Source organism: Triturus cristatus, chromosome 9 (genome assembly GCF_964204655.1).
Source record: "Triturus cristatus chromosome 9, aTriCri1.1, whole genome shotgun sequence".
NCBI classification, from domain to species: domain Eukaryota; kingdom Metazoa; phylum Chordata; class Amphibia; order Caudata; family Salamandridae; genus Triturus; species Triturus cristatus.
In genome coordinates, this window is record NC_140592.1 from 1,112,540,336 (window position 1) to 1,112,684,514 (window position 144,179).

Here is a 144,179-nt window from a genome sequence, read left to right on the forward strand (position 1 = left end):
AGGGCTAAAACTGTGATTTCAATCCATGCTTATAAATGTTTAAAATAATTGTTGAATTGTCAATCATATGACTATATTCTTAAAGTCATGAAAGCCAAGTTACAGCCAGCACTCCAATGGGGCTCCCCCATTACCAGAGGGAAAGATGTGAAGCTCCTGGATCTATTGGTAGTTAAGGCCTTTAAAGCAACCTGTGAGATTCCCGGAACAATCTGCCAAGCAAGACTAAGATTAGAGTTTGGGCTCCAGAGACAATGCTTCGTATCAGAATTAGCATTTTTGAAATGTATGTATTCTATGTTTTCATCAGCTCCTGCATCCCTAGGGAACATCTGCTGGATAGAAATAGATAAGTCTGATTATACTGTAAAATGGAGATCTCATATTTTAACCTCCTTAAGGGACATTTGTCTGCAAATAGCACTGCAAGACTCGATAATGCCCAACTATTAGCTAATTTAATTATTTTTTATCAAAGCTGAATCCCTAAAGCTGGATGAAAATGCATTAGCGGGGAAAAATCATGGATGGTATGTGATGAACTCATACCAATGTTTACATTCCCAGCCACATCCGACTGCATATTTTTCAGCAAAAATAAAATATACTTATTCAAAATTACGATTGGGAATAAATCCCTCAAAAGAGGCCACACAGTAATGGATTCAGCAGCGGCCAGAATCTAATTGTAGACTATGCGGTTGGCCACAAGAGTCATTGGTACATATAGGTGCTGATTACGATCCGGCAAAAAAATTCCCCGTACGACTCGTATCCGGTCTTTTTACCGTACGAATCGTACAAGTGCCGTACAAACTGCCAATTACGATTCGCATGGTAAAAAGTCCATACGAATCGCATTGGGAATTATTCCCCACACGTCCTCGGGTCGTAAAATTTGTCCGACACGTCCACGGACGATTCACCGTACAAATGTGAAAAGTGAAGTCCGACCGCGGAATTACGATCCATCCCGTGCGTCCGATGTTACAACCGTATGGAAAAAACACAGTCCGCACCGAACTTCCATAGCAACCATGGAGACATGTGCCCACATACGCGCCGACCCCCCCAGCCCCCGTATGTACGCTCCGACCCCCCCAGCCCCCATATGTACATGCCGACCCCCCCCAGCCCCCGTATGTACGTGCCGACCCCCCCCAGCCCCCGTATGTACGCGCCGTACCCCCCCAGCCCCCGTACGTTCGAGTCGTACCCCCCCAGCCCCCGTACGTTCGAGTCGTAACCCCACCCGTGTATGTACACCCTTGTACGTGTCGAACCCCCCATGTATGTACACCCTTGTACGTGTCAAACCCCCCGTGTATGTACACCCTTGTACGTGTCGAACCCCCTGTGTATGTACACCCTTGTACGTGTCGAACCCCCCCGTGTATGTACACCCTTGTACGTGTCGAACCCTTGTACGTGTCGAACCCCCGTGTATGTACACCCTTGTACGTGTCGAACCCCCCGTGTATGTACACCCTTGTACGTGTCGAACCCCCGTGTATGTACACCCTTGTACGTGTCGAACCCCCCCGTGTATGTACACCCGTGTACGTGTCGAACCCCCCGTGTATGTACACCCTTGTACGTGTCGAACCCCCCGTGTATGTACACCCTTGTACGTGTCGAACCCCCCGTGTATGTACACCCTTGTACGTGTCGAACCCCCCATGTATGTACACCCGTGTACGTGTCGAACCCCCCGTGTATGTACACCCTTGTACGTGTCGAACCCCCCGTGTATGTACACCCTTGTACATGTCGAACCCCCCCTGTGTATGTACACCCTTGTACGTGTCGAACCCCCCGTGTATGTACACCCTTGTACGTGTCAAACCCCCCGTGTATGTACACCCTTGTACGTGTCGAACCCCCCCGTGTATGTACACCCTTGTACGTGTCGAACCCCCCGTGTATGTACACCCTTGTACGTGTCGAACCCCCCGTGTATGTACACCCGTGTACGTGTCGAACCCCCCGTGTATGTACACCCTTGTACGTGTCGAACCCCCCGTGTATGTACACCCTTGTATGTGTCGAACCCCCCGTGTATGTACACCCTTGTACGTGTCGAACCCCCCGTGTATGTACACCCGTGTACGCGTCGAACCCCCCGTGTATGTACACCCTTGTACGTGTCGAACCCCCCGTGTATGTACATCCTTATACGTGTCGAACCCCCGTGTATGTACACCCTTGTACGTGTCGAACCCCCCGTGTATGTACACCCTTGTACGTGTCGAACCCCCCGTGTATGTACACCCTTGTACGTGTCGAACCCCCGTGTATGTACACCCTTGTACGTGTCGAACCCCCCGTGTATGTACACCCGTGTACGTTCGAGTCGTACCCCCACCCATGTATGTACGGTGCGTACCCCAAGCGCTGGGGGTACGCACCGTACATACACGGGTAGGGGTACGACTCGAACATACACGGGTGTACATACACGGGGGGTTCGACACGTACAAGGGTGTACATACACGGGGGGTTCGACACGTACAAGGGTGTACATACACGGGGGGTTCAACACGTTCAAGGGTGTACATACATGGGGGGGTTCGACACGTACAAGGGTGTACATACACGGGGGGTTCGACACGTACAAGGGTGTACATACACGGGGGTTCGACACGTACAAGGGTGTACATACACGGGTGGGGGTACGACTCGAACGTACGCGGGCTGGGGGGGGTCGGCGCATACATATGGGGGCTGGGGGGGGTCGGCGCGTACATACGGGGGCTGAGGGGGGGGTCGGCGCGTACATTAGGGGGCTGGGGGGGTCGGCGCATACATACGGGGGCTGGGGGGGTCGGCGCATACATACGGGGGCTGGGGGGGTCGGTGCGTACGTACGGGGGCCGGGGGGGTCGGCGCGTACGTACGGGGGCGGGGGGGGTATGGTGCTTACCGGGCCACCTACTCTGGTCGTTTCGCGCCGTACTTTGCTTTTCCGGCACTTTTTGGGTGCCGTGAAAATATTGCCGTCCGGACTGCTGTCGGTTCGAATCGTGGTTCCTGGGTCGTGAAACGCTGCCTGAAAGCGTCCCAACGTCACGTCGCAGCATTCCCGGATCACATTCGTATGTATATTTTCGGCGGTCGGTGTTTTTTACGATTCGTACGGAAATGGTGTTTCCGTGCGAATCGTAATTCAATGTTTGTAAAGTTTTACGACCGGGTACGAGTCGAACGGAGAAAACGCTCCGACCGACGGTTCGTACCCAGTTTTTACCAGATCGTAATCGGCACCATAGTGTGCGTGTGACCTAACGCTCTCTTTTGAAGACACAATTCTTGAGGATAGGGGTCAGATCAGCTCGCCTGGCACTAATTAGGTCACTATCTGCTGAATCGATCCCATTGCTATGCCAGCTAATTACATTTTTAAATGCAGCCGAAAAATGTTTAACATTGCAAGTTTGAGATGTATCGTATTTATTTCCCTGAAACCTGTGAGCTTTTGTTTTTTATATATGTATATTTTGCTACTTTGTTGGTTGCCAGGGTAATGTTTAAGATTGAGATAATATAATCCCTGTTACAGTAATTATTGATGAACTTAATGATTGTTTTTATACAATGGAATTAATAAATATTGCACATTGGCACTTTAAAATGCAATGCGTGCAATAACTTGTTATAGAAACTATGTATTTTTTATCACATTTTTCATTCTTTTCTTTATGTTGTAATTATTAATTAGTCAATGTTGACATTTTAAACTCCAATATGTGCAATATCCTGTTATAGTAATTTTTGATGTATTTTTTATTTGTCCTACTAATGTAATTAGCTATGCATGTTGAACCCCATTCTTGACTAATTTTATTTCTTACTTTATGTGCTCAATGTATGGTGAATTGATCTGGCTTTGTGACATGACTACGGCTAAATTGGTAACTTTAAAATAATTCTTGTGGTACAGTTTTTGGATACTGTATAATGTAAAGAAGTTTTTATTGCAATGATTTTAATTAATCACGCAATAAAGATTCAAAGTCTGTGTTAGTTTCTCCTCCTTACACAGGACAGCTGGGTATTGAAAGTGATTTTTCTTATATTTAAACATTTGACACTCATTCTTCAATACACCTTGTCATATGTATAATACATATTTAAACTTTAAAGAAAAACACAGTCATGGGATGATGTCATCAGTGATGTTATCAGTTATGTCATTTGAGATGTCATCAGTGATGTCATCAGTGATGTCACTGACCATGTCATGAATGTTGTAATATTTGACGTCATCAGCAGTGCATTGCGGGGGTGCGAGTTATAGTTAGCTGAACTAGCTATAACGGCAGAATTTCTCTGTACGAGTAAAATGTCCAACTAACTATAGCGTCCCTGAAACTTATGGATTTTTCAGTGAATTTCTAAGGTTTTTTTAAATGCGAATTTCTAACTATAACATCCCTGAAACCTATGGTATTTTCAGTGAATTCCAAAGGTTTTTTAAATGCTAATTTCGAATTATTATGTTCATTAGAGCTATGGTTTTCTCAGTAATTTTGAAAACATTTTTGTGATATTTTGAAACTTTAATATCCCAAAAATAGTTTTTGTACTTTTGTTTGTTTGTTATAAAAATAATAAAGTGTCTTCTGTTTTCTTAAATATTAATGTATATAGTCGCGCACCCATCGTGTACCTATCTCTGTGGGTGTGCAGATTCAAACCGCCATATTGGTAAAGTCGTGAAGGATGCTCGTTTCAGCCAGCCCACTCCGCTTACGCTTACAGGAAGGGAACTGCAACGCTACATGTCCCAGGTCTTCCCTGTAGTGATCTGCTGATCACGGGTCTAGTTCTCAGCTTGCCACAGCCACTCCCTCATGGCTGCTTTACACCCATACCACACCCATGCAGCACAGGTGTCACAGGACATGTGATCCTGCCAATAAAAAGGGCCGGGCGCACATGCTCGATGCCATTTCCACTCTCTATCTGGGTGTATCCATGTGCTTATTATGTTGGTGGCAGGCGAGGCACTTTGATCGACATGGGCCTCCCACAACGTCGCAATGATTTGAGGTGCACAGAGTTGGCAGCCGAGGCATTTTTGCCGACACGGGCCTCCCGCCATGTGGCGATGACTTGAGCTGCACTAAGTTAGTGCCACCAGAGCTGAGCGGGTGTGCAGCCTAAGATGATGCGTGGCCTCGATACGCTATCCTGGCAATCAAGACCCAATTTGAATTGTGAGCTCGGCTGGACCGCGTGTACGCCAAAGGCAGCTGGCTGTATAGACATGACTCCGTGGCAAAATGCAGCAGGATCCGCTGGGGGCCTGTGCTGCGGAATCCAGCGACGGCTCAGGAGGTTGCTCCGGCACGTGGTGAGCCCTCTTGAACACACGCCGGTGGCGGCAGGTGAGCACTGAGATTTGGGTGCATAGGGTCGGGCAGTCATCGCTGGGCAGCAGACTGGTCTGGGGACCAGGGCTGGGATGATTGCGAAAGATGTAAGAATCATGCACACTGACTGAGAAGTTTGCGACGACATTAATGTACAGGCCTTGTGGTCCAGTTTTGCCTGCACATTGTTGGAATGCGTGTGGTTTCTGTTGCGGTGATTGTGTGCAGTGTCAGCACGGGGCACAAGTAGCACATGTGTGTAGTCAGTTGCCCCAAACATGCGCAGGAAGGCTGCTATGGCATGGTTCCCTTGCTTGGTCTCCAGTTGTTTCTGTGCAGTGTAGGTGAAGTGAACATGCAGGTGTACCAAGCTGAAACTAACCCTGATGCTTACAGATCTGATACATCCTGCATAATGAGACCATAACAAAAGTTTGTGCGGTTGTAATGTTCCTTTTCTTTCCTATGAAGGTTACGACCACACAAGCTTCTGTTACGGTCATTTTGTGCAGGAATAATTTCCGGTTTGTCCAAGTGCAATACATTATACCATATTACGTTTGTGGCCATACAAATGCTTGACCATAATCTTCATTTATCCAACAGTTCTCTGAATACAGAGTTTTGAGATTTCTAGGGCAATCTACAGTTTTTTCGATCCACAAGTTGAGGTTCCCTGTTGGCAGTGTCACTCGCTGTTTGATGTTTTTGTGTTGTTAATTTATGTTTTTCTAACAAATTACAGTTTTTGTACTACTGTTGACTACTAGACTTCATGACCTAGCACACCCCCATTTCAGTGACTACAATCTTGGATCTGGAGCACAGAGGCATCAAGCAATGCCTGGGGTTGATTGTGCAGGAATAATAAGTATTGGGACGAACGGGTGGTAACTTGCTTTTGTAGACATGCATCCAAAACGTGTGAGGAAGTTTAATAGGGCTGGCTGTGAGACTCCTTGGACTCTCGCAGTTGGTAGTTGGAAGATACCAGAGGCCAACAGGTGCAGCACAGCAAGCAGCTTTGTCTGCGTAACGATGTTGATTGTCCACTGTGTTGGTAGCGTCAGCCTGTGGGCAATGTGGCAGTGTGCACCAACTTGAGAATAGGGCGATAAATCTTTTGCCATTTTTGCTGCGCTAAACTGCTGATAACTCGCCGATAAGTCCCAACTGTTGGGTTATAGGATGACTCTAAAACAAGCACTTGTGTTTATTAGGACTTTGTTGTAGCTTGTTTTAAAGTGGCTAGGTGCACGAATGTGGCTGAAAAAAAAAAAACTATGGGGTGTATTCTCAAAAACTTATCGCTGAATTATCGGCACTTAGCTGCAAGAAAAGGATTATCATCCCATTCTCAACCTAGTGAAAACTGCCGATATTGCCAGTTTTCCAGTGATAGCTTCCTTAAAAAAATATTGTTACCAATGAGAGCGGCGACTAACGCTAATGATATGCAAAATAGGCGTTCCAGTCCAAAAACATGGGATAAGCCGCGTTAGCAGTAGGAATTTAACATCTGCCTTCTACTGGTGTAAAGCAGGACGACTAACTACAGTATAAAAGGGAGTCCAGCCCAGAGCCACATCTGAAAACCAACACATGTCATAGAGCTACTGATCATGCAGCTTCGACACCGAAGAAGGCCACAACACCCACTGCCACCACCCCCAGGACCTCTCCCTCAGACCCCCCCCCACTACCACCGAGGCAGCGCAGAACATAACAGTGGACCTTCCCAAAACGGCATAGCCCCTCAGCCACAAAAGAGCTGAATGTTGGGAGATGTGGGAACCAAGTATGTAAGAAGGAGGCAAGTCACCCATCAATAACAATGCACACAATGCCAAGTGTAGCGGTAATGTTTTAGACAGACCTCACTATGCAGAGCACAGACCTCTCCATGTATACATATACTGCTGGTACTTGTACTGTGGTGGACAGTGGACGCAACTGTGTTACCTCGGTCATGTAGCTGTGTCGTCCCCCCTGTAAGCGGAACCGGAAGCACAGTGGACTGGTCCAACGTACGCCACTCTAGTGTAGAAGTGTGAATAAATAGGCTGGGTCTCTGGGCGTGGTTCATTTCTGGAAGGCCAACGCGTCATGAGGCCACCACCGTGACCGCCGGCCTCCTCAACACGGGCCCCCTGCGAACCCAGCAGCACAGCACCGCAGAGTTATGTCTGTACAGACTACTGCCTTCGATGTACACTGCGGACAGCAAGGCTCACAATTCAGATTGAGTCGCGATTGCAGATGACTCAGTCCAGTAGGCAAGAGACCTTGCTCCCTGTGCAGCCTGCCCGCACCATGCATCATCGCTGGCTGTACACAAGCTGAATGCTTCTGATGCCACTAACTCAGTGCACCACAAGTCATGGACCCTTTACGATAGAATCTTTTGTGTGTCATTTAAGATCTGGTGCCCCTACCTTAGTGCAGCACAAGTCATGGACCCTTTATGATTGAATCACTGTGTGTGATCCGATGATTACTGTTGTACTTGTTGCCAGCACCAACCATTCCCTGAGGGCTGGCTTACACTCACCACACACACATCCACCACAGACGTCACTGGACATGTGACCCTGGTAATAAAAAGGAGTCGAGCGCACATGCCCGTACCCAATTCCACTATCTATCTGTGTCCGTGTGTTCATTATGTATACAACATGCTGCCCCTAGGCCCTACCACATTACATAGTGCTCGGGACAGCGTATGCAACCTTCTTACCTTTGACAGTGGGGGAAAACGTTATGTAACTTTGCCTCTGTCATTGTACAGGTACGTACTTAGAGACTGCATCATTAGAGTACTGCAAGTAGGGTGTAAAGTGAATTTATAAGTGCGTGAGGATCGTCGCAGTAATTGTATAAGTACATATGTTGGCACAGCCTAACTCCGACAATGAGCCTGTCACTAATTGGGTGCCCTTCATGTGCCAAAAACTGAAACTTCAACTTACCATGGGCCTGTATTGCTACAGCTGCAACACTCCACTGAATGTGCAATAAACATTCATATCCACTCAGATGTCTCATGTCCACCTTCTTTCTTGTGTGGAACTATGAAAGAATATAGGGTCAGTAATTCCCCGTACCTTCCATGTTGGCCATATTGTTGGACTTGGCTCACAGAGTGACACTTTGGCTTTTGCAACCCAGGTGACGGTAGCACTCCAACACAGACACCCGTATGATTGCCACAGCCACTCCCTCACGGCTGGTATACACCCACACCACACCCATCCAGCACAGACGTCACAGGACACGTGACCCTACTAATAAAAAAAGACTGGGCGCACGTGCTCTACGCTATTTTAGAGTTGCTTCCAATGCATGCACTGCGGCCGCACAGTCACACCACCACGGTGATGGCCCGTTCTGGTTGTCCGGACAGTTGATGTTTTGTGTGCTCTGCTGCACCGCAGTGTAGGCCTGAGCCCAACAGCAAGGGCCTACAGCTACGTGCGGGGCCTCACTTCTCACTGAGTTAGTAGCACCGCAAGCACTGAGTGGGTGTACAACCTGTGATGATGATAGGTGCACTAGTATGTTCTCTGCCATGGCGATATCAAGACTCAATTCCAAATGCGAGACCTATAAGCTTGCAGAACGGAGCTGCATAAGGTGGAGGGTGCCGTGACCATGAAAAGGTGAGCAGTGAGGCCCTGGTGCGCAGAGTCGGGCAGATACCTCTGGGCGGCGGGAGTGGATGGGGTGCAGCAGCCTGAATGCAGAAAGACGGCAGAGTGATTTAGGCGTACGCACTCGTATATACTCTGCCACAGCGTCGGATTGGTAACGCGGGCACTGGTGCAATGCCTGAGGAGCCGGTGCCGAGTTCCAACTGTGGGCTGCTTTTTGGAGCAGTCTGGGGGGCAGATTTGGGCGGTGTCGCTGTTGTTTGGATACAGCCAGCGGCCCAGTGGGTGTCTGAATGGCCCATTAATGTATGCATACCTAGCAGGGCAGGGGGCCTGAGCAGAATTGGCCTCACTTGTTTTTAAGTCACCAGTGTAAATGAATCCGTGCATTTTGTTGTATCTCCCCCACTCCCCCTTTTTTAAATAAAATGTCGCCGAAGCAGTGTTTTGATATGCAAATGTGGGCCACTTTTATTTTAGCGTGCCCGGGCCGATTTTGAATCATAATCCAACGGTGCTCTGCCATTACTTATTCTGCACTATCTTTCAGATGTGGGTGCTTGAGAGTTCCACTAGGTCGCGGCACGTGGTTGGAGACAGAGCGGTGGCGTAAAGGTAAGCTGTGATGGTTTTGTACACAGTGTGGGCACTCAGTGTCCCTCCTCATCTCTTCCTTTCTCTCCCTCACACTCTTTCTATCTCCTTCTTCCTCTTACACTGTGTTATATCCTGCTAATGTTGATGCAATGCCAGTCTACCACCAGTGGAATGTTCATGTGATGATGCAGTCAGAATGTTGGGAATCTCCAGTGAGTAATGTCAGTTGACTGGGGCTGAGCTGCCTGCTGGCTGCTCCTGGTGGGGTCTTTATCTGATCTAGACTTGGTCTTTATACTATCTTAATCTAATCTATTTGTGATCCTGTTCCATCTTCCAATAAACCTATTTAAATCATCACTACTGAATGGACTTGATTTCTACAGAATTTTGGCGACAAATTGAACTGAAAGAACCTACTTCTGTCACCTCAAGCAACTTCAACTTCAAGCAACTTCAAGAATACATTAACCTCCAGCAACTCAACTCCAGATATCTCAACTGGCATCTTGACCCCACCAGTGACCTTCCATCGGTCGCCCACTACCACTCTGCCAGTTGTTCCATTGTGTCTGCGCAAGTGCTGTGCCCTCAGTGAGAGTAAGCCTGCCAACTTCTTCAACGTCTTCAATTTATGCTGCGCCTTCATGTGAGGGTAAGCCTAACGTCTGGGAAATGCTGTCTGCCAGTTGTTCCATTGTGTCTGCGCAAGTGCTGTGCCCTCAGTGAGAGTAAGCCTGCCAACATCTTCAACGTCTTCAATTCATGCTGCGCCTTCATGTGAGACATCTCAAGCTCCAGTTCCAGTTTCTAAACAGCTCAAGTTTCCACCTTCATGTGAGTATAAGCCTAACGTCTGGGAAATGCTGTCTATGCTGTGCCTTCGGTCAGGGTAAGCCTGACGCTCTTCAACTACTGCCCCTGCATCTGTTTGCTGTTCCCACAGCATCTCAAGCTCCAGTTCAAATCTCCACAGTCTAAAGGTCTGTTGGTGCGGTTCCTCAGCCTGTTTCATCGCTACCTACATAAGGTAATCTGTGGTTGTTTCTGTTTCTGCCCCAGTGAGGATTAAACTTTCAGATCATCGTGTGCTCATGTCTTTTTGCCGGCTATATTGTCCTGCCCTCAATGTTCCCTACTACGGAAACTACTAGCTCCTACGACTGTGCCTCAATTTAAAATGAGCATGATTTGTCAATTGATCTGTCTTCTAAATCTAAATCTAAATCATTCTGCTGGGAATAGTATTTTGACTCATTTACTCTTGTTCCTTTGGATTTGCTTTGCCGCTTTGCAGACATCCTGTTTTAGTGCCACACGGATCGATTGTGGAATTGCCAACTTTCTGAACATTGTATGATTTCCCGAATTTGTAACTTTTTCTTGCGTTAAAGCCGCCAGGTACAACCGTCATTTTACAATTCAAACGTCAATTCAGCTCGCGCATTTTACCTGGCTCGTGGTGTGGCACGAAGCAGTTACAGATCGCCATGACGTCTTCGTTATTACGGAGTCTCAACGCTGCCGGTGGACACCTTGCAACATGAGCGTGCCGTGAGCCACTCGGCCGCCGTCTCCTGAACGTGCCGCCATCTTGATGTTGGCGGATTCATGCATTGTACCTTCCTTTTATCGTCTGCTGACGGTACAATGCCCTCTATTATCCTGCCAATGAAGTTTTGTTGAAAACAGCACGTCTTTAGGCGGACATTCTTAGACGTTATGAGTTCGCTTCAGTCAAGCTCCAAACTGCGATTTTGTTGTATTCGTTGCTCTGACAACCACGTTCTTCTAGGAGCAATAATGTAATTTCGTCCTCAACAGGAAGCAACGTGAATTCAATTTTAACATGAAACAACGGGAGAATTTTTTTCAAATTTGAAATAACTTCATTTTATCTCGAGTATTTCTTTTTCAGTCATAGTTAAGCTTAGTTCATTGGATATTCGACAACAGCCTAGTATCAACACTCTCAATGTTTGGAAATGTATATTTTTCATGTTACTGGACGTTCTACATTGGTCTGTCACTGTGGGTATTTTGTTCCGGTGAGTCATTTTCTGCCGTTTTTCAAGTCTATTTTCTTATGGAGTAGAGGGATCACGGACATCGAGACATTCTTTTCATCAGTCTGTGTTGAGGTAAAGGTCCTTATGTCGCTCTTGGTGCCTTCATCAGTGCTACATCTGTGATGTTGGTTCATTGGTATTTTTTTTTTATCTAGTACACTTTACCCATTATGTCAATTTTCAAGTTTGTTCACATATACATATACAAGATGTACAGTTTTGGTTCGTGTCCTGTTTCTAAGCTGTACAGTTTGGGTGTCAGTCCTATTTCTATTGTGCGCATTTCAATTCAACCTCCCTCCTGGGAGTTATGCAAGGGTGTATTCTCTATGTATATGGGTTCCTACCTATACACTGTCAATTTATTTTGCAAAGGTTCCAGTCCTATTGTATATGTAAGGGTTCCGACCCAAACTCAGTCAATTTTCATGCAAGGGTTTCAGTCCGGTTGCATAAGTATGGGTTCCGACCCAAACACTGTCAATTTTCATGCAAGGGTTTCAGTCCGGTTGCATAAGTGTGGGTTCCGACCCAAACACTGTCAATTCTATTGCAAGGGTTTCAGTCCGGTTGCATATGTGGGGGTTCCGACTCACACACTGTCAATTTTACGTAAGGGTTTCAGTCCTGTTGCATAAGTGTGGGTTTTGACCTGAACACAGTTACGTCTTCGGTGCACGGTGGGGTTTCCCACACAATGTTTGCTTTTACATTTATTTTAGTGTAGGTAGTGTTTCCAGTTTTGTGCACAATACATCGCTATTTTGAAGAGATTTGTCAAGGGTTCTTACCCATCCAGTTTAGTTCACATTCTTAGCTTAGGTCTATACTTTATTTGAAGGCTTTTCATATTTTCAATGCTAAGTATGTTTTGTTGATATTATATCTTATTTGCTACTTTGCACTGTTATCTTTGCATTACAATTTTTGTCATTGCTTTAAGATGGTGGTGTTTAGAAGGGGAATTACTTTTGTATTTTTCTCTTTCTTGTTTCTATGTTCTTTTCTGTTTCCTTCTGAGTTCTTTGTGGATTCTGCATTTTCTAGGTTTTTACCGTGTCTTCTTTCTTTGTGTTTTCCACATCCTGTAGCTCTAAGTTTTGTTGGTTCAATCCTCTTCTGCTTTTTTACATTCCTGTTCTGGCCAGTGGGTATGTATTGGGGTAGTCTTTTGGAGTTTCTATATTCGTTTCTTTTCTCGTTGCAAGATGGGATGATGTTTCTATCGTTGTTTTTCTATGTTGGTTTCTATGTTGGAGTTTTCTCTGTTTCTTATTTTCTTTCAGGTTATTTTCTCCATGGTTGTTCTCACACTGTTTTCTATGATCGTTGTTCTCCTTGTTTTCTATTATCACTATGCTGTCACATTCTATGATCGTTGTTCTCCTTGTTCTCTATAATCACTATGCTGTCACACTCTATGATCGTTGTTCTCCTTGTTTTCTATAATCACTTTGCTGTCACATTCTCAGGTTTTCTCTTATGTTTCTAGTTTTCTGTTTTTCGGTAAAGAAAGGGAGATATGTTATATCCTGCTAATGTTGATGCAATGCCAGTCTACCACCAGTGGAATGTTCATGTGATGATGCAGTCAGAATGTTGGGAATCTCCAGTGAGTAATGTCAGTTGACTGGGGCTGAGCTGTCCTGCTGGCTGCTCCTGGTGGGGTCTTTATCTGATCTAGACTTGGTCTTTATACTATCTTAATCTAATCTATTTGTGATCCTGTTCCATCTTCCAATAAACCTATTTAAATCATCACTACTGAATGGACTTGATTACTACACACTGTTTGTCTCTTTCTCTCTCTCTCTCTCTCTCTCTTCCTCTCTCTCTGTTTCTCACTCTCTCACTCTTCCTCGGTTTCTCTGTTCCTCTTTCTCAAACTCTTTCTCTCTCTCTTCCTTTCTCTCATTGTTTCTCTCTCTCTCTTCATCTTTCTCACTCTGTCTCTCTGTCTTCGTCTCACTTTCTTTCTTTTTCTCTCTCTCTCACTCTCACTGTTTCTCTCTTTCTCTCTGTCTTCTGCTCACTCTTTCTTTCTTTCTCTCTCTCTTCCTCTCTCCTTTGATGGACGCATGACGCACAATCTTATCTTGCTTTTTATCTAACAGGCTGTGGATCACATATTTACCACCCTCCCCAACACCACCAAAGCTGAACGTGCGACAAATCTGCAATGATGCGTGGTCATCCTGAACACATGACCAAGTTGCTCTGGCACGTGGTGGCCCTCTTAAACACACGCCGGTGGCGGAAGGTGAGCAGAGAGACTTCTTTCCACAGCAGCGGGCAGCCACATCTGGGCAGTGGGAGTGGCTTATCTCATTCTTTCTTTCTTTCTTCCTCCCTCTCACTCTTTCTCTCTCTTTCTTCTTGTCTCTTCCTCTTTATTTCCCTCTCTTCCTCTCCCTCACACTGTTTATCTCTTTCTATCTTCTTTGTATCTTACTCTTTCCTTCTTTTTCTCACTCTTTCTCCTCCTCTCTCTCTCTCACTCTTTCTCTTTGTCTGTCTTCCTCTCACTCACTCTTTCTCTCTTCCTCTCTCACTTTCTCTCTCTCTCTTCCTGACTCTCACTCTTTCTCTCTCTCTCTTCCTCTCTCTCACACTGTTTCTCACTTTCTCTCTTCCTTGAAACAGAGAATTACGCATGTGTACTCTGCAATTTCTAATTCTATACTATCTTTCAGATGACTAAACTTGAGGGTGCACTATGTCCCTGCATGTGGTTGGAGACACACCAGTGGCACAAAGGTGAGCTGCAAAGATTTTCTCCAGTGTCAACACTCCCTCTCCATTTCTTCCTTTCTCTCTCTCACACTTTCCCTCTTTCTCTGTCTCTTACTCTCTCTCTCTTCCACTCTCTCACTCTTTCTCTCTCTCTTCCTCTCTCTCACACTGATTCTCCCTTTCTCTCTTCCTCGTATCTCACTCTTTCTCTCTTTCTCTCTCTTTCTCTGTCTTCCTCTCGCTCACACTGTTTCTCTCTTCCTTGTAGCTCACTCTTTCTCTCTTCCTCTTCCTCTCTCTCACTCTTTCTCTCTCTCTATTCCTCTCTCTCACTCTTTCTCTCTCTGTCTTCTTCTCTCTCACACTGTTTCTCTTTCTCTCTTCCTTGTATCTTACTCTTTCTCTCTTTCTCTCTCTTACTCTCTTTCTCGGTCTTCCTCTTACTCTTTCTCTTTCTCTGTCTTCCTCTCTCTCTCACTCTTTCTCTCTTCTTCTCTCTCTCTTCCTCTCTCTCACTCTTTCTCTCTCTTTCTATCTCCTTTGCTGGACGCATGACACACCATCTTATCTTTCTTTTTGTCTTGCAGGCTGTGAATCACAAATGGACCAGCGATGATACGCCACGGCTGTATAAAGTTTTATTTGTTGTTGTTTCATTTTAATAAAATGTTGTATATGTGAATCTATACATGACTAAGATTCGCATTTCTCCAACCTCACAAGAATCTTTTTATTATTAGTTCGTAGAGGGACACTCACGGGTCCAAGAAGGTTGTTGGGGGTATGCTGGTGATGTGGGAAGAGGGTGTGTTACCTGCTAATGTGGGGAGACGCAGCGTGAAAGGGGTATCTCTCACATAAAAAGCTCAGATATGTTTTCAGCTATGCCTCGGACAGATGCCACCTGACGGACTGAATCACAAAATGGCTTTTCAATGCTCATATAGTGTGACTTATGAACAGTTCGTACCCAGGCTCGCAGAGGGACAACTGCGGCCCATCCGCTCGACTCACAGAGGCAGAACTCCGAGACATCCGCTCCCAAAGTGACAGCAGCGTAGTAGCTCGCAGAGGTAGAGGCACAGCAGCGTACTAGCTCGCAAAGATAGACAACTGCGAGCCGATGGACTGGATTCTAAAGGCATAGCTGAGAATTGGTGATGTTGGGCACTGGGAGCATGAAAGGGTTATCTTCCTACTGTTATCCTGGAGTGGAAGTCGTGCTTCCTAGCAGTCAACTGTTTCTCCTTTATTGTTAATAAATCTTAAACCTTCACTATGTCCAACACATCATTACACTGAGCTCCGCTATATTAAATTGTCCCAAGAACCTTTCTTTTATATTTTCACTCGATGTGAGGCACAAGATGGCTTCTAACAGTTCCCGGTTTGAAGTGTTAGCAGCCAATCAGAGCACACTTCCTGCTTTGAAGTGCAAGCAGCCAATCAGAGGCAAGCTCGTGCTCGGGAGTTAGGCACCGACCAGCTATATAAATTGTTTTTTCCTGTAACATCTCAAAAACTACTGAATGGATTTACACAATTTCTACAAAACCGCACTTTCTGGACCAAGACCTTTCTCCCTGCCAAATTTGGCGTAATTCCGTTCTGCTGTTTGACCTGTAGTCTTGTCAAAAGTCTCCAACATCTTTTGAAAGATAACTCAGTGGCCGAAATGAAGTCAGGTGAAACACATGAGGGTAAATTTAGGATGATAACCACCTATTCAGCGGAAGCAAACTATTTGAAACGCATGCTTAAGAAAAACTGGCATATTTTAAAAACTGACAGCGTTATAAGTGCAGATATGCCAACACACCCACTAGTGACTTTCAAGAAAGCTCAGTCTCTGAAGGACAAATTAGTGAAAAGTCATCTCGAGAAAGAATCCCATGGTGGGGGAACCCTGAAAGACATGAGGGGTTTATACCCTTGTGGTATGTGCAAGGCGTGCTCTAACAGTAAGAGAATTCTCTCCTATAGCATTCCAGATGTGCAGTTAAAGAGAATTATCAACAAATGTATTACTTGTAGTACCCCTTATGCAGTGTATTGTTTAGTATGTCCGTGTGGCCTATGTTATATAGGGAGCACTATACATCCCCTTAAGATTAGAATATTAGAGTATCAAAGAGCAATAACAAAAAATGATGCGTCATATCCTGTGGCGAGATACTATGCAGAAAAACATTCCAGCAATAGGAATTTACTAAAGTTTTATGGTTTAGATCATGTACCCGAGAACATCAGAGGGGGCGACAGGTAAAAAATTGCGAAGGCTGGAGTCACGCTACATAGTGGATTGTCAGACAAAATCCCCAAAGGGTTTAAACAGTGGGGAAGAATTAGCATCACATTTGGGGACATGATGACCAATTTATGAACACGAACATGACATAGTGAAATTGATCATATAAACGGAACTGCATGAAAGGTTAATGGAAAAGCAGAGTAAAAGGGAGATAATGAATTATAGTGCTCACAATAATAGTAATTATGTATGAGAGGATCTCCTCATAAATTCACAGTGGAATCTGTTTTGAATTTGCTGATTATCTGTCTAGTCTACACTGAAACAAAAAATGAAATTGTTGTGGTGTTATCATTTTGGTATATTTTGTAGCGTAAGAAATAATGAAAGTAACATGCCAGATTTAGCACTAGTATGTTCATTGATTGAAAGGGACTTAAGCCGATCCACGGCTAGATTTATCATGAGATAACAAAGAAATATCGCCATATATTGATCATGGGGTTATTGAATACTTATACAAAGCAGTAGTAACTTCACATTGTCAAAGCCGATTCATGGCATGCAATATGGCGCTTTGCGAATATATGTTGAGCAACTTAAGAATTGTTATTCACATATGGAAATGTTTCTAATAATTTCGAAAAGATGTATAATTGGGTCAAGCATTGTCGCAACGTTTGTTTTCTAATTTTTTTCATTTTTAAGTGTAATATGGTTGAAAAGAATGTTGATCAATCGTTAAATTGCACATTACAAAATGGCGTATCCTGCGATGATATTGTGTATAATCCCTTTTACCCTTACTCCAGGATTGACATTGTACAAAAGGAAGTGAAATGTAAAAGAACGGGTCATATGCAAAAGATCGCAAGATCAAAACGCATCTGTTTCTTTGCCAAATAAATACACCCATTTACTAAAGACCGCGTTGGTGTGGCTGTTTCCTCAACCAAAACATCAAGCAGGATTACGATTGGAATATATATATATATATTCCAATCGTAATCCTGCTCGATGGATTACGATTGGAATATATATATATATTTGTACAATGTCAATCCTAAAGCATTTCTAATAGACATAAACAAAATACTTAGCATTCCATGATTGCTGCTCATTTCAACAAAAACTTTATCGACAGTCATGTTTTGAACACTGTGGTTTCAAACAAATATAAATTTGACCAATATTCTGTACAATACATTCTAATGAAAACTGTTTGATGGTTCAAAACAATTACGTGAACTCTCATATCTTACTACTTATTAGCTGGTTTATAATTACAGACAATTCTCTTGCATGCTAACGCAAGGAGATTAGCTTTACACTCACGGGTATAGTACCCAAATAACTTATCAACTGTAGTCCACCATAGGTGAAGGTCAAAAGATGTTGCCATATGGGGATCGCCTTCTACTCTTCCAGAGGTACTCTCAGCATAATTTGTATGGTGGCCTTCCTTCTATCTGTATTGGAGACAGAGAACTTGTTAATATATTCACATAGCTTGCAATAAGGTAAAAAAACAGGCTAAATAGATATGTACATTTGGTCAGATTGTGATTGGGAGGAACAAAAAGAAAAACAACAATTTCGAGCTTAAGAAAAAGACAAACATTTCTCATTTTGATACAATTGTCAAACAAATCATAAATAGTAAGGGTTAAAAAATCGAAGCTCCTCACTCAAATATATGTGTACAGTTCTTCGTAGAGGTTCATACCATGCGGTGCGAGGCTCCCTGCTTTTAACATGTATTTTGATTCCATTCTGCGTAGTGCAGTGATTCTATTGCCTCCTCTGGGATGTTTAAATACTGTATCAAATCCCAAAAATTAGGCTTTGGTCCAGTCTCCATCATGGTTCTCTCTGAAGTGTCATGCAGTATTGTAACTCAAAACTGAGTTGGTAATTGCTTGCCAATGGTCTAATATGTGTTTCTGCACCGGGAATGTGGTAGACCCTATGTATCATCTGTCGCAAGGAGAGATGATTACATAAACTACATAGTCTGTTTTGCATGTTATCAGTTTGGTGATGCAGTGTTTTTTTCTCATCGTTTCCAGCTTTACTTTCTGGACATAGTTGCTGTATATACAGCCCTTGCAACACCCACATTTTTTGAAGCCTCGGCTCTGTTGTGGCCATGTTTGGTTGTTACTGGTCAAGTGGCTATGTACCAGCATATCCCTCAAAGAGAGATTCCTTTGAAAAGTGATTTTAGGTGTCTCACCTATCTTAGGTTTTAGGGTGGTGTCGTGTGTCAGAATTGTCCACCTGCTCTTAAGGATCCTGTGCAAATTCTTTGCCTGATTGATAAATTTGGTGATGAATCTTATCTGTGTTTTCTCTGGGTCTTTATGTGTCTTAGGTCTACCTAGTAAGAAATTATCTCTTGATTTTTCATCTGCTCTCGTGCTTGCTTTAATCAGACTCTTTCTAGGATATTTTCTGCCAATCAATCAATCTGTGATTTCCAGTTTAGTTTTCCTGTAGCTTTCATTGGTGCTGCTATTTCTTTTTGCTCTTGAAAACTCACTAAAAGGACTACTCCAGCGGAAGATGGGAGGATGACAGCTAGCCGCATGTAAGATGGAGTTCCCAACAGTGCTTTTCCTGAAGAGTTCTTTCTGTAATGTTCCATCTTTCAGAGTTACTTTCAGATCAAGAAGGTCCACTGTTTCTCTGCTGTAATTTATAGTGAATTTTAGATTTACATAATTCCTGTTGATGGCTATCAGGAAATTGCTGAGGTCCTCTTTGCCTCCTTCCCAAACGAAGAAAACATTATCAATGTATCTGAGCCACACACTGATGTGATCCATGAATTTGTTGTGGTCACAATTCTAAAGGACCTGCTCCTCCCACCAGCCCACCAAAATATTGGCGTAGCTGGGGGCAAAGCAGGTCCCCATGGCTGTACCCTGTGTTTGCCTGTATAGTGTATTTTCAAAGAGGGAGATTGCAGGAACTATATACCCCGGGGAGAGAAACTAAAGAGGAGGAATTAAGGGACTGGAGGAGCCTGGTAGAGGACTTAAAATCTGATTTTTCAGTTGCAAATGTGCTTAACACAATAAAGACCTTGAATCTAACAAGAGCAGCAGGCCCAGATAACCTACCAGCTCTGATAATAAAATCAAAGTCGACCTGGTGGTCAGAATTCTTCTTGCTTATGTTTTTAGTAATCTTAGAATCGGGGACGATCCCAACAAAATGGAAGGGAGCGATAATCAGGCCGATTCGTAAGAAAGGGGATGTTTAAGCCCCAAAGAATTACAGATTAAATAACTTACTTGATATTGGTGAAAAGATCTTTGCTAAAATAATATTAGGTAAGTTAAAAGATTGGGCTGAACAGGGATCTATTGTTCCAGTCGAACAGGGGGGTTTTAAAGAAGGACACTCCACTATAGACCATTGTTTTGCCTTGTGGGCATTGGCCCAGAAACCGATAGAGCAAAATGGCAAATTGTTTTGTTGCTTTGTCAACTTTCGGGCAGCTTTTGACTCTGTGGATCGTAATTGCCTCTGGGAAGATATGAAAAAATATGGAATACCGGATGGCATATTGATGATCTTAAAAGGGCTACATAGAGGGAATTGGGCAAAGGTGATTAGAGACATGCAGGGGTCATTAACCCATAAGATACCTGTAAGGAATGGCCTTAGACAGGGGTGCGTTTTGGCACCCTTGTTATTTGCAGTCTTTTTAGCAGACCTCCCTGTAGCGCTAGAAGTAGAAAGAATGCCAAGCCCCAGAATGAGTGGAAACAAAGTGCCCTGCCTTTTATATGCAGATGACTTTGTGATCCTTAATCAAACAGAAATAGGACTCCAAAGGAAATGAAATGCTTTTAAAAATTACTGTGATAAAAAGTTTTTAACTGTAAATATGGAAAAAACAAAGGTTTTTTGCTTTGGGAAGAAAGGCAAGAATTTTAATTGGTTTTTAGGCCAAGACAAACTGGAAATAGTTAAAGAATATAGATACTTAGGCATCTGGTTTGATAGCGTGTTAAAATGGAGCACTCACCTGGAGGCCCAAAAAGCGAAAGCTTTCTCGTCAGTCTGTGGGCCGAAAAAATGTAGTAAAGAGTATGGTGATATGTCACATAGACCTATGTTAAAGGCATTTGAAGTAATGATCCCCCCACAAGTACTATATGGGGCAAAAGTTCTTTACCTGAGTGGTAAATGCGGGTGGGATTGTGAAGAAGGAAATATTTTAAAAATGCTATTGTCTTTACCAAGCTTTACAATGATCCAAGCAATCAGAATGGAGCTATAGTTAACAGCATGGAGCGTACAGACCCAAATGTCCTTGGTAAGATTCTGGAAACGTAAGGACCTAGGTGGTGTGCACAAGGTCTCACAATGGTGCAGAGAGGAGATTCATACAAGTAGCCTTAGCTGGGCAAAGGACGTAAGAAGAAACCTCCAGAACATAGCAGTGCGCCTTAAGGTGAGACTTTCGCAGCCATCCCTGGAAGTAGATTTTACAAAGAGAATGCTTAGAGACCAAGGGCAGTCATACTCAAGATCGCAGGACCTAGATTATATGAGAGCGAAAAAATCGGTCCAGTGGTTAAAAAGCTCATGGGAAAATGAAGCTTGGTTCCCATATTTGGATATCCTGCCCAATAAAGAGTTAAGACACGAGATCCTAAGGGTCCGTGTTGGTATCAGTCCTTGGAAGACGGAAGAAAAAATAAAGGCAATATTGCTCCAAACAGATGGTATTTGTAAATGTGGGCTAGGAATAAGAAATTACATTTTGCACATATTGCTTGATTGCATATTGGTTTTAGCCATACTGAAACTGTTTTTACGTCCAATACTTTAAAAAAACAATGTAAGCTCACGTGCCCAAGCAGTTTGTCTACTTACGGATATGCCATCTCTAGACATTGCAATTTCTGAATGCAACAAAAGAGTTTGTAAGGGAGAAATTAAAGGAGGGGCATTGATTTTAACTGTTTTTAGCGTTCTTCCATTAATGAAAATATTATGGATTTAGATGTTTTTGTAAACTGTGTTCAACGAATTATGATTGTTTGAGGGTGTTACCCCTTTTTTTAAATGTATTGTAATTTATCTATTTATTCATCATAAAATTCATATTGTCACCACTATTTGGATCCTAATTGCGTTTTATGTATTGTTTAACCCTTTCCGTGCTCATGACAGAACCACTCCGTCATGAGCCACGGGTGCGCTGTGCTCATGACGGAGTGGCTCCGTCATGCTGCGGCCGTTGGCGGCCGCTCCGCCCACGCGGCGCTAATTCCCCACCTGTGCGTGCGATTAGTGCAGTGGGCGGAGACGTGACGGAACCACTCCGTCATGAGCACAGCTCACCCGTGACTCGTGACGGAGTGGTTCCGTCACGAGCACAGCGGACCCGCAACTGCCCCCAAACCCCCCCAGCGCCGCGGCGGAATTCCTACCGCGGCGAAGGGGTTAAAGACTATGGTCTAAATAAACAATGTTTTTTCTCTCTCTCTCCTTTAGACATGTTTTAATAATTTCCATGATCATCTGTGTGTGTTGTAGCACCTTCACACTTCTCTGCCTGAGGAAATGTTTACAAGCATTCATGTCATCCTGGTGATTGATACTCGTATAGAGACTTTCAACATATAAGCATACGAGCCAGCATTATTCTCTCCAACAAAGATTATTAATTTTCTGGATAAAGTCTTTCGTATCTCTGATGTAGGAATCTAAATTATGTACAAGAGATGCAAGGGAATGGTCCACAAATGTAGAGGTGTTCTCAAAGATACTAATCTTTGAGGAAACATTGGGATGCACTGGTGGATTATTGGCATCTTTGTGTACTTTAGGTAACAGTTACAAGGTGGGGATAATACGTGTCTCGTTTTGTAGGAATGGAAATTTGTCCCAAATCAACAATTGTTGTTCATGCCAGGAAATTAATCTTTCTTTGTAGTTAGAGATTACATTCCATAGATATTCTCTGTCAGTTCGGATGTAACAAGTACTGTTTGTCACCTGTCTCAATCCCTCTCTTACATAGTTTTCCCTGTCCATTATAATTATGTTGCCCCCCCTTGTCAGAGGGCTTGATAACTATAGTTTGGTCTTTCTGTAAGTTAGACAGAAGGTTCCATTGTGTCCTATTTCAATTACTCTGTTTGGGGGTCTACCTGCTCAATTTAAAAATATAATTTGCCAGTGTGTCAGTGAATACATCGATATTATCTTTTGGTAGTTAAGGAATGGATCTGGAGGGTACCCTGAAGGTGGTTGCCTATGTTTTGCCAGTGTCAAACCCAAAATTGTTGCTCAGGTACTCAGTGTTAATCGGGTCAAAAGGGTCATTCGTTATACCGAGTGTGGTACTCGCCTCTGCAGTTCTTTCTAGGCTATATTGTGTCTGAAGTGTTTCTAGGTCCCCTATTGTGAAATTGTCTGGGAGAGATGCTGGTTGGGATGTTCTTCCTACCATGGTACTCTCTGGTCACAATGCATGTATTTTATACAATTTAAGCTTTCTAACAAACTTGTATAACTCAATTCTTAATTGTGCATAGTCAATTCCTGCTGTCGGGCAGAACGAGAGACCAAGCTTCAGAGTCTCAATATATGCTACTGACAATTGTCTTTTTCAAAGGTTCATTACCGTTACTTCTTTAGATTGTACTGCCATTACTTCTTTTTCATCATTTGGCCCCTTGTTCACATGCCACTGTTGATTTGTTTTTCTTCCCTGATGTCTTCTCTTGATGAAATGATTCGACCATCCAAAAAGGGTAGACTTGAGAAGAAGCTTTTCTACCTCTCATCATTTCAAAAGGTGAGAAGTTGGTAGCTACATGTGGTGAAGTGCGATAAGACCATACCAGATCCTTTTACAGCCTGAAAAACACAAGATCTGGATCTAAAGGCCACCTGTACACATTCCACTACTACTCTGTTGAACCTTTCAGTCTTCCCATTACTCTGTGGGTAATAAAGTGGAGTCCTTGTGTGTTTGATGTTACAAGAATGTAAAAATGAAGTCATTTCGTGAGATACAAATTGAACTCCGTTATCGGTGAGAATTTCTTCTGGATAACCTTCCCTACGAAAAATAGTATCTAAGCAATTGATGACACTTTTAGAATCCGGTACTGAAATAGGTTCAACCTCTACCCACCTTGATAAGTGGTCAATAAGAACTAAAAAATATTTCGAGTTCGAGGGAAGAATATGAAAAGGCCCAAGAAAGTCCATGCCCAGTTTTTGCCAGGCTCTGCTAGGAGAAGGTACAGGGGAATCAACTGTACCCTCAAGTACCAGAACTTTGTCACTGGAGTTGCATCGTGAACACTGCTTCACCAAATTATCAATTTGCGTGTCCATTCTGGGCCACCAAAAGTCATTCCTGACTTTCCTCTTAGTGATAGTTGCACCCAGATGACCTGAGTGTGCAGCAAGAATTATCTTCTCACGATAACAAGAAGGAAGAATAAGTTTATCCCCTCTGACAACCTTTCCATCCTCCACTGAGAGTTCATCATTAACCTTCCAGTACATCTGAAGCTCATAAGAAAGACACTTCTCCATCGGCCAACCTGTCTTGATCAAAGAGATGACTTCCTTGAGAATAGGATCTTTGCTGATCTGTGCAACCCAGTCAACTTCAGCAAAAGATAAATTGTCCTGATTAATTGCAGCAATGAAGCACTCTTCTACTTCAGTTTCCCATTCTTGCTCATCTGTATCCTGAACAGGAAGTCTTGAGAGACAGTCTGCTCTGCAGTTCTTTCCTCCAGGAATATATTCTACAGTAAAGTTAAACTCCAACAGTTTCGTAGACAAGCGTGCCAGACGAGCCGTGGTGCGTTTGATTTTCTTCCCTGAAAGAATGTCAACCAAAGGGCGATGATCCGTTCTGAGAATGAAAGATCTACCCCACACATATTGTTTAAATTTTTCTATGCTCCATACACAAGCCAGAAGTTCTTTTTCAATAACCGAATATTTCCTTTCAACAGGACGGAGCGTCCTGGATGCAAATCCAACAGTATCCTCTCTTCCGTTGGAGCATTGTGAAAGGACGGCTCCCAAACCATACTCAGAAGCATCTACAGTGACAATCGTTAGTTTCCCTTCAACAAAAGCTTGTAAAGCTGGAGCTTGCACTATATGATTTTTGATGGACTGGAAACCTCTTTCACACTCGTCAGACCATACAAAAGTCGATCCTTTCTTTAACAACACCCTAAAACACTCTGTTGTCTTAGCAAAATCCTTCATAAACTTGGAATAGAATTTGCATAGTCCAAGAAAGGACATAAGTTGTTCTTTGTGTTTAGGAGGGGGCGCATCAATTATGCTTTTTATGAGACCCGGTCTGGGTTTGATGCCATGTTTGGAAATGATATGTCCAAGATACTCAATTTCATTAACTTTTACAGTACACTTGTTTTTTTGTAGAGTAACTCCTCTATTTGCTAGGACACTAAACACTTGGTCAAGAACAGAATCGTGCTCAGCTTCGCTTTGAGTAAAAATTAAAATATCGTCCTGAAAAACAACAACATTAGGGTTATGTTGAAACATTTCGGTCATCAACCTCTGGAATATGGCAGCAGCCGTAGCAAGCCCAAAGGGAAGACGACAAAATTGAAATACCCCATCTGGGGTGACAAAAGCTGTGAAGTGTCGGGACTGAGGCTGTAGTTCGACTTGATGGTAGGCTGCCTTAAGATCAAGTTTGGTGTACCATGAGGAGGAACCCACTTTACAGATAAGATCTTCAATGCGTGGTAGGGGAAACCCGTCAACCCAAATAGCTTTGTTAAGACTCCTCAAGCCCACACACATCCTCAAATCCCCAGACCTCTTCTTGGCTAAAACAATGGGTGAAAGCCAAAGAGTAGATTCAACTTTTTCAATTATGCCCTGGTTGCACAATGATTCTAGGTGTTTTGACAGATCACCACTAATTGACAAAGGAACATTCCTGAGTTTATGTTTGATGGGAGTAACATTCTCTTTTATTTTAATAAAATGTTGGAAATTCGTAATTCTCCCTAGACGGTCTTCAAAAATGTTACTGTATTTTTGTTCCCAATGAGTAACAGATTGTGAGAGGGACAGAGAATTGGCAGCCTTATCAGAAGAAGATTGACTAGTGTTAACCTGAGGGTCAATAAAAACTGGTTTTGCTAATCCGGGTTTAATGATGAGCCCAAACTCAGCTTGGTGAATAAGGCCGAGAACATTTATCCCCCGCCTGGCGACATATACTTTTCCATTGATTACTTTTTCAAAAACACTTATTTTCGCCCAGAAATACCCAATTAAATCTATTTTACTACCCTCCAAGGCTACCGTGAGAATGTCAGGAGGAAGTAGACTCTTAGTGGACCTGAATTTCATGTACTTCTCATGAGAAATGATCGTTATGCGTGCCCCAGTGTCTACCAGAAGTTGTATGTGGTTACTATCAATTGTGACATCAACATCAGGATCAGGAATATGCTGTGTAGTGCCTTTCTCTGAGCAACTTCTGACAACAACAACATATTCTTGATTAGTGACATTATCAGAACATTCTTCCTCCGTTTGCTCACTAGAATCATTAAGAACACAACCCACACCTCTTCTGTTTCCACTCAAACAAACTTTTGCAAAGTGGCCCATTTTACCACATTGACCACATTGCTGATTCAAGGCGGGACAGTTTTTAAAGGATGAAACATGCATATTAGACCCACATCTGTAACAATTTACTCTGTAGTTGTACTGCCTATTAGGTGTAAAAGTTTTCCCGCCTCTAAATGGTCTGAAATTTCTCCCCCCCCTAAGATGTAGTAAATCCTCTAGAAGAGCCAGAAGAAAAAGGAATAGAGGGAGAAGGTTTAGTAGACACAGCACCAGAAATAGTGACATTGGATAGAGTAGACTCAAGTTGTTTAGCATCGTCCATTGATCTTTCGATGCTCTTTGCAATGTCAACAGCTTCATCTAAAGTAGGATCTTTACAGGTGAGTAATCTTTGTTGTATTTTTTTGCAATGACATCGTGCTACTAGTTGATCTCGGACAAGTTGAGATGTGAAATTTTTAAATTCACACTTCGCAGCTAGAACTTTTAACGTGGTGATGAAAGTGTTTATGCTTTCATTGGGTTTTTGTGTTCTAGTAAAGAACTTGTATCTGTGTACAACAATGTTTTTAGTTTTTATGAAATACTTGTCTAACTGTAAAACTGCGGTTTCGAATTCATCAGGATCTTGACCTTCAGGTGGTTCAAAAGGAGGAAGATGATCAAAAACGTTCTGTCCTTCAACTCCCAAGTTATAGTATATCAGATTTTTTTTTCTTTCTGGTCTATATCTTTGAGCATCGATAGCACCTAAATACGCTTTGAATGATCTAATCCACAACTTCCATTCAAGTTCTGGTTCCCCAGGTTCTTGTAAAAAAGGTGCTGGCGGTGTAACACTGCATTTTTGCGACTAGAAATGAATCACGTTGAGGAAATGAAGCAGAGGAAGAGAAAAAAATAAAAAATTCGCAAGATGGAAAAAGCTTAGTAAAAATGAATATAGAAACCAAAATAAATTAAACCACCAGATGGCAGCGTTGGTGTAATTTGCTTCAAATCTTCCTAGATAGTAGCAACAGATTGAAATATGATGCACTGCTGTGCATATCAGCGAAGAAAAAAAAATGAACACAACTGACATGCAACACTGAAAGTGTCACAAGAATGATTGATGAAATTGTAAGTGTATTCCCGAAATTTAGGTTACGTTTACATATCATTTATATATTTTTTTAAATCCGCAGAAACTGTGTATGTCATTCTGTAAGTTGCCAGATTTGTATTTTCCTTTCAAATTGATGACTGACACACAATAGCTGTGCGTGTCAGCGCAAGACGACTTCTCAAACAGATTGCATGAAAATTTGCGAAGCGTTTCTGCTCCGTTGTGCCTTGTTGTTATGTCGTTATGGAAACTAGACGAGCGCCGTCTGCGTGTGACGAAAGCTGTGCGCATCAGCGTGATGCGCAATGCGTTGCGTTCCAGCTGACTTCACAGATCTCGAAGAAAGGATTCTACTCGCGTCTCGAGATCAGGTAACTCTCTCGCACTAAGGCGCGCGCTGAATAGTCTGTTAAATAGATGATTGCGACTCTCAAATCCGTCAGCTTTGCTTCACAGAGTCTTTTCCCAAAAGTGTGGGTCTTTACGAAGCTCAAGATGACTCGATGTAAATAAAAAAAAACACGGGCACGGCTCTCTGTGTGCTCGTCTCTGCGAAATCTCACTTAAAGTAGAATGCCCCCCAGAATGAGATAAAAAAAATTACTCACAGTAGGCTGAAGGGCAGGAACTTAAAGACACATCTGTTCCGCAAAGAAAGCGGGACACGGAACGATTCTGGAAAAATTAAAGTTTCGCAGGAGGTTTAGTTCGTGTCATTAGGTCTCGCGGTAGACTCCAATATGAAACGTGTAGACTCGCATCCCATCATCTCCTGTCGCCAGTGAAGTATGGAGCAGGCCAGTTGAAGTTGAAAGTATAGATTTATTAAGCTACACAGAGAGCCGTCCCAAGCACTGCCAAGGCACTGAAGGCAACTGTCGCTCTGCACATTCAAAGCAACCTAAAGATAACATTCTAACATGACATCATAGAACATAGCCATTCCAGATACCAGAACACATCACCACATTATGTTTTGTCTGTCAAACAATATCTTTATGTTTAACGACATGCTTTATCAAAAAACAAGAGGAGTGGCTTTGGTGGCCAGTTTTTCCCCCAGTTATGCCTGTTTGTTAATGGGGTGGTGGGAAGAACTGGTCCTTAAGAAAGATCATATATTATGTACCACCTATAATGTCAAACTATGGCTGAGGTACATAGATGACCTGCTGGTTATTTGGAAGGGTACCTATGATGAGGCAAATGATTTTATTAAAGCTATAAATCAGAATGATCTTAATCTCCAGTTTACAGCCACTATCAGTTGCACTGACGTCAGTTTTTTAGATACGTTGATTTATATAGACAATAACCAAATCAAAACTAAATTGTACAGGAAGGCGATGGCTGGGAACTAGACATTACACGCTATGAGTTCCCACCCACATCACCTGGTCAACAGTATCCCTTATGGAGAAATGTTTCGACTGCGCCGCATACACAGTGAGGAGAGTGATTTGTTGACCGCTCAGATAGAAAGCAAGGAAAGGTTTCTGGACAGGGGCTACTCGCACAAAATAATCAATCATGCTATTATAAAATCGATGAAAACGCCACGTGCACAAATATTGGACAACCAATGTAGCCCCAGTTCACAACTGACCACCACTGGAGAGGAAATATCAAACAGGGTGTTCAGGATAATAACAAATCCAATCTATCATTAATCAGAACTGTCCACTGTTAACATGTGAGATGGTTATTGAACCAACTCTCCCTTTGAAGCCATTTATTGTGTATAGTAGGGGACCCTCTATACGAGATGAATTGGTCAAAACTTGTCCCGACGTGATAGAAGGTGTGATAGAAGGTATGGTTAAAAACTCATAAAGGGTTTTATAAATGCAAGAGTTGTAAAGCCTGTCAACTTGGGGTCAACACCTTAACGTACACAACACCATTTAGCTCTAGAAAATATACTATCTCTAAACTCCTGATCTGCAAAACGGAATTTGCTGTGTATATATTGTCTTGCCCATGTGGGCTCCGGTATGTTGGTAGTACCAAGTTACCTGTCCATAAACGGATACTCCAACATATGCGGGCTATTACGAATCAAGAGAATACCTACCCTGTGGCCCGTCATTTTAAAGACAAACATGATGCTGATACACACCATATATACGGTACTATTTAATTGACACTACATGCAGCAAGCAGGAGAGGGGGTAATCGAGAAACAATATTAAGGAAACTAGAAACCAAGTATATACTAGAACTGTTTCTAGAACTGTTTCTAAGCACCCAGGAGGCCTCAATATTACCGAGGACCTCCACACTTGTCTTTATTAAGATACCTGCTAGTACATATGTTGTTCAGGTGTTAGGACCATTTGTACATACTGTATACTTATGTAGATCTATCTCTTCTGTGTCCTCCTTCATATAGACTTTTTTACAATCAACGATCCAATATTGTATCAAATTTTAGCAATTTGAGGTATTTATGAATGGACTATATGAATATATTTTATGAATCCTATACTTATATTTATATAGGTAAATATTATGACAACTTTTTAGATACATTATATTCACATATTTATGTATTTAATTTTGACATGTGCAACAGGGGTTTAGGACAAATGTTTACATGTATATCTGTTTACTTATTTATCTCGTTTGTCTATTTATTCAATCAGATATTTATTGGATCTTTGTAGTTGCAGTTGTATTTGTAGCTGTATTTGCATTTGCATCTGTAATTGTATTTGCAAATGTATTGATACTTGTATATCAATCATCAAATCCTCAATTCATATGAGATTAGTTACACTAGCGCACCAAGGTATTCAAACCGAGATTGTATTGATTGTATTATATATATCGCATGGATTTAGGACTCTAAATCCTGTTAGAACACACATATCTATTTTGACAAATTGGTTTAATATATTATGGGCTATCGATTTGCCAACTTGCATTATGCACTTTAATTTAAGAAAACTTTATTAGCATTACATTTGCACTTTCTATTTCATTGCACTTACTCATTAGCACTAGCACTTTGACAGGCCAGAAAGGTATGTACAATTGATTCAGAACACATAGAGCCATTGTTACTGGTATCTACACAACAAAATGACACAGCTATATGTATATTTATACAATACTGTCTGGGCACGTTATATGTGACATTACAATTATTAACTTTTAACTTTTAATGTATATTTTAATTGTTAATCACCAGATAGGGGACTTGTCACTTGTAGATGCAGTGAATGTTTTAAACCCCAAATATTCGATGATTAAAAAAATGTGTTCTGACAAAAGGAGACTAAGAATGTAATATTTCTTCTATCTCTATGGCTTGTTTTGCACATGTGGTTTTCATTCAGAGCACATTTCACTTTAAAAGTATGGCGGTAACTCGTATCTCTTGTCATGTGATCAAGGCCTGTGGTGGACTGAAATGTGTTGTGGCGAGACTTGCACCTTAAAATAAACATCTGAAAGCACATTTCATGGTCCGTTCCATTTATTCAGGAGAGCGCACGAGTAGCGGAATTCAGGAGTTTATATATATATTTATATGTTTACTGCAATAAAGTTTCATGGATGTTATAGTTAGAAATTTGCATTTATAAAACCTTAGAAATTCACTATAAAAACTACAGGTGTCTGGGACGTTATAGTTGGGAATTCGCATTTAAAAAACCTTGGAAATTCACTGAAAAAACCACAGGTTTCGGGAACGTTATAGTTAGGAATTAACATTTAAAAAACCTTAGAAATTCAGTGAAAAAACCACAGGTTTCTGGGATGTTATAGTTAGGAATTAACATTTAAAAACTTTAGAAATTCATAGAAAAAAACAAAGGTTACAGGGATGTTATAGCTAGAGTGACATTTCACTTGCACAAAACCAAAGAAATTCAGCTGTTATAGTTAACTGAAGTAACTATGACTCGCACTCGCACCTGACCTGCTGATGACGTCACATATTACATCACCCATGACATGGTCAGTGATATTACTGATGACATCACTGATGACATCTCAAATGACATCACTTATGACATCATCCACATAATCTCTGATGCACCTACTCACACCCCAATATAACCTAATATACGCCCACACCAAATTTCAGACTACCATTCTTGAAACTATTTACACACCAGTACCAGTACTTACGTACCCACTCACTGATTCATAGGTCTACATACACATCCACTACCTCACCCATACAAACACTCATACAGCCAGTCATTCACCAATTCAGCTGCTGATATATCCACTTGTACACCCATACAGCCACTCATATACCATCAGTCACCCATAGAGCTACTCACATGCCTACTCACTCACTCACCCAAACATTCAATCACACAGCCACTTACTCACCCATGCAGAAACACACACACTTACTACTGATACAGATACTAACCAATACTTACTCTCCTTGCAGTCACTGACACATGCACACACTCACACCTACAACCACTCTCACAATCACTCACTCACACATACAGTCACGCATACAGTCACTTATATACTCCAGCACTCATATATACTGTCTTTCACATATGCAGTTACTCACCCATATACCACTGAGACATCCATTTACTCACTGACACAGCCATAGGCACACTCACTCAACCATACAGTCCCTCACAGACACACTGCCAAAGTCCTGGAGAAGGCCATCAACCTCCAACTCATCGGGCACCTGGAAAGAAACAACGTTCCTGACCCCTCACAATCAGGCTTCAGAACCAACCACAGCACAGACACAGCCCTGATCGCCACAACAAATGACCTTCACTCCCTAGTGGACAGAGGAGAATCAGCTGCCTTGGTCCTGCTTGACCTCTCTGCAACCTTCTACACTGTCTCCCACCACATTCTCATTAACTGCCTTCAACAAATCACCATCACAGACAATGCTCTCAAATGGATATCATCCTTTCTCACAGGAGCACCCAAAAAGTCAGGATCCCCCCTTTCATTTCACAGGCCAATCACAACATTTGTGACGTACCTCTTCAACATGTACATGACACCATTTGCGTACATCATCAGATAACATGACATAAACATAATTTCCTACACCAACAACACCCAGCTCATCCGAACGATCTCAGCGGACCCCACCTCAAATAAAACCAACTTCCACAACTGTATGAACAACGTCTCAGCCTGAATGAGGGATAACTGCCTCAAGCTCAACACAGACAAGATGGAAGTCCTCATCTTTGCCAAGCACATCCCCTATGGAACGACTCCTGGGGACTGTCGGTTCCTTAGTCTCACCCCCACTCCTAAAGACCATGCCTGCAACCTGGCATGATCCTTGACAGTGAACTTTCAATGAAACGCCAAGTTAATGCTGTCTCCTCAGCCTGCTTCTACACACTCTGCATGCTTTGAAAAATCATGAAGTGGCTCCCCACCAACACAAGGACAACTGTAATACAGGTCCTCATCACCAGTTGACTGGACTACGGCAACACAATCTAAGCTGGCACTACCACCAAACTCATGCAGAAACTATAGCTGATACAGAACACAGCGGCCAGGCTGATCCTCAATCTGCCGAAGGGATCCCACATTACCCAACACCTGAAAGACCTCCACTGGCTCCCAGCCCAGAAGAGATGCCTCCTCAAGACATGAACGCTCACCTACAAAGCCCTCCATAAACTATGCCAAGCCTAAATGAAACTGCCTGCACTTCTACCAGCCAAACAGAAACCTCAACTCAGCACACCTCACCTTCGCAGAGATGCCACGGATATGACGTATCCGCACAGGAGGACGCTTCTTCTCCCACCTTGACACCAAGGCCTGGAACGACCTATCCCTCCATCTCCTCAAGGCACCATGACTGGCTGCCTTCAGGAAGGGACTCAAGACCTGGCTGTTAGAGTGAGACCAGCAGTAATCGCATAAATACCCTCTGGGGTGGCAAGCCACTCTCTACAAATACGTGATTGATTGATTGACTGATTGATTGATTGAATTACAGTGTAGCTTAAAAAAGAGGTTAAAGGTATGTGTATAGATGAAGTTAATAAAAAGTATGTATGATATATTTAGTTTTGTGACTCTGAGAAAATCAGTAAGTGGGTGTTTGAGTGTTTTTTTTATCTTAGGGATATGTGTGAGTGTCTCTAGCAGTGTGTGAGTGAGCATGTGAGTGTCTGTCTGGGTTTGAGTAGGTGTGTGAGAAGTCCTTTAATCTTGTGTTGTCCTGGAACTGTAGAGTGTGTGTGTGTTGTTTTACTGCATGGTCAAGTTGGCATTAAAAACTCCTTGCTGAGCATTTATCTTCTGTTTTACTATGTACAGTTTTAAGCTGCAATTGTATCATGTACTAGTTACCCCTAAGGTAGGGTGTAGGTAAGCCAGAGGGCAAGGTGGTAAGTGCTTATAGAGTTAGACATGCACTTAAAGGTGCCAATCACGATCCTGTAAAAACCGGGTACGAACCGTCGGACGGAGCAAATTCTCCGTCCGACGCGTACCCGGTCGTCAAAATGTACAAACATGGAATTACGATTCGCACGGAATCACCATTTCCGTACGAATCGTACAAAACCCCGACCGACGAAAATAAACATACAAATGCGATCCGGGAAAGCGCCGACGTGACGTCGGGATGCACGCAGCCTGCCATTCACGAACCAGGAATTACGATTCGCACCGACGTCATCCCGCACGGTGAATATTTTCCGGCTGCCAAAAACTGCCGGGAAATCAGGACGACGCGAACAAGGAGGACCTGTACGCGACAGACAGACAGGACGACGCGAACAAGGAGTACCCGTATGCGATGGACAGACATGGACCCGAACCTACGTGTCATCCCGGCCCTCATAGCAGTCGACCTCCTCTACACGTTACGACGCAGATGCCGCAGAAGGTCAGAACAACAAAGGGAGGGGGGAAAGGGGGGGGGGTGGCAGCACCAGGGCAGGCCACAAAAGCCCCACCAAAGTCACACGGCACACATGCCCTGGACACACCTGACCCTCAGGCCCTGGTCACTACGAGGGGGTGGGGGCGTGTCCAGCTAAGCCAGCGACCGCCACAACGGAAGTTCTTGACGACCCGAACCGGCAACACAACCAGACAGGTACATCCCGTACCCACGCCTTAAGAGCGTGGGTACGAGTTGTACCACGCCCACACCTACGTCACCCCAATAATGGCGGGACGGCTCGTACCCACGTGGCAAAGGCCTGGGTACGGGCCGCACAAGCATCACATAGCGTGGGGACGGATATGTACGGACCGTACCCCCACCCCGTATGCATGGAGCGTACCCCCTACCCCAACAGTGTAAGTACGACACGTACCCCCACCCACGTACGTATGGAGCGTACCCCCCACCCCAACAGTGTAAGTATGACCCGTACCCTCACCTGCGTACGTATGGAGCGTACCCCCACCCCAACAGTGTATGTACGGACCGTACCCCCACCCCAACCATGTATGTACGACCCGTACCCTCACCCGCGTACGTATGGAGCGTACCCCACCCCAACTGGGTATGTACGGACCGTACCCCCACCCTAACCGTGTATGTACGACCCGTACCCTCACCCGCGTACGTATGGAGCGTACCCCCACCCCAACCGTGTAAGTACGACACGTACCCCCACCCGCGTATGCAAAGAGCATACCCCCCATGCCAACATTGTACGTACGACACGTCCCCCCACCCGCGTATGCATGGAGCGTACCCCCCACCCCAACAGTGTAAGTACGACACGTACCCCCACCCGCGTATGCAAGGAGCATACCCCCATGCCAACATTGTACGTACGACACATCCCCCCACCCGCGTACGCATGGAGCGTACCCCCATGCCAACATTGTACGTACGACACGTCCCCCCACCCACGTATGCATGGAGCGTACCCCCCACCCCAACAGTGTAAGTACGACCCGTACCCTCACCCGCGGACGTATGGAGCGTACCCCCCACCCCAACAGTGTAAGTACGACCCGTACCCTCACCCACGTATTCATGGAGCGTACGTCCCACCCCAACAGTGTAAGTATGACCCGTACCCCCACCCGCGTATGCAAGGAGCGTACCCCCATGCCAACATTGTACGTACGACACGTCCCCCCACCCGCGTATGCATGGAGCATACCCCCCCACCCCAACAGTGTAAGTACGACCCGTACCCTCACCCGCGGACGTATGGAGCGTACCCCCCACCCCAACAGTGTAAGTACGACCCGTACCCTCACCCGCGTACGCATGGAGCGTACGTCCCACCCCAACAGTGTAAGTACGATCCGTACCCCCACCCGCGTATGCAAGGAGTGTACCCCCATGCCAACATTGTACGTACAGCAATTGTATGGGGAGAGCACTCCTTTGTTGTGGTGAATTAATCAATAGTTATCAATTTGAAGAGACAGCGCTGCATCAGTTCTGTAGGAGTTTGTCCTCTCCTACTGTAATCAAGACCGGGTAATGACAGGTTGAGAGCCTGTATACAACTGAGCACTGTTCACAAAGTGTCCTTCCTGACACTGGTTTGTTTGAAACGTGTGTTTTTAATTTTCAACGATAAATCAAAGCTTACTCTGAAGTTTTACACATGATTATCAGATGTGACAACATTCAAAAATGTAGTAGTTTGTGCCAATACAAATTAATGTCATTTGTACATGAGTAACATCGATACAATCATTTTTCACATATTTCCAAGTTGTATATTCTGAACATATTGCAATAACATAAAAACTTATACACAGCAGAAAGATTTTTTAAATGCCCAATGCATTTCGGAACCAACCGGTTCCTTCGTCAGGGGCCAATCTGAAAGAAAAACCGAACCATTTTTCTGATTAGGATCATGTAATGGGGGCTCAATCTCAATGACTCTAATACAAAACAGATGTGTTTGACAACAAGTTACCTGTTTGACTGTGTAGTTGGATATTCACTAAAAGGGACGAAAATGTGGTTGAGTCAACATAGGTTCACATGACAAAATTTGCGAACAAGAGGAAGGTGGATAGTGGTCAGCTCTGGGCTTACCTGGGTGTAAAAAAAACTCATATATCTGAAAGGATGAGAAAATGAACCGGATTGTGTTAATGCAAGTAATCAGAACTGGGGTCCTAATGCAAGTAAACGGTAATCGGTGTCACGTTACAATGAGGATAGTCTATTCATACCTTAAGTGAGGTCATCGGCTGTGAAGCTGTTGAGGAAATAACAGTACCGTGTATGAGCTGATAACGAGTCAAGTCAACTCAACTTGGCGTGCACAATGTTTAAAATTACACGCTGAGAAAAATTGCCGTCACAATGAAGATAGTTTATTCATACCTTAAGTGAGGTCATCGGCTGTGAAGCTGTTAAGGAAATAACAGTACCGTATATGAGCTAATAGCGAGTCAAGTCAACCAAACTTGGCGTGCACAGTATTTAAAATTACACGCAGAGAGAAATTGCCATTGGGGCTAGACAACTGAAATCTTACCTCCGGAGATTTGGTAATAAGCTGCGTAAAGAAATGGAAGAAAAAGAAAAAGAAACCGGATTTTGTTAGGAAGCGGAAGCGTTATCATAACAGTGTAACGCGATATAACAACGATCTTAGCCTACGGGCAGTTCGTCATAGAAACCTCACCTTAAGAATGTTTCGTGAACGGAATAGCGAATGTCTCGGCAACACCAGTGAACAAGTTAGAGACGTCAGTCGAGCATACGTTTATGTAAGAGGAGCGAAACGAGACTTCCACCGGAAGTAACCGGCAATGACAACGGACTCAGTAAACTGGGATAAGATCTAAGTAGCAGATAATCTCATAGCATATATGGGGGCCATGTTGGAACGGAGGCGTAACACGATGATATGAGGGGGGAGAAACAGGGTACAGGAAAAAGCGTAAAAAGAGTATACAATCAGAACTGAAATGAGTGCCTAAATAATCACTAGAGCGTACTCATAAAACGGACTCCAAAAATCGGTTGATGAATGACTCTATACGAGTATGTTATGTGGAGGTAAGATATGAATGATAATTCAAAGGTGGTGGCGACTTAAAGTATTAAGAAGTATAAAGTTCTATCTGCATGGATATACTCGAATTAGTGGAGCCTAATCTTGCGGACTCCTAGACACATAGGGTAATGTTAACAAAAGAGTGGTGTGCAATAAAGTTAGCGCACAGGTGTTGAAGTGCGCATCAGACTGTGTTGGTGGATGTTGTGAGTTTCTAAAACCACTACATAGTGCGTGATGACCTTAATTAATATGTTTAGTGATTTGATGTGTGTGTGTAGCGTGAAATTGGAAAAAATATTGCTGCGAGATTATGGACGGAGTTCGTGATTATGGTATTTGGCCTAAGGGGATGCTGATTGGTTGAAAAAAATTTTTTCAGATAAAACATGACATATCCATCCGGTCATTAAGACCGGTAGGAGCCAGAGTGTCCAAATTTTTGATCCAGAAAACTTCCCTTTGGAGAAGTCTGAGGTGATTGTTAGTGCCTTGTTGTAACTCCACATGTTCGATAATCTGAAATCTTAATTGTGATATGGAGTGGTTAGCTTCATGCCAGTGGGATGCCAGAGGAGAATTTTTGCTTAAAGTTCTGATGCGGCTTTTGTGTTCTGTCAGGCGTATTTTCATTTTTCGTTCGGTTTTTCCAATGTATAATTTGCCACAAGGGCATTTGATCCCATAAATTATATTGGAAGTATTGCAATCACTGGTATGTCGTAATACAACGTCCTTGCCAGTGGTGGGATGTTTTAAGATGTTTCCTACAATGATGTTATTGCAGTGTTGGCAATTATGGCATTTCATGGTGCCTTTGTGGATGCGGGCAATTTGAGATTGTGGCTTGGTAGACGATAGTAGTTCTCGGAGGTTTTGACCTCTAGTATAAGCGTGCATTGGCGGTTCACAGAAAATGTTGTTGAATTCAGCTTCATTTGTTAGGAGTTCCCAACGTTTATTGATTATCTTCTTGATGGCTGTGGAACAGGTAGAGTATCTGGATATGAAGACTAACTTTGATTTGTTGTCTCTGCTGGTAGGTGTCAATAAGTCTTCCCGTGTTTTGGCCAATGCTCGTTGTGCACAAGAGTCAATGATGGTTGAAGGGTACCCACGCTCATGGTATTTTTCTTTCTGTTCATCGATTTTAGTCATGCTGTCTCCCGTGTTAGAACAAATACGTTTAATGCGGATAAACTGAGAATAAGGTAAGTTGTGGATAAGGTTACTGGGATGAAAACTTGAGAAATGTAACGCATTGTTGCGATCCGTGGGTTTAGTGTAGACCGTAGTCGAGAGTCCTGGACCATCAAGATTTTTATTGATAGTAACATCAAGGAATTGGATGGTTTGTGTTTCAATCCTGTGAGTGAATTGTATCCTGGGGTTATGAGAATTTAAAGTAGATATCATTTCTTCCAAGAGTTGCTGGGAGTTAGTCCAAACCAGAAAGATGTCATCAATATATCGACTGTAGGTGTAAATGTTTGTCCACCATTGAGGGGTGTCCATGATGCATTCTTGTTCAAACATCGCCATGAAAATGTTGGCATAAGAAGGAGCTCCTGGAAAGCCCATAGAAGTTCCCGAGAGTTGGGCATAAAATTGTTCATTCCATTTAAAGTAACTGTGGTGAAGGCAAAAGTGTAAGAGTTGCAAGATGAAAACCTTCTCTGTATCAATGTCTTCACGTTGGAGTAAGGCCCATTCTACTGCCTCCAAACCTGTGGAGTGAGGGATAGAGGTGTAGAGAGCCACCACATCAATAGTGCACAGTAACCATGTCGGTTGGATATTGAGTTGAATGAGTTGAAGTTTCTTGAGGAACTCAGTGGTGTCCTTGGTGTATGACCACCAGTTTTGCACAAATCTCTGTAAGTAGTGATCCAAATATTTTCCTACAACATCAAAAATTGAACTGCATCCTGAGACAATGGGTCTGAAGGGAGGTTGATGAAGATTTTTGTGTATCTTTGGTAACATATAAAGGTGTGGTCTGCGTGGATTTGGTGTAGTGAGGTACTGCCTGGTTTGTTCGTCAATCCATCCTAGATCGTAAGCTTTTTGCAATATTCCTTGCAAAATGATTTCCAGTTGTGGTGTAGGATCGGTTTGTAGAAGTAAGTATGTAGATTGATCATTCACATGAATATTGACCTGTTTTGAGTAAAATTCTGTGTCCATTATGACAATTGCTCCCCCCTTGTCAGCGGGTTGAATGGTAATGTCTGGATTTCTGGCGAGGGTTCTCAATGTAATCCTTTCATTGTTTGTTAGGTTCCAGTGTGTATTTGGACGAAGTATTAGGTTTTTGATGTCTTTCTTAATGAGAATCTCGAATGTGTCCAGCATCTTGTGTGACACAGGGGCTTGAAAAGTGCTTCGTGGTTTAAATTTCGTGATTTGGTTGGTAGGTGGAGTCGGATCTGAAATTACTACATTAGAGAAGTAATGGCGTAGACGTAACGTCCGCATAAATTTGTACAGTGCGACATCAATATCCAGTTGGTTGGCATGAGAGGTTGGAACAAAGGACAAACCTCTGTTTAGGACGGCTTTTTGGTGGGGTGTAATATCAACAGAAGAAATATTTATAATCAGGGATTGTTCTTCCCGCTGCGTAGGGGAGGCAAATCGCACATCGCTACGCAGCGGGAAGAACATTCCCTGATTATAAATATTTCTTCTGTTGATATTACACCCCACCAAAAAGCCGTCCTAAACAGAGGTTTGTCCTTTGTTCCAACCTCTCATGCCAACCAACTGGATATTGATGTCGCACTGTACAAATTTATGCGGACGTTACGTCTACGCCATTACTTCTCTAATGTAGTAATTTCAGATCCGACTCCACCTACCAACCAAATCACGAAATTTAAACCACGAAGCACTTTTCAAGCCCCTGTGTCACACAAGATGCTGGACACATTCGAGATTCTCATTAAGAAAGACATCAAAAACCTAATACTTCGTCCAAATACACACTGGAACCTAACAAACAATGAAAGGATTACATTGAGAACCCTCGCCAGAAATCCAGACATTACCATTCAACCCGCTGACAAGGGGGGAGCAATTGTCATAATGGACACAGAATTTTACTCAAAACAGGTCAATATTCATGTGAATGATCAATCTACATACTTACTTCTACAAACCGATCCTACACCACAACTGGAAATCATTTTGCAAGGAATATTGCAAAAAGCTTACGATCTAGGATGGATTGACGAACAAACCAGGCAGTACCTCACTACACCAAATCCACGCAGACCACACCTTTATATGTTACCAAAGATACACAAAAATCTTCATCAACCTCCCTTCAGACCCATTGTCTCAGGATGCGGTTCAATTTTTGATGTTGTAGGAAAATATTTGGATCACTACTTACAGAGATTTGTGCAAAACTGGTGGTCATACACCAAGGACACCACTGAGTTCCTCAAGAAACTTCAACTCATTCAACTCAATATCCAACCGACATGGTTACTGTGCACTATTGATGTGGTGGCTCTCTACACCTCTATCCCTCACTCCACAGGTTTGGAGGCAGTAGAATGGGCCTTACTCCAACGTGAAGACATTGATACAGAGAAGGTTTTCATCTTGCAACTCTTACACTTTTGCCTTCACCACAGTTACTTTCAATGGAATGAACAATTTTATGCCCAACTCTCGGGAACTTCTATGGGCTTTCCAGGAGCTCCTTCTTATGCCAACATTTTCATGGCGATGTTTGAACAAGAATACATCATGGACACACCTCAATGGTGGACAAACATTTACACCTACAGTCGATATATTGATGACATCTTTCTGGTTTGGACTAACTCCCAGCAACTCTTGGAAGAAATGATATCTACTTTAAATTCTCATAACCCCAGGATACATATCACTCACAGGATTGAAACACAAACCATCCAATTCCTTGATGTTACTATCAATAAAAATCTTGATGGTCCAGGACTCTCGACTACGGTCTACACTAAACCCACGGATCGCAACAATGCGTTACATTTCTCAAGTTTTCATCCCAGTAACCTTATCCACAACTTACCTTATTCTCAGTTTATCCGCATTAAACGTATTTGTTCTAACACGGGAGACAGCATGACTAAAATCGATGAACAGAAAGAAAAATACCATGAGCGTGGGTACCCTTCAACCATCATTGACTCTTGTGCACAACGAGCATTGGCCAAAACACGGGAAGACTTATTGACACCTACCAGCAGAGACAACAAATCAAAGTTAGTCTTCATATCCAGATACTCTACCTGTTCCACAGCCATCAAGAAGATAATCAATAAACGTTGGGAACTCCTAACAAATGAAGCTGAATTCAACAACATTTTCTGTGAACCGCCAATGCACGCTTATACTAGAGGTCAAAACCTCCGAGAACTACTATCGTCTACCAAGCCACAATCTCAAATTGCCCGCATCCACAAAGGCACCATGAAATGCCATAATTGCCAACACTGCAATAACATCATTGTAGGAAACATCTTAAAACATCCCACCACTGGCAAGGACGTTGTATTACGACATACCAGTGATTGCAATACTTCCAATATAATTTATGGGATCAAATGCCCTTGTGGCAAATTATACATTGGAAAAACTGAACGAAAAATGAAAATACGCCTGACAGAACACAAAAGCCGCATCAGAACTTTAAGCAAAAATTCTCCTCTGGCATCCCACTGGCATGAAGCTAACCACTCCATATCACAATTAAGATTTCAGATTATCGAACATGTGGAGTTACAACAAGGCACTAACAATCACCTCAGACTTCTCCAAAGGGAGGTTTTCTGGATCAAAAATTTGGACACTCTGGCTCCTACCGGTCTTAATGACCGGATGGATATGTCATGTTTTATCTGAAAAATTTTTTTTCAACCAATCAGCATCCCCTTAGGCCAAATACCATAATCACGAACTCCGTCCATAATCTCGCAGCAATATTTTTTCCAATTTCACGCTACACACACACATCAAATCACTAAACATATTAATTAAGGTCATCACGCACTATGTAGTGGTTTTAGAAACTCACAACATCCACCAACACAGTCTGATGCGCACTTCAACACCTGTGCGCTAACTTTATTGCACACCACTCTTTTGTTAACATTACCCTATGGGTCTAGGAGTCCGCAAGATTAGGCTCCACTAATTCGAGTATATCCATGCAGATATAACTTTATACTTCTTAATACTTTAAGTCGCCACCACCTTTGAATTATCATTCATATCTTACCTCCACATAACATACTCGTATAGAGTCATTCATCAACCGATTTTTGGAGTCCGTTTTATGAGTACGCTCTAGTGATTATTTAGGCACTCATTTCAGTTCTGATTGTATACTCTTTTTACGCTTTTTCCTGTACCCTGTTTCTCCCCCCTCATATCATCGTGTTACGCCTCCGTTCCAACATGGCCCCCATATATGCTATGAGATTATCTGCTACTTAGATCTTATCCCAGTTTACTGAGTCCGTTGTCATTGCCGGTTACTTCCGGTGGAAGTCTCGTTTCGCTCCTCTTACATAAACGTATGCTCGACTGACGTCTCTAACTTGTTCACTGGTGTTGCCGAGACGTTCGCTATTCCGATCACGAAACATTCTTAAGGTGAGGTTTCTATGACGAACTGCCCGTAGGCTAAGATCGTTGTTATATCGCGTTACACTGTTATGATAACGCTTCCGCTTCCTAACAAAATCCGGTTTCTTTTTCTTTTTCTTCCATTTCTTTACGCAGCTTATTACCAAATCTCCGGAGGTAAGATTTCAGTTGTCTAGCCCCAATGGCAATTTCTCTCTGCGTGTAATTTTAAATACTGTGCACGCCAAGTTTGGTTGACTTGACTCGCTATTAGCTCATATACGGTACTGTTATTTCCTTAACAGCTTCACAGCCGATGACCTCACTTAAGGTATGAATAAACTATCTTCATTGTGACGGCAATTTTTCTCAGCGTGTAAGTTTAAACATTGTGCACGCCAAGTTGAGTTGACTTGACTCGTTATCAGCTCATACACGGTACTGTTATTTCCTCAACAGCTTCACAGCCGATGACCTCACTTAAGGTATGAATAGACTATCCTCATTGTAACGTGACACCGATTACCGTTTACTTGCATTAGGACCCCAGTTCTGATTACTTGCATTAACACAATCCGGTTCATTTTCTCATCCTTTCAGATATATGAGTTTTTTTTACACCCAGGTAAGCCCAGAGCTGACCACTATCCACCTTCCTCTTGTTCGCAAATTTTGTCATGTGAACCTATGTTGACTCAACCACATTTTCGTCCCTTTTAGTGAATATCCAACTACAGAGTCAAACAGGTAACTTGTTGTCAAACACATCTGTTTTGTATTAGAGTCATTGAGATTGAGCCCCCATTACATGATCCTAATCAGAAAAATGGTTCGGTTTATCTTTCAGATTGGCCCCTGACGAAGGAACCGGTTGGTTCTGAAATGCATTGGGCATTTAAAAAATCTTTCTGCTGTGTATAAGTTTTTATGTTATTGCAATATGTTCAGAATATACAACTTGGAAATATGTGAAAAATGATTGTATCGATGTTACTCATGTACAAATGACATTAATTTGTATTGGCACAAACTACTACATTTTTGAATGTTGTCACATCTGATAATCATGTGTAAAACTTCAGAGTAAGCTTTGATTTATCGTTGAAAATTAAAAACACACGTTTCAAACAAACCAGTGTCAGGAAGGACACTTTGTGAACAGTGCTCAGTTGTATACAGGCTCTCAACCTGTCATTACCCAACATTGTACGTACGACACGTCCCCCCACCCGCATATGCATGGAGCGTACCCCCCACCCCAACAGTGTAAGTACGACCCGTAGCCCCATGGAGCGAACCCACACACGTGTATGGACAAAGCGTACATATTGTGAAATAGGAGGGGTGTGTGCCAATCACTCCCAGCAGTGCCCAGAGTCAGGAGGGGTGTGTGCCTATCACTCACAGCAGTGCCCAGAGGCAGGAGGGGTGTGTGCAGAGGCCTCCCACCAGTGCCCAGAGACAGGAAGGGTGGGTGCAGAGTCTTCCCAGCAGTGCCCAGAGACAGGAGGGGTGTGTGCAGAGTCCTCCCAGCAGTGCCCAGAGTCAGGAGGGGTGTGTGCCTATCACTCACAGCAGTGCCCAGAGGCAGGAGTGGTGGGTGCCTATCACTCACAGCAGTGCCCAGAGACAGGGGGTGGGTGGCTATCACTCCCAGCAGTGCCCAGAGACAAGAGGGGTGGGTGCAGAGTCCTCCCAGCAGTGCCCAGAGTCAGGAGGGGTGGGTGCCTATCACTCCCAGCAGTGCCCAGAGACAGGAGGGGTGGGTGTAGAGTCCTCCCAGCAGTGCCCAGACGCAGGAGGGGTGGGTGCAGAGTCCTCCCAGCAGTGCCCAGACACAGGAGGGGTGGGTGCAGAGTCCTCCCAGCAGTGCCCAGACACAGGAGGGGTGTGTGCCTATCACTCCCAGAAGTGCCCAGAGACAGGAGGGGTGGGTGCAGAGTCCTCCCAGCAGTGCCCAGACGCAGGAGGGGTGTGTGCAGAGTCCTCCCAGCAGTGCCCAGAGACAGGAGGGGTGGGTGCAGAGTCCTCCCAGCAGTGCCCAGACACAGGAGGGGTGGGTGCCTATCACTCCCAGCAGTGCCCAGACACAGGAGGGGTGGGTGCCTATCACTCCCAGCAGTGCCCAGACACAGGAGGGGTCGGTGCAGAGGCCTCCCAGCAGTGCCCAGACACAGGAGGGGTGTGTGCAGAGTCCTCCCAGCAGTGCCCAGACACAGGAGGGGTGGGTGCCTCTCACTCCTAGCAGTGCCCAGACATAGGAGGGGTGGGCGCAGAGTTCTCCCAGCAGTGCCCAGACATAGGAGGGGTGGGTGCCTATCACTCCCAGCAGTGCCCAGACACAGGAGGGGTGGGTGCAGAGGCCTCCCAGCAGTGCCCAGACACAGGAGGGGTGTGTGCAGAGTCCTCCCAGCAGTGCCCAGACACAGGAGGGGTGGGTGCCTATCACTCCCAGCAGTGCCCAGACATAGGAGGGGTGGGTGCAGAGTCCTCCCAGCAGTGCCCAGACACAGGAGGGGTGGGTGCCTAACACTTACAGCAGTTCCCATGTAACGCAAAGGGTGGAGTAGCCACAGATACCATGCCCACAAATGTCAGTCAGGTGCACAAAGACCCTGCAGTACATGTAACCACATGTGTGCGAGGCTGGGAGTATACGCATGCATAGCGCAGAAAAGAACACATGTCCACGTGAAGTCATGTCAATAGTCCACATACACAAGTACAATGACTATCAAGAATGCCACGAATGATGCAGGTGGAGACATCGCACAGCATGCATGTGCAAAGTAGAAGGAGTCCGTCACACACCCAGCTAATGTACACACAGCTCTGCGCTAAATATTGGGAACACCCTGCAGGGAAGATGTCAGGTTACACAGAGGAAGGAATACACCTTTGGACAATTTCACCATGCAGCAACTGCTTACATGAACACATAAACCTAGCAAACACCGTGTGATGGCACACAGATCCCAGGGTCCCCCCTATGACCAGCACACTACTACATTTCCCACAAAACCAACACATGATCACCACCCAAAATCATGTAGCAGCCCCACCAACAGCAATATCAGAAAAGCAGTAGTGTTCAAAGGAAACAAAAATGGCTTTAATCAGCATGATCAAAAATTGTATGTTCGTATAAGGTCAATATTTACAAAGCCCATTGGGCAGTCCAGAAGTCACAGCTGGATGGGGGACACAGTGGGATGCGTGTCCCTTAGCTTGCCTGCACAGTTACATTCCGTCGTCTTCCACAGGGGTGAGGGCATCATGTGGGGGGGAAGAAACAGGCACCGCAGGGACAGGAGGGTGAAGGGTAGGCGTCGTGTGTGCAGGGATGGAGGACTCCACCACAGGGGGTGGGGCAGGGCCAAAGGCGAAGGCCAGGATCTCGCTGCACACCCTTGCAAGGTCCTCCAGGGAATCCCCTGCACCGAAGGAACCACAGGCCCCAAGGAGGGGGGGGGTCAGAGGGATGGGTCGCAGCGCCACTGGGGGAGGGTGTAGACAGGGGGGGGGAATCAACCACCCTGACAGAGGACTTCCTTGACCGCTTGCGTGGTGGCGTCACTGTGGGGCTCAGGGACAGAGCGGCCATGAAGGAGTCTTTGGGGGAGATGTGGCCAGGAGAGCTGAGGGGAGGGGATTTGGAGGGAGTGGATTGGGTGGAATGCGGACTCCCACTCTGGCTGCGTGTCACACGTTTGCCCCCCGACCCAATGGGTGTGCCTACTTCACCCTGTGTGTGCGTGTCAGGAGGTGTGCGGTGGACCTTCCCTGCTGGTGTGGTGCCTGTGTGTGTTGTGGTGGGTGCATGCTGACGTCTGGGTGTACGTGGGACAGGCATGGGAGTGGGAAGTGTGGATGGGGCAGGGGTAGGGGGTGGGACGTAGTGCTGCAGGAGACCCACTGCTGCAGTCAGTGTCGAGTCTATCGACCTCAGCAAGCTGCGTTAGTCAGCCTGCGATGAATGAATGCCCTCCAAGTATGCCTCCATGTTGTGCAGCACTTGGCTGTGGCCATGGAGGACATTAAGGATCGCAGCCTGACCAACCTGCAACTGCCGCTGGATGTCCACAGACTCGGCATTGGCGGCAGCAGTGGAGACAGGGGCAGGGGGTGCGGTGCCTGGCAGGAAGGAGACATGTGGTGACCGGGCACGTTGGGAAGGGACACGAGCAAGTGGGAGGCGGCTGATGGCAATGGAGGGGGCGGGGCGAGATGTAGTGCCGCTGTCAGCTGCTGGTGCAGCCGCCGCCCTCTCGGAGAGATCCTCCTCGGACCCGTCAGCTTCATACTCTGTTGTGCCAGTCGACAGGTCCCCTGGTTCACTCTCCTCCACCTCAGTCCCACTTGATGTGCCAGCCCCGATGTCACCGCTGGCACTGGTGCTCTGTCCCTCTGCTCCGTCTGTGCCCATGTCTCCCTCCGTGTCCCCCGACGATGCTGTGGGCAGGGTGAAGAGACAGAAATTAATCATACACCTGTATACATATGTCACATGAGTCCAATCTACATAGGTCACCGTGCATAGCCTGAAACAAAAGAAGAGTCACATCTACAAAACAAGGTACATATGTAGGGCATGCAAGACACAGTTGTTTGACCCACCATGCCACCGAAAAACTATGGAGAGCATGACACAATAGCAAATGAGATGGAATGGAATTTTGACTGAGGAGCAAGGCCCTGGGGACAATCCAGCACTGCATCTGCACCACACAGCGTGGCAGGATATAGGGATGAGCAGGGACCATATCCAGGAACAAGAGGCACATGCAGCATAGGTCATGCTGAAAACATGCCCACCATGACTGGCCCACTGCACCGTGAGTGCATGTCCAGACAAACATCACACACTGGCCAGTCCTAGCAAGGAGATATCAGGTTGTGACATGAAGACCATGCCCGCACCACCCACCCCCTACATGAGACTATTATTTGGAGACACAGGAAGCACATACATCCCTTAGTCTGGGTGAAATACACATGGGATGCAACAAATCAAGGTTGCACACAAAATACCCAAGGTGCGCCTGTCCAAATAATCATGTACAAATTGGCATCATCAGATGATTGTAACAAGACACACAGGCAATGTCCACTGTGAGTATGAACAAGGAAAATCAGGTCAGTCTGTACAGTGGACACTTGTACTACATTTCACGTCAATATACATTTGGCCAGGGGACAATGGCACAGAGCACAACCTATGCTGTAGACACAGAGATTGTCAACATATTCGGATTACACACATGATACCTAGGAAAATATGCCCCTGGGGACAGTAGTGGCCACACAACTCCATGCTCCTGAATGGGAATGACTGCAACACACGCTACCATCCCCGCACTATGCGTACTGCGCACTCATGCACATCATGTCACAGGCCACCACATAGGACATGCGTGCTGTAAGGCCTCACACTTGAGAGACTAACTCCCATATCTGGACTCAGCATTAGTGCCAACTGACATGGAACCCACAAGACCAGAACTGGACAGGGCACAGGCAAGGTCCCAAAACCTGTTACACACCACCCCACACATGATGCTGCAGGCATTGTACACGTGGAGAAGGTGCCAGGCTACATAACCTTGTGACGGAGTGACCTCACACAGACCAGGGAACACATTGCAAGGAGGGGAAGGGAGGCAGGAGAGCACTGCAATACTGTGGGTAACAGGATCTGCACAGCACCATTAAACCCTGGCAGTGCATCCATGGAACAGTGCACTTACAAATGCTGGTGAAACACAACAAACACACATGTACCTACCCCCTTCCTGCTGCTGCATTCCCTGTAAGCGCCTGTCCATGTCTGGAAATACCACCGCCAGCACACGCTTGTGGATGTGGGAGAGACGGCGGCGCCCGCGATTCTTATGGCTCTCAGGTGAGTCCCCCAGCAGGACCCGTGCGATCCTCTGCGTCCAGCACCGGATATCCTGCCAGCGTTTCCTCACCTGGGACAGGCGCCGCTTGCGACCATCCGCACTCCTCACGGCACTGACGGCGGTCAGCCAGATCTGCTCCTTGGCAGAGGCGCCTACCTGTGAGGATGAACAAGTGACACTACATCAATACACCTGCAACATGTCACAGAGACACATATGGGAACAAATTAACTGGTTACAACAAGGCATGTCATGCAGCCAACGCATTGCACCTTTGCCATAGGGACATACTCCTCTGGGGAACGGCAAAAGCAGTACGTGCCAGTGAAAGTACACAGGTGGAATGAGGGCAAAGACACAATCAATTATCAAGGCTCACATTGTGCATCACACCCACCCCTCCTGACTCTGGGCACTGCTGGGAGGACTCTGCACACACCCCTCCTGACTCTTGCCACTGCTGGGAGGACTCTGCACCCACTCCTCCTGTCTCTGGGCACTGCTGGGAGGCCTCTGCACACACCCCTCCTGTCTCTGGGCACTGCTGTGAGTGATAGGCACACACCCCTCCTGACTCTGGGCACTGCTGTGAGTGATAGGCACACACCCCTCCTATGTCTGGGCACTGCTGTGAGTGATAGGCACACACCCCTCCTGACTCTGGGCACTGCTGTGAGTGATAGGCACACACCCCTCCTGACTCTGGGCACTGCTGGGAGTGATAGGCACCCACCCCTCCTGACTCTGGGCACTGCTGTGAGTGATAGGCACCCACCCCTCCTGACTCTGGGCACTGCTGTGAGTGATAGGCACACACCCCTCCTGACTCTGGGCACTGCTGTGAGTGATAGGCACACACCCCTCCTGACTCTGGGCACTGCTGTGAGTGATAGGCACACACCCTCCTGACTCTGGGCACTGCTGTGAGTGATAGGCACACACCCCTCCTGACTCTGGGCACTGCTGGGAGTGATAGGCACACACCCCTCCTGACTCTGGGCACTGCTGTGAGTGATAGGCACCCACCCCTCCTGTCTCTGGGCACTGCTGGGAGTGATAGGCACACACCCCTCCTGTCTCTGGGCACTGCTGGGAGACATCAGGCATTCCCCCCCCCGGGACCCCTCCTACAGTACATAGCATGTGTGTCACACCTGGACACAATGGCAGAAGTCACTGTCACAAAAAAGGGACACAGTCTGTGCTAGTAGCTCTGCACTCACCTGATACCCTGGTCGCCCATACAGCATGGGGTACTGTGGGAGGATCACATCCAGCAGAGCCATGTTCTCCTCCAGGGTGAAGGGCTGTGACCTCTCCACAGACCTTGACATGGTTCCAGGGAATCAGGAGCAGCAGCTGGGTCGTGGAATACAGAGATGTGCAGGCAAGTGTTCCCTCATGGGACCTGGCTGCCTTATTTCTGCCTTGCTGGCCTGTTTCATGCGCAGGAGTACAGAGTGATTGGTCACTCACATTTGCATCCTATGTTTCCTCCAATCCCTTCAAACCTAGCACAGTCAGTGGGTTCTTATTGTGTTTTTTTCTTCAGCATGATGTCCACCCCACAAACACATTGCAACAAAGTAGATTCATTCCAACTGACTTCTGCTGTGCACCTTCCAGAACAAATGCAAACTTAAAACTTGGTCTCCATGACAACCACCATGCATGTAGGCCTTAATACTTGTCCCTCATGTGTCCCCTATGTAAAATTGAGCTTCACACACAGGTACGGTGCGTTCCGGGGCCCTAGGGCACCCCAAATGCATAGCAACGGCCCGTACATGCGTGCGTACGTTCACTATCACTATGGGTGTCCTCGCGTATGCGTACTCATAGTGATAGTGAGCGTACAGGCGTGTGTACGGGCCGTACCACTATGGGTGTCCTCGCGTATGCGTACTCATACTGGTACAGCCCGTACACACGCCTGTATGCTCACTATCACCATGGGTGTCCTCGCGTATGCGTACTCGTACTGGTACGGCCCGTACACACGCCTGTACGCTCACTATCACCATGGGTGTCCTCGCGTATGCGTACTCGTACTGGTACGGCCCGTACACACGCCTGTACGTTCACTATCAAAATGGGTGTCCTCGCGTATGCGTACTCGTACTGGTACGGCCCGTACACACGCATGTACGCTCACTATCACCATGGGTGTCCTTGCGTATGCGTACTCGTACTGGTACGGCCCGTACACACGCCTGTACGTTCACTATCACTATGGGTGTCCTCGCGTATGCGTACTCGTAGTGATAGTGAGCGTACAGGCGTGTGTACGGGCCGTACCACTATGGGTGTCCTCGCGTATGCGTACTCGTACTGGTACGGCCCGTACACACGCCTGTACGCTCACTATCACCATGGGTGTCCTCGCGTATGCGTACTCGTACTGGTACGGCCCGTACACACGCCTGTACGTTCAATTTCACTATGGGTGTCCTCGCGTATGCGTACTCGTAGTGATAGTGAGCGTACAGGCGTGTGTACGGGCCGTACCAGTACGAGTACGCATATGCGACGACACCCATAGTGATAGTGAACGTACAGGCGTGTGTACGGGCCGTACCACTATGGGTGTTCTCGCGTATGCGTACTTACTGACCGTACGCATGCCTGTACGCTCACCATCACTATGGGTACACATACAGCAGCACTCCCATAGTGATATGGGAACGTACACAGGCCCTCTTAGCAGCAGTACGGCCGTTTTCACACATCACAGTGGTGACAGGCAGCACACAGGAAGGAATAGGGCTGACATACTTGTCCATGGATGGACATCAAGGCATTTTCTGGGCAGTACTACATGTGTGGGGCACAGGTGTGACAGGCTGTGATGTGGCACATTACTCCTGAGTCGAGAAGGCACCAGATGTATGATGAGATGTGTACAGATGTAATGTGTGATGGTGCAATGTGTGCCAGCCATGCCCTTGACTCCTTTGACATGTGTGCATGTCGTACTGCACACTTGGGATGACCGACACTGGCATGGCACGGACACCAACACACGGAAGTGTCCCCTGATGCCCGGTACAGGGGTTACCACACCTGACTTGTCACTACCCACGGTGCACGATGTGACTATGTCATGTATGTGTGGGGGTTTCCCATTAGGTTGATGTTGGAGCACCCTCAAAAGCTGCAGCTGTTGCAGCAACCAACATGTGTCTGTGTGTAGATTGACATTGCACACTGTTCCGCACACCATGCCACATGTGGTATCGGATGTGAGGTGCATATGTATGCATGGGACACGGAGTAGCGTAACTAGGACATGTCTGCATCCTCTCTATGAATGTGTGGTGAGTCATGACATGTGCACCTTCATGGCAAGGTGTGTGGGCTGTCCTAGTGTAATGTCATGTGACCTGTGGCTCTAGTGTTCCGCTACCAGTCTCTGCAATGGACATCCTACTTCTGCTGATGTGTGGGTGTATGTCACTCCTGTCTTGCGTCTGGCTGTTCACTTGCACTGGGACACAGCTAATCCCATGCCATGGCATGTGGAGGTTCTCAATCTCCATGTGTAGCTGGGTCTTGGTAGGAGTGTCACCTGCCAGCCATACGTGTCCAGGGCATGTGGCACATACCTTACTCCGTATGTAGCATATGTGTATAGACAGATTAACATGTGCTCAGTACAAAATATTTGTAGTTGTGGTGCACTCACTCTTCCTTGTCACTTCAAAATTACTGCAGAGCGCCGCCTCTTCCCCGAGCAATTCCGGACTTGGCTGCCATGCGGGAGAATGATCGTATCCGGTGCTACCGCTTCCCCCAACGGTTGATTCTGGAGTTGACGGCGAGACTGGCACCACACCTGCAACCGCTGCACAGGTATCCTACGGCACTGACACCCAAGCTGAAGGTAATGGCAGCCCTACATTTTCTAGCCACGGGTACCTTTCAAAATACCATAGTTCATGTTGGTGGCATGTCCCAGAGCATGTTCTGCCATGTGCTCCATGATTTCTTAGAGGCCATGTTGATTCACCTGGATGACTTGATACATTTTCCTACCCCAGAAATGTTGACTGGGGTCAAGCGTGGATTCTATGCCCTGGGAGGGATGCCCCATGTAATTGGGTCCATAGATGGGACACATGTTGCTTTGGTACCACCACAGGCAAAGGAGGTAGCGTACCGGAATCGCAAGCACTACCACTCCATCAATGCCCTTGTGGTGTGTCTGTCCAACATGGTGATTTTACATGTCTGTGCTCGTTTTCCAGGATCAGCACACGATGCCTACATCATGAGGCGTAGCAGGGTGCCTGAAATGATGACGCAGCTGCGCAACGAACGAGCATGTGTTGTTGGTGGGTACAGTCTGCCTGTCCTGTATTTTGCGTAGACTTCCAGCACGACCGCTTCTCCAGTTCTAACGATGTCCATGTGCTTCCCATGTAGGGGACGCTGGCTATCCCAACATGCCATGGCTGATCACACCTCTCCGCAACCCCATCACGCCGGCCCAGCTCCGCTACAACACCGCCCATGGCCGGACAAGGCGAGTGATAGAGAGGACGTTTGGCCTGCTGAAGAGCCGATTCAGGTGCCTACACAAGACCGGCGGCGCGCTCCCATATGCCCCGGCAAAGGTCTGCAAAATCTTCATGGTCTGCTGCATGCTGCACAACATGGCAGTTGAGAAAGCTGTGCCACTCATCCTGGATCAAGATGACGAGGACCATCCACCCGTGGAGGACGAAGGGCTTGGCAATGGGGCTAGTGATGAGGAGGATGTGGAGCCGCAAGAGGACATCCGGACTCGGCTCATACGCGACTTCTTTGCTTAGTGGTGAGTACCAGTGTCTGAGTGTGCACGCATTGGTCCCCGTGTGGCATGTGTTGTGATGTGTGTCTCCACCTGCATGTATGGCACGTGAGTCAGAGGTGTGTGTGGGTGTGTCACTGGAGTGATGGTGCCAGTGATGGTTGTATTTCCCCAGTCATAATTGTGACCTAGCATGTTGTCATCCATACATGTGTCGAGTACATGCACATGCAAGTGGCTGTGCTTTTTGTGGCTGACTTCTTGTGTGTCTCTCTTCCCCAGGTACTTGCCCATGCCGTCTGCTGCTTGCATTGTTGTGGCACTGCTATTCCTCATGGACACGTCATCGTGTGCTGACTCAGCGTTGCAGGCACGGACACGTTTGGAAGTCTCCTTGGGGTAAGGGATGCATCAGGGGTGTATTGGGTGTGGCAGTTGTTCACAATGTATGCACACTGCCCCTGTCGATGTTTGGTTCCTTTGCAGCCATGTTGCATCACCATGGTACACATGACATGCAGCTGTGTACACCTGAATAGATGATCTGACTTGTTGACAGTCATCCGTGATGGGATAGTGGATTGTGATGATGGCATCAATGTGTGTAACACTGCCCTCGGACACATAAGGTTTGCATTGGCTTGACATGGTGTGGGACTTCTACATCAGCGGATCAATGGTGTATGGCAGTCTCTCCGTGAGCAGCTGTGGGTGTTTAGCTGTTAGCCGACACTTGTGTGCCACTTCCATGGCTATCACGCATTTGTGCTGCAGAAGGGGGGTGCCAGTGTTGGACCCACATGTTACTCCACATGAAGTGTTCATGTGTACTTCAAGTTGCCTCTGCAATCCCGAAAACATGACTAATAAAGGTGTCCCTCTGCCTCCAAGGTGCCTCTTCTCAGTCAATGCTGGTGTGTTGCCACGGTGCATCCAGCATGTCTGGCATGGTTTTCACTGATAGTGGCTATGTGTCTATGTGTCGAGTAGCAAGATGCAAGCTGTGTGTGTGGGATGAGACTGTGTATTGTGCATGATGTCCATGACTGTGTGGGTATTGTGACATGTGCCATCCCCATGCATCCAACGTTGGCCAGGCCCCCATTCTCTGCATCCACCAGACTCAAGCTTGCAGGACATGGTTCTGCCACCTGTCTACACATACCTGGGTGCCCCCCAGGACACTGGACAGGATCCCTGACCTCTGCGCATGACTGTTGCTGTACTCAATGTGTCTGTCAGCACGGTTGTGCGGCCACCCCCTCAGCTGGTTGGGCCCATCACGGGTGTGCATGGTGCTCCATGTCTGTCTTGCCCAGACCCCCCAGGATATAGCAGCATGGATTAGCAAATTTAGCGGCACAAATATGGAAATTTAGCGGCGCACATATGGAAATTTAGCGGCAATTTAGCGGCGTTTTATTTGGCAGTTTTACACAGATCTCTTTGTTTTTTGAGTTATTTAACAACATGAAGCTATGTATATTTGGTTTATTTACAATGTAGACACTTTGTTTGTCTTCAAGACTACATATAGGACATAAACCTGTTACTGAATACATGCCCAGGGTACCTGTATGCTTGTCGTGTTAATCTTGCAGTTCTTCTGAGCAGTCCAAATCTGGGGGGTCTGATTAACAAATCGACCATGCACTAGGTGACCCCAGCACTTGGTATCCGAGTCACAATGGTTCCTCCCTCTACACCGAGCACCCCCCACACATGCCCCTCACCCACGCTGCACAACAAACATGGGAAAGGTATACCTGGTTTATAGAGCTTTTAACTCCTGTTGGTGACCTGATCTGAACTGCAGACATCAACTGACCCAGACAGGAGCGAAATGCATCGAAAAACGGATGTGTTTGCCAGCTGTTCGGCGGACCCATCAAGAGACAAACAGACCTCCAGCCAGAATCCAGGATTGAGCAGGGCTGCCCCTCAGCCCAAGACTACTTAGCATATATGTTAATGATCTGCCGGCTGCCCCGGGCTGCTGGTGCCTGGCACGGAGGCATGATGCCCGCTCCAAGCGGATTACCTGGTTACCGGGCCTCCAGCTCGTGACGGCGCTCAGTGAACCCGGAGATGGTGAGACCGGGTGCAAATCACGAGCCCTGCAGATGCATCAGGAGAGAACCAGAATGAGATCTTTTAAAGTGAGGCCAACAAGGCGACGAAAACAAACTCCCTTGTTGTACCAAACACGCGTGGGTAAAAGACGGTCTGAACTCTCTGACCTTCAAACAAGCTGTCACGTGACATCAAAGTCCGAAGACACAGACTCCAATGTAAATCTCCTTTCATAGGCGCCGACCTGAACTTAACCCCTCTCACAGCACGTGTCCTCAACTACGTCACGGCCACGAATAGCATATTAACTCTGGCCTAAGATGGTGGGAAGTGGCTGTGGGTGGATTCAGGAGTTACTCGTAGGAGATTACAAAAGTGCCGAGTCCAGCACCAGCCAGGCAGGTGAGTCGTGTGAGTTGTCAGCAGCAGTGAAAGAACAGCACAGCAGGCAGGTGAGGGGTGTAGATAAACATCACACCTCGCGCCTGCCTGCTGTGAGGACCCCCCTTCTATTGGCCCCGTGGCAAGAGCCACTGGGCCAATAGAAGAGGGGAGGGGGCGGGTCTGCTCTGGATGCCAGGATTTCGCGGGCCCTTTTGTAAAAATCGCGGCATTTTTACAAAAGTGCCGATTTCGCAATTTTTTTGCAAATCGCGAAATCCTGGAGGGTCTGCCTAATACACTGTGACCCGTGTGTCCTGTGCCAGACTCAGGCCCCAGGGTGTGGATGGTTGAAGTCAAAAGAGAACTCAGGCATGTTTAGACTTTACGAGACACATGTAAGGTAATAATGCAACCAGCAGGCATCTTCTCTTCATGGTGTGACTTTTTATTTTTGTGGGGGGGTGGGGGGGGTATGACGTGAGGGGCTTTCCGGGAGTTTGGAATCCAAAGTTCAGTAGGGGAGTTGGTGTCCTTGCCATTGGAAATCCTCAGAGTCCATGCCACAGTCTTTGTCAACATTGGTCAGACAGTGACCAGCAAGGCCATGTGGCAGAGAATGTCTCTTGATGCTGTGATGCTGTTGCTCCAGTGGGCCAGGTGCCAGGCCAGGTGTCCTGGGAGATGGTGATGTAGCGCCGACCCTCACGGTCCTTTCCGTGGACGACCCGGCCTCCTGCGGGGACCCTCAGAAGCATTATCTAAGTGCATGTGTGTCACCCTCTGTCACCTCAGCCCAGCTTCCTGGGCACACACTGTTAGCAGTTCTTTTACTGGCCCTTGGATTGTTGCTGTGAGTTTGTTTCTGATCTCCAGGCACCCATTGGGTGTAGTGTCTGTGTCTGCGCTGCTGCTGTGGTGGTGTGTGCTGCCACTCTTTCACAGTGTTGGCTGTTCATTAGCTGCTGTCATGTGCAAAAACGTGCCTTCACCCCCATGTGTTAATGCAAGGCGTCCGCCATTTGCTGGCAAGTCTTTCCTGTGTGGGGACACACTGTTTGTCTGGCTGTGACCTAGGCCATATGGGCAGAGGGCATTGTTGTCTGCTTCTGAGTTGCACTATATGATTTTTGTGGCCCACCCTCCCGCCATCCGGGTTACCGTGTCATGTGTTGGTGTCTTCTGTGGCCTGTGACTTGACATTGTCCAGCTGGGTGCATGGGGCATGGTGGCGCCAGTGGCATGTGCGTGTTCATGGAGTGTGGTTGAGTCATGCGATAGCTTGGGGTGGTTGCGTGCCTGATTGTGAGTTTGGTTGTGGATGACGTTCCCCCCATGTGAGGTGCGTTGTTTGTGTACTCACCCGGGTCTCGGAGTCCTCCTAATCCTTCGACTGCCTCCACCGGCAGTATGGCCATCACCCTCTCCTCCCAGGGATGGTAGTGTACGGGTCTGCGGGACGGCCCTCCTCCAGTGACGTTGGCCTGGTTGTGTTCATCCGTCATCTTGGCTCGGACCCTCCTCCGCAGATCGTAGCACCTGGCTTGGCATTCCTGCTTGTTCCTTCTGGTGTCCGCAACAGCATTCACAGCATCGACGATGGTCTGCCACATGGCTGTTTTTTCTGACATGCTGGTCTGTCTGACCAATGTTCCAAAGAGGTGTGGCTCGACTCTGAGGATTTCATCGACAAGGACCTCCAACTCTCGGTTACTGAACTTTGGATTCTTGTTAGTGGGCATGGAGAGGGGTGTGGGGGTGGATGGGGGGGTGTGTGGATGGTTGTGGGTGTGTGGGTGTGGTTGTGCAGGTGTGTGTGTGTGTGTGAATGTGATGAGTGGGTGTTTGTGAAGGTGGTTGTGTGAAGGTGTGCAAGTGTAAGGTGTGGTAAAGCTTGTAGTATGGTGCTGTGGGTTGTCTGTGGGGTCTGGCAGCAGTGAGTCTGTTGCAAAGGCTCATGGTTTGTGTGTGTGGGCTCTTTTTATTGGTCCATTGGTGGGTGTGGCTGTGTTTGAAGTTTGGGTGGGTGTGTTATAAGGAGTGGTGGTGTTTTGGGCCTCTGTTTTTGGCAGTTGCAGGTCAGTGAATGTGTTGTTTTAGTGGTTGTTGGACATGTTTAGTGGCTTTGTGCCATTCGAATGGTGTATTCTTGTGTTGTTTTGTTTTGTCCTGGTTGTGTACGTGCGTTTTTAGCGTGTGTACGGGGTGTACATGGGCCATTTGGTTGTACAGTGCTGTCCTTGTGTGTGGCTTGGTATGACTCGTACATGCGGTTGTGATGTTGGGGCCTGGGGTGCGCTCCGTACTTGGGAGGTTGTGGTGGGGGTGCGACTCTGACGTACACGGGTGTACATACACGGGTGGGGGTATGACTCTAATGTACAGCAGTGCACATACACGGGTGGGGGTACGACACGTACACGGGTGTACATACGGGGGGGTACGACATGTACAGGGGTGTACATACACGGGGGTACGACACGTACAGGGGTGTACATACACGGGTGGGGGTACGACACGTACATGGGTGTACATACAGGGGGGGGTACGAAACATACAGGGGTGTACATACATGGGGGTACGACACGTACAGGGGTGTACATACACGGGGGTACGACACGTACACGGGTGTACATACACAGGGGGTAGGACACGTACACGGGTGTACATACAGGGGGGGTACGACACGTACAGGGGTGTACATACACGGGGGTACGACACGTACACGGAGGGTACATACACGGGGGGTACAACACGTACACGGGTATACATACATGGGGGTAGGACACGTACACGGGGGTACATACACGGGGGGTACGACACGTACACGGGTGTACATACACGGGGGTAGGACACGTACACGGGTGTACATACACGGGGGGTAGGACACGTACACGGGGGTAAATACATGGGGGGTACAACACGTACAGGGGAGTACATGCAGGTGGGGTACGACACGTACAGGGGTGTACATACACGGAGGGGTACGACACGTACACGGGTGTACATACACGGGTGGGGGTACGACTCTAATGTACACGGGTGCACATACACGGGTGGGGGTATGACACGTACAGGGGTGTACATACACGGGTGGGGGTACGACAAGTACAGGGGTGTACATACACGGGGGTACGACACATACAGGGGTGTACATACACGGGGGTACGACACGTACACGGGTGTACATACACGGGGGTACGACACGTACAGGGGTGTACATACAGGGGGGGTACGACATGTACACGGGTGTACATACACGGAGGGGTATGACACGTACACGGGGGTACATACACGGGGGTATGACACGTACACGGGTGTACATACACGGGGGTAGGACACGTACACGGGTGTACATACACGGGGGTAGGACACGTACACGGGGTACATACACGGGGGGTACGACACGTACAGGGGTGTACATACACGGGGGGTACGACACGTACACGGAGGGTACATACACGGGGGGGTACAACACGTACACGGGTATACATACATGGGGGGTAGGACACGTACACGGGGGTACATACACGGGGGGTACGACACGTACACGGGTGTACATACACGGGGGTAGGACACGTACACGGGTGTACATACACGGGGGGTAGGACACGTACACGGGGGTAAATACACGGGGGTATGACACGTACAGGGGTGTACATGCAGGTGGGGTACGACACGTACAGGGGTGTACATACACGGAGGGGTACGACACGTACACGGGTGTACATACACGGGTGGGGGTACGACTCTAATGTACACGGGTGCACATACACGGGTGGGGGTATGACACGTACAGGGGTGTACATACACGGGTGGGGGTATGACAAGTACAGGGGTGTATATACACGGGGGTACGACACGTACAGGGGTGTACATACACGGGGGTACGACACGTACACGGGTGTACATACACGGGGGTACGACACGTACAGGGGTGTACATACAGGGGGGGTACGACACGTACACGGGTGTACATACACGGAGGGGTATGACACGTACACGGGTGTACATACAGGGGGGGTAGGACACGTACACGGGTGTACATACAGGGGGGGTACGACACGTACACGGGTGTACATACACGGGTGGGGGAGTACATACACGGGGGGTACGTCTCGAACGTACGGGGGCTGGGGGGAGTGTTGGGCGCGTATGCGGGCACATGTCTCCATTTTTGCTATGGGAGTTAGGTGCGGACGGTGTTTTTTCCATACGGTTGTAACATCGGACGCACGGGATAGATCGTGATTCCTCGGTCGGTCTTCACTTTTCACATTTGTACGGTAAATCGTCCGAGGACGTGTCGGACACATTTTCCGACCCGAGGACGTGTGGGGAATAATTCCCAATGCGATTCGTATGGTCTTTTTCCCATGCGAATCGTAATTGGCAGTTTGTACGGCACTTGTAAGATTCGTACGGTAAAAAGACCGGATACGAGTCGTACGGGGAATTTTTTTACCGGATCGTGATCGGCACCAAAGTCTTTATGGCTACTTTCTGTAGTTTGAGAGACTTCAACATAGTTAAATATGCAGTCTTTCACCCAAAGTGCAAGTTATTTACATATTTACAAAAGCAGTTGGCATTTTGAACTTCTTACCACCCATACTTTGACTAACATACTGTTGGAGGGAGGACCACCGGGGAGTCGGGGAGACTATTCCGGGGCACCTTCCTACCGCACAAGTATAGCCGAGCGCCGCTGAGAAGCCTCTGCAGGGAGGTCCTTCTCCTATGATCGTACTAGGCCCAGTAACACCACCACACAGGACTCAATATCGGTTGCTTGACTTGGTTCTTTATCAATAAAAAGTAGTACGTTCAATATTTACAGTGGGATCGAGGGATCCAGTAAGAGTCTCAATGTCTCGAAAGGAATAGGGTAGTGGGACAGTCTCAGTACCAACCAGGTACGGGGGAGGGGGCTCTGTGCCAGACCTTGGATGCTGTCTCAGAGCAGCTTGGACGTGGAGAGCCGCGACGGCGTCAGCAGGGCTCGGGTGGTAGTTCCGCTTGGGTCGGGCCGCGACACAGTCAGCAGGGCTCCGGTGGTAGGACCGCTTCGGTCGAGCCGCGACGAGGTCAGCTGGGCTCTGATGGCAAGTTCACAAGGTCGGGCCGCGACGGCGTCAGCAGGGCCCCAAAGGTTCGTGAAGGTCTTGTAAGGACGATGGAGCCGCGACGTCGTCAGCAGGGCTCAGCAGGTAGTTCAGGCAGAGTTTCTCTCCGTAGGGTCAGCCGCGATCCGATCAGCAGGGCTCTTGTCTCCAGGATACAACTACTGTTCTGTGGTCGGGTCGCCCCAGATATAGGACTGGAGCCCTTTGATGTCCGGACCCTTGCGCCCGGAGGGGCGGAGAGGCCGGGTAGGGAGCGGCCAGATGCCCAGCAGGAGAGGCGCCAGGCCCCAGAGAGCTGTGGGGTGATGGCACCTAGGTGTGGAAGGACGGTTGGGGGTCCCATCGATACTGCCCTACGCCGGGAGTGGGAAGGGTTCACGTGGTATCCCCCGGGCCAGGGGTTGGCGCCTCGATGTCGGGCCTCGCTGGGACAGAGGCCGGGTGAAGCAGGGTCACGCAGGTGGTCACGTGGAGTGACGTATAGTCCAAAAGGAGGAGCCCCGAGGTGCATGGGACCTCGTGCGGCTTAGCGCGGGGAAACAGGACCACGCCACGAGGCCGGCTCCCACATACGTCCCCCCCAGCTGAAGGCAGGGAGAGTCACCCATCTCCTTGGGGGTTCTCCTCGCCGAGGCGGAAGAAGCGGGACAGGCCGTCAGCATTGGCGTGGTCGTTGCCGGGCCGGTGTTCCACAGTGAAGTCCATCCCTTGCAGCGAGATGGACCAGCGCAACAGCTTGGGGTTCTCGCCCCGCATTTGCATGAGCCACCGCAAGGGCCGGTGGTCAGTTTGGACCTTGAAGTGGGTGCCGAACAGGTAGGGCCGGAGCTTCTTGAGAGCCCATACCACGGCGAAGGCCTCCCACTTGATGGTGCTCCACCTCTGTTCTCGCGGCAGCAGTCGGCGGCTGATAAAGGCCACAGGTCGGTCGAGGCCCTTGGTGTCCACCTGGGAGAGGACCGCCCCGATTCCGTACTCCGAGGCATCGGTCTGGACTACAAATTCCTTGCTGTAGTCAGGGGCCTGTAGCACAGGGGCAGCGCACATGGCCGCCTTGAGAGCATCAAAAGCGGTCTGACAGGGGGGCATCCAGTGCACCGCCTTGGGCTGTTTCTTTGAAGGGAGCTCCGTAAGGGGGCCCAAAATGCTGCCATAATCCTTGATGAATCGTCGGTAGTAGCCTGTGAGGCCTAGGAAGGCCCGGACAGTGGTTTGGGTTGCGGGGGACTCCCACGCCTGGATGGCGTCGACTTTTAACTGGAGGGGCGCCACCTGGCCACTCCCCACCTGGTGGCCCAGATAGGTCACAGATCCTTGACCGATCTGGCATTTACTGGCCTTAATGGTGAGCCCTGCTCTTTGGAGAGCGGCCAGGACTTCCCCAAGGTGTCCTAAGTGCGCGGCCCAGTGGTCTCTGAAGACGGCAATGTCGTCGAGGTAGGCCGCGCTGAAGGCTTCTAGTCCGGCCAGGACCTTGTTTACTAGCCTCTGAAAGGTCGCTGGGGCGTTCTTTATACCGAAGGGCATTACCCGAAAGTGGTAGTGCCCATCGGGGGTGGAAAAGGCGGATCGTTCCTGGGCGCCGGGAGTGAGCTTGATCTGCCAGTACCCAGCGGTGAGATCAAAGGTGCTTAGGTAGCGGGCGGCCCCTAGGTGATCGATCAGCTCGTCGGCCCGTGGCAAGGGGTGGGCATCGGTCTTGGTGACTGTGTTCAGGCCCCGGTAGTCGACACAAAATCTGAGTTCGGGGGCCGTGCCGGGGGCGGCGGCCTTCGGCACCAAGACTACCGGGCTGGCCCACGGGCTGTCGGAAGGCTCGATGACTCCGAGGGCGAGCATCTTGGCGACCTCGGTCTGTATGCAGGTTCGGACTCGGTCAGGTACTCTGTAAGCGCGGTGTCGTACAGGGGGGCTGTCCCCCGTGTCCACATCGTGGACGCACCAGGGGGTCACCCCGGGCGTGAGAGAGAAGAGGGCAGCGAAGGGTTGCAGCAGCTTCTGGCAGTCATGGCGCTGTTCTGGTGTCAGGGTGGCGGAGAGGCGGACGCCCTCCACGGAGCCGTCTTGGCCCGAGGACCCCAGGAGGTCTGGTAGGGGCTCGGAGTCACTTTCGCCCCCATCGTCGGTAGCCAGCAGTAGGCTTAGTTCAGTTCGGGCAAAGTGGGGCTTGAGCCGGTTGGCGTGCAGGACCCGGAGGGGGTTCCTCGGGGACTCCATGTCGACCAGGTATGTGACGGGGCTCTTCCTCTCAACTACCTTGAAGGGCCCGGTCCACTTGTCCTGCAGGACGCAGGGGTCCACGGGTGACATGACCCAGACTTGCTGGCCCGGCTCGAACTCGATGGCTGAGGCATTTTCGTCATACCAGCGTTTCATGTCTTCTTGGCTGGCTTCGAGGTTGGCTTCTGCCAGGGCCCGGAACTTACGAGTCTGGTTCCACAGGGTCAGGAGGTACCGGTAGACGTCGGGGGGGGCATCTTGGATGGCTGCCTCCCAGCCCTCCTTGACCAGGCTGAGGGGCCCTCGGACGGGGTGCCCATACAACAGTTCGAAGGGGCTGAAGCCCAGGGATTTCTGTGGTACCTCCCGATAGGCGAACAGGAGGCAGGGCAGCAGGACATCCCATCTCCTCCTCAGGGGCTCTTCCAGGCCCTTGATCATCCCCTTCAGGGTTCTGTTGAACCGCTCGACCAGTCCGTTCCCCTGGGGGTGGTAAGGGGTAGTGAATTTATAGGTGACCCCACATTGTTGCCAGAGGGATTTCATGTACTTTGAAATAAAGTTCGTACCCCTGTCGCTCACCACTTCTCGGGGGAACCCCACCCTGGAGAAGATGCCCATCAGGGCCCGGCCCACCACTGGAGCTGTCACGGTGCGGAGTAGGATGGCCTCGGGGTATCGGGTGGCGTGGTCGACCAGTACCAGGATGAAGCGGTGCCCCAGGGCGGTTTGGGGGTCGAGGGGCCCCACGATGTCGATTCCCACTCGTTCGAATGGGGTGTGGACGGCTGGAAATGGTTGGAGGGGGGCTTTCACTCGCCCCCCAGTCTTCCCGCTAGCTTGGCAGGTCGGGCAGGACCGGCAGTGATGGTCCACGTCCCTCCGCATTCGGGGCCAATAGAAATGGGTCACTAGGCGGCTGTAGGTCTTGTCCCGCCCGAGGTGTCCGGCGAGAGGCACGTCATGTGCCAGGTTCAGGAGGAACTCTCGAAATCGGAGGGGGACCACCAGCACCCGGCCGGCCCCTAGTTCGGCGACTTTCTGCTCGCTATACAATAAGTCATTGTCCCAATAGACCCAGTGGGTTCCCGTGGGGTCCCCCGCAGCCTGGGCGGCCGCTTGCTGTCGGGCCCCCTCGAGGGACGGGCAGGCCTTCTGCTCTTGCTGGAATTGTTCGCGGGTGGGGCCCCCGTCGTGGCGCCACTGGGCCAGCTCAGGGATCTCGCTGAGGGAGGCGGCCTCGTCGGGAGAAAGTTCGGATGGCCCGGCCTCCTCGTCAGGTTCCTCCGTGCCGGAGGAGGGTGATAGTTCGGGGTCCGTCGGCTTGTCGGGGGCCGTGGCAGCGGCTGGTTGGGCGGTCATGGACCGGGTGGTGGCGCAGGCCCACTCGGGCAGTCCTAGCATCCGCAGATGCTCTCGGCGTTCTACCTGGGCCCAGGGTGAGCTCTCTAGGTCATTCCCCAGGAGGCAGTCCACTGGGGCGTCGTTGCGGACAGTCACTTTTAGGGTGCCGGACACTCCTCCCCACTCGAAGGGGATCCTGGCCATCCGGCACATGCTCTCGGTGTTGTCCGCGGTCCGGACAGGGCAGAGGACATGCGGCAGGATTTGTTTGGGGGTCACCAGGTGGCAGCGGACAGCGGTCACACTGGCCCCAGTGTCCCGGAGGGCCTCGGCCCGTCGTCCATTGATGGTGACCCACTGTTGGTACTTCTGGGTGTTGCTTGGGATGGCGGCTCGGGGCACCATTTCTCGGGAGCCCAGGCATACAAGTGACATGGCAGCTGGTTCCCACTCGGGGGCCCCGTCGTCGTGGTTTTCCTCCTCGTCTTCTCCCTCCCCCAGGGCCGCGGCGGCTATTTGTCGGGGACGGGGCCCAGTGGTCCCGTTCCGTCAGTTCACGGGGCAGGCCGGGTCGCTCGCATAGTGGCCGGTCTGCTGACAGCCGAAGCAGGTCACTGTCGGTCGTGGTCCAGGCCGTGCGATAGGGGTCCCCCTTCGGCCCTGGGTCGGGGAAGTGTGGTTGGTGGCTTGACCTCGTGGCGTGCTTCTGGGCGGCCCGGCCGGGATTTCTCGACTGTGGTGGGACCCCCCTCCTCCGCCTCGCTGGCGGGGGGGTCCCGTGGTACTCCGTTGGTAGTCCCCCACAGGGTTCCGGGGGACCCGGGTGTTGACCCATCGGTCTGCTTCGGCGGCGAGCTTCCGGGGCTCGGTCAGTTTACTGTCCAGGAGGTGTTGCCTTAGTTCAACAAAGCAGTTGTTGGCGAGGTGCTCCCAGACAATGAGGTCGAACAGTTCATTGTATGAGGTGACCTTGCTTCCTTTTATCCAACCTTCCAACGCTCGGCTGAAGAAGTCCACGTATTCGACCCATGTGGTACCGGGGAGCTTCTTGCGCTGCCGGTACATCTCGGCTGATAGTCCGTAGCGTGTGAGTAGAGCTTCCTTCATGTGGTCGTATGAGGTCATCACCGCGTCGGGGAGTTGCAGCAGGGTATCCCGGCCTTCGCTGAGGAACCTCCCCCATAGGCCGGCACCCCAGTCCTTCCGGGGTACCCGTTGGGAGGTCATGGCTACTTTGTACGCTCAGAACCATTGCTGGATGTCGTCATTTTTATAGTACTCTTTGACGACATCCTTGGGGATGTGAACCTTTGGCTCGGTCAGGGGCAGAGCGTCCCGGGTTCCGGGGTTGCTGGTCTCCCCCGTTTTAGCTTTGAGTTCAAGTTCCTTAAGGCTCCTCTCGTGCTCGAGGGTTGGCCGTCTCTCCTCTAGTTCCCGACGCCATTTCTTTTCCTCGATTTCCTCTTGCAGCCGTAGTTGCTCCAAGGCTATCTTCTTCTCCGCCAGTAGGAGCTCACCGTCCAGCCGGAGTCGGGCGAGGTCCATTTTGTGTGTCCGGACCCTCTCCCGTTCTCGCATTTCTTCGGGGGAAAGGCTGGTTTCTGGGTCGGCTCGCCCCCCATCTGTCGGGGTTGGGGTCGGCAGGTTTCCGTCCCGGGCCGAGGTCCCTTCGGCTCGGGGTGGAGTGGTCTCGGGTTCTGTCCAGGCTTTCAGGGCTTTCTGCATCTCCTCCTTGGTGCCCAATCCTGTGGTTGCGATCCCCTTGTCTTTGCAGAATTGTTTGAGTTCTTTGTGGGTGTACTCTTCCAGTTTTTCCAGCTGGAAGATTGCGGCCACGGTTGCTTCTTGGCCGTCCATGGTTCCCTTTTTCTTTTTCCGTCTGGTCAGGTAGTGGGTGCGTTACTTGCCTGTACGATTGTGTCTGGCTCGGATCCCGTCGCTGGCCACCAAATGTTGGAGGGAGGACCACCGGGGAGTCAGGGAGACTATTCCGGGGCACCTTCCTACCGCACAAGTATAGCCGAGCGCCGCTGAGAAGCCTCTGCAGGGAGGTCCTTCTCCTATGATCGTACTAGGCCCAGTAACACCACCACACAGGACTCAATATCGGTTGCTTGACTTGGTTCTTTATCAATAAAAAGTAGTACGTTCAATATTTACAGTGGAATCGAGGGATCCAGTAAGAGTCTCAATGTGTCGAAAGGAATAGGGTAGCGGGACAGTCTCAGTACCAACCAGGTACGGGGGAGGGGGCTCTGTGCCAGACCTTGGATGCTGTCTCAGAGCAGCTTGGACGTAGAGAGCCGCGACGGCGTCAGCAGGGCTCGGGTGGTAGGTCCGCTTCGGTCGAGCCGCGACGAGGTCAGCTGGGCTCCGATGGCAAGTTCACAAGGTCGGGCCGCGACGGCGTCAGCAGGGCCCCAAAGGTTCGTGAAGGTCTTGTAAGGACGATGGAGCCGCGACGTCGTCAGCAGGGCTCAGCAGGTAGTTCAGGCAGAGTTTCTCTCCGTAGGGTCAGCCGCGATCCGATCAGCAGGGCTCTTGACTCCAGGATACAACTACTGTTCTGCGGTCGGGTCGCCCCAGATATAGGACTGGAGCCCTTTGATGTCCGGACCCTTGCGCCCGGAGGGGCAGAGAGGCCATGTAGGGAGCGGCCAGACGCCCAGCAGGAGAGGCACCAGGCCCCAGAGAGCTGTGGGGTGATGGCACCTAGGTGTGGAAGGACGGTTGGGGGTCCCATCGATACTGCCCTCCGCCGGGAGTGGGAAGGGTTCACGTGGTATCCCCCGGGCCAGGGGTTGGCGCCTCGATGTCGGGCCTCGCTGGGACAGAGGCCGGGTGAAGCGGGGTCACGCAGGTGGTCACGTGGAGTGACGTATAGTCCAAAATGGAGGAGCCCCGAGGTGCATGGGACCTCGTGCGGCTTAGCGCGGGGAAACAGGACCACGCCATGAGGCCGGCTCCCACACATACCTATTGACAAAAGCATAGAGGCACTCAACCACCCAGTCAGGCAGAGACAGAAGCACTTATACATTCAGTCACATGCTTACACAACACTTATGTGTCCATTGATAACATAGTCACTTGCACACACAGTTATATGTGTGTCACAACACTCAGTAATAGTGCAAATAAGTAACATATACAGGCAGATATATATAGACATAGACAGCCATAAAGATAGTAAGACAGCTAGTAATATAGCGATATATTCACTTACACATCCAGTGACACACCCAGAAAGGGATTGATATACTTATTTAGATATGTACTGAAGTAGTGATACTTCTAATTATCCAGGCAGACAAGTATCTTTAAAATATGTTTTGCGCCTCCTAATGCAGAGCCTGTGCGTGCAGTTTTCCTGCTGGGTCGAGTTGGCATTTAAAACTTCTTTCCAAGCTTTGAACTTCCCTTGCACTATATAAAAGTAACTTCTAAGATAGAGTGTATATAGGCTACTGGGCAGGGTACTATGTGGTTAAGAGGTAAGACAACATTTATGACCAGAAAAAAAAGGAAAATGAAATGTTTTCCGAAAATGTGATACAGCATAAAAAATGAATTCTGTTTTTTTGTGGAGTTTTGTAATTGTAATATTAACTTATGTTTATGTTCATTTTCTTTTCAACAGTGCTTGGAGTGGCACATCTTCAGATGTTTCAACATGCTCATTGTGCCACATGAATATTTGTAAGACATATGCCTGGAGAGGGATTTGTCACATAAAGAACACTTCCCATACCTTGCCACCACTTTCTTTTGCCTAGAGAGGATGGTGAAAAACTCTCATGCAATTGATTGCCGCTTTGCTGGGGGTTGTTCCTCCAAATAACGGTGTTTAACAATGTGTGGCTACTGATCTTCACTGCCTTCAGATGCCACTCACACACCTATACAGATACTGGCACAGCCACCCTCTCATGTATATAGGTACTAGCATAGCCACTCACTCACCTATACAGCCACCCACGTACCCAGTCCCACCCGGTGAGCAGCCAAAATATCAAAAATAAAATATCTACCTACACTAATATCGAGTTTTAAATATCGAAGGGACAGAATATCGATGTCAATAATATCTATGGACAGAATATCGACCCTAAGGTAAGTATTTTAATATCGATGTTAGTAATATCGAAGTTAGTAATATCAACATCAAATATATCGATGTTACTAATATTGATGTTACTAATATCGATATTTATATTATTGTTATGTATTTTATTATGTATTTAATATGTATGTGTTATATGTTTCTTGTTAAGTGTTCTACTGGTTTTAAAATATATGTATACAGTTTTTTATATGTTAACAATGGTTTTTTAAGTCAATTTTGTGTTTTAGTCCCGTAGCGGGTTGTGGGTTTATAGGGGAATAGGGTGGGAAGTAATTTAATTATATGGAATTAATTATACATTTTTAGGAATTATAAATTCATTTTAATAAACTTTTGCGTTTAAGTTCTGTAGCGGGTTGTGGGTTTATAGGGGAATATGGTGGGAAGTAATTTAATTGTAATTAATTAATAATTTATTTTCATTTATTAGTATTAATAATTATATTATTGTTAATTAAGAATTAATTGGTAATTAATTTTTATTAATTGGCAATTAGTTTTAATTAGTTGATTAATTGATAATTATGTTTAGTGTATTATTTTATTAGTGGAGGGTGTCGTGCGTTTATAGGGGAATAGTGTTGGAAGTAATTGAAATTTAATTAAGTAATTATTACATTTGTTGTTGGGTATTGATAATTAATTAATTGGACGATAATTATTAATTGGTAAATATTTTAAAATATAATATTTTGGTTATGAAAAATAATTAATTGTAGATTAATCATTAATTGTGAATTAAATATAATTAAATATTATGCATTGATATTTCTAATTAATATATTAATAAGTAATTATTAATTGGTAATTAATGTTTAATATTTATTATTTGGACGTATGAAAAATATTTAATAGTTCAATATTTTTTAATTGGTAATTAATGTTTCATAATTATTATTTTGCGGTATATAAAATATTAAATTGTTAAATATATTTTAATTGGTATTTAATTTTTAATAATTCATATGTTTTTGGTTATGAAAAATATTTTATCGTTTAATATTTATTATTTGGTAATTAATATTTATTAATTATTATCTATTGGTATTTATTATTAATGTATTGTTAATTAATTATTCTTTGGTAGTTATGTTTGTAGTAATTATTTATTGGTATTTGTAAATAATTTTGAGTTATTTAATAATTAAATTACTAATTATTTTAAATAAATATTTTATTTATAAGTATGTTATTTTTAACTTCTACACTATCCAACACTTTCCCTACTGTTGCACCCTCTGGAGTTGGAATAGTAATTTTTATCCCTACGCTATCCAACACTTTCCGTACTGTTGCACTCTCTGGAGTTGGAATAGTAATTTTTACCCCTACGCTATCCAACACTTTCCCTACTGTTGCACTCTCTGGAGTGGGAATAGTAATTTTTACCCCTACGCTATCCAACACTTTCCCTTCTGTTGCACTCTCTGGAGTTGGAATAGTAATTTTTACCCCTTCGCTATCCAACACTTTCCCTACTGTTGCACTCTCTGGAGTTGGAATAGTAATTTTTACCCCTACACTATCCAACAGTTTCCCTACTGTTGCACTCTCTTGAGTGGGAATAGTAATTTTTACCCCTACGCTATCCAACACTTTCCCTACTGTTGCACTCTCTGGAGTTGGAATAGTAATTTTTACCCCTACGCTATCCAACACTTTCCCTACTGTTGCACTCTCTGGAGTTGGAAGAGTAATTTTTACCTCTACGCGATCCAACACTTTCCCTACTGTTGCACTCTCTGGAGTTGGAATAGTAATTTTGACCCTTACGCTATCCAACACTTTCCCTACTGTTGCACTCTCTGGAGTTGGAATAGTAATTTTTACCCCTATGCTATCCAACACTTTCCCTACTGTTGCACTCTCTGGAGTGGGAATAGTAATTTTTACCCCTTCGCTATCCAACACTTTCCCTACTGTTGCACTCTATGGAGGTGGAATAGTAATTTTTACCCCTACACTATCCAACACTTTCCCTACTGTTGCACTCTCTGGAGTGGGAATAGTATTTTTTTACCCCTACGCTATCCAACACTTTCCCTACTGTTGCACTCTCTGGAGTTGGAATAGTAATTTTTACCCCTACGCTATCCAACACTTTCCCTACTGTTGCACTCTCTGGAGTTGGAAGAGTAATTTTTACCCCTACGCTATCCAACACTTTCCCTACTGTTGCACTGTCTGGAGTTGGAATAGTAATTTTGACCCCTACGCTATCCAACACTTTCCCTACTGTTGCACTCTCTGGAGTTGGAATAGTAATTTTTACCACTACGCTATCCAACACTTTCCCTACTGTTGCACTCTCTGGAGTGGGAATAGTAATTTTTACCCCTTCGCTATCCAACACTTTCCCTACTGTTGCACTCTCTGGAGTTGGAATAGTAATTTTTACTCCTACACTATCCAACACTTTCCCTACTGTTGCACTCTCTGGAGTGGGAATAGTAATTTTTACCCCTTCGCTATCCAACACTTTCCCTACTGTTGCACTCTCTCGAGTTGGAATAGTAATTTTTACCCCTACCCTATCCAACACTTTCCCTACTGTTGCACTCTCTGGAGTGGGAATAGTAATATTTACCCCTACGCTATCCAACACTTTCCCTACTGTTGCACTCTCTGGAGTGGGAATAGTAATTTTTACCCCTACGCTATCTAACACTTTCCCTACTGTTGCACTCTTTGGAGTTGGAATATTCATTTTTACCCCTACGCTATCCAACACTTTCCTTACTGTTGCACTCCCTGGAGTGGGTATAGTAATTTATACCTGTACGTTATCCAACACTTTCCCTATTGTTACACTCCCTGGAGTGGAAATAGTAATTTTTAGTTCTACGCTATCCAACATTTTCCTTACTGTTGTTTTTTTTGGAGCTGGAGTAGTAGTTTTATTGTCGGTGCTATTTTGGCGTCGATCACGATCCTGTAAAAACCGGGTATGGACTGTCGGACGGAGCATATTCTCCGTCCGACGCGTACCCGGTCGTCAAAATATACAAACATCGAATTACGATTCGCACGGGAACACCATTTCCGTACGAATCGTAAAAAACCCCGACCGACGAAAATAAACATACAAATGCGATCCGGGAAAGCGCCGACCTGACGTCGGGACGCTCGCAGCCTGCCATTCACGAACCAGGAATTACGATTCGCACCGACGTCATCCCGCACGGTGAATATTTTCCGGCAGCCAAAAACTGCCGGGAAATCAGGACGACGTGAACAAGGACTACCAGTACGCGACGGACAGACAGGACGACGCGAACAAGGAGGACCAGTACGCGACGGACAGACAGGACGACGCGAACAAGGAGGACCAGTACGCGACGGACAGACAGGACGACGTGAACAAGGAGGACCAGTACGCGACTGACAGACAGGACGACGCGCACAAGGAGGACCCGTACGCGACGGACAGACATTGACCCGAACCTACGTGTCATCCCGGCCCTCATAGCAGTCGACCTCCTCTACAGGTTCCGACGCAGACGCCGCAGAAGGTCAGAACAACTAAGGGAGGGGGGAAAGTGGGGTGGGGGGGGTGGCAGGACCAGGGCAGGCCACAAACCCCCCTCCAAAGTCACACAGCACACATGCCCTGGACATACCTGACTCCCAGGCCCTGGTCACTACGAGGGGGTGGGGGCGTGTCCAGCTAAGCCAGTGACCGCCACAACAGAAGTCCGTCACGACGCGAACCGGCAACACAACCAGACAGGTATGTCCCGTACCCACGCCTGAAGAGCGTGGGTACGAGTCGTACCACGCCCACACCCACGTCACCCCAACAATGGCGGGACGGCTCGTACCCACGTGGCAAAGGCCTGGGTACGGGCCGCACAAGCATCACATAGCGTGGGGACGGATATGTATGGACCGTACCCCCACCCCGTATGCATGGAGCGTACCCCCACTCCAACAGTGTAAGTACGACACGTACCCCCACCCGCGTACGTATGGAGCGTACCCCCACCCCAACAGTGTAAGTACGACACGTACCCCCATCCGCGTACGTATGGAGCGTACCCCCACCCCAACAGTGTAAGTACGACACGTACCCCCACCTGCGTACGTATGGAGCTTACCCCCACCCCAACAGTGTAAGTACGACCCGTACCCCCACCCGCGTACGTATGGAGCATACCCCCACCCCAACAGTGTAAGTACGACACGTACCCCCACCCGCGTACGTATGGAGCGTACCACCACCCCAACAGTGTAAGTACGACCCGTACCCCCACCCGCGTACATGTGGAGCGTACCCCCACCCCAACAGTGTATGTACGACCCGTACCCCCACCTCGAATGCATGGAGCGTACCCACATCCGTGTATGTCATGAGCGTACATATTGTGAAATAGGAGGGGTGTGTGCAGAGTCCTCCCAGCAGTGCCCAGACACAGGAGGGGTGGGTGCCTATCACTCCCAGCAGTGCCCAGAGACAGGAGGGGTGTGTGCAGAGTCCTCCCAGCAGTGCCCTGAGACAGGAGGGGTGGGTGCCCATCACTCCCAGCAGTGCCCTGAGACAGGAGGGGTGGGGGCCTATCACTCCCAGCAGTGCCCTGAGGCAGGAGGGGTGGGGGCCTATCACTCCCAGCAGTGCCCTGACACAGGAGGGGTGTGTGCAGAGTCCTCCCAGCAGTGCCCTGAGACAGGAGGGGTGGGGGCCTATCACTCCCAGCAGTGCCCTGAGACAGGAGGGGTGGGTGCAGAGTACTCCCAGCAGTGCCCTGAGACAGGAGGGGTGGGTGCCCATCACTCCCAGCAGTGCCCTGAGACAGGAGGGGTGTGTGCAGAGTCCTCCCAGCAGTGCCCTGAGACAGGAGGGGTGGGTGCAGAGTACTCCCAGCAGTGCCCTGAGACAGGAGGGGTGGGTGCCCATCACTCCCAGCAGTGCCCTGAGACAGGAGGGGTGTGTGCAGAGTCCTCCCAGCAGTGCCCTGAGACAGGAGGGGTGGGTGCCCATCACTCCCAGCAGTGCCCTGAGACAGGAGGGGTGTGTGCAGAGTCCTCCCAGCAGTGCCCTGAGACAGGAGGGGTGGGTGCCCATCACTCCCAGCCGTGCCCTGAGACAGGAGGGGTGTGTGCAGAGTCCTCCCAGCAGTGCCCTGAGACAGGAGGGGTGGGGGCCTATCACTCCCAGCAGTGCCCTGAGACAGGAGGGGTGGGTGCAGAGTCCTCCCAGCAGTGCCCTGAGACAGGAGGGGTGGGGGCCTATCACTCCCAGCAGTGCCCTGAGACAGGAGGGGTGGGTGCAGAGTACTCCCAGCAGTGCCCTGAGACAGGAGGGGTGGGTGCCCATCACTCCCAGCAGTGCCCTGAGACAGGAGGGGTGTGTGCAGAGTCCTCCCAGCAGTGCCCTGAGACAGGAGGGGTGGGTGCCCATCACTCCCAGCAGTGCCCTGAGACAGGAGGGGTGGGTGCAGAGTCCTCCCAGCAGTGCCCTGAGACAGGAGGGGAGGGTGCCCATCACTCCCAGCAGTGCCCTGAGACAGGAGGGGTGTGTGCAGAGTCCTCCCAGCAGTGCCCTGAGACAGGAGGGGTGGGTGCCCATCACTCCCAGCAGTGCCCTGAGACAGGAGGGGTGTGTGCAGAGTCCTCCCAGCAGTGACATGAGACAGGAGGGGTGGGGGCCTATCACTCCCAGCAGTGCCCTGAGACAGGAGGGGTGGGTGCCCATCACTCCCAGCAGTGCCCTGAGACAGGAGGGGTGTGTGCAGAGTCCTCCCAGCAGTGCCCTGAGACAGGAGGGGAGGGTGCCCATCACACCCAGCAGTGCCCTGAGACAGGAGGGGTGTGTGCAGAGTCCTCCCAGCAGTGCCCTGAGACAGGAGGGGTGGGTGCCCATCACTCCCAGCAGTGCCCTGAGACAGAAGGGGTGGGTGCAGAGTCCTCCCAGCAGTGCCCTGAGACAGGAGGGGTGGGGCCCATCACTCCCAGCAGTGCCCTGAGACAGGAGGGGTGGGTGCAGAGTCCTCCCAGCAGTGCCCTGAGACAGGAGGGGTGGGGGCCTATCACTCCCAGCAGTGCCCTGAGACAGGAGGGGTGGGTGCAGAGTACTCCCAGCAGTGCCCTGAGACAGGAGGGGTGGGTGCCCATCACTCCCAGCAGTGCCCTGAGACAGGAGGGGTGGGTGCAGAGTCCTCCCAGCAGTGCCCTGAGACAGGAGGGGTGGGTGCCCCTCACTCCCAGCAGTGCCCTGAGACAGGAGGGGTGGGTGCAGAGTACTCCCAGCAGTGCCCTGAGACAGGAGGGGTGGGTGCCCATCACTCCCAGCAGTGCCCTGAGACAGGAGGGGTGTGTGCAGAGTCTTCCCAGCAGTGCCCTGAGACAGGAGGGGTGTGTGCAGAGTCCTCCCAGCAGTGCCCTGAGACAGGAGGGGTGGGTGCAGAGTCCTCCCAGCAGTGCCCTGAGACAGGAGGGGTGTGTGCAGAGTCCTCCCAGCAGTGCCCTGAGACAGGAGGGGTGTGTGCAGAGTCCTCCCAGCAGTGCCCTGAGACAGGAGGGGTGGGTGCAGAGTCCTCCAGAAGTGCCCTGAGACAGGAGGGGTGGGTGCAGAGTCCTCCCAGCAGTGCTCTGAGACAGGAGGGGTGTGTGCAGAGTCCTCCCAGCAGTGCCCTGAGACAGGACGGGTGGGTGCCCATCACTCCCAGCAGTGCCCTGAGACAGGAGGGGTGGGTGCCCATCACTTCCAGCAGTGCCATGAGACAGGAGGGGTGTGTGCAGAGTCCTCCCAGCAGTGCCCTGAGACAGGAGGGGTGGGTGCCCATCACTCCCAGCAGTGCCCTGAGACAGGAGGGGTGTGTGCAGAGTCCTCCCAGCAGTGCCCTGAGACAGGAGGGGTGGGTGCCCATCACTCCCAGCAGTGCCCTGAGACAGGAGGGGTGGGTGCAGAGTACTCCCAGCAGTGCCCTGAGACAGGAGGGGTGGGTGCCCATCACTCCCAGCAGTGCCCTGAGACAGGAGGGGTGTGTGCAGAGTCCTCCCAGCAGTGCCCTGAGACAGGAGGGGTGGGGGCCCATCACTCCCAGCAGTGCCCTGAGACAGGAGGGGTGGGTGCAGAGTACTCCCAGCAGTGCCCTGAGACAGGAGGGGTGGGTGTAGAGTACTCCCAGCAGTGCCCTGAGACAGGAGGGGTGTGTGCAGAGTCCTCCCAGCAGTGCCCTGAGACAGGAGGGGTGGGTGCCCATCACTCCCAGCAGTGCCCTGAGACAGGAGGGGTGTGTGCAGAGTCCTCCCAGCAGTGCCCTGAGACAGGAGGGGTGGGGGCCTATCACTCCCAGCAGTGCCCTGAGACAGGAGGGGTGGGTGCAGAGTCCTCCCAGCAGTGCCCTGAGACAGGAGGGGTGGGGGCCTATCACTCCCAGCAGTGCCCTGAGACAGGAGGGGTGGGTGCAGAGTACTCCCAGCAGTGCCCTGAGACAGGAGGGGTGGGTGCCCATCACTCCCAGCAGTGCCCTGAGACAGGAGGGGTGTGTGCAGAGTCCTCCCAGCAGTGCCCTGAGACAGGAGGGGTGGGTGCCCATCACTCCCAGCAGTGCCCTGAGACAGGAGGGGTGGGTGCAGAGTCCTCCCAGCAGTGCCCTGAGACAGGAGAGGAGGATGCCCATCACTCCCAGCAGTGCCCTGAGACAGGAGGGGTGTGTGCAGAGTCCTCCCAGCAGTGCCCTGAGACAGGAGGGGTGGGTGCCCATCACTCCCAGCAGTGCCCTGAGACAGGAGGGGTGTGTGCAGAGTCCTCCCAGCAGTGCCCTGAGACAGGAGGGGTGGGTGCCCATCACTCCCAGCAGTGCCCTGAGACAGGAGGGGTGGGTGCAGAGTACTCCCAGCAGTGCCCTGAGACAGGAGGGGTGGGGGCCTATCACTCCCAGCAGTGCCCTGAGACAGGAGGGGTGTGTGCAGAGTCCTCCCAGCAGTGCCCTGAGACAGGAGGGGTGGGGGCCTATCACTCCCAGCAGTGCCCTGAGACAGGAGGGGTGGGTGCCCATCACTCACAGCAGTGCCCATGGAACGCAAAGGGTGGAGTAGCCACAGATACCATGCCCACAAATGTCAGTCAGGTGCACAAAGACCCTGCAGTACATGTACCACATGTGTGCGAGGCTGGGAGTATACGCATGCATAGCGCAGAAAAGAAAACATGTACACATGAAGTCATGTCAATAGGCCACATACACAAGTACAATGACTACCAAGGATGCCACGAATGATGCAGGTGGAGACATCGCTCAGCATGCATGTGCAAAGGTGAAGGACTACGTCACACACCCAGCTAATGGACACACAGCTCTGCGCTAAAGTCAGGGGACACCCTGCAGGGAAGAAGTCAGGGTACACAGAGGAAGGAATACACCTTGGGAGAATTGCAACATGCAGCAACTGCTTACATGAATGGAGAAAGGTAGCTAACACCGTGTGATGGCACACAGATCCCAGGGTCCCCCCTATGAGCAGCACACTACTACATTTCCCACACACCCAACACATGACCAACACCCACAACCATGTAGCAGCCCCACCAACAGCAATGCCAGCAATGCAGGAGTGTTCCAAGGGCAAAAAATAAATAGCTTTATTCAGCATGAGCAAAAAACTAGTATGACGTAAGTCCAATATTAACAAAGGCCATAGGGCAGTCCAGGAGTCCCAGCTGGATGGGGGACACAGTGGGATGTGTGTCCCCTAGCTTGCCTGCACAGTTACAATCCGTTGTCTTCCACAGGGGTGAGGGCATCATGTGGGGGGAAGAAACAGGCACCGCAGGGACAGGAGGGTGAAGGGTAGGCGTCGTGGGTGCAGGGATGGAGGACTCCACCACAGGGGGTGGGGCAGGGCCAAATGCGGAGGCCAGGATCTCGCTGCACACCTTAGCAAGGTCCTCCAGGGACTCCCCTGCACCCGAAGGAACCACAGGCCCCAAGGAGGGGGGGGGTCAGAGGGATGGGTCGCAGCGCCACTGGGGGAGGATGTGGACAGGGGGGGGACTCAAGCACCCTGACCGGGGACCTCCTTGACCGCTTGCGGGGTGGTGTCAATGTGGGGCTCAGGGACAGAGCGGCCATGAAGGAGTCTTTGGGGGAGATGTGGCCAGGAGAGCTGAGGGGAGGGGATTTGGAGGGAGTGGATTGGGTGGAATGCGGACTCCCACTCTGGCTGCGTGTCACACGTTTGCCCCCCGACCCAGTGGGTGTGCCTACTGCACCCTGTGTGTGCGTGTCAGGAGGTGTGCGGCGGACCTTCCCTGCTGGTGTGGTGCCTGTGTCTGTTGTGGTGGGTGCATGCTTATGTCTGGGTGTATGTGGGACAGGCATGGGAGTGGGAATTGTGGAAGGAGCAGGGGTAGGGGGTGGGACGTAGCGCTGCAGGAGACCCACTGCTGCAGTCAGTGTGGAGTCTATGGACCTCAGCAAGTTGCGTTGGTCAGCCTGCGATGAATGAATGCCCTCCAAGTATGCCTCCATGTTGTTGAGGACCTGGCTGTGGCCATGGAGGACATTAAGGATCGCAGTCTGACCAATCTGCAACTGCCGCTGGATGTCCACAGACTCAGCATTGGCGGCAGCAGTGGAGACAGGGGCAGGGGGTGCGGTGCCTGGCAGGAAGGAGACATGTGGTGACCGGGCACGTTGGGAAGGGACACGAGCACGTGGGAGGCGGCTGATGCCAATGGAGGGGGCGGTGCTAGATGTAGGGCTGCTGTCAGATGGTGGTGCAGCCACCGCCCACTCGGAGAGATCATCCTCGGACCCATCAGCTTCATACTCTGTTGTGCCAGTCGACAGGTCCCCGGGTTCACTCTCCTCCGCCTCTGTCCCACTCGAAGTGCCAGCCCCGATGTCACCGCTGGCACTGGTGCTCGGTCCCTCCGCGCCGTCTGTGTCCATGTCTCCCTCCGTGTCCCCCGACGATGCTGTGGGCAGGGTGAAGAGACAGAAATTAATCATACACCTGTATACATATGTCACATGAGTGAAATCTACGTAGGTTACAGTGCATAGCCTGAAACAAAGGATGAGTTACAACTACAAAACAAGCATTTGCAATGCAATAGGTCTCGCATTCACGCGAGTTTAAGCTATTGGCATTGTAAATGACACTGCCTTTTATTTAAGTTTTAAAAAACAAAACAAAAATAAAAGGCATTGTTATTTGTAATGTGAGTAGCTCAAACTTGCGTAAATGCGAGACCTATTGCATTGCAAATGCCTTTTCTGCAAATGTAGAGGGGATTAGAATTACGTGGTGTCAAGTAGAGTGGAAATATGCAGAGTGAAATTATGATGTGTGGGGTGAAATTATGTGGCATGAAAGTATGTTGAGTGGCTTGGAACTGTGTGGCATGGAGCTGAATTGTGAGATGTGGAATTGTTTGGCGTGGTGTGGCATAGACTGCAATTGTATGGAAATGAATTATGTTACCTGGAGTTAAATAATGTGGCATGGTGTGGAATTAAGGGATGTGGTGTGGAATTAGTTGGCATGGCGTGGAGTAGGATTATATGGTGTGGTGTGGAATTGTGTGGAGTGGAATTGTGTGGCATGGAATTGTGTTGAGAGGAATGGAAGTATGTGTCATGGAATGGAGTGGAAATATGTGTCATGGAATGAAATTATGTGGTGGACTTGAATTATGTGCCGCTAAGTGGAAATATGTTATTGAGTGGATTCATTAATAGTGGAGTGGAATTATGTGGCATGGAATTACGTTCCATGGAGTGTAATTATGTGGTATGGCATGGAATTAATTGGTGTGGATTTGTGTGGTGTGGCCTAGAATTGTGGGGTGTTGAGGGAAATTGTGAGACATGGAATTGTGTGGCATGGTATGCAATTGTGTGACATGGAGTGCAATTCTGCGGCGAGGAAGTATGGGGGTGGAGTGGAATTATGTGATGTGGTGTGGAATTATGGGGTGTGGTATGGAATTATGTGGCATGCAATTGTGTGCCATGGAATGGAATTATGTGGTGTGGATTTATGAGAAGTGGAGAGCACTTTAAGTGGCATGGAATTATGTGGAGTGGAATTATTTTGCATTCACTGAGATAGACATGTTACTGTGTGGCGTGAACTACAATTATGTGACGTGGTGTGCAATTGTGTGGAGAGGAATTCAGTGCCGTGAAGTGGAATTATGTGACATGGTGTGAAATCAAGTGGTGTGGCATAGAATTAGGTGGCAAGGAGTGGAATTATGCTCCGTGGAGTAGATTTATGAGATGTGACATGGAATGGTCTGGCATGGAATTGTCTGGTGTGGAATTGTGTGGTGTGAAATTATGTTGGTTTGGGGAGATTAAATTTAGGTGGTACAGTGTGGTACAATGTGGAATTATGTGGTATGGAGTGGAATTATGTCTCATGGAGTGGAATTATGTAGCATGATGTGGAGTTGTGATGTTGCATGGAGTGAAACTATGTGGGATGGAGTTGAATTGTGTGGCATGGAATTGTGGGGTGTTGACTAGTGGAATTATGTGGTGTAGAGTAGAATTTGGTGGTGTCAATTATGTGGAGAAGAATTGTGTTGAATGGAATTGTTTGGCATGGTATTGTGCGGCATTGAGAGGATTTGAATTAGGCGACATGGAGTGGAATTATGTGGCTTGGATTGGAAATATGAGGGTGGAGTGCACTTAGGTGGCATGGAGTTGAATTGTGTGGTGCAGAACTGTGTTGCATGGAGTGTAATTGTGTTGACTGGAGTGCAATTGTGCAACGTGGAATTGTGTGGCGTGTAATGCAATTGTGTGATGTGGAGTGCAATTGGGTGACATGGAGTGTCACTGAGTGGAGTGGAAACCATATAGCATGGAGTGGAATTATGTGACATGGTAATGAATTGTGTGGTGTTGAGTGTAATTACGTGCCGTGGAATTATGTGGTGTGAGGAGTTGGGGCTGGGGCCACGATGTCCAACCCCTTTCTCACCTGGTTTACGGGGAATACAAGCGCCAGAGGGACAGCGGAGGTGTAGGGACGTAGTTCCGAAACGTCCGTCTACCACACCCCCCTCTCCTCTCTTCCTACAGACAGAACTGATGCGGCATGAGGGAGGGGCTAACCCCGGAAGCAGTCCGGCTCCACCACTCATAGGAGACCTGAACCAGGACATGCTCTCTCGGAGCGGAGCAGGAGGAAGCCGAAGGACGACGCGAGTGGAGCAGAGAGAAGAGGAGCTGAACGACCGCGAACCGGACCAGGACGAGATCGAGGCAGAGGAGCCGGGGGAGTTCTGGTGCGAGGACTGGTGGTGTCCCCCGGAGGAGGCTGTGGAGCGGCCGCAGCTCTGGAGAGTTGCGGCGGGGCCGGGTGAGTGACGAAACTCCAGGGGAAAGGCCGGTAGGGTAGAGGGCGGAGGGAGGACACTGAGGGTGGGGAGGGCGGAACGGGCACGGGCGGGACCCCAGGGCACTGTTGGTTTGTTCTTCCCTGCACTTTTGTTGTCCTGAGCACCTCTCCGTGATTTCCCTGAGTACCAAGTGTGTCTGGCGAATCTTTTATCTCAAGACACCGAACAAGCTCCTCCTCACAAATCATACCAATCCCTACACGACCTTTTTGGTCTGTTTCTTCTTTTCTTTTTCTGCGTGTGAACTGAATCAACCCGGTTGTTGTGTGACCTGGGAGACCTAAAACATCCCTTACTGTCGATCTTATCCTACACCCCAAAGCTGAGGCACGGTGTTCCCAGTAACAGGACCAACCCACATAGAAACACGGGTGAGGTGATGGGTAAAGTAACACCTAAATCTGAATTAAACCTGACACTGACGGCCCACTGTTTCTTCCTTTCATGAGCCTTCGGGAGGAATCAACCACGGCCGAAGAAACGAAGCAGACACCTTTGAGGTCCAACTGTGAGGAAGAAGACGACGACCAGCGCTATCCCAGTACATCTTCGGGAACGAGAACCGATACCTTTCCAACCCCCATAGTAAAGAGTGGCCTGTCTGACAATAAATCATTCTCACTTGGAAAATATATTCAGCCTCCGCGTCTGTATATCCGACCCGCCCTCCCACATGTGGCATGGAGCCGAATTATGTTGATTTGAATTGTGTGTCATGGCATTACATGCCATGGATTGGCTTAAAGTGGCGCATAATTTTTTGGCATGGAATTGTGTGGTGTGAAATTGTATGGCGTGCAATTGTGTGCCATGGAGTGAAATTTTGAGACATGGAATTGTGAGGAGTGCCACCGTGTGGCATGGAGTGCAATTGTGTGGAGAGGGATTAAGTGATGTGGAGTGGAATTATGTGACGTGGTGTGGAATTATGTGGTGTGGAGTGAAAGTGTGTGGCATATAGTAGAATTATGTGGCATGGATTTACGTGATGTGCAATTGTGTCGCATGGCCAGGAATTGAGTTGAGTTGAAATATGTTGATCTGAATTATGTGGCACGAAAGGGAAGAGGCATTATGTGACACAGAGTGGAATTATGTTGTAGGGAGTGAAATTATGTGGCATAGTATGTGGCATGATGTGGAGTTATATGTTGTGCACTGAAGTGGAATTCTGTGGTATGGAGTAGAATGATGTGGCATGGAATTGTGTGAGTGGAAATTTGTGGCATGAGTGGAATTATGAGATGTGGAATTGTGTTGCATGGAACTGCGAGGCCTTGAGTGGTGTGGAATTATGTGGCATGGGGTGAAATGATGTGGATTGAAAAGAGGTGGAGTGGAATTATGTGACTTGGAGGGGTAATATATGGCATGAAATTATGTGGTGTGGAGTTGAATTACGTTGCGTGGAACTTGGTTGCGTGGGATTCTGTGGTGTGGAGTCGAATTGTGAGACATGGAATTGTGCAGCATGGAGAGCAATTGTGTGGCATGAAGGGCAGATGTGTAACTTGGAGTGCAATTGTGAGATGTGGAATGCCATTGTGTGGAGTGGAGTCATGTAGGGAGGAGTGGAATTATGTTACACACATGGCATGTGACTCGTGTTGGTTTGTACAGATTTCTATCTGATTTTCGTAGTGTTTAGCATTATTGGGGCCCCATAGGTCATTTAAGTGCCTGCTGCTTCAATGTATCGGCGTTCGGAGCTGATCAATAACGTGTCCACAGGACCCGATGTGTTTTCGGCTCAGAGGGGAAACTAGGATGTCTCTGTCTCCCTTCACGCCCAGGGAGGAGGGAGATGCGAGCAGAGCATCAAAGGGCTGGGTGAGAAGGGAGGGGGGAATGCAAGGGTCAAAGCGGCGAAAGTGAAAGTAATCGAGCAGAGCATCAAAGGACTGGGTGAGGAGGGAGGGGGGAATGCAATTAGCAGAGGAGCAGCTGTGCACGTGCATGTGATCTCGTGCACTCAAGGTTTAGGCCAGCCAAAAGTGTGGGTAGCACTTTGAAAATCCCACATGTAAAATGTCTCTTCGAGCCTTTGGCTCGCGAGACCTAACAAGGTACATATGTAGGCCCTGCAAGACACAATTGTGTGACCCACCATGCCATGGAAAAACTATGGAGAGCATGACACAATAGCAAATGAGATGACATGGTATTCTGACTGAGGAGCAAGGCCCTGGGAACAATCCAGCACTGCATCTGCACCACACAGCGTGGCAGGAAATTGGGATGAGAATGGACCAAATCCAGGAACTAGAGGCACATGCAGCATAGGTAATACTGATAACATGCCCACCCTGACTGGCACGCTGCACCTTGAGTGTATGTCCAGACAAACATCACACACTGGCCAGTCCGAGCAAGGAGATGACAGGTCTTGACATGTAGGACATGGCCGCCCCACCCACCCCCTACATGAGACAAATCTGTGGAGACACAGGAAGCACTTACATCTCTTAGTCTGGGTGAAATACACATGGGATGCAATAATTCAAGATTGCACACCAAATACCCAAGGTGCGCCTGTCCAAAGAATCATGTACAAATGGGCATCATCAGATGATTGCTACAAGACACACAGGCAATGGCCACCGTGAGTATGTACTTGGAAAATCAGGTCAGGCTGGACAGTGGACACTTGTAATACATCTCACGTCAATAAACATGGTGCCAGGGGACAATGGCACAGAGCACAACCTATGCTGTAGACATAGAGATTGTCGACATTCTCGGATTACACACATGATACCTAGGAAAAGATGCCCCTGGGGACAGTAGTGGCCACACAACTCCATGCTCCTGAATGGAAATGACTGCAACACACGCTAACATCCCTGCACTATGCGTAACGCACACTCATGCACATCATGTCACAGGCCACCACATGGGACATGCCTGCTGGAAGGCCTCGCACTCGAGAGATTAACTCCCATGTCTGGAATCAGCATTAGTGCCAACTGACATGGAACCCACAAGCCCAGAACTGGACAGGGCACAGGCAAGGTCACTAAACCTGTTACACACCACCCCCACACATGATGCTGCAGGCATTGTACACTTGGAGAATGTGTCAGGCTACATAACTTTGTGATGGAGTGACTACACAGAGACCAGTGAACACATTGCAAGGTGGGGAAGGGAGGCAGGAGAGGCCTGCAACACTGTGGGTAACAGGATCTGCACAGCACCATAAACCCTGGAAGTGTATCCATGGAACAGTGCACTTACAAATGCAGGTGAAACACAACAAACACACACATGTACCTACCCCCTTCCAGCTGCTGCATCTCCTGTAGGCGCCTGTCCAAGTCAGGAAAGACCACCGCCAGCACACGTTTCTGGATGTGGGAGAGACGGCGGCGCCCGCGGTTCTTATGGCTCTCAGGTGAGTCCCCCAGCAGGACCCGTGCGATCCTCCGCGTCCAGCACCGGATATCCTGCCAGCGTTTCCTCACCTGGGGCAGGCGCCGCTTCCGACCATCCGCACTCCTCACGGCGCTGACGGCGTCCAGCCATATCTTCTCCTTGGCAGAGGCGTCTACCTGTGAGGATGGACAAGTGACACTACCTCAATACACCTGGCACATGTCACAGGGACACAGATCATAACACATTTGCTGTTTCCAACAAGGCATAGTATGCATCCAACGCATTGCACCTTTGTCATAGGGACATGATCCTCTGGGGGAAGGCCAAAAGAAGTACGTGCCATTTAAAGGACACAGGTGGAATGAGGGCAACTACACAAGCAATGCTCCAGGCTCACACTGTGCATCACACCCACCCCTCCTGTCTCTGGGCACTGCTGGGAGTACTCTGCACCCACCCCTCCTGTCTCAGGGCACTGCTGGGAGTAATAGGCCCCCACCCCTCCTCTCTCAGGGCACTGCTGGGAGTGATGGGCACCCACCCCTCCTGTCTCAGGGCACTGCTGGGAGTGATAGGCCCCCACCCCTCCTGTCTCAGGGCACTGCTGGGAGGACTCTGCACACACCCCTCCTGTCTCAGGGCACTGCTGGGAGTGATGGGCACCCACCCCTCCTCTCTCAGGGCACTGCTGGGAGGACTCTGCACACACCCCTCCTGTCTCAGGGCACTGCTGGGAGTGATGGGCACCCACCCCTCCTGTCTCAGGGCACTGCTGGGAGGACTCTGCACACACCCCTCCTGTCTCAGGGCACTACTGGGAGTACTCTGCACCCACCCCTCCTGTCTCAGGGCACTGCTGGGAGGACTCTGCACACACCCCTCCTGTCTCAGGGCACTGCTGGGAGTGATGGGCACCCACCCCTCCTGTCTCAGGGCACTGCTGGGAGTACTCTGCACCCACCCCTCCTGTCTCAGGGCACTGCTGGAAGTGATAGGCCCCCACCCCTCCTGGGGTGGGTGCAGAGTCCTCCCAGCAGTGCCCTGAGACAGGAGGGGTGGGTGCAGAGTCCTCCCAGCAGTGCCCTGAGACAGGAGGGGAGGATGCCCATCACTCCCAGCAGTGCCCTGAGACAGGAGGGGTGTGTGCAGAGTCCTCCCAGCAGTGCCCTGAGACAGGAGGGGTGGGTGCCCATCACTCCCAGCAGTGCCCTGAGACAGGAGGGGTGTGTGCAGAGTCCTCCCAGCAGTGCCCTGAGACAGGAGGGGTGGGTGCCCATCACTCCCAGCAGTGCCCTGAGACAGGAGGGGTGGGTGCAGAGTACTCCCAGCAGTGCCCTGAGACAGGAGGGGTGGGGGCCTATCACTCCCAGCAGTGCCCTGAGACAGGAGGGGTGTGTGCAGAGTCCTCCCAGCAGTGCCCTGAGACAGGAGGGGTGGGGGCCTATCACTCCCAGCAGTGCCCTGAGACAGGAGGGGTGGGTGCCCATCACTCCCAGCAGTGCCCATGGAACGCAAAGGGTGGAGTAGCCACAGATACCATGCCCACAAATGTCAGTCAGGTGCTCAAAGACCCTGCAGTACATGTACCACATGTGTGCGAGGCTGGGAGTATACGCATGAATAGCGCAGAAAAGAAAACATGTACACATGAAGTCATGTCAATAGGCCACATACACAAGTACAATGACTACCAAGGATGCCACGAATGATGCAGGTGGAGACATCGCTCAGCATGCATGTGCAAAGGTAAAGGACTACGTCACACACCCAGCTAATGGACACACAGCTCTGCGCTAAAGTCAGGGGACACCCTGCAGGGAAGAAGTCAGGGTACACAGAGGAAGGAATACACCTTGGGAGAATTGCAACATGCAGCAACTGCTTACATGAATGGAGAAAGGTAGCTAACACCGTGTGATGGCACACAGATCCCAGGGTCCCCCCTATGAGCAGCACACTACTACATTTCCCACACACCCAACACATGACCAACACCCACAACCATGTAGCAGCCCCACCAACAGCAATGCCAGCAATGCAGGAGTGTTCCAAGGGCAAAAAATAAATAGCTTTATTCAGCATGAGCAAAAAACTAGTATGACGTAAGTCCAATATTAACAAAGGCCATAGGGCAGTCCAGGAGTCCCAGCTGGATGGGGGACACAGTGGGATGTGTGTCCCCTAGCTTGCCTGCACAGTTACAATCCGTTGTCTTCCACAGGGGTGAGGGCATCATGTGGGGGGAAGAAACAGGCACCGCAGGGACAGGAGGGTGAAGGGTAGGCGTCGTGGGTGCAGGGATGGAGGACTCCACCACAGGGGGTGGGGCAGGGCCAAATGCGGAGGCCAGGATCTCGCTGCACACCTTAGCAAGGTCCTCCAGGGACTCCCCTGCACCCGAAGGAACCACAGGCCCCAAGGAGGGGGGGGGTCAGAGGGATGGGTCGCAGCGCCACTGGGGGAGGATGTGGACAGGGGGGGGACTCAAGCACCCTGACCGGGGACCTCCTTGACTGCTTGCGGGGTGGTGTCAATGTGGGGCTCAGGGACAGAGCGGCCATGAAGGAGTCTTTGGGGGAGATGTGGCCAGGAGAGCTGAGGGGAGGGGATTTGGAGGGAGTGGATTGGGTGGAATGCGGACTCCCACTCTGGCTGCGTGTCACACGTTTGCCCCCCGACCCAGTGGGTGTGCCTTCTGCACCCTGTGTGTGCGTGTCAGGAGGTGTGCGGCGGACCTTCCCTGCTGGTGTGGTGCCTGTGTCTGTTGTGGTGGGTGCATGCTTATGTCTGGGTGTATGTGGGACAGGCATGGGAGTGGGAATTGTGGAAGGAGCAGGGGTAGGGGGTGGGACGTAGCGCTGCAGGAGACCCACTGCTGCAGTCAGTGTGGAGTCTATGGACCTCAGCAAGTTGCGTTGGTCAGCCTGCGATGAATGAATGCCCTCCAAGTATGCCTCCATGTTGTTGAGGACCTGGCTGTGGCCATGGAGGACATTAAGGATCGCAGTCTGACCAATCTGCAACTGCCGCTGGATGTCCACAGACTCAGCATTGGCGGCAGCAGTGGAGACAGGGGCAGGGGGTGCGGTGCCTGGCAGGAAGGAGACATGTAGTGACCGGGCACGTTGGGAAGGGACACGAGCACGTGGGAGGCGGCTGATGCCAATGGAGGGGCCGGTGCTAGATGTAGGGCTGCTGTCAGATGGTGGTGCAGCCACCGCCCACTCGGAGAGATCATCCTCGGACCCGTCAGCTTCATACTCTGTTGTGCCAGTCGACAGGTCCCCGGGTTCACTCTCCTCCGCCTCTGTCCCACTCGAAGTGCCAGCCCCGATGTCACCGCTGGCACTGGTGCTCGGTCCCTCCGCGCCGTCTGTGTCCATGTCTCCCTCCGTGTCCCCCGACGATGCTGTGGGCAGGGTGAAGAGACAGAAATTAATCATACACCTGTATACATATGTCACATGAGTGAAATCTACGTAGGTTACAGTGCATAGCCTGAAACAAAGGATGAGTTACAACTACAAAACAAGGTACATATGTAGGCCCTGCAAGACACAGTTGTGTGACCCACCATGCCATGGAAAAACTATGGAGAGCATGACACAATAGCAAATGAGATGACATGGTATTCTGACTGAGGAGAAAGGCCCTGGGAACAATCCAGCACTGCATCTGCACCACACAGCGTGGCAGGAAATTGGGATGAGCATGGACCAAATCCAGGAACTAGAGGCACATGCAGCATAGGTAATACTGATAACATGCCCACCCTGACTGGCACGCTGCACCTTGAGTGTATGTCCAGACAAACATCACACACTGGCCAGTCCGAGCAAGGAGATGACAGGTCTTGACATGTAGGCCATGGCCGCCCCACCCACCCCCTACATGAGACAAATCTGTGGAGACACAGGAAGCACTTACATCTCTTAGTCTGGGTGAAATACACATGGGATGCAATAATTCAAGATTGCACACCAAATACCCAAGGTGCGCCTGTCCAAAGAATCATGTACAAATGGGCATCATCAGATGATTGCTACAAGACACACAGGCAATGGCCACCGTGAGTATGTACTTGGAAAATCAGGTCAGGCTGGACAGTAGACACTTGTAATACATCTCACGTCAATAAACATGGTGCCAGGGGACAATGGCACAGAGCACAACCTATGCTGTAGACATAGAGATTGTCGACATTCTCGGATTACACACATGATACCTAGGAAAAGATGCCCCTGGGGACAGTAGTGGCCACACAACTCCATGCTCCTGAATGGAAATGACTGCAACACACGCTAACATCCCTGCACTATGCGTAACGCACACTCATGCACATCATGTCACAGGCCACCACATGGGACATGCCTGCTGGAAGGCCTCGCACTCGAGAGATTAACTCCCATGTCTGGAATCAGCATTAGTGCCAACTGACATGGAACCCACAAGTCCAGAACTGGACAGGGCACAGGCAAGGTCACTAAACCTGTTACACACCACCCCCACACATGATGCTGCAGGCATTGTACACTTGGAGAATGTGTCAGGCTACATAACTTTGTGATGGAGTGACTACACAGAGACCAGTGAACACATTGCAAGGTGGGGAAGGGAGGCAGGAGAGGCCTGCAACACTGTGGGTAACAGGATCTGCACAGCACCATAAACCCTGGAAGTGTATCCATGGAACAGTGCACTTACAAATGCAGGTGAAACACAACAAACACACACATGTACCTACCCCCTTCCGGCTGCTGCATCTCCTGTAGGCGCCTGTCCAAGTCAGGAAAGACCACCGCCAGCACACGTTTCTGGATGTGGGAGAGACGGCGGCGCCCGCGGTTCTTATGGCTCTCAGGTGAGTCCCCCAGCAGGACCCGTGCGATCCTCCGCGTCCAGCACCGGATATCCTGCCAGCGTTTCCTCACCTGGGGCAGGCGCCGCTTCCGACCATCCGCACTCCTCACGGCGCTGACGGCGTCCAGCCATATCTTCTCCTTGGCAGAGGCGTCTACCTGTGAGGATGGACAAGTGACACTACCTCAATACACCTGGCACATGTCACAGGGACACAGATCATAACACATTTGCTGTTTCCAACAAGGCATAGTATGCATCCAACGCATTGCACCTTTGTCATAGGGACATGATCCTCTGGGGGAAGGCCAAAAGCAGTACATGCCATTTAAAGGACACAGGTGGAATGAGGGCAACTACACAAGCAATGCTCCAGGCTCACACTGTGCATCACACCCACCCCTCCTGTCTCTGGGCACTGCTGGGAGTACTCTGCACCCACCCCTCCTGTCTCAGGGCACTGCTGGGAGTGATAGGCCCCCACCCCTCCTGTCTCAGGGCACTGCTGGGAGTGATGGGCACCCACCCCTCCTGTCGCAGGGCACTGCTGGGAGTGATAGGCCCCCACCCCTCCTGTCTCAGGGCACTGCTGGGAGTGATGGGCACCCACCCCTCCTGTCTCAGGGCACTGCTGGGAGTGATAGGCCCCCACCCCTCCTGTCTCTGGGCGCTGCTGGGAGGACTCTGCACACACCCCTCCTGTCTCAGGGCACTGCTGGGAGGAGTCTGCACCCACCCCTCCTGTCTCTGGGCACTGCTGGGAGGACTCTGCACACACCCCTCCTGTCTCTGGGCACTGCTGGGAGTGATAGGCCCCCACCCCTCCTGTCTCAGGGCACTGCTGGGAGTGATAGGCCCCCACCCCTCCTGTCTCAGGGCACTGCTGGGAGGACTCTGCACACACCCCTCCTGTCTCAGGGCACTGCTGGGAGGACTCTGCACACACCCCTCCTGTCTCTGGGCACTGCTGGGAGACATCAGGCATTCCCCCCCCTGGGACCCCCCCTACAGTACATAGCATGTGTGTCACACCTGGACACAATGGCAGAAGTCACAGTCACAAAAAAGGGGCACAGTCTGTGCCAGTGGACACTGAACTCACCTGATAACCTGGTCGCCCATACAGCATGGGGTACCGTGGGAGGATCACATCCACCAAAGCCATGTTCTCCTCCAGGGTGAATGGCTGTGACCTCTCCACAGCCCTTGACATGGTTCCAGGGAATCAGTAGCAGCAGCTGGGTCGTGGAATACAGAGATGTGCAGGCAAGTGCTCCCTCATGGGACCTGGCTGCCTTATATCTGCCTTGATGGCCCATCTCATGCACAGGAGTACAGAGTGATTGGTCACTCACATATGCATCCTATGTTTCCTCCAATCCCTTCAAACCTAGCAGTCTGTGGGTTCTCAATCAGTTTTTTTCTCCTGCATGATGTCAGCCCCACAAACACATTGCAACAATGTAGATTCATTCCAACTGACTTCTGCTGTGCACCTTCCTGAACAAAATCAAAATTTGAACTTGGTCTCCATGACAACCAGCATGCATGTACGCCTTAATACTTGTCCCTCATGTGTCCCCTATGTAATTTGGAGCTTCACACATAGGTACGGTGCGTTCCGGGGCTCTAGGGCACCCCAAATGCATAGCAACGGCCCGTACACGCGTGCCTATGTTCACTGTCACTATGGGTGTCCTCGCGTATGCGTACTCGTAGTGGTACGGGCCGTACACACGCCTGTACGCTCACTATCACTATGGGTGTCCTCGCGTATGTGTACTCGTAGTGGTACGGGCCGTACACACGCCTGTACGCTCACTATCACTATGGGTGATCTCGCGTATGCGTACTCGTAGTGGTACGGGCCGTACACACGCCTGTACGCTCACTATCACTACGTGTACGCATACGCGAGGACACCCATAGTGATAGGGAGAGTACAGGCGTGTGTACGGCCCGTACAACTACGTGTACGCATACGCGAGGACACCCATAGTGATAGGGAGAGTACAGGCGTGTGTACGGCCCGTACAACTACGTGTACGCATACGCGAGGACACCCATAGTGATAGTGAGCATACAGGCGTGTGTACGGCCCGTACAACTACGTGTACGCATACGCGAGGACACCCATAGTGATAGGGAGAGTACAGGCGTGTGTACGGCCCGTACCACTATGGGGGTTCTTGCGTATGCGTACTCGTAGTGGTACGGACCGTACACATGCCTGTACGCTCGCCATCACGATGGGTACACATACGGCAGCACTCCCATAGTGATATGGGAACGTACACAGGCCCTCTTAGCAGCAGTAATGGTTTTCACACATCACAGTGGTGACAGGCAGCACACAGGAAGGAATAGGGCGGACATACTTGTCCATGGATGGACATACTTGTCCATGAATGGACATCAAGGCATTGTCTGTGCATAACTACATGTGTGGGGCACAGGTGTGACAGGCTGTGATGTGGCACATTACTCCAGAGTCGAGAAGGCACCAGATGTATGATGAGATGTGTACAGATGTAATGTGTGACGGTGCAATGTGTGCCAGGCATGCCCTTGACTCCTTTGACATGTGTGCATGTCGTACTGCACACTTGGGATGACCGACACTGGCATGGCACGGACACCAACACACGGAAGTGTCCCCTGATGCCCGTTACAGGGGTTACCACACCTGACTTGTCACTACCCATGGTGCACGATGTGACTATGTCATGTATGTGTGGGGGCTTCCCATTTGGTTGATGTTGGAGCACCCTCAAAAGCTGCAGCTGTTGCAGCAACCAACATGTGTCTGTGTGTAGATTGACATCGCACACTGTTCCGCACACCATGCCACATGTGGTTTCGGATGTGAGGTGCGCATGTATGCATGGGACACGGAGTAGCGTGACAAGGACATGTCTGCATCCTCTCAATGAATGTGTGGTGAGTCATGACATGTGCACCTTCATGGCAAGGTGTGTGGGCTGTCCTAGTGTAATGTCATGTGACCTGTGGCTCTAGTGTTCCGCTACCAGTCTCTGCAATCGGCCTCCTACTTCTGCTGATGTGTGGATGTATGTCACTCCTGTCTTGCGTCTGGCTGTTCACTTGCACTGGGACACAGCTAATCCCATGGCATGGCATGGGGAGGTTCTCAATCTCCGTGTGTAGCTGGCTCTTGGTAGGAGTGTCACCTGGCAGGCATACGTGTCCAGGGCATGTGGCACATACCTCACTCTGTATGTAGCATATGTGTATAGACAGAATAACATGTGCTCAGTACAAATGATTTGTTGTTGTGGTGCACTCACTCTTCCTTGTCACTTCCAAATTACTGCAGAGCGCCGCCTCTTCCCCGAGCAATGCCGGACTTGGCTGCCATGCGGGAGAATGATCGGATTCGGTGCTACCGCTTCCCACGACGGTTGATTCTGGAGTTGACGGCGAGACTGGCACCACACCTGCAACCGCTGCACAGGTATCCTACGGCACTGACACCCAAGCTGAAGGTAATGGCAGCCCTACATTTTCTAGCCACGGGTACCTTTCAAAATACCATAGCTCATGTTGGTGGCATGTCCCAGAGCATGTTCTGCCGTGTGCTGCATGATTTCTTAGAGGCCATGGTGATTCACCTGGATGACTTCATCAAGTTCCCAACCCCTGAACAGATGACTGGGGTCAAGCGTGGATTCTATGCCCTGGGAGGGATGCCCCATGTCATTGGGTCCATAGATGGGACACATGTAGCTTTGGTACCACCACACGCACGGGAGGTAGCGTACCGCAATCGGAAGCACTACCACTCCATCAATGCCCTTGTGGTGTGTCTGTCCAACATGGTGATTTCACATTTCTGTGCTCGTTTTCCAGGATCAGCACACGATGCCTACATCATGAGGCGTAGCAGGATGCCTGAAATGATGATGCAGCTGCGCAACGAACGAGCATGTGTTGTTGGTGGGTACAGTCTGTCTGTCCTGTATTTTGTATAGCCTACCAGCACGACCGCTTCACCAGTTCTAACGATGTCCATGTGCTTCCCATGTAGGGGACGCTGGCTATCCCAACATGCCATGGCTGCTCACACCTCTCCGCAACCCCATCACGCCGGCCCAGCTCAGCTACAACACCGCCCATGGCCGGACAAGGCGAGTGATAGAGAGGACGTTTGGCCTGCTGAAGAGCCGATTTCGGTGCCTCCACAAGACCGGCGGCGCCCTCCCATATGCCCCAGCGAAGGTATGCAAAATCTTCATGGTCTGCTGCATGCTGCACAACATGGCAGTTGAGAAAGCTGTGCCACTCATCCTGGATCAAGATGACCAGGACCATCCACCCGTGGAGGACGAAGGGCTTGGCAATGGGGCTAGTGATGTGGAGGATGTGGAGCCGCAAGAGGACATCCGGACTCGGCTCATACGCGACTTCTTTGCTTAGTGGTGAGTACCAGTGTCTGAGTGTGCACGCATTGGTCCCCGTGTGGCATGTGTTGTGATGTGTGTCTCTACCTGCATGTATGGCACGTGAGTCAGAGGTGTGTGTGGGTGTGTCACTGGAGTGATGGTGCCAGTGATGGTTGTATTTCCCCAGTCATAATTGTGACCTAGCATGTTGTCATCCATACATGTGTCGAGTAAATGCACATGCAAGTGGCAGTGCTTTTTGTGGCTGACTTCTTGTGTGTCTCTCTTCCCCAGGTACTTGCGCATGCCGTCTGCTGCTTGCATTGTTGTGGCACTGCTATTCCTCATGGACACGTCATCGTGGGCTGACTCAGCGTTACAGGCACGGACACGTTTGGAAGTGTCCATAGGGTAAGGGATGCATCAGGGGTGTATTGGGTGTGGCAGTTGTTCACGATGTATGCACACTGCCCCTGTCGAAGTTTGGTTCCTCTGCAGACATGTAGCATCACCATGGTACACATAACATGCAGCTGGGTACACCTGAATAGATGGTCAGACTTGTTGACAGTCATCAGTGATGGGATAGTGGATTGTGATGATGGCATCAATGTGTGTAACACTGCCCTCGGTCACATACGGTTTGCATTGGCTTGACATGGTGTGGGACTTCTACATCAGCGGATCTATGGTTTATGGCAGGATCTCCGTGAGCAGCTGTGGGTGTTTAGCTGTTGGCCGACAATTGTGTGCCAGTTCCATGGCTATCACGCATTTGTGCTGCAGAAGGGGGGTGCCAGTGTTGGACCCACATGTTACTCCACATGAAGTGTTCATGTGTACTTCAAGTTGCCTCTGCAATCCCGAAAACATGACTAATAAAGGTGTCCCTATGCCTCCAAGGTGCCTCTTCTCAGTCAATGCTGGTGTGTTGCCACGGTGCATCCAGCATGTTTGGCATGGTTTCCCCTGATAGAGGCTATGTGTCTATGTGTTGAGTAGCAAGATGCAAGCTGTGTGTGTGGGCTGAAACTGTGTATTATGCATGATGTCCATGACTGTGTGGGTATTGTGACATGTGCCATCCCCATGCATCCAACGTTGGCCAGGCCCCCATTCTCTGCATCCATCAAACTCAAGCTTGCAGGACATGGTTCTGCCACCTGTCTACACATACCTGGGTGCCCCCCAGGACACTGGACTGGATCCCTGACCTCTGCGCATGACTGTTGCTGTTCTCAATGTGTCTGTCAGCACGGTTGTTCGGCCACCCCCTCAGCTGGTTGGGCCCATCACGGGTATGTGTGGTGCTCCATGTCTGTCTTGCCTAATACACTGTGGCCCGTGTGTCCTGTGCCAGACTCAGGCCCCAGGGTGTGGATGGTTGAAGTCAAAAGAGAACTCTGGCATGTTTAGGCTTTACAAGACACATGTAAGGTAAGAATGCAACCAGCAGGCATCTTCTCTTCATGGTGTGAATTTTTATTTGGGGGGGGGGGGTATGACGTGAGGGGCTTTCCGGGAGTTTGGAATCCAAAGTTCAGTAGGGGAGTTGGTGTCCTTGCCATTGGAAGTCCTCAGAGTCCATGCCACAGTCTTTGTCTACATTGGTCAGACAGTGACCAGCAAGGCCATGTGGCAGAGAATGTCTCTTGATGCTGTGATGCTGTTGCTCCAGTGGGCCAGGTGTCCTGGGAGATGGTGATGTTGCGCCGACCCTCACGGTCTTTTCCGTGGACGACCCGCCCTCCTGTGGGGACCCTCAGAAGCAGGCCGTGACGACGTCTGGGATGCTCCATCGGATGTTTCCTCCTCCTCCCCCTGATCCCTCCCTGTGGGTGGTGATGTTCTCCGCCTTCTGGCACAGGGAGGGTCGGCCATGTTGTCGGCCATCCGACGGAGTGTATCGTGAATTCCCGTGTACGCCGTCACGAGCTCAGCCTGTCCATCCTCCATCCTCCGTTGGTGTTGCAGTAGACAGGCATGTAGCTCCGCATGTTGCTGGGCCTGCTGGGTCTTGATCCCCTCGAGGACGGACACAACCTGGGCCAGGCCCGTGGTGTCCTGCCGGTATGTGTCCAGGATGTTACGGACATGGGAAAATACCGGTTCCCCAGCCAACTGGTCAGGCTCGCGCCTCCGCAGTCCTCCACTCCCACCACCCCTGCACACTTGCACCTGGCCTGCCCTTGTGGGTACATCGGGTCTCCGGGACCCCTGAGGGGTGGCATTGGCGTTATCGCCTGCCTCCTCCTGGGTGCCCGGGACACCGTGTCCCTCCTGGCCAGCCTGGCTGCATTGTGGTGGTGGGGCAGGGATCCTGGGTGGCTCCTGGGATGTGGCAGGAGTGGGGGTGGTGGTTGGCACAGTTGTACCTGACGCAGGCGCTGCAGGTGGTTGGACACCAGAGGGGCCAGGTCGGTCGGAGTCGTCCACAGAGTGGTGAGAGTCGTCGCTGCCGGTGGGATCGGGCTCCCGCAGATCCGGGTCCTGTGAGTCTTCCCCCCCCAGTGTTGGGGGGTGAACCACGACGTTGACCTGTGTGTGAGAGAGACAATGTTAATTTTGGTCCATGCAACATCCATGTTTCATCAGTTTCAAAGTTGGCACTTTTCCTCTTGGAATTAGGATCTGTCTTGCATTCCACTCACAGTGCACTTGTGCATGGGTGTGTCCCTTGGGCACCACTTTGGCCCCTTCAACTATGTGTGGCACAGTCTTACTTGCTGCGTCAAGTGTGACTGCAGTCAGCAGTGGAGTGGGCAGGTGTGGCGAGCCATGCATTGGTGCCTTCCGTGTAGCACTGTACATGTGCACATGGAGTGGATCCACACACTTATATAATGCAGGTAGCTGTCGTTGTGCTCGTGACCAGGTTGTGACATGGCCCTGTGTTTTGCCATGGAGAAGAGGGGGGGTTCTGGCACTGGCCACCCTTGTCTACATGCACGCAGTCTACCTGCTGACGAGCAGACATTCCCACACACCACACGGCTGATTTGCTCTCCCTGTGTCTCCCTCCCTCTCTGTCCCCCTCTCCCTCCCTCTCTGTCCCCCTCTCCCTCCCTCTGTGTGTCAGCCTCCTCCCTCTGTCCGTCTTCCTGTGTCTCCCTCCCTCTCTGTCCCCCTCTCCCTCCCTCTCTCTCCCCCTCTCCCTCCCTCTCTCTCCCCCTCTCCCTCCCTCTCTGTCCCCCTCTCCCTCCCTCTGTGTGTCACCCTCTGTCACCTCAGCCCAGCTTCCTGGACAAACACTTTTTCCAGTCCTTTGAATGGCCCTTGGCTTGTTGATGTGAGTTTGTTTCTGATCTCCAGGCACCCATTGGGTATAGTGTGTGTCTCTGCGCTGCTGCTGTGGTGGTGTGTGCTGCCACTCTTTCACAATGTTGGCTGTTCATTAGCTGCTGTCATGTGCAAAACAGTGCCTTCACCCCCATGTGTTGATGCAAGGCGTCCGCCATTTGCTGGCGAGTCTTTCCTGTGTGGGGACACACTGTTTGTCTGGCTGTGACCTAGGCCATATGGGCAGAGGGCATAGTTGTCTGCTTCTGAGTTGCACTATGTGAATTTTGGGGCCCACCCTCCCGCCATCCGGGTTACCGTGTCATGTGTTGGTGTCTTCTGTGGCTTGTGACTTGACATTGTCCAACTGGGTGCATGGGGCATGGTGGCGGCAGTGGCATGTGCGTGTTCATGGAGTGTGGTTGAGTCATGCGATATCTTGGGGTGGTTGCGTGCCTGTTAGTGATTTTGGTTGTGGATGACGTCCCCCCCATGTGAGGTGCGTTGTTTGTGTACTCACCCGGGTCTCGGAGTCCTCCTAATCCTTCGACTGCCTCCACCGGCTGTATGGCCATCACCCTCTCCTCCCAGGGCTGGTAGTGTACGGGTCTGCGGGAGGGCCCTCCTCCAGTGGCGTTGGCCTGGTTGTGTTCCTCCAGCATCTTGGCTCGGACCCTCCTCCGCAGATCCTACCACCTGGCTTGGCATTCCTGCCTGGTCCTTCTGGTGTCCCCAACAGCATTCACAGCATCGATGATGGTCTGCCACATGGCTGTTTTTGCTGCCATGCTGGTCTGTCTGAGCAATGTTCCAAAGAGCTGTGGCTCGACTCTGAGGATTTTATCGACAAGGACCTCCAACTCTCGGTTACTGAACTTTGGATTCTTGGTAGTGGGCATGGTGAGGGGTATGGGTGTGGATGTTGGGGGGGGTGTGTGGATGGTTGTGGGTGTGTGAGTGTGGTTGTGCAGGTGTGTGTGTGTGTGAATGTGATGAGGGGGTGTTTGTGAAGGTGGTTGTGTGAAGGTGTGCAAGTGTAAGGTGTGGTGAAGCTTGTAGTATGGTGCTGTAGGTTGTCTGTGGTGTCTGGCAGCAGTGAGTCTGTTGCAAAGGCTCATGGTTTGTGTGTGTGGGCCCTTTTTATTGGTCCATGGGTGGGTGTGGCTGTGTTTGAAGTTTGGGTGGGTGTGTTATAAGGAGTGGTGGTGTATTGGCCCTCTGTTTGTTTTTGGCAGTTGCAGGTCAGTGAATGTGCCATTCGAATGGTGTATTCTTGTGTTGTTTTGGTTTGTCCTGGTTGTGTACGTGCGTTTTTAGCGTGTGTATGGTGTGTACATGGGCCATTTGGTTGTACGGTGCTGTCCTTGTGTGTGGCTTGGTACGACTCGTACATGCGTTGTGATGTTGGGGCCTGGGGTGCGCTCCGTACTTAGGAGGTTGTGGTGTGGGTGCGACTCTGACGTACTGGGGTGTACATACACAGTGGTACGACATGTACAGGGGTGGGGGTACGACTCGGACGTACTGGGGTGTACATACACGGTGGTACGACACGTACATGGGTGGGGGTACGACGCGAACGTACTGGGGTGTACATGCACGGGGGTAGGACACGTACAGGGGTGGGGGTACGACGCGAACGTACTGGGGTGTACATGCACGGGTGGGGGTTCGACACGTACAGGGGTGTGGGTACGACGCGAACGTACAGGGGTGTACATACACGGTGGTACGACACGTACAGGGGTGGGGGTGCGACTCTGACGTACTGGGGTGCACATACACGGTGGTACGACACGTACAGGGGTGGGGGTACGACTCGGACGTACTGGGGTGTACATACACGGTGGTACGACACATACAGGGGTGGGGGTACGACTCGGACGTACTGGGGTGTACATACACGGTGGTACGACACGTACAGGGGTGGGGGTACGACTCTGACGTACTGGGGTGTACATACACAGTGGTACGACATATACAGGGGTGGGGGTACGACTCGGATGTACTGGGGTGTACATACACGGTGGTACAACACGTACAGGGGTGTGGGTACGACGCGAAAGTACAGGGGTGTACATACACGGTGGTACGACACGTACTGGGGTGTGGGTACGACGCGAACGTACTGGGGTGTACATGCACGGGTGGGGGTTCGACACGTACAGGGGTGTGGGTAGGACGCGAACGTACAGGGGTGTACATACACGGTGGTACGACACGTACAGGGGTGGGGGTATGACTCTGACGTACTGGGGTGTACATACACGGTGGTACGACACGTACAGGGGTGTGGGTACGACGCGAACGTACTGGGGTGTACATGCACGGGTGGGGGTTTGACACGTACAGGGGTGTGGGTACGACGCGAACGTACAGGGGTGTACATACACGGTGGTACGACACGTACAGGGGTGGGGGTACGACTCGGACGTACTGGGGTGTACATACACGGTGGTACGACACGTACAGGGGTGTGGGTACGACGCGAACGTACTGGGGTGTACATGCACGGGTGGGGGTTCGACACGTACAGGGGTGTGGGTACGACGCGAACGTACAGGGGTGTACATACACGGTGGTACGACATGTACAGGGGTGGGGGTACGACTCTGACGTACTGGGGTGTACATACACGGTGGTACGACACGTACAGGGGTGTGGGTACGACACAAACGTACTGGGGTGTACATGCACGGGTGGGGGTTCGACACATACAGGGGTGTGGGTACGACGTGAACGTACAGGGGTGTACATACACGGTGGTACGACACGTACAGGGGTGGGGGTACGACTCGGACGTACTGGGGTGTACATACACGGTGGTACGACACGTACAGGGGTGTGGGTACGACGCGAACGTACTGGGGTGTACATGAACGGGTGGGGGTTCGACACGTACAGGGGTGTGGGTACGACTCGAACGTACAGGGGTGTACATACACGGTGGTACGACACGTACAGGGGTGGGGGTATGACTCAGACATACTGGGGTGTACATACACGGGGGTAGGACACGTACAGGGGTGGGGGTACGACTCGGACGTACTGGGGTGTACATACACGGTGGTACGACACGTACAGGGGTGGGGGTACGACTCGGATGTACTGGGGTGTACATACACAGGGGTAGGACACGTACAGGGGTGGGGGTACGACGCGAACGTACTGGGGTGTACATGCACGGGGGTAGGACACGTACAGGGGTGGGGGTACGACGCGAACGTACTGGGGTGTACATGCACGGGTGGGGGTTCGACACGTACACAGGTGTACATACAGGGGGGGTGTGTACATTAACGGGGAGTGCGACTCGAACGTATGGGTGCTGGGGGGAGTGTTGGGCGCGTATGCGGGGACATGTCTCCATGGTTGCAATGGGAGTTTGGTGCGGACGGTGTTTTTACCATACGGTTGTGAGATCGGACGCACGGGTAGGATCGTGATTCCTCGGTCGGACTTGACTTTTCACATTTGTACGGTAAATCGTCCGAGGACGTGTCGGACACATTTTCCGACCCAAGGACGTGTGGGGAAATATTCCGAATGCGGTTCGTATGGACTTTTTACCATGCGAATCGTGATTGCCAGTTTGTACGGCACTTGTACGATTCGTACGGTAAAAAGACCGGATACGAGTCGTACGGGCTATTTTTTTACCGGATCGTAATCGGCACCTTTATATTTTTTGTATTATTTTACCTAATGTAATATATAATTAATTTTAACAATATTCAAATTAAATCTTATTTTTTAAATGTGTTATATATAATTATTTAATTTTTATTCATGTTATTGTTTTATGTGTATGATGTATTTGTAATTTATAATAATTTTTAACAAGTTATAAGTTATTAAAACAATTATTGAAACTTATAATTAAGTAAGTATATATATTATATATTATATATATATGTTTAATTAATGTTTTATTAAATTATATATATTAATTATTAATTTTAAACATTATAAAATATATGTTATTATGTTTATTTTATGTATAAGTATTATTTGGTTTATTTTACATATTTTTTTTAACTAAAAAATACTCTATATTTTTAAAAACGATATGTTTGACATTCTGGTGCCGATCATGATCCGGTAAAAAAACTTCCCCGTACGACTCGTATCCGGTCTTTTTACCGTACGAATCGTACAAGTGCCGTACAAACTGCCAATCACGATTCGCATGGGAAAAAGTCCTTATGAATCGCATTGGGAATCATTCCCCACACGTCCTCGGGTCGGAAAATGTGTCCGACACGTCCCCGGACGATTTACAGTACAAATGTGAAAAGTGAAGTCCGACCGCGGAATTACGATCTATCCCGTGCGTCCGATGTTACAACCGTATGGAAAAAACACCGTCCGCACCGAACTCCCATAGCAACCATGGAGACATGTGCCTGCATACGCGCCCAACACCCCCCCAGCCCTCCTATGTACGAGTCGAATCCCCACCTGTGTATGTACACCCGTGTATGTACGAGACGTACCCCCACCCGTGAATGCATGGAGCGTACCCCCACCCCAACCGTGAATGTACGACCCGTACCCTCACCCGCGTATGCATGGAGCGTACCCCCACCCCAACTGTGTATGTACGACCCGTACCCTCACCCGCGTATGTATGGAGCGCACCCCCACCCCCAACCGTGTATGTACGGACCGTACCCCCACCCCAACCGTGTATGTACGACCCGTACCCTCACCCCCGTATGTATGGAGTGTACCCCCACCCCAACAGTGTATGTATGACCCATACCCTCACCCGCGTATGCATGGAGAGTACCCCCACCCCAACTGTGTATGTACGACACGTACCCCCACCCCAACCGTGTATGTACGACACGTACCCCCACCCGCGTATTCATGGAGCGTACCCCCACCCTAACTGTGTATGTACGGACCGTACCCTCACCCGCGTATGTATGGAGCATACCCCCACCCCAACAGTGTATGTACGACCCGTACCCCCACCCCACCCGTGTTTGTACGACCCGTACCCTCACCCGCGTACGTATGGAGCGTACCCCCACCCCAACAGTGTATGTACGACCCATACCCCCACCCCACCCATGTATGTACTACCCGTACCCTCACCCACGTACGTATGGAGCGTACCCCCACCCCAACAGTGTATGTACGACCCGTACCCTCACCCGCGTACGTATGAAGCGTACCCCCACCCCAACCGTGTATGTACGGACCGTTCCCTCACCCGCGTACGTATGGAGCGTACCCCCACCCCAACAGTGTATGTACGACCCGTACCCCCACCCCACCCGTGTATGTACGACCCGTACCCTCACCCGCGTACGTATCGAGCGTACCCCCACCCCAACCGTGTATGTGCGACCCGTACCCTCACCCGCGTACGTATGGAGCGTACCCCCACCCCAACCATGTATGTACGGACCGTACCCTCACCCGCGTACGTATGGAGCGTACCCCCACCCCAACAGTGTATGTACGGACCGTACCCCCACTGCAACCATGTATGTACGACCCGTACCCCCACCCGCGTACTATGGAGCGTACCTCCACCCCAACAGTGAATGTACGACACGTACCCCCACCCGCGTATGCATGGAGCATACCCCCACCCCAACCGTGCATGTACGGACCGTACCCTCACCCACGTACGTATGGAGCATACCCCCACCCCAACCGTGTATGTACGACCCGTACCCTCACCCGAGTACGTATGGAGCGTACCCCCACCCCAACAGTGTATGTACGACCCGTACCCTCACCCGCGTATGCATGGAGCGTACCCCCACCCCAACCGTGTATGTACGACACGTACCCCCACTCGCGTATGCATGGAGCGTACCCCCACCCCAACATTCTAAGTATGGAGCGCACCCCAGGCCCCAACACCAGCACCTTCACACAACATCGCGCATGTACGAGTCGTACCAAGCCAGACACAAGGACAGCACTGTACAACAAAATTTCCGAAGTACACACCGTACACACGCTAAAAACGCACGTACACAACCAGGACAAAGCAAAACAACACAAGAATACACCATTCGAATGACACAAAGCCACAAAACATGTCCAACAACCACAAAAACAACACATTCACTGACCTGCAACTGCCAAAATCCCAAACAGAGGCCCAAAACACAACCACTCCTTATAACACACCCACCCAAACTTCAAACACAGCCACACCCACCAATGGACCAATAAAAAGGGCCCACACACACAAACCATGAGCCTTTGCAACAGACTCACTGCTGCCAGACCCCACAGACAACCTACAGCACCATACTAGAACCATTACTACACCTTACACTTGCACACCTTCACACACACACCTTCACAAACACCCCCTCATCACATTCACACACACACCTGCACAACCACACCCACACACCCACAACCATCCACACCCCCCCCACCATCCACACCCACACCCCTCACCATGCCCACTAACAAGAATCCAAAGTTCACTAGCCGAGAGTTGGAGGTCCTTCTCGACGAAATCCTCAGAGTCGAGCCACACCTCTTTGGAACATTGGTCAGACAGACCTGCATGTCCGAAAAAACAGCCATGTGGCAGACGATTGTTGATGCTGTGAATGCTGTTGTGGCTACCAGAAGGACCATGCATGAATGCCAAGCCAGGTGGTACGATCTGCGGAGGAGGGTCCGAGCCAAAATGACCGACGACCACAACCAGGCCAACGTCACTGGAGGAGAGCCGCCCCGCAGACCCGTACACTACCATCCCTGGGAGGAGAGGGTGATGGCCATACTGCCGGTGGTGTCAGTGGATGGATTAGACGGACTGACGGGTGAGTACACAAACAACTCACCTCACATGGGGGGAACGTCATCCACAACCAAACTCACAAACAGGCACGCAACCACCCCAAGCTATCGCATGACTCAACCACACTCCATGAACACGCACATGCCACTGGCGCCACCATGCCCCATGCACCCAGCTGGACAATGCAAAGTCACAGGCCACAGAAAACACCAACACAAGACACGGTAAGCCGGATGGCGGGAGTGTGGGCCACAAAAATCACATAGTGCAACTCAGAAGCAGACAACAATGCCCCCTGCCCATATGGCCTAGGTCACAGCCAGACAAACAGTGTGTCCCCACACAGGAAAGACTTGCCAGCAAATGGCGGACGCCTTGCATTAACACATGGGGGTGACGGCACGTTTGTGCACATGACAGCAGCTAATGAACAGCCAACACTGTGAAAGAGTGGCAGCACACACCACCACAGCAGCAGCGCAGACACAGACACTACACTAGGGGTGGGCGGAATTTGCGGAATTAACCTTCGCAAATTATCGCGAGAATGTTTAAAATTATCGCAAACAAGCAGAAATATCGCGAAGATGCGGAAGTTTTTTTCCGGCATGTTCGCGCGATTTTCTGCATGGTTGCGGGTCGCCAACTTACCCATGTGGCTGCTTGCGGGCGCGGCCATCTTGTTTTGAGTTGTTCTCGCGGTGCATGATCGCGAGAAGAAAGACGTGATCGCGCGACGCATGACGTCACTGCGGGCGCGAACTGTCGCGAGACAGCGCAAATGGCTAAAAACAATACAACATCTCATGGAGAACGCGACCGGATCAAGAAAACTTGTCGGCGAACGCAGGGATTCAGGTAAGGCGATCGCGCGCGCGCGAGAATGTATCATTTTACAGCGCGAGCAAGAAACAAATTATCGCCAAGCTGCGGAAACCGGAATTTTTGACATTTTCGCGCTCTCCGCGGAACGCAAAAATGTCAAATTATCGCAATTTCCGCGAACGGAACGAAATTTTTGCCCAGGCCTACACTACACCCAATGGTTGCCTGCAGATCAGAAACAAACTCACATGACCAAGCCAAGGGCCAGTCAAAGATCTGCAAAAAGTGTGTGCCTAGGAAGCTGGGCTGAGGTGACAGAGGGTGACACACAGAGGGAGGGAGAGGGGGACAGAGAGGGAGGGAGACACAGGGAGACGGACAGAGGGAGGAGGCTGACACACAGAGGGAGGGAGAGGGGGACAGAGAGGGAGGGAGACACAGGGAGACAGACAGGGGGAGGAGGCTGACACACAGAGGGAGGGAGAGGGGGACAGAGAGGGAGTGAGAAAGGGACACACAGGGAGACCAATTCAGCCTTGGGGTGTGTGGGAATGTCTGCTCGTCAGCAGGTGGACTGCGTGCATGTAGACAAGGGTGGCCAGTGCCTGAATCCCCCCTCTTCTCCATGGCAAAACACAGGGCCATGTCTCAACCTGTGCACGAGCACAACGCCTGCTACCTGCATTATCTAAGTGTGTGGAACAACTCCTTGTGCCCACGTACAGTGCAACACGGAAGGCGCCAATGCATGGCTCGCCACACCTGCTCACTCCACTGCTGACTGCAGTCACAATTGACGCAGCAAGTAAGACTGTGCCACACATAGGTAAAGTCGCAAAAGCTGTGGCCAAGGGACATACCCATGCACAAGTGCACTGTGAGTGGAATGCAAGACATATCCAAATTCCCAGAGGAAATGTGCCTACTTAGAAACCAATGAAACATGGATGTTGCATGGAACAAAATTAACATTGTCTCTCTCACACACAGGTCAACGTCGTGGATCACCCTTCAACACTGGGGGGGAAGACTCACAGGACCCGGCTCGGCGGGATGACGGCAGCGACGACTCTCACCACTCTGTGGACGAACCCGACCCCGACCAACCTGGCCCCTCTGGTGTCCAACCACCTGCAGCACCTGCATCAGGTACAACTGGGCCAACCACCACCCCCACTCCTGCCACATCCCAGGAGACACCCAGGATCCCTGCCCCACCACCACAATGCAGCCAAGCTGGCCAGGAGGGACACGGTGTACCGGGCACCCAGGAGAAGGCAGGCGACAACGCCAATGCCACCCCTCAGGGGTCCCGGAGACCCGATGTGCCCACAAGGGCAGGCCAAGTGCAAGTGGGCAGGGGTGGTGGGAGTGGAGGACGGCGGAGGCACGAGCCTGACCTGTTGGCTGCGGAACCGGTATATTCCCATGTCAGAAACATCCTGGACACATACCGGCAGGACACCACGGGCATGGCCCAGGTTGTGGCCATCCTCGAGGAGATTAAGACCCAGCAGGCCCAGCAACATGCGGAGCAACATGCCTGTCTACTGCGACACCAAGGGCGGATGGAGGACAGACAGGCTGAGCTCGTGACGGTGTTCAGGGGAATTCACAGTACACTCCGTCGGATACCTGACAACATGGGCAACCCTCCCTGTGCCATCAGGCGTAGAACATCACCACCCACAGGGAGGGATCAGGAGGAGGAGACATCCGACGGAGCATCCCAAACATCGTCACGGCCTGCTTCTGAGGGTCCCCGCAGGAGGGCGGGTCATCCACGGAAAAGACTGTGAGGGTCAGCGCAACAGCACCATCTTCCAGGACACCAATCCTGGCACCTGGCCCACTGGACCAACAGCAGCACAGCAGCAAAAGACATTCTCCGCCACATGGACTTGCTGGTCACTGTCTGACCAATGTTGACAAAGACTGTGGCATGGACTCTGAGGATTTCAAATGGCAAGGACACCAACTCCCCTAGTGAACTTTGGATTCCACACACCCGGAAAGCCCCTCATGTCATACCCCCCCGTACCCCAACCAAAATAAAAAGTTACACCATTAAGAGAAGATGCCTACATATTGCATGATTACCTTACATGTGTCTTGTAAAGTCTAACCATGCCTGAGTTCTCATTTGACTTCAACCATCCACACCCTGGGGCCTGAGTCTGGCACAGGACACACATGGGTCACATTGTTTTAGGCAAGACAGACATGGAGCACCATACACACCCGTGATGGGCCCAACCAGCTGAGGGGGTGGCCGCACAACCGTGCCGACAGACATATTGAGTACAGCGACAGCCATGCGCAGAGGTCATGGATCATGTGGAGTGGCCTGTGGGGCACCCAGGTATGTGTGGACAGGTGGCAGAACCATGTCCTGCAAGCTTGAGTCAGGTGGATGCAGAGAATGGTGGCCTGGCCAACGTTGGATGCATGGGGATGGCACATGTCACAATACCCACACAGTCATGGACATCATGCACAATACACAGTCTAATCCCACACAAACAGCTTGCATCTTGCTACTCTACACATAGACACATAGCCACTATCACGGAAAACCATGCCAGACATGCCGGATGCACCGTGGCAACACACCAGCATTGACTGAGAAGAGGCACCTTGGAGGCATAGGGACACCTTTATTAGTCATGTATTCGGGATTGCAGAGGCAACTCGGAGTACACATGAACGGGTCATGTGGAGTAACATGTGGGTCCAACACTGGAACCCCCCTTCTGCAGCACAAATGCGTGATAGCCATGGAACTGGCACACAAGTGTCGGCTAACAGCTAAACACCCCCTGCTGCTCACGGAGAGGCTGCCATACACCATTGATCCGCTGATGTGGAAGTCCCACACCATGTCAAGCCAATGCAAACCGTATGTGTCCGAGGGCAGTGTAACACACATTGATGCCATCATCACAATCCACAATCCCATCACTGATGACTGTCAACAAGTCTGACCATCTATTCAGGTGTACCCAGCTGCATGTCATGTGTCCCATGGTGATGCGACATGTCTGCAGAGGAACCAAACATTAACAGGGGCAGTGTGCACACATCGTAAACAACTGCCACACCCAATACACCCCTGATGCATCCCTTACCCTAAGGAGACTTCCAAACTTGTCCGGGCGTGTAACGCTGAGTCAGCATACGATGACGTGTCCATGAGGAATAGCAGTGCCACAACAATGCAACCAGCAGACGGCATGCACAAGTACCTGGGGATGAGAGACACACAAGAAGTCAGCCACAAAAAGCACAGCCACTTGCATGTGCATGTACTCGACACATGTAAGGATGACAACATGTTAGGTCACAATTATGACTGGGGGAATACACTCATCACTGGCACCATCACTCCAGTGACACATTCACACACACCTCTGACTCACGTGGCATACATGCAGATGGACACACACATCGCAACACATGCCACACGGGGACCAATGCGTGCACACACAGACACTGGTCCTCACCACTAAGCAAAGAAGTCGCGTATGAGCCGACTCCGGATGTCCTCTTGCGGAACCACATCCTCCACATCACTAGCCCCATTGCCAAGACCGTGGTTCTCCACGGGTGGATGGTCCTGATCATCTTGATCCAGGATGAGTGGCAGAGCTTTCTCAACTGCCATGTTGTGCAGCATGCAGCACACCATGAAGATTTTGCAGACCTTCGCCGGGGCATATGGGAGGGCGCCGCCGGTCTTGTGGAGGCATCTGAATCTGCTCTTCAGGAGGCCAAATGTCCTCTCTATCACTCGCCTTGTCCGGCCATTGGCGGTGTTGTAGCGGAGCTGGGCCGGCGTGATGGGGTTGCGGAGAGATGTGATCAGCCATGGCATGTTGGGATAGCCAGCGTCCCCTACATGGAAAGCACATGGACATAAGTAGGACAGGAGAAGCGGTCGTGCTGGAAGTCTACGCAAAATACAGGACAGACAGACTGTACCCACCAACAACACATGCTCGTTCGTTGCGCAGCTGCGTCATCATTTCGGGCACCCTGCTACGCCTCATGATGTAGGCATCGTGTGCTGATCCTGGAAAACGAGCACAGTCATGTGAAATCACCATGTTGGACAGACACACCACAAGGGCATTGATGGAGTGGTAGTGCTTGCGATTCCTGTACGCTACCTCCTGTGCCTGTGGTGGTACCAAAGCCACATGTGTCCCATCTATGGACCCAATGACATGGGGCATCCCTCCCAGGGCATAGAATCCACGCTTGACCCCAGTCAACATTTCAGGGGTTGGGAAATGGATGAACTCATCCAGGTGAAGCAACATTGCCTCTAAGAAATCATGCAGCACACGGCAGAACATGCTCTGGGACATGCCACCAACATGAGCTATGGTATTTTGAAAGGTACCCGTGGCAAGAAAATGTAGGGCTGCCATTAACTTCAGCTTGGGTGTCAGTGCCGTAGGATACCTGTGCAGCGGTTGCAGGTGTGGTGCCAGCCTCGCCGTCAACTCCTCAATCAATGGTTGGGGGAAGCGGTAGCACCGGATACAGTCATTCTCCCGCATGTCAGCCAAGTCCGGAATTGCTCGGGGAAGAGGCGGCGCTCTGCAGTAATTTGGAAGTGACAAGGAAGAGTGAGTGCACTACAACAACAATTTTTTGGTGCTGAGCACATGTTAATCTGTCAATACACATATGCGACATACGGAGTCAGGTATGTGCCACATGCCCTGGACACGTATGGCTGCCAGGTGACACTCCTACCTAGACCCAGCTACACACGGAGATTGTGAACCTCCACATGCCATGGCATGGGATTAGCTGTGTCCCAGTGTAAGTGAACAGCCAGACGCAACACAGGAGTGACATACATCAACACATCAGCAGAAGTAGGCTGTCGATTTTAGAGACTGGTAGCGGAACACTAGAGCCACAGGTCACATGACATTACACTAGGACAGCCCACACACCTTGCCAATAAGGTGTACATGTAATGACTCACCACACATTCATAGAGAGGATGCAGACATGTCCTTGTTACGCTACTCCGTGTCCCATGCATACATACGCACCTCACATCCGAAACCACATGTGGCCTGGTGTGCGTAACAGTGTGCCATGTCCATCTACACACAGACACATGTTGTTTGCTGCAACAGCTGATGCTTTTGAGGGAGCACCAACATCAAGCTAATGGGAACACCCCACACATACATGACATAGTCACATCGTGCACCGTGGGTAGTCACATGTCTGGTGTGGTAACCCCTGTAGCGGGCATCAGGGGACACTTGCATGTGTTGTTGACTGTGCCATGCCAGTGACGCTCATCCCAAGTGTGCAGTACGACATGCACACATGTCAAAGGAGTTAAGGGCATGCCTGGCACACATTGCACCATCACACATAACATCTGTACACATCTCATCATACATCTGGTGCCTTCTCGACTCAGGAGTAATGTGCCACATCACAGCCTTTCACACCTGTGCCCCACACATGTAGTACTGCCCAGACAAGCCTTGATGTCATCCATGGACAAGTATGTCAGCCCCATTCCTTCCGGTGTGCTGCCTGTCACCACTGTGATGTGTGAAAGGCACCGTACATTTGCTCAGAGGGCCTGTGTACGTTCCCTATCACTATGGGAGTGCTGCCGTATGTGTACCCACAGTGATAGTGAGCGTACGCACACGTGTACGGTCCGTATCACTATGGGTACACATACGCGAGAACACCCATAGTGATAGTGAGCGTACAGGCGTGTGTACGGTCCGTACCACTATGAGTACGCATACGCGAGAACACCCATAGTGATAGTGAGCGTACAGGCGTGTGTACGATCCGTACCACTATGAGTACGCATACGCGAGAACACCCATAGTGAAAGTGCGCGTACGCACGCTTGTACGGTCCGTATCACTTTGGGTACACACACGCGAGAACACCCATAGTGATAGTGAGCGTACAGGCGTGTGTACGGTCCGTACCACTATGAGTACACATACGCGAGAACACCCATAGTGAAAGTGAGCGTACAGGCGTGTGTACGGTCCGTACCACTATGAGTACGCATACGCGAGAACACCCATAGTGATAGTGAGCGTACAGGCGTGTGTACGGTCCGTACCACTATGAGTACACATACGCGAGAACACCCATAGTGATAGTGAGCGTACAGGTGTGTGTACGGTCCGTACCACTATGAGTACGCATACGCGAGAACACCCATAGTGAAAGTGAGCGTACGCACGCGTGTACGGTCCGTATCACTATGGGTACACATACGCGAGAACACCCATAGTGATACGGACCGTACACACGCCTGTACGCTCACTTTCACTATGGTTGTTCTCGCATATGCGTACTCATAGTCGTACGGACCGTACACGCGTGCGTACGCTCACTATCACTTTGGGTACGCATACGCGAGCACACCCATAGTGATACGGACCATACACATGCCTGTACGGGCTGTTGCTATGCATTTGTGGTGCCCTAGGGCCCCGGTACGCACCGTACCTGTGTGTGAAACTCCAAATTACATAGGGGACACATGAGGGACAAGTATAAAGGCCTACATGCATGCTGGTTGTCATGGAGACCAAGTTTAAAGTTTGAATTTTTTTCTGCAGGTGCACAGCAGTAGTCAGTTTAAATGAATCTACTTTGTTGCAATGTGGTTCTAGAGTTGACATCATGCTCAAGAAAAAAACACAATAAGAACCCACTGACTGTGCTAGGTTTGAAGGGATTGGAGGAAACATAGGATGCAAATGTGAGTGACCAATCACTCTGTACTCCTGTGCATGAAACAGGCCAGCAAGGCAGATATAAGGCAGCCAGGTCATGAGGGAGCACTTGCCTGCACATCTTTGGATTCGATGACCCAGCTGCTGCTACTGATTCCCTGGAACCATGTCAAGGTCTGTGGAGAGGTCACAGCCTTTCACCCTGGAGGAGAACCTGGCTTTGCTGGATGTGATCCTCCCACAGTACCCCCTGCTGTATGGGCGACCAGGGTATCAGGTGAGTGCAGAGTCTACTAGCACAGACTGTGTCCCTTGTTTGTGACTGTGACTTCTGGCATTGTGTCCAGGTGTGACACACATGCTATGTACTGTAGGGGAGGTCCCAGGGGGGGGAATGCCTGATGTCTCCCAGCCAGTGCATGCTGTGGTGCATGTCTGACATCCTCACTTGCATTGTGTTTACTGTGACAATCACTGCATGGTGCATGCCACATTCTGGCTGTCTTGTCCTCCTGGGAATGTAGCCTCTACAGTCCTCATTTGATTATGTGGTCAGCCCAGTGTGACAGGTGACTGTACCCACAGATGTGTGTTAGTTCTGTGTACCTGTGCTGAGAGTGTCCACATGATGTGTTCGTACCCTGGACATCAGTGTGTGTGTAAGTCCCCTGTCATGTGGGTGGGTGCATATGTGGAGTGTGGCACCCGGGCTGCATGAGGGATGGATATACCCTGCCCATGTGATGTGAGCAGGGAGCAGTGCTGTGTGTCTGACGTGCAGAGCCCACACCTGTGAGCCCCCCCGTCTAGTGGCACATGTGCAGAGTGAGGTTTGTCGCTGCATTTGGCAATGGCAGGTGAATGTCCTGTGCCTGTGTGTGTCTGTGTACTCTGCTGCGGTAGCGTCAGTGGCCTGTGGCATGTGACTGCTTAGAGGTGCTGCACATTATCCTGGTGTACCTTCTGATGCACAGTGTGAGCCTGGATTATTGATTGTGTCGTTTCCCTCATTCCACCTGTGTACTTTCAATGGCACGTACTGCTTTTGCCCTTCCCCAGAGGATCATGTCCCTATGACAAAGGTGCAATGCGTTGGATGCATACTATGCCTTGTTGTAAACAGCAAATTTGTTCTAATATGTCTCTCTGTGACATGTGCCTGGTGTATTGATGTAGTGTCACTTGTTCATCCTCACAGGTAGGCGCCTCTGCCAAGAAGCAGATATGGATGAACGCCGTCAGTGCCGTGAGGAGGACGGACGGTCGCAAGCGGCGCCTGGCCCAGGTGAGGAAACGCTGGCAGGATATCCGGTGCTGGACGCGGAGGATCGCACGGGTCCTGCTGGGGGACTCACCTGAGACCCATAAGAACCGCGGGCGCCACCGTCTGACCCCCATCCACAAGCGTGTGCTGGCGGTGGTATTTCCAGACTTGGACAGGCGCTTACAGGAGAAGCAGCAGCAGGAAGGGGGTAGGTACATGTGTGTTTGTTGTGTGTCACCAGCATTTGTAAGTGCACAGTTGCATGGATACACTGCCAGGGTTTAAAGGTGCTGTGCAGATCCAGTTACCCACAGTATAGCGGTGCTCTCCTGCCTCCCTTCCCCTCCTTGCAATGTGATCCCTGGTCTGTGTGTAGTCCCTCCTTCACAAGGTAATGTAGGCTGGCGCTTTCTCCACGTGAACTATGCCTGTAGCATCATGTGTGGGCGTGGTGTGTAACAGGTTTTGGGACCTTGCCTGTGCCCTGTCCAGTTCAGTACATGTGGGTTCCATGTCAGTTGGCACTGATGCTGAGTCCAGACATGGGAGTTAGTCTCTCAAGTGTCATGCCTTACAGCACGCATGTCCTATGTTGTGGCCTGTGACATGATGTGCATGAGTGTGCGATACGCATAGTGCAGGGATGGTGGCGTGTGTTGCAGTCATTCCCATTCAGGACCATGGAGTTGTGTGGCCACTACTGTCCCCTGGGGCATATTTTCCTAGGTGTCATGTGTGTCATCACAAAACGTGGACACTCTCAGTGTCTACAGCATAGGTTGTGCTCTGTGCCATTGTCCCCTGGCACCATGTATATTGACGTAAAATGTAGTGCAAGTGTCCACTGTACAGCCTGACCTGATTTTCCTTGTTCATACTCATGGTGGCCAGTGCCTGTGTGTCTTTTTCCAATCATCTGATGATGACCATTTGTACATGATTATTTGGACAGGCGCACCTTGGGTATTTGGCGTCCAATCTTGCATTTAGGCAGCCCCTGTGTATTTCACCCAGACTAAGAGATGTAAGTGCTTCCTGTGTCTCAACAAATTGTCTCATGTAGGGGATGGTTGGTGCGGGCAAAGCCTACATGTCAAAACCTGAAATCTCCTTGCTAGGTCTGGCCAGTGTGTGATGTTTGTCTGGACATACACTCAAGGTGCAGTGAGCCAGTCATGTTGGGCATGTTTTCAGTAGTACCTATGCAGCATGTGCCTCAAGTTCATGGATATGGTCCCTGCTCATCCCTATTTTCGGCAACGCTGTGTGGTGCAGATGCAGTGCTGGATTGTCCCCAGGGCCTGGCTCCTCTGTCAAACTCCATTTCATGTCATTTGCTATTGTGTCATGCTCTCCATGGTTTTTCAGTGGCATGCTGGGTCAACCAACTGTGTGTTGCATGCCCTACATCTGTACCTTGTTTTGTAGATGTTACTGATCTTTCTTTTCAGGCTATGCACTGTAACCTATGTAGATTGGACTCATGTGACATATGTATACAGGTGTGTGATTAATTGCTGTCTCTTCACCTTGCCCACAGCATCGTCGGGGGAGACGGAGGGAGACATGAGCACAGACAGAGTGGAGGGACCAAGCACCAGTGCCAGCGTTGACATCGTGGCTGGCACATTGAGTGGTACTGAGGTGGAGGAGAGTGAGGCCGAGGACCTGTCCACTGGCACGACCGAATATGAAGCTGACGGGTCCGAGGATGATCTCTCCGAGTGGGCGGAGGCTGCACCAGCAGCTGACAGCGGCACAACATCTCACCCCGCCCCCTCCATTGCCATCAGCCGCCTCCAACTTGCTCGTGTCCCTTCCCAGCTTGCCCGGTCACCACATGTCTCCTTCCTGCCAGGCACCGCACCGCCTGCCCCTGTCTCCACTGCTGCCGCCAATGCCGAGTCTGTGGACATCCAGCGGCAGTTGCAGGTTGGTCAGGCTGCGATGCTTAATGTCCTCCATGGCCACAGCCAAGTGCTGAACAACATGGAGGCATACTTGGAGGGCATTTTTTCATCGCAGGCTGACCAACGCAACTTGCTGAGGTCCATTGACTCGACACTGACTGCAGCAGTGGGTCTCCTGCAGTGCTACGTCCAACCCCCTACTCCTGACCCATCCACACTTCCCACTCCCATGCCTGTCCCACGTACACCCAGACGTCAGCATGCACCCACCACAACAGGCACAGGCACCACACCAGCAGGGAAGGTCATACGCACACCTCCTGGCACGCACACACAGGGTGAAGTAGGCACACACACTGGGTCGGGGGGCAAATGTAAGTCACGCAGCCAGAGTGGGAGTCCGCATTCCACCAAATCCACTCCCTCCAAATCCCCTCCCCTCAGCTCTCCTGGCCACATATCCGGCAAAGACTCCTTCATGGCCGCTCTGTCCCTGAGCCCCACTGTGACACCACCCCGCAAGCGGTCAAGGGAGTCCCCGGTCAGGGTGGTTGAGTCCCCCCCCGTCCACACCCTCCCCCAGTGGCGCTGCGACCCATCCCTCCGCCCCCCCCCTCCTTGGGGCCTGTGGTTCCTTCGGGTGCAGGGGAGTCGCTGGAGGACCTTGCTAAGGTGTGCAGCGCCATCCTGGCCTCCGCCTTTGGCCCTGCCCCACCCCCTGTGGTGGAGTCCTCCATCCCTGCACCCACAACGCCTACCCTTCGCCCTCATGTCCCTGCGGTGCCTGGTCCTTCCCCCCCACATGATGCCCTCCCCGCTCTGGAAGACGAAGGAGTCTGACTGTGCAGGCAAGCTAGGGGACACGCGTCCCACTGTGTCCCCCACCTGGATTGGAACTTTGGATTGCCCTATGGGCATTGTACTTTTTGAACTTTCAAGGGACAAACATATTTTTGGATGCTGATTAAAGCAATTTATTTTTCCTTAGTACACTACTGTCTGTCTGGTATTGCTGTTGGTTGACCTGCCCCATTATTTTGGGTGGCGATTATGTGTTGGGTGTGTGGGAATTGTCGTCTTGTGCTGGTCATAGGGTGGATCCTGGTATCTGTGTGCCATCACAAGCTGTTGGCTACATAACTTTGTTCATGTAAGCAGTTACTGCATGGTGACATCGTCCCAAGGTGTGTTCCTTCCTCTGTGTAACCCGACTTCTTCCCTGCAGGGTCTTTCCAATATGTGGTGCTGAGCTGTGTCTACATTGGCTGGGTGTGTGACGGACTCGTTAGACTTGGCCCATGCATGCTGACCGATGTCTCCACCTGCATCATTCGTGGCGTCCTTGGTGGTCACTGTACTTGTGTATGTAGACTGTTGCCATGACTTCATGTGTACATGTATTCTTTTAGGCGCTATGCATATGTATACTTCCAGCCTCGCACACATGTGGTGCATGTACTGCAGGATCTTTGTGCACCTGACTGACATTTGTGGGCATTGGATCTGTGGGTACTCCACCCTTTTCTTTGCAGGGGCACTGCTGTGAGTGTTAGGCACCCACCCCTCCTGTGTCTGGGCACTGCTGTGAGGACTCTACACCCACCCCTCCTGTCTCTGGGCACTGCTGGGAGGACTCTGCACCCACCCCTCCTGTCTCTGGGCACTGCTGGGAGGACTCTGCACACACCCCTCCTGTCTCTGGGCACTGCTGGGAGGACTCTGCACACACCACTCTTGTGACTGGGCACGGCTGGTAGGACTCTACACCCACCCCTCCTGTCTCTGGGCACTGCTGGGAGTATTCTACACCCACCCCTCCTGTCTCTGGGCACTGCTGGGAGGACTCTGCACCCACCCCTCCTGCATCTGGGCACTGCTGGGAGGACTCTGCACACACCACTCTTGTGACTGGGCACTGCTGGGAGGACTCTACACCCACCCCTCCTGTCTCTGGGCACTGCTGGGAGGACTCTGCACCCACCACTCCTGTCTCTGGGAGGACTCTGCACACACCCCTCCTGTCTCTGGGCACTGCTGGGAGGACTCTGCACACACCACTCTTGTGACTGGGCACTGCTGGGAGGACTCTACACCCACCCCTCCTGTCTCTGGGCACTGCTGGGAGGATTCTACACCCACCCCTCCTGTCTCTGGGCACTGCTGGGAGGACTCTGCACCCACCCCTCCTGCATCTGGGCACTGCTGGGAGGACTCTGCACACACCACTCTTGTGACTGGGCACTGCTGGGAGGAGTCTACACCCACCCCTCCTGTCTCTGGGCACTGCTGGGAGGACTCTGCACCCACCCCTCCTGTGTCTGGGCACTGCTGGGAGGACTCTGCACCCACCCCTCCTGTGTCTGGGCACTGCTGGGAGGACTCTGCACCCACCCCTCCTGTCTCTGGGCACTGCTGGGAGGACTCTGCACCCACCCCTCCTGTGTCTGGGCACTGCTGGGAGGACTCTGCACACACCACTCTTGTGACTGGGCACTGCTGGGAGGACTCTGCACACACCCCTCCTATTTCAGGATATGTACACTTAGAACATACACGGGTGTGGGTTCGCTCCATGCATACGAGGTGGGGGTACGGTCCGTACTTACACTGTTGGGGTGGGGGTATGCTCCATACGTACGCGGGTGAGGGTACGGGTCGTACTTACACGGTTGGGGTGGGGGTACGGTCCGTACATACACTGTTGGGGTGGGGGTACGCTCCATACATACGCGGGTGAGGGTATGGGTCGTACTTACACTGTTGGGGTGAGGGGTATGCTCCATACGTACGCGGGTGAGGGTACGGGTTGTACTTACACGGTTGGGGTGGGGGTACGGTCCGTACATACACTGTTGGGGTGGGGGTATGCTCCATACGTACGCGGGTGAGGGTACGGGTCGTACTTACGCTGTTGGGGTGGGGGTATGCTCCATACGTACGCAGGTGAGGGTACGGGTCGTACTTACACGGTTGGGGTGGGGGTACGGTCCGTACATACACTGTTGGGGTGGGGGTACGCTCCATACGTATGCGGGTGGGGGTACGGGTCGTACTTACACTGTTGGGGTGGGGGGTACGCTCCATACGTACACGGGTGAGGGTACGGGTCGTACTTACACTGTTGGGGTGGGGGGTACGCTCCATACGTACGCGGGTGAGGGTACGGGTCGTACTTACACTGTTGGGGTGGGGGTACGCTCCATACGTACGCGGGTGAGGGTACGGGTCGTACTTACACGGTTGGGGTGGGGGTACGGTCCGTACATACACTGTTGGGGTGGGGGTAAGCTCCATACATACGCGGGTGAGGGTATGGGTCGTACTTACACTGTTGGGGTGGGGGTACGCTCCATACGTACGCGGGTGAGGGTACGGGTCGTACTTACACGGTTGGGGTGGGGGTACGGTCCGTACATACACTGTTGGGGTGGGGGTACGCTCCATACGTACGCGGGTGAGGGTACGGGTCGTACTTACACTGTTGGGGTAGGGGGTACGCTCCATACGTACGCGGGTGAGGGTACGGGTCATACTTACACTGTTGGGGTGGGGGTATGCTCCATACGTACGTGGGTGAGGGTACGGGTCGTACTTACACGGTTGGGGTGGGGGTACGGTCCGTACATACACTGTTGGGGTGGGGGTACGCTCCATACATACGCGGGTGAGGGTATGGGTCGTACTTACACTGTTGGGGTGGGGGGTACGCTCCATATGTACGCGGGTGAGGGTACGGGTCGTACTTAAACGGTTGGGGTGGGGGTACGGTCCGTACATACACTGTTGGGGTGGGGGTACGCTCCATACGTACGCGGGTGAGGGTACGGGTCGTACTTACACTGTTGGGGTGGGGGGTACGCTCCATACGTACGCGGGTGAGGGTACGGGTCGTACTTACACTGTTGGGGTGGGGGTATGCTCCATACGTACGCGGGTGAGGGTACGGGTCGTACTTACACGGTTGGGGTGGGGGTACGGTCCGTACATACACTGTTGGGGTGGGGGTACACTCCATACGTATGCGGGTGGGGGTACGGGTCGTACTTACACTGTTGGGGTGGGGGGTACGCTCCATACGTACGCGGGTGAGGGTACGGGTCGTACTTACACTGTTGGGGTGGGGGGTACGCTCCATACGTACGCAGGTGAGGGTACGGGTCGTACTTACACTGTTGGGGTGGGGGTACGCTCCACACGTACGCGGGTGAGGGTACGGGTCGTACTTACACTGTTGGGGTGGGGGTATGCTCCATACGTACATGGGTGAGGGTACGTGTCGTACTTACACTGCTGGGGTTGGGGGTACGCTCCATACGTACGCGGGTGTGGGTACGGGTCATACTTACACTGTTGGGGTTGGGGGTACGCTCCATGCATACGGGGGTGGGGGTACGGTCCGTACATATCCGTCCCCACGCTATGTGATGCTTGTGCGGGCCGTACCCAGGCATTTGCCACGTGGGTACAGCCGTCCCGCCATTGTTGGGATGACGTAGGTGTGGGCGTGGTACGACTCGTACCCACGCTCTTAAGGCATGGGTACGGGACGTACCTGTATTGTTGTGTTGCCGGTTCGCGTCGTCAAGCACTTCCGTTGTGGCAGACGCTGGCTTTTCAGGACATGCCCCCACCCCCTCGTAGTGACCAGGGCCTGGGGATCAGGTATGTCCAGGGCATGTGTGCTGTGTGACTTTGGTGGGGGTTTTGTGGCCTGCCCCTGGTCCTGCCCCCCCCCTTTCCCCCTCCCTTTGTTGTTCTGACCTTCTGCGACGTCTGCGTCGGAACCTGTAGAGGAGGTCGACTGCTATGAGGGCCGGGATGACACGTAGGTTTGGGTCCATGTCTGTCCGTCGCGTGCAGGTACTCCTTGTTCACGTCGTCCTGATTTCCCGGCAGTTTTTGGCTGCCGGAAAATATTCACCGTGCGGGATGACGTCGGTGCGAATCGTAATTCCTGGTTCGTGAATGGCAGGCTGCGTGCGTCCCGACGTCACGTCGGCGCTTTCCCAGATCACATTTGTATGTTTATTTTCATCGGTCGGGGTTTTGTACGATTCGTACGGAAATGGTATTTCCGTGCGAATCGTAATTCCATGTTTGTATATTTTTTCGACCGGGTACGCGTCGGACGGAGAATATGCTCCGTCCGACGGTTCGTACCCGGTTTTTACCGGATCGTGATCGGCACCTTTATATTTTATTTTCGATATTTTTGTACTTACAATGTTGTAGATAGGATGTCGATATTCTTTTTTTTTTTAGTTCAAAATGTTTTATTAAATTTTCCATAAGAATGAACAAATACAGACAATACAGAAAAAATGTATCACAAGCGAAAATACCTATATAAAATAAAACATTTCTAAAAGCAATTCTAAATACAATAGTTAAAGATGTATATATAATCAATTAAAAGGAGGGAAGATAAACTAAAAAGAAGGGAAGGGAGGGAGCCATGAAGAGTTGCAATGTCAACTTGTTAGAAAAAGGAGCTACATTCATCATATAAGGCTTTAAATAGAATGACTGTAAAACGGTGAATCAAGTATAAATATACAATTATAAAGATAAGTATACATCTATGGGTAACCAAAAAGAGTGAAACAAATTAGAATTGTGATTGATCCCTTTCAGGGATAATTGAGCACCTCTTCTTGTAAAAATGACCCATGACCACCAAGCATGAACCGATAAAGACGAAATATCCTTCCAGCAAAATGTAATGGACTTTAAAGCAGCTGATATTAGGAAGTTAAACAGTTTACCTTCTAATTCAGTTAAGTTATGCGTAAGACCAACAGATTTACATATTAATATTTTGTAAGAAATAACATCATGAATATGAAATATTTGTTGAATAATATCCCAAACATCAGACCAAAATTTAAAAATTAATGGACATTCAAAAAGCATATGTCGTAGTGATCCAGGGAGTAATTTACAATGCCAACAAATGTCGTCTTGCATCAGCTTAGCACGAAATAAACGCACTGGGGTCCATAAACAATTAAATAAAATATAAGAATTGGTTTGGTAAAGTGAAACAGGCAGCCATCCTGAAATACTATTAAGCCAAACAGTCATCCAAGTATCGTTGGACAAAGAAAGGGAAAGCTCATCATTCCAAAATGTTGAAATAATATTGAAATTGTTTCCTATAGAATTAGATAATTTTTTATATAAAATAGAGACAGTATGTGATGACGTAGAGATAGTTCGAATATACAGTGCTAAATCTGCTTTAACATTAAATGGAATACCATGAGGGAAGGAGTCTAAAATTGAATTACATAACGATTCATATTTAATAAAATCAGATTGAGGTAAACTAAATTTCATTTGTAAAGCTTCAAAAGAAATAAAAACATTGTCAAAATAGATATCTTTAAGATAAAAGATACCAGCTTTAATCCAAGCATTCCAAAAAGTAACATTTCTATTTAATTTAATCACATTACTATGCCACAATGACATATCTTCAGTATGAATCATAGGGATCAAAAAGATTGAATCCAGGTCATTAAAAATGAGTTTAGTGGATTTAATAATAACCGATTTATGCACATATATTGACCTATTGGACATTGTTAGCAAGGTGGTCAATGGAAAAGGATCCACAAGAGACTGCTCTATATGAAACCATGTAGGTTGGTTCTTTAAAGAGGAAGGAGGAAACCATATGGAACTTTGTTTCAGTATAAATGCTTTGTGATATAGAAAAAAGTCAGGCAAGCCAAATCCAGCATTGCATTTAGGTACTTTTAATTTTTTATAACCAATACGAGTTGATTTATTATTCCAGAGAAATTTGGAGAGAAGTCTATCAATGTTTTTATAGAATTGTAAAGGAAATTGAATAGGAATCATAGCAAGTGTATAAAATTTTTTAGGAGCAATAGTCATTTTAATGGAGTCCATTCTACCCCACCAAGAGAGGTGAAGTGAAGACCATTTAGACGTTTTATCTTTGATATAATTCAGAATAAAATTACTATTTAATGTTAATGTTGCTTTTATGGAGGACGCAAATAGAATCCCAAGATATTTTAATTTATCTTTTTGCCACACAATATCAGCCATGGGTAACATATCAGGAGTACAACAAATGTTTAAAGGGAAGAATTCAGTTTGATTAATATTAAGTTTATAACCAGAAACCATGGAATATTTTGTAATAATTTCTAATAGGGCAGGCATTGAGGATATAGGTTCACTAATAAATAACAGCACATCATCAGCATAGGCTAAAGTTTTGATATTAATCTCCTTAATCTGAATACCTTTGATATTAACACAATTTCTTATATGAGTAAGGAAAGGTTCAATTCCAATGAGAAATAAAAGTGGAGAGAGGGGACAACCTTGTCTTGTGCCTCTAAAAAGAGAAAACTGACTAGATACTTGGCCATTAATAAATAAACGAGCAGTAGGGGCATAATACAGAGCAGAAATCATGCGTATAAACGAAGTACCAAAATTAAATGATAATAAGGTTTGAAATAAAAATTGCCAATGGATTTTGTCGAAAGCTTTCTCTGCATCTAAAGCCAAAATTCCTGCGGGGGAACTTAAAGTGGAACTCTGTTCAATAATGTGTAATAAGGTTCTTGTGTTATTTGTAGAATATCTATTCTTCATAAAACCGGATTGATCAAGATGTATAATATAATCCAATATAGGGGCCAGTCTAGAAGCAAGTATTTTAGCATACAATTTACAATCTTGATTAATTAAGGAAATAGGGCGATAATTTGAAACAAGAGTGGGGTCTTTATCTGGCTTAGGAAGTACAATAATTAAAGCATCAGTAAAGGAACCTGAGATCGTTCCTGAAGAACCAAAAAAAGTAAAAAGTTGAAATAAATAAGGCAAAAGTTGGGACTGGAACTCTTTATAAAACTCAGCTGGGATACCATCTGGGCCAGGGGATTTATTTTTTTTAATGGATTTAATAGCAGCTAAAATTTCCTCAGTAGTAATGGGTAAATCTAGCCCAAGCCTGTCCGAGTGTGAAATTTTGGGCAAATCACATGTATCTAAAAAAGAGTCCAGTATGGAAGGATCATGAGGATCAGGCTTATTATATAAAGTAGAGTAAAAATCCAAAAATTCCTTAACAATATCATTATGAGATATTGCAATTTTACCATTAGGGCCATGAATTGAGGTAATTTGCGTTCTATCTTTTTTTATACGTAAATAATTAGCTAAAAGCTTCCCAGATCTGTTGGCATTAAAACGGAACTTAGCCTTAGAATTAGAAATTTGGATGCCAGCTCTTGTACTAAGGATTGAGTTAAATTCATATCGAAGCTTTTGTAGCTTGACTTTAAATTGAGGATCATTTGATGAAATAAAAAGCCTTTCAAATTTCGCAATTTGTTTTTCCAAACACCTGATACGTGCGTTGAATGTTTTATTTTCATAGGCCATAATTGAAATAGTTACACCCCTAATGTAAGCTTTAAAGGCGTCCCATCTATTGACCATGGAAGTGGATCCTTCAGGATTGAGTAAAAAATAGTCTTGAATAGCATTTAAGATTTTAGGCTTATTATGTTCATTAAGAACAATTCCAGTATTCATACGCCATCTAGTTTGGTTTGCAAAAGTTGAAGTTAAATTCAGAACAAAAGAAATCAAGGCATGATCTGAGATATCAATATTACCAATCTTAGGAGTCTTAACAGATTGGACTAGTTGTGTGGAGACTAAAAAATAATCAATTCTAGAATGCGAATTATGTGGATTAGAGAAAAATGTAAAACATTTTTCTGTGGGAAAGTGCAAACGCCAAATGTCAACTAACTTGGTGGTATGAATAAATGACTTAAAAGCATGAAAAACCTTAGGAGGGCGAAATTTAGTACTAGATATTCTATCCAATAATGGGTCAGCAATAACATTAAAGTCACCTCCAACAATTAAAGGAACTTTACCCAACTTTAGAACCTCGGTGGTAATATTAGACCAAAAAAGAGGGTCATCCGCAGTAGGTCCATAAACATTGAGCAAAAATATGACTGAATCATGAATTTTAATTTTAGCTATAATATATCTTCCATCTGCATCCGAAATTTTGCTTAAGACTTGGCAATGCAATTTTTTCGCAACAAAAATAGCCACCCCATTTTTTTTACCAATAGCAGGTGATGAAACAATAGTATCTACCCATTTCTTTTTCATATAATTTAAGATGTTGTCATCTATATGAGTCTCTTGAAGAAAACAAATATCTGCCTTACAACTACCTAAATAATCTAAGATTTTTGTACGCTTAACTGGATGACGTAAACCTTTGACATTTAATGAAACAACTTTAATATTGTGAATATCAGCCATAATGAAGAGAGAAAGAATAAAAAAAAAAGATCAAGAAGAGGAGAAAAAGAAAAGAAGGAGAACAATAATGAGAGAAAATAGTAGCTCCAGAACAAGTAAAAGGAGGTGAAAAAATTTAAAAAAGGAGAAAACGACAAACAGGGTACAAAAATATCAAAAGATGAGACGCAGATACGCTCAACAAGCATGACCTAACCGTTGGAGCCCAATGTAGTAATGACTCATTAACCTGTCAGAAAAAAGGAAAAAGTATCCATGGATTGCTGTGAACGTTGATCCAAAAACTGACGCAAGTCATCAGGACGTTGAAAAGATTTTGACAGATTGTCTTTCCAGATACGCATTGTTGAAGGGTCAAAAAGACCATATTTGAACCCAAGACTTCGCAGTTGAGGCCGAAGAGCAGAAAATTCCTTGCGGATTGAGACTGTTTCCTTGGCAAAGTCTTGATGAATAAAAATTTTATTCCCATTGACCATCAAGGAAGGAATCTCTCGTGCTGCCTTTCGAATCAAAACCAAATGATGATGCCTGAGGACTTTGAAAATCATTTGACGAGGTTTGGTATGTTGAGGATTGCGATGTGAAGGGATTCTATGGGCCTTGTCAATCTCAAATTTTTCTGGAAATTTAATTTGTAGAAGCCCAGGAATCAAATTTTCCAAATACAACCTACAGTTGCCACTCTCCACATCCTCTGGTAAATTAAAAATGCGTAAATTGTATTGTCTGTTACGATTTTCCATCTCTAGGAGTCGGGTAGACAAAGGAGATATTTTAGCTACAAGAGGAGTGAAAGTCTCAAGCTTAGCCTTATTATCGTGTATTTTAATTGCATTATCAGATATTTTCATTGACATACTCGCCATTTCCTTTCGAACATTTTTAATCTCTGAGGCAATAGAATCTGTGTTAACACGAAGCGCTTGAATTTCCTCCAAAATTAAGGATAATGAAGGTTCTGTTGACTCTACCGCCTTTGATTTAATTGGCAGAGGTGAAACCTGCTGCTCTCTTTTAGGATGAATATTTTTATTATCCATGTTGATTTAGTAGCAAAAGTAGGATAATAATAATAAAAATAAAATAAAATATCAAAATTGCAAAAATAACAGCAACAACAACGCAAAAAAATGAAGGAAAAAAACACTGCAGCAGTAAGAATATCCTTATTAAAGCTGGTGCAGCAGCTATAACAGGCTATGGGAGTGGCTAGGCCCAAGCCAGGCCCTTTCCTGAATGCTTGCTCCGCCCCCTGACAGAGAAAGCTGGGAATACCTGAAGGGAGAGCTGGAAGCAGAGGCTGGACACTGGAAAACGCCTCAAACACCGTCCAAATTCAAAGAAAATCTCAGCAATCGACAGGTAAGATGATCAGCATTCAAGCGACCTCATTTGCGCTATAAAACTGACAGGAATCGTCGTTATTGACGAAAAACGGGCGAAAAAACGCCGGAGCTCACTACACGGTGGCCATCTTGTTTCGCGCGCTCGCGCGTCTCCTGGATGTCGATATTCTTGTCATCGATATTTTTGCTCCGATATCTTTGTAGGTTGATTTTTTGACCTTTGATATTTTGTCAGTGATTCGTCACACACCTATGCAGTCACTGACACACACTCACTTACTCACCCATACAGTCACTAACACACACCCTTACTCAGCCATAGAGCCTATCTCACACCCACTCACTAACTCACCCATAGAGTAACTGACAATTTCACTGACTCACCCATACTGGTACTGACACACCCAAGGAACAGGTGCAGGGGATTAATTTGATAAGGGCTGTCTGCCGGAAGGTTCACATTGAGGTCATCTATGCCAGTTGTTTGATGCTTATTCTGGTGGATTTTCTGGATGTTTCCGTGGCCCCTGAAACCTGACCTTGCATATGCATGGTAAGACATTTGTAAAAGCTATTAAGCCTTTTCAAACAAACCAGGGAACACCAGCTGCAACTAGCTATTACCAGCAGTATGTATTATGGCCAAACGCCAGGGTACAAGATGTTTGTTCATTCATAAGTGTTGGGAGGAATAATATGAGTCATGCCGGTATATTGTAATCATCAAGAGAGGTGAGCTGTGGCAGGAATCCTGACAAATGGGAAATTGAATAAAGCAATGTTAAATGGTAACATTTCTTATGAAAATCTCACTCATCATGATATATTAGTAAACTACTGGCCTAAAACATTAATTATAATATGTGTATATATGTTATTAGCGCTTTCTAAAAACCATGCTGCTTATGTGAATATTCACGATACTGTAATATACATAGCACAACTTTTTGTGGCATATTTGTGAATATAAAAAAGAAAAACCTTTTCGGCACTTATGTTTCTTGATGCTAAGAAAAATTATGCCATGTTCTTGACTGCCAAAAAAATCAGGACATCTCCACCAAATGAACAAGCACTTGCTTCACATAGTTAGAGGAAAGTGTATTTGTTTGATGGCGATTCCGCTCTTTGTAGTCTTATTGGCTTTTCTATAGCAGGATTCATGTTATTTACAGGTTTCTGGATGAAGACACACAAGAAACAATAACATTGCTGAAACACTGAAAAGGTCGCAGCAGACTTCCTCAGGATCCATTCTGCAGCTATAATGTGGAATATGCACCTGCCGTTTACCACACAAGATAGCATTTACTATTTAACCAGTATAAACTACTCCAGATGGGTAGACATTTTCTGCAAAACTCTGGACTCTTGGGGGCAGATTTACAAGCCCCTTGCGCCTCATTTACGCCGCCGTTGCGTCGCTTTTGTGACGCAGCATCGGCGCAAATCTTGCGCCATGGTGCGGGGTACTTACAATGTGACGGATTCCGGGAGATGCGTCACGTTGTAAAGCCCTGCGCCAGGAGTAGGCGTTCCTGCGCAGGGGGGGCGTTACGGCACAGGAACGCCTCCTAAAAGTGGCTGAGTGAAATCTACAAGATTTCACTCAGCCACTTTTAGGTCCATGCTGCGTCAAAACCCTGCGCCTGCCTGAAGCAAGCGTAAGGATTGACGCAGCATTAACAAGATAGGGCCCCCCAGAACATTGCTGGAGCTGCGTCACGCTTGCGACACAACTCCAGCAATGCGCCACTTTTACGTCACGCATCTGTGCCGTTTTTGCCCCATGGTGCGCCGCATTGTAAATGCGGCACATCCATGGTGGCGGAGCTGTGGCGCACAATAACTGGTGCATCCCTGCTGATATGCAGGGATGCGCCAGTTATTGTAAATATGCCCTTTATTGGATAAACGAGAAAGTGATGTTCCTTTCTAGCCCTGATGATCATTTGACATAAATTAAACCTCAATGGGAACCACTTACACATATATATATAGCAGGTGCCCTAGTTGAAGCTCCACTACTATAAAGGACAAATGTTCCTGATTTCCTGGGCTTGACAAAGGAAAAGCAAGTGTTTTTCTCTGCAATTCCACATTGAAAGACGATTTGAAATGCTTCGTGTAGGTGAATGCATCATTGATCTATTGGAGTGCAATCTGTAGTGACTGTGATCAGTGGGTTCTTTCTGGTCCTTACCTGGTGAGAGCAAAGTCCATGGTTTTCCCTTAAAATGACTATGGGGAATAAACATTTGCACAATCACTCGAAGCTTTGCCCATTTGGCTCCGCCCAGTTTACCTTTGTAGCATGCATTGGTCTTCCTGCTTTTTGTCAGGCTGATGGAGAGCTTGCCAAAGACCAGCGAGTGTGTTCCCGCTGATTCTGATGACACACTCTTGATGCCGAGAAATATCAGGACATCTCCACCAGGCAAAGAAGCACTTACTTCATATAGTTAAGAGGTTTACCCTTGTTTGGTGGAGATTTACCTTTTTGTAGTCGTGTCTTCTCTATAGAAGGATTCATATTATCACTGATTTTGGATGAAGATGCAGGCGAAGCAATCACATTGCCAAAACATACACTTGGTCGCTGGACACATTTCCTCATGGTCTATTACAAAGCTGCAGTGTAGAATATTCAGTAGATATTTACCCAATGAAACATCACTTACTAATCAATTAGTAGAGAGTACTCCAGTTGGGTAGACATTCTGTGCATAGCTGGGGGCTCTTGTTGTATAAAGGGGCAGGTGAGGTTCCATTGTGGCCAGTCACTTACACAGTTACTGACACACCCATACAAACACTCAGATACCCACCCACACACCCATTATGCTACTTTCACATTTACTCACAGACCCAGTCCCTCATCTACTCACTCACTGACCTGTGCAGTCACTCAATCACACACACACACACACAAAACCACTTACACAGCCACTAACAGACTCATAGTCACTCACACACCCACTAACCAACTTATACAGCCACTCACACATGCACTCTCAAATGTTACAGGTTATAGTTAGGAAATAACATTTAAAAATCTTAAAAATTCACTAAAAAAACAAAGGTTACAGGGACAATATAGTTGGGAAATAACATTAGAAAACCATATAAGTTCACTGAAAAAACCAAAGGTTATAGGGAAATTATAGTTTGGCTCATGTTTCACTCATACAAAACCAGTGAAATGCAGCAGTTACAGTTACTTGAGCTAACTATAACTTACATCCCCACAACGCACTATGTATGACCACATATATTGCATCACTCATGGCATGGTCAGTGACATCACTGATGACATCTCAAATGACATCACTTGTGCCATTACTGATGACATCATCCAGTGAGTGTTTTCAGACAGTTTTTCAGTGTTACACATATATACTAAGCTACTACAAAAGTTAAATTAGTATGCTAGAAGTATTACTAATGAGTGATACTACCTTTATCTAAGTGTGGGCATAGTTGGCAGAGTGCCACTACACAGAATTCAGCAGAGTTGATAAAGAACTCCGTTCCATCTCATGCCAATTAATAAAACAGAAACCTCCCATACCTTTCATAATATAGTCATCTCACAAAAGTGAAAATGAAAATACAGCAAGCAGTGAGAGAGGTGATGATTTTGGGGTCTTCTCTAACCTAGGGTGAGAACCAAGGAGATGCCTTAAACACAAATAGCACATCCTGCTGAACAATTTAGTGGTGGCCTCATTCTCCTAGGACCACCCCAAGCACAGTTATGGTCAAAAATACAATCCCAACAAAAGGCCCTGCAAAGCACTATGGGACGAGATTCTAGAGTGCAGTGAATATCATAGTATCCAAGAACAAAACATTCCTCAAGGGGCAGGCTCTCCTGGTTCAGCTGAGAGTTAATACTATAATATTCACTGCACTCGAGAATCTTGCCCCATAAGGCTTTGCTGGGCCTTTGGTTGGCATTGTATTTTTGCCCATAACTTTGCTCGGGTGGTCCTAGGCGGATGGAACCACCACAATCGTTGAGGATGATATGCTCTTTGTGTTCAAGGCATCTGCTTGGTCCTCCCCCTAGGTTAGTGGGGACCCTAAAATCATCATGTCTGTCATTGCCTGATATTTTTCAAAGCTCATTTTTGTGAATTGGTTATATGCTTTTTAGCATGTGAAGGTAACATTGCTTTCTCATAGGGTTGTGGGTGCAGTAGTTTACTCCAGATTTTTTACATGAATTCTGTTTGTGAAACTCCCCTCATCTCAACTAATAAAACAGAAATCTTACATACCTTTAACCTCTTCTGTGCCCATGACGAGATAGTCTCGTCATGGAGCACGGTCACGCTGTGCCCATGACGAGACTATCTCGTCATGAACCCCACCCACTAATGCAACGCCCGGCACAGGAGGGGGAAAGGGCGTGGCACTGAAGGGGTTAATAAAACAAAAAATAACTATCTTTACATGCTAAAATCCATATAGTCATATCACAAAAACGAAAATATAGCAAACAGTACCTTTAATTAAACAATAAATATATCTGCCATTACACACTAACATGCATATAGTCATCTCACAAAAGTGAAAATGAAAATAAAGCAAGCAGTGAGAGTGGTGATGATTTTGCGGTCCTCCCTAACCTAGGCAGAGAACCAAGAAAATACCTTCAACACTAAGAGCACATCATGCAGAACGATTCGGTGGTGGTCCCCTCCTTCTAGTACCACCCCAAGCACAGTCAGTTATAAGCAAAAATACAATCACAACCAAAGGCCATGCAAAGGATTATGGGATGAGATTCTAGAGTGCAGTGAATATTATAGTATCCAATATCAAAACATTCCTCAAGGGGCAAGCTCTTCCCGCTCAGCTGAGAGCTAATACTATAATATTCACTGCACTATAGAATCTCCCCCCATAATGCTTTGCTGGGCCTTTGGTTGAGATTGTATTTTTGCCCATAACTTTGCTCGGGTGGTCATATAGGAGGATGACACCACCTCAATCGTTGAGCATGATATGCTCTTTGTGTTCAAGGTATCCTAGGTTAGGGGGGACCCCAAAATCATCACCTCTATCATTGCCTGATATTTTCAAAGCTCACTTTTGTGAATTGGTTATATACTATTTAGCGTGTAAAGGTAAAATTGTTATATCATAGGGTTGTGGGTGCAGTAGCTTACTCCAGAGATTTTGCATGAATTCCATGTTGGTGAAACGTCCCTCATATCATCCCAATTAATAAATCTGAAATTTCAAATACCTTAAGTAAAACAAAAAATAATTATCTTTACATGCTAAAACGCAAATAGTCATCTCACAAAAGTGAAAATGAAAATATAGCAAACAGTACCTTTAGTTAAACAACAAATAACTCTATCTTTATATGCTAAAATGCATATGGTCATCTCACAAACGTGAAAATGAAAACAAAGCAAGCAGTGAGAGAGGTGATGATTTTGGGGTCCTCCCTAACCTATGGAGAGAACCAAGCAGATACCTTGAATACCAGGAGCACATCATGCTGGACGATTCGGTGATGGTCCCATCTAACTAGGACCACCCCAAGCACAGTCAGTTATGGGCAAAAGTACAATCCCAACCGAAGGCCCTGCAAAGCATTATGGGACGAGATTCTAGAGTTCAGTGAATATTATAGTATCCAATATCAAAACATTCCTCAAGGGGCAGGCTCTGCCAGCTCAGCTGAGAGCTAATTTTATAATATTCACTGCACTCTAGTTCTCGCTCCATAATGCTTTGCTGGGCCTTTGGTTGGCATTGTATTTTGCCCATAACTTTGCTTGGGGTGGTCATAGGAGGATGGGACCACCACTGAATCATTCAGCATGATATGCTCTTTGTGTTTAAGGCATCTGCTTGGTCCTCCCCCTAGGTTAGGGGTGATCCCAAAATCATCACCTCTCTCAATGACTAATATTTTACAAAGTTCTTATGTGAATTGTTTATATGCTTTTTAGCATGTAAAGGTTAAGTTGTTTTATCAAAGAGTTGTGGGTGCAGTAGCTAACTCTGCTACATGGCGGAATCAGAGTTTTTGCATGAATTCTGTGTTTTCAAGATAATGCACAGTTAACAAATCTCTGCCAGCAGAGCGGAGTTCATTGCCCATGGTTACTTTTATCATATATTATGTGAGTGTTTGTGTATCTGTGTGTGCATAGATGTGTGATTGGCTCTATGGGTGTGTGAGTGGCCGTATGGGTGAGTAAGGGGGTGTGTCAGTGGCTATATGGGTGAGTAAGTGGCTATGTGAGTATCTGTATTGGTGAGTACTTGGCTGTGTGATCGACTGTCTGGGTGGGAAAGTAGGCATATCAGTGGCTGCATGGGTGAGTGACTGGATGTTTGAGTGGGTATATCACTGAGTGAGTGAATGTGTGAGTGACTGTATTGTAAAGTGAGTGTCTGTGTGAGTGCCTGCATGGGTGAGTGAGAAGACATGCTTGTATGGATGTGTAAATGGGTATTTAAGTGGTTGTGTGGGTATGTGAGTGGCTCCATTGAGACACTGTATAGTTGAGTGACTGGGTGTGTGATTGGCTGTATGGGTAATTGAGTGGTTGTGTGAGTGGCTGTATGGGGGTGAGCGGGTGTGTGAGTGCTGTATGGGTCTTTGAGTGGGTGTGTGTCTGTATGGGTATTTGAAAGGGAATGTAAGACTTTTGAGGATGTGCTAAATAGTGTGAGTGGATTGTGAGTTGGTAAGTAGGTGTGAGTGGCCATCTGTGTCAGTGACTGGGTGTGTGACTGCTGTATAGCTGTGTGAGTGGGTGTGTGCATAGTTTTGTGGGTGTGTGAGTGGTTACATGTGTCTCTTAGTTGCATACTGCTAAGGTGGATGGGCCAGGGCCAAAAAGCTGATGCCGCCAGGTGATTTTGTACTTTTGCATACTCACAAGGAGGGGTCAAGTAAGAAGTAACTCGTCACAGTCACTACAGATTGCACTTCAACAGATCAGCGATGCATTTACCTTCACAAAGGATTTCAGATCGTTTTTCAATGGGGAATTGTCAAGAAAACACAATTGCTATGCCTTTTCGAAGCCCAGAAAGTTAGGATCATTTGCCCTTTACAGAGTTAGGATCATTTGTCCTTTAAAGAAGTAGGATTATTTGTTATTTACAGAAGGGATAATTTGTCCTTTACAGACGCACCAAACAAGGGTAATTCCTCTTAGCTATATGGAACAAGTGCTTCTTTGTTTGGTGAAGACGTCCTCCTTTTCTTCGGTATCTAGAACACGTCACCAAATTCATTCGGAAGCACACTTGGAGGGACTTTTGGTAAGCTGTTCATCATCTTAGCAAAAGGCAGGAGGACCATTGCTTACTATTAAGGTGGATGGGATGTGGCCAAATGGGTGAAGCCTCCAGCTGATTTTGAACATTTGAATACCAATAGTCATTTAATGGGAGAACTATGGACTCTCCTCTCACCAGGCAAGGCCAAGAAAGAAATCTCTTGTTTCAAATGAGGGAAGGAGGCAGCATAACCCCCCTCCCTCAGGCTGATTTTGTCCCTTGGACACTATGTCCCAGGGCCTGAACAATTATTAGCAGGGGAAAGCCCCCTCCCTTGGCTGATTTTGGTCCATGGACTCTATCACCTGGGGCCCTGCCAATTAGTATAAGTGGAGAGAGCCACTCAGCCCCCCTCAGGCTAATTTTAGCTGTGTGAGTGAGTGTATAAGTGGTTTTGTGGGTGTGTGAGTGGTTGTATGGGTTTGTGAGTGATGTGTGTTAGTAGCTGTATGGGTTTATAGGTATGTATGTGAAAAGCTGTGTGGGTGAGTGAGTGTGTGTGAGTGAGTATGTTGCTGAGTGAGTGGGTGTACCAGTGGCTGTATGGGTGAGTATGTGGCTGTGTCAGTGACTGTATGGGTGAGTGAGTGGGTATCTGAATGAATAAGTGACTGCATGGGTTTGTAAGTGTCTGTATGGGTGAGTGAGTGGCTGGTTCAGTAAGTATCTGGTTAAGTGATTTGGTATGTGAATGGCTGTATTGGAGAGTGAGTGTCTGTGTGAATGGATATATGGGCGAGTGAGCAAATATGTGAGTGCTTGCATGGATGTATGAATGGGTATGTAAGTGGTTTTGTGGGTATAAGAATGAGTGTGTCAGTACTTCTATGGGTGAGTGAGTAGCTATGTTGAGAGTATGTATGGATGTATGAGTGGCTGTATAAGTAAATAAATATGTGTATAAGGTTGAGTGTATTGCTGTGTGAGTGGCTGTATGGCTGATTGACTGGTTGTATGAGTGGCTGTTTGGGTGAGTGAATGGTTGTGTGAGTAGCTACGTGAGTGAGTGGCTCTATTAAAGAGTTAGTGGGTGAGTAGGTACTGGTTTGGGCATGTGAGTGGTTGTGTGGGTATGTGAGTGGGCATACAAGAGGTTGTATGGGGTGTGAGTGGTTATGTAAGCGGGTCAGTGGATGATGTCATCAGTGATGTCATTTGAGATGCCATCAGTGATGTCATTAGTGATGTCACTGCCCATGTCAAAAGTGATTTAATATGTGATGTCATAAGCAGTGCATAGCAGAGGCGCAAGTTGTAGTTAGCTCAGGTAACTATAGCTGCTGAATTTAGATGGTTTTTGATGAGTGAAATCTAACTATAACATCCCTGTAACCTTTGTTTTTTCAGTGAATTTCTAAGGTTGTTTAAATTCTATTTCCTTACTGTGACCTGTAACCTTTGAGAGTCGAAGTGGGTCTGTGAGTAGTTGTGTGATTAGCAGAGTGGATCTGTGAGTGAGTCTGTAAGTGTCTGAGTGTGTCTGGGAGTCAGTACATGAGTATCTGAGTAGGTCTATGAGCAGGTTTAAGAGTCTCTGAGTAGCTCTGTGAGAGCATGCACGAGTCTCTGAATGGGTCACTGAGTGGATATGCAAGACTCTGAGTGGGTCTGTAAGTGGGTGCATGAGTGTGTGAGTGGGTTTGCAAGTCTCTGAGTGGGTATGGGAGTCTCAATGGTTCTGTGAATGGGCGAATGTGTGCTTAAATAGATCTGTGAGTGGGTGTGTGAGTCTCTGAGTGGGTCTGTGATTGGGTGTGTGAGTGCATGAGTGGGTCTGTCAGTGGGTGCATGATAAAAAAGTAGAAGAAAGTAGAGGGCACAAGGAAGCAGGTCCTCATGCCAGCTCCCCCTGTGACTGTCCTCCTGTTCAGCTTGCCTGCAGTCTTCTACTCTCTGCTGCCTTCAGTGTTGCAGCTTCACTGCTTGTTTTCTCCTTTTTTCTGCCTCGTCTATGCTCACTCCTGCCCTCTATGTTGCCTCTTTCTCCTTTTTCTGTCTGTTAGTTTGCCTCTTTCTGCTCACTCCTGAGCTTTAGTCTGCCTCTTGCTGTTCATTTCTGATCTCTATTTTGCCTCTTGCCATGCCTCCTGCCCATTATCTTGCCTCTTCTGCTTGCTCCTGACCTTTATTTAGCCACTTTTTGCAAATTTCTGACCTTTAATATGTCTCTTTCTGCTCATCTCTGATCTTCATTCTGCCTCTTTCTGCTAGTTTCTTACCTTTATTTTACCACTTTCTTCTTGTAGCTGACCATCATTTTGCCTCTTTTTGCTCACTCTTCACCTTTGTTTTTTGCCTCTTTCTGCTCGTAGCTAACCTCTGTTTTGTCTCTTTTTTCTCGTTTCTCACCTCTATTTAGCCTTTTCCTGCTGATTTCTGACCTCTATTTTGCCTCATTCTGCCTATTTCTCATCTTTATTCTGCCTCTTTCTGCTCCCTTCTGACTTTAATTCTGCCTCTTTCTGCTCGTTTGTGACATTTATTCTGCCTCTTTCTGCTAGTTTTTCACCTTTATTTTGCCTCTTCCTGCTGGATTCTGACCTCTATTTTACCTGCTTGATGCTGAGCTTCATTCTGCTTCTTACTGCTCCCTTCTGTTTTTATTTGGCCTCTCTCTACTCGTTTGTGACCTTTAATCTGCCTCTATCTGCTAGTTTGTGACCTTTATTTTGCCTCTATCTGCTCGCTTCTCACATTAATCCTACCTCATTTCTGGCCTTCATCTTGCCTCTTTCTGCTCATTGCTGACCTTTATTCTGCCTCTTCCTTCTCAAATCTGACCTTTATTCAGGCTCTTTCTGCTCTTTTCTCACCTTTATTTTGCCTCTTTCTGCTCATATCTCATCTTTATTTTGCCTCTTTCTGCTTTTGGCTGACCTTTATTTTACCTCTTTCTCCTCGTTGCTTACCTTTATTTTGCCTCTTTCTGCTAGTTTCTGACCTCTACTTTGCCTCTTTCATTTCGTCTCTCGCCAACATTCTGCCTCTTTCTTCTAGTTTCGGACCTCTATTTTCCCTCTTTCAGCTAGTTTCTCACCTTTATCTTGCCTCTTTCTGCTAGTTTCTGCCCTTAATTCTGCCTCTTCTGCTCGTTTTAATCTTTATCTTACCTCTTTCTTCTTGTGGCTAACCTTTGTTTTGTTTAGTTTTTCTCGGTTCTCACTAGGCCTGGGCTAAATTTCCGTTCCGCTCGCGGAAATTGCAATAATTTGACATTGTCGCGTTCCGCGGAGAGCGCGAAATTGTCCAAATTTCCGCATTCCGCAGCTTAGTGATAATTTGTTTCTTGCTCGCGCTGTAAAATAATACATTCTCGCGCGCCTGAATCCCCGCGTTCGCCGACAAGTTTTCCCGATCCGGTCGCGCTCTCCACGAGATGTTGGATTGTTGGTAGCCATTTGCGCTGTCTTGCGACAGTTCGCACCCGCAGTAATGTCATTGTTCGCGTGATCACGTCTTCCTTCTCGCGATCATGCACCGCGAGAAGAGTGAAAACAAGATGGCCACGCCCGCGAGCAACCGCATGGGTAAGTTGGCGAGCCGCGACCATGCAGAAAATACCCCGAACAGGCAGGAAAAAAACTTCCGCATCTTCGTGATATTTCAGCTTGTTTGCGGAGATTTTTAACATTTTCGCGATAATTTGCGAAAGTCACTTTCGCAAATTCCGCCCACCCCTAGTTCTCACCTCTATTTTGTCTTTTACTGCTGATTTCTGACCAGTTTTGTGCCTCTTTTTGCTCATTTCGCATCTTTATTCTGCCTCTTTTTGCTCCCTTCTGACCTTAATTCTATCTCTTTCTGCTCGTTTGTGACATTTATTCCACCTCTTTCTGCTAGTTTCTCACCTTGATTCTGCCTCTTTCTACTTGTTGCTGACCTTCATTTTGTTTCTTTCTCCTAATTTCTCATCTTTATTTTGCCTCTTCCTGCTGGTTTCTGATCTCTCTTTTACATCTTTCTGTTTGTTGCTGAGCTTTATTCTGCTTTCTGCTCCCTTCTGAACTTTATTCTGCCTCTCTCTGCTCATCTGTGATCTTTAGTTTGCCTCTTTCTGCTAGTTTGGGACCTTCATCTTGCCTCTTTCTGGTCATTCCTGACCTTTATATTGCCGCTTCCTGCTAGTTTCTGACCTTAATTCTGCCTCTTTCTGCTAATTTCTCAACTTTATTTTGCTTCTATCAGCGCGTTTCTCACGTTTATCGTGCCTCTTTCTGCTAGTTTCCGACATTTATCTTGCCTCTGACTGCTCATTTCTGACCTTTATTTTGCCTCTTTCTGCTGGTGCCTGACCCTTTTTTTGCCTCTTTCTCCTCATTTCTTACCTTAATTTTGCATCTTTCTGCCAGCTTCTGACCTCTATTTTGCCTCTTTATGTTAGTTTCTCACCTTTGTCTTGCCTCTTTCTGCTTGCTTTATGCCCTTTTTTCTGGCTCTTTCTGCACTTTTTGCGCCTTTGCTACCCCCAAACAAATTGGGTAAATGTAGTGTTTATGCCCCCACGTGGGCAGCTGGGGTGGTAGCCCCCAATCTACCCCCTGGGGGCAGATAGCCCACTAGACGGCAGGGATTTCTTTTGGCTATTTTAATTAGGGTGGGGGCTGGCCAAAACGGGAATGTCAATGCCCGTACCCCCGTCAAAATTATAGCCTTTCTGCCCCCCTGGGGGGGGCTAAAAGCCCACTAGATGCCAGGGATTATTTTTGGGCAATTTGAATTAGGGTGGGGGCTGCCCAAAATAGGCATGCTAATGCCCCCCCGCAACAATTACAGTCTTTCTGCCCCCGGGGGGCAGAAAGCCCATTAGAAACCAGGGATTTTTTTGAGCAAGTACAATTAGGGGTGGGGGCTGCCCAAAATGGGCATGCAAATTGCCCCTACCCCAGACAAAAATGACAGCCTTTCTGCCACAGGGGGGCAAAAAGCTCACTAAAAACCAGGGATTTTTTTTGTATTCATGTAGGGGTAGGGGCTGCCCAAAATGGGCATGACAATACTCCCACCCCCGAGAAATTCCAGTCTTTCTGCCCCCCGGGGGCAGATGGGGCAGTGGCCGCTGATCTGCCACCCACGAGGGCAGAAATGCCCACTATGCGCCAGCGATTACGCTGGCTTTTACTATGCGTGGCGGTGGGGGCTGCCCAGAATGGGCATGCCAATGTCCCAACCCCCCTGAAAAATAGCCACAATCTTTCTGCCCCCCTTGGGGGCATATCGGGGCAACCTCCACCTTCCCAATTACCCCCCAGGGTGACCTAAAGCCCACTAGGCACAGAATTGTTTTTAGCAATGTGCCTACCTGTGGATTTTTGGCCCTAGTGCAGCTGGCACATAGGGAAACCTAGCAAACCTGTATATTTTTTTAAACTAGACATCGAGGGGAATCCAGGATTGAGTTCTGTTACCCAGAATTCTTTGCAAACCTCAAAGTTAGTTAAAAAGAAACATTTTCATCACATTTCATGGCATACTGCATATGGAAAGACACAGCTAAGTGAGGACTGACACATTCATTCAGATATGTCAGCCATGCAGACCACTTCCCTTTTCAACATGACTCAGGCCTCCTACTGTTGAGCCTTTGTGTTCAATGTTACTGCTCGGTAGACCTGACATTTAAAACATGTTTTCAAGCCTAAAAAGCCCTCTTCTACTACTTATAATTCACTCCTAAGGTAGGCTGTAGGCAATGACATATGTGCTTAAAACATAGGAAATATAGTTTCAAGTTTCAGTGTCTTTCTGTGCACTTATAGGCTCATATGCCCAGCATTACATGCTTTCTTACTCTATTCTGCAACTCACATACCTATCTCGAAAAGGATACAGGCCCTTACAGAGCAAGACAGACATTCACAGAGGTACTATAACATTAACTCACAGACGCAGAGAGCTTTAATGTAACTAGGTCTAAAGGAGGCAGGTGCATACAGACTAATATACCCCAGTACTCTGTAATATACCAATTAACCAACCCATGCAGCTCTGTCCATACAAGTTTACAGAGCCATAGAGTCAGTAAGAGGCACAGTCATATATTAACATACTTCCATAAATATGTAAATGAAGAGCCAAATAGGAACTGATACATTCATTCAGCTATTTACTCAGGAAATGATACTAAGAAGTCAGCCATGCAGACCACTTCCCTTTCAACATGTCTCCGGCATGCTACTGGTGAGTCTGTGTGTACAGTGTTACTGATAGGCAGAAATGTAAAACATGTTTTTAAGTCTAAACGCTGTCTTTTACTTCATATAAGACATCCCTACCTTAGGCTGTAAGTAGGCCATAGGTGTTACATGCTGTGTCACACGTATTCTGTCACTTATACACCTATTTGGAAAAGGATACTGACACTAGAAAGTCAGCAATCCAGAAATGAAGTCCTTTGAACATGTTTCGGGCTTTGTACACTTCAGCTTTTGTTCTATTGATAGGCTGATGTGGCATTTAAAACTGCTTCAAAAGCTTAAACCTGCTGTGCTACCACATATAACTCGCCCCTACAGTAGACAGTAGCTAGGCAATAGGGTATGCTTCAATGTGCATTAATGCTAACACATGTAACTAGATGTTTCTCTGTGCTACATGCACACTTACAGGCCCATATGTTTAGTTATACATCCAGTTTTCCACCCTGATATGAATCTCATATAACTACATACAAAAAAGGAGAACCACTAATACACCCCCTCAAACAGTGTCAGAAGCATCTAAACATTCACTCACACGCACAAACACAACTCCTATGTTTCTAGCCCCAATGGACGCAATTGCACACTCCCTTAAACAACCTAGTATAACTAACAGGCTAAGGAAACAATCCATGCCGTCCCTTAAATATACATTTTCAGACCCTTACAGTAACAAAGAATGCCAAGGACTTACCAGCAAATCTAATTGCGTGGGTGGGTCAAGTACCTGCGATAGGCAAGGGCCCCAAACCTATTGAGGCAACATAAAAAGTACATATCACAAAACGACCTGGTTTTGCAAGGGGGGTCTCATGAGTTTTTGGCCCCGGGCTTGATGGCCATCTAGGGAAATCTGCCAAACCCAAACATTTCTGAAAACTAGACACCCGAGGGAGTCCAGCAAGGTATGGTTTGTGTGGGTCACCCAACATTTCCCTACCCAGAATCGCCTGCAAACCTCAAATTTTGTTGAAATAATCAAATTTTTTCTCACATTTTTGTGTGGAAAAGTCATAGGATCACTGGGCTGACACAAATTTCCTACCACCCAGTGTTCCTCCAGCTCTCTCAATTAAAATGGTACCTCACTTGTGTGGGTAGGCATAGTGACTGCAACAGGAAATGGCCCAAATCGTACTGTGGAGACTTCAAAATTAACTACCACAAAACAACCTGGTTTTGGGGGCCACCTGGGGTTTTGGCCCCGGGCTCGCCGCCATCTAGGGAAACCTACCAAACCCACACAACACATTTCTGCTGTTGTGTGGGTTTGGTAGGTTTCCCTACATGGTGGCGAGCCATCTTGGAAACCTACCCGGGGGACCCAGTGGAGTCCAGGAAGGTATGGCTTGGGTGGATCCCCTAAAGTTTCTCTACCCAGAATTCTCTACCTCAAATTTTTATGAAAAAAATCACTTTTTTCTCAAATTTCTATGTGGGAAAGTTGTAGGATCACCGATCTGACACAAATTTTCTACCACCCAGCATTCCCCCAGGTCTTATGATATAAATTGTACCTCACTTGAGTGGGTGGGTCAAGTACCTGTGACAGGCAAGGGCCCAAAACCAATTGAGGAGACATCAAAATGACCTATCACAAAACAACCTGGTTTTGCAAGGGAAGTCACCTGGGTTTTTGGCCCCAGGCTCGGCAGCCATCTTGGGAAACCTGCAAAACCCACACATTTCTGGAAACTGGACACCCTGGGGAGTCCAATGAAGTATGGCTTGCATGGATCCCCTAAAGTTTCCCTACCCAAAATCCCCTGCAAACCTCAGGTTTAGCTGAAAAACACACATTTTCTAAATATTTTTGTGTGGAATCATCATGCCAGCACAAATGTGCTACTCAACGGCATTCTCCTTAGTGTCCCGAGTTTCTCACTTGTGTGAGTGGGGCAAGGGCCTGTGACTGGGAAGAGCCCAAAACATAGGGATTAAGGATATAGCACCAAGAATTCTAAACGCTACATTTTAAAAAAAATATGTTTTAGCCAATTCTGCATTGGACACCCATACAAGTGAGGTATTATTTTACTCTGGACTCTAAGGAGAGCGCTGTGGGGTAGGACATTTGTGCCGGCATTTGTCGCAGCGCTGTGATGACGCTCATATTGTTATAAAAGATTTGCATTTCTTTGTTGGGACATATGCCTGTGGCACCTTCCACTCACATCTGGCTTTTGCCTCTAAGGATCACCATGATTCGAATAAGTTGGTAGGGGTGCAGGTGCATTTCTTGTCCCCATATCGGCCTGAGGGTAATTTAGTCGTGGAGCGGATGATCCGTGACTAAAATCAATCTTTAACAGCAATGGTATTGGGCACAGGCCGAGGCTGGTTAACTCATCTATATGGGGTTCAACGTGCACTCAATAATCTTCCTCGAAGATCTCTGTGTGGGCAGACCCCATACAAAATGCTCTTTGGCATTAAGATGTTTGTGCCTGACCTTGATGGTCTAGATGTTGTGACAGCTGCCGCAACGTTTGACTTAGATGACCATTCTGCTGTGTTACAGGATCTACAAAGGAATTGAGATGCTCTGGCAAAATCGCATTTGCCCTCACCGACGAATTCAGAAGTCTTGGTTACCTCTTCTGGCTGACTTCCTAAAGTTGGAGATCTGGTCCGGGAAAAAGTGGCGAACAAGAAAGAATTTGGACCCTCCTACCGTGCTCCGGTCCCAGCCCTTGGTCTGAAGGGAACTCAAATTGAGATTTTGCCTCCACTGGCTGAATGCAAGGATAACCATTTCATTTCCGTGGAAAATGTCAAAATAATCATTATGGCTGATTCTCAATAGCATGCCTGATGAATGCTGTGACTCTTGAATATCTCCACAACTTGGAAGAGAAGCTGGAGTCTTCAATTGATTTAGCGTCTGTTTTGCCTTCAATGCATGCTACACTGGAAAATGTGTGTAATACCACGCCAAATTACCTTACAGTTGATATTCCTGACACTGTTCTACATTCAAATTGTAATGAACAACCTCCGCTGTTTCAGCTCAGTTCCAATGGTTGCTATCTTGACCAGGAGACCTTTTCTTGAGATACATCTTCGCTGTCTTCGTAGTTAGATGTGCCTCGAACACAGATTAGTCTTTTCTTCTGGTTGAAGACAACGTACCTGGTCCTGCCTTGGACTTAAATTTGGATTGCGTTGTCAATGGTGTTCCTTTCCATGTGGATTGGTTTCGTGACTGTCTTCTTTCTTTCGATTAATGTACACTATTTACATGAACGCTCTGCTGTGGAACTGGTTGACAGACTGCTGGGCCCGCATACTTCCTCGCATAATATGAAAAGAGACAAAACATTAGTTAATATTTCAGGGGCCCCGATCACTGATGGCATTGTTTGGGACAAAGTGCCTTTCGATGTATATGGTCCGAAGAAAACCTTGCAAATTCCATAAGTGTCCTGTGTCTCTTTTGGGGATGTTGTTGTACCTGGGCTGATTGGGATGCCAGTGCTGGTAATTTTATGTTTTCTGATTTACAATACTATACTGTTTTTGATATGGAGGATCTGTATTTGAATTCGGCAAATTATGCAGATCTTTTTTGCTACCAACATTATGGGCATCATTTCCTTCACAAATCCACTACTCAAAGACCAAATTTCCATTATGCACAATAGGAACATTGTGCAACACCATCTAAAATAAGTTTGTTACACAAAAAAAGAAATTAGCATATTTTACGGGTTGCAATCTATTTGACCCAGCATCATATTATTTTTAATTAAATATCCCTCGATTGATACAATATATGCTTACACAGTCTAAATTAATTTATTGCTCATCTTTTATAGATGATCTGTCACTGAAGGGTTACGCTTTTTGTAAAGACTGTTGATTTAAAATCTATTTGGGGTACTAAAAATTGGCGAGTGCAGGGGAGTCAAACCTTGCAACGTGCATGTTTAATACCGTCTCAGATATTATTTTTAAATCAGATGGTGCAACAAACTACCTGCTTTGGTTTGGCCACTGTAAAATAATTGAATGCTCCTTCTATTCCATCGTGAGCTCAATATGAGTCGTGGAGCATACACACCACTTATGCTATTGATGACTTGACTCGGATGATACAGAATGGCTGTTTTAACTCATCGATGATAAATCCAGAAGGTTGGGTATTGTGGCTTATGAGCACCAATGCTTGTCATTTATGTTTTCTGAATGTTACTAAGGGTTTTACCCAAATTAGACTTGATCCTCGTTACCCAAATTTACCACTTATTCTGTTTGGAAATGATGTCAACAGTTGTTGGAACATTCTACATTAGCAGCTATCAAACAACATCTTTCCCTTTTGTCAGGTGACATTGATCTTTCAGATTGAGTCCAAAATCCCCTCGCACTAAACGCTTTTTGTATGCAGCCTATAATGAATTTCGGAAACTTTCACAAATGGAAGCAGCTCTGTGCTTACACCAAATTGATCAGGATAATTTGGACAAGGTTCTTGCAGTAGTTAATAACAGCATAAACACACTATCTTCACATACTTATACCATAGACAATATTGTGTCATGTTATTGATATTGTTCAGAATGAAGTGTCTACCTTGTATCATGGGCAAAATCAGTTACGTTCTGTTATGCAATTTGGTTGGACTTTACAGAAAGTTAAAAATGGGAGTGTACCATGGGATTATCTTAATGCTTGTGTGCTGTTTTTACCATTTACCACACACAAGCAGGAAATGATATCCATGAAAGATGTAACTGACACTATGTTACGCATTGAGAAACTAGAACAGTTACCATTTACTGTATCAGAAATAGATTAAGCATTGTGCCGAATACTTTGGGTTATTTCATTGCCAATCTCACTTTTTCAATTCACAGCTTGCATAAAACATTATCCTGCTGGTAGATATGAACCCCACGGAAGTAGTTTCATACATGAATTATGGTCATTGTCATTTGCTTTCCATTGTCAGCATGCAGAGAAGGAAGTTTTACTTATAGGGGAGGATTGTGACTCTACTGTTGGGCACTCGCTTGTCTGTAAACAAGTAATACTCCACAGTGCTTGCAACATTTTGGCACCTTATTTAGCTTGTTTTTCAAAAGGTACACCAGTCCCTGCTATTATTTCAACTCTCACAGTGCTTTCTAATGGTAATTATCTCATTCTCAACAATCAGAACTGCTG